Below are 144,179 nucleotides of genomic sequence, written 5' to 3' on the forward strand. Positions count from 1 at the left end.
CTACTGTAGTTAGGGTTCACTTGAATTGCGCAAAAGTTTATGTTAATCTGACTGGTTTTTGACTGTGTTTGAATGATTTCTTTTAGCCTTGAACTGAATTTAAATAATTTTAGACTGTATATGATTGTAGTTGCCATAAGATGCCATAAGATAACATTAGCTGTAAACATGATATATATATATATATATATATATATATATATATATATATATATATATATATATATATATATATATATATATATATATATATATATATATTATTTTACACATCTATTTTATACATTATGTCAATATCTATCTATCTATCTATTTATCTAGATAGAGGGATAGATAGATATTGGAAACTAGATGTTTGCATAATGTATAAATTAGATGCATAACCTTTTCCCCCCACTGTTTGACATTAAATCAGAATATGTTTTTGCTGTTTTAAATCAGTTAAGATCAGAGGTGGGTAGTAACTAGTTACATTTACTCAGTTACATTTACTTGAGTGACTTTTTGAACAAAATGTACTTCTATACGTAGTTTTACTGCACTGTACGTCTTACTTTTACTTGAGTAACTATTATGAGGTATATTATCAAACTATGCTCCATATAATAACCACCTACGTCTTCTCAGTGTTGTCCGGAAACCTGCTACTGAACCTTGAAGAAACATTCATCTTTTCTGTTGTGTCAGCAAACCGTTTAAACCTTTCTCGGTCATCCGTAGTTGACCACTATGACACCTGAATGCTCAGCCATTATCATTCAGGATGCCTACAGGTTCTGTGTACTGAATAGGAATTAATTTCAGTGAAAAAAAAAAGCAAAGACCTGTTGGAGATGATTGTTGTAGCTGGTAAGAAAGTGTAATTTTCCACAATGAAACTAGCTCGGTACCAATATCTTAATATTTGGAGACGTGTCCTGTGGTCTGATGAAACTTAAAGTGGTTACAATGACCACCTTTACATTTGGAAGAAAAAGAGAGAAGCTCACAAGCCTGAGAACAACATCCTACCTGTGAAGTGCTGAGGTTGGCAGAATCATGTGTATGTTTTTGCTGCACCATGGTTCGATGTGCATCACAAAACAAATGGCATCAAGAGGAAGGACCATTATGTGGAGGTATTGAAGCAATATCAAGACATCAACCAGGAAGAGAAAGCTTGGGTGAAAGCGGGCATGCTACCCAAAATTAGTAGCAAAGTGGCTTGAGGACAACAAGGTCAGTGTTTTGGAGATGCCATTACAAAGTCTTGATGTCCTACAGAAAATGTGTGGGCAGAGCTGCAGAATTGTGTGTGAGCAAGATTACAGCAAACTATTGGGAGGCGCTTGTGAGAGGATATCCAAAATGTTAGACCAGGTCATCCAGTTTAAAAAGATATTTTAGCAAATACATGGAACTACACTAAACAAGAAAAGTTAGTCTGGTTCACAGTGAGACAAAAAGGTTTTGTCTTGTTTTATACAGTGTAAGAAAATATCTTGTTTCAACTGTAATAGTGTATTAATTTCACACGTTTTTCTTTTAACTTCATGTTGCATGTGTTATAAATCGGATCTATATAAATGAACTAAATTTAAACCACGCACGAGTATAATATAAGGTCAGTTAAACTGTAATATTGATTGGTTGGTTAAGTCAGAGTGCATTACAATGCAGGGAAACTGTTTCCCCTTGTGTCCCATTATTTATACCAATATTACAGCCTTTGTAAGCTTACCACAGGGTACCACACTGACCTGAAGGCTTCTCTATCTGCCTAACTCTTGCAAAGAAACAAAAAAAAGCACGTTTTAAAGAGTTATGAAAGTTTCAAACATTTTAAATTCCCAGACTGATCCTGACGAATCAATCAAGAAATAATGTTTATTATAATTACAAGCATATGTTATATATGTCACCTTTGGTACAGAGAAAATAAAATGTAACGTTTTTTTTGTGTCCTCGTTCTCTTTAGCGCTGTGATTTCAGGAGTTAATATTCATTCAGCAGCATGCTGAAAGATAATTAATCATACGGCCTGTATTCTAATCACTTAAGTATTCAGTCGTTTTATCAAATAAAGCCAGATTTGTAGTTTTAATCAAAGCTTTTAAAAAAGTATTTGATGTGTTTGAGACTTCCTGCAATTAGCGCAGCCGTACCCGACAACAAGCCCGCTTTAGCATCCGATACCTCTGATACCTCGAGCACTTCCACCCCCAGCACACCGTCAGCTGTCCACACACACACACACACACACACACACACACACACACACACACACACACACACACACCCTTGCACCATCCCCAGCTCTCCATTTTCATAAATGAAGAGAGACGGCCTTATCCCGGAACCAACGTGGAAAAGCAATTAAAAAGGAATTAAGGGTGTGCAGGGAGAAATTGGATATGATACCCGACGCCTATTGTAAATGTCAACGTTATTACTGTGTTGTTGTTTCCCATTCCTTTAGCTGCCTTGGCCGTTCGCAGGAGTGACAGTCCATAGTCTGCTGGGCTTAATGAAGCCGTCTCAGCAGCCAAGGTCTTGGTATGTAAGGTGAAGAGTGCTGCTTATCCACTTCTGCATGCAGTTCTCATTAAGATCAGTTTTGCTGGTGAATACTCCACCACCCACAACCCCCCCTTCTTCCCTGTCTCCGTCTTTAAGCAAACGCCTGTTAAACTTATTTAACAATGCTGCCCTGCAGCTATGAGGAATCCTGCAGTAAAGCATTTTTAGTTTTTTTTGGTTTTTTTTTTTTTTGGCTCAGATAAGATTGCCTCTGCAAATGGGGTTCTGGTCAAACAAAAGCAAAACAAGCAACCGGAAAACTGCCTTTTTTTACACCTGTCACTGACATTATTGTGGTCCGTTTTTTCCAAATTGCCATTGGACGTGGGCACTGAAATCGATTATAAACTCCTACTAGGTTTCACAATTCAAAACATGGAGGTGTAAAATAACTCTCTGTAGGTGTTCAGATGTTTGGGATCCTTTAACGTGGACATATCGTGCGTTTATATTTCTTCCATTTCAAATTTAAATCATTCACTTGTGGTCTATATAAAGTGGAACAGCATTGCTTTGGTCTGAATTCCCCGTTAATTTACTCCCACTTTCCCCCTTTTTACCCCATTCTGAGAGGAACTCGTTTTGGTGATGTTTCCTTCACTACTTCACCCCGTGGATACTTTGGTTACATGCTGGGGGACGATGTAATGAACAACCGATGACTTATCCACTTGTAGCTTTGGCATCCTTCAGCTCGGACTACAAAATTGCTCTGAGAAATAAAAATCACGGCTTTGCGAGTCTGGTAAGCCGGAAGACCATGACCTTGTTTAGATGGTGCGCAGCAGATAACGTGGGCTAATTGTTTAAAAAGCCGAACAGCTTGAAAAATATGACCCAAAAAGAATATAAAGATATTTACGCAGCTCCTGGACAGACTAAATTCAAGATTTCTGCTCTACTAGAGAATCCAAGTACACAACAAAATGTATTCTTCATGATAGGTCCCCTTTGAAATATATATTTTTTTATACTTTGTTAAAGTAGTTTTCATACTTTGGAATTAGAACCTTTCTTTGCCATTTTGTTCTTCAAAAAGATCATCTTGATCCTACTTTTCGTCCTCCTAGAGAGTAGAGAAAATTAGGTAATTTCTGTGAGACGCCATCGATACTGCACCACTTCTACAGAATTTACTAAATTTGCTAAAAAAAGGTAATCTAAAGTAAAGTAATTGCATTAATACCCTTAGAGAGATTTTCTTGCAGATAAGAATCCAACATCCGTTTAAAAATGTTCGTAAAATGAGATGCATACATAAAGCACAAGAAAGACGTAAATGTTATTTAACGTCACCTCAATGGCCCAATACCCACATTATCTAATTTCCTTGTATGTATGCAGACACTGTGTCTATGCTGATGGATGCTGACGCTCAAAGTTGGGTCAATGACAATTGGTTTATTTTATATTTTCTGAACAATTCAGCTAATCATTTTAGGACCAGTTAGGGTTGTGTGTAGAGCGTGTGTAGACTATTCGATTTCTAGCCCATGATGGTCAATAAATTGAGACTTTGACATCCTTGGAAAAAAAAAAACCCAACTTACCCTGTTTTGGACGCAGAAATACATCATAAAATTTATCCTCATTATCATCATAGGAAACACATGTAGGCTGCTGGATAGATTGGACAGGGCTTGATGTTTCACAAAATAACATTATTTCTTCACATTTTGGATCCATAACTGAAAACCCTGAAAGGAGAGGAAAAGGTATTAAACCGAAGTCAAAAATGTCCAACGTAAACATCCCTGCCTGTTCAACCGCCATAATAAATGTCCTGTTTAATCAAAACTGAATTTCCCTGAGGGACTTTTATTTTCCATCTCGTGGCTTCGCCAGGAGTGAATTGCCATTCCCCCTGGCGATGCCTGCACTGGGAGTTGCTTTTGAATTGTCCCAGAAGGAGTCTTTTGCTGCTACGTTTTTTCAGCCTCCTGCTTTAAATTCTTGCAGACGTTCGCCCTAGTGCAGCCACAGTCTGCTGCTGTTGGCCACTGAGCAGCTCCATTGGAGCGAGCTGCGGTTTAAGTGGCTTCCTCAAGGGCACCACGGTGTTGTTTGTTGAGGGAGCTGAGGGAGCGGCTCATTCGTTTTCCACACTCAGACATTCGCAGGATTATCTGTCCTGCAATCTAACAAAGAAAGTTCAAGTAAGAAGAGCAATTCCTCCTCTAATTATGACTCGTCTAACCTGGCCAGCAAGGTGTGTGTGTGTGTGTGTGTGTGTGTGTGTGTGTGTGTGTGTGTGTGTGTGTGTGCATATGTTTCACAGTTTCCTTTGTTCTCTACCTCCTGTCTTGTGCGTCCCACTTCATCCCACTTTATAATGGAAGTGGATGACAGCCACATCTGAAGTCGAGAGATGAAAGACATCATTTACAAGTCGGTTTCTGCTCTGCGTCTGTGTGCCATCTTCAGAAAACTCCCTCACACACACACACACACACACACACACACACACACACACACACACACACACACACACACACACACACACACACACACACACACACACGCACACACACACACTCACACATTTCTATAACCGTCCACGCAACAACAGACCACCGCCTCACAGGTACAGAGCGCTGCAAAAGTATTCACACCCATTATTTTTTTTTTGTATTGTGCCATGTTACAGCCACAAACGTAAACGCGTTTTATTGAACCAACACAGTTATGCATGGCTGTGAAGGGAAATGAAACGCAGTGAAAAAACAACATCCAGAAAAACCAAAAAAACAAACCGCGCAGGTCAGGGATAACTTTTTGAAGAAGCTTAAAGCAGGATTGGGATATGAAACAATATATAGATAATCATGATTTAAAAAAAATGCCATAAAGTCAGGGCAGGTAGGACCCTCAGCAAAAACGTGGTAGAAGGTTCTCTAATCAAAGGAGACCAAGAATAAACTTTCTGGCCTGCATGCAAAATGCTGTGCAGTGTGGGAAACTAACTGCACAGCACCCTATAAATGGACCGTCCAGCACAGTGTTGGCAGCGTCATGCTGTGGTGATGCTTTTTCTTCAGCTACAACAGGGAATCTGGTCAGAGTTGATGAGAAGACGAACAGACATGTTTAATTTCCTGGAAGAAAACCTGTTGAGAGTGCAGAACAACTGGAAAATTATGTGTATTGACTCAGGAAGGCTGAATACAAATCCTCCTCACGCCTTTCTGAGTGTTAATTGTAAAAACCTCGCGTCATTTTCTGTCCACTTGACGTTTATGAACAACTTTGTGTTGGTCTGTCACATAAAATCTCAATTCAATAACACTGAAGTTTGCAGCTGAAACGTCACAAAATGTGAAAAGGTTTAAGCAATACACTGTACAATGACTCAAGTTGATTGGGTTAACAACATTTTAACACGGGGTACTGGAAAGTGCTTTAAATCAAAACAAACAGATGAAATGACATCAAAAACATGAAACGCATCTAAAGAACAACAATTTAAGAAAAAGCTTCACAGGGGCACACTGGACGTATTCTTTAATGTATAGAAATTTTAAATTTGACTCTTGCGTGTTCATATGTTGTAATATTAACTTGGCCAAGCTGAATTTATGCATAATGGTGCAGTGCAACAGCGCTGCATCTAAAGAAAGCTCATGCCGAGTTACCTTTAAAACCATACTCAAGTCCATGGCTCTGCTGCTGAGTGTGCTAAATTTACAACTCTCTGAGGAACCACTGAACGTCACATTCATACATTAGATCTGAAATGACATATAATCTTCCATTTAATGACATTATAATGAACTAAAAACAAAAAGATGAGGATTCTTAATTTTGTTCCGCCGTTGCCCTTACTATTATTGTGAGAATGCAATACAATCTTCAGGGTTTCTAATTTCTGGTTTTATTGTAAATAAGGTTTAAATCATATCAAAATAAATTTGTTTAGGGCGTTCTTTTTTTTTTTTTTTACTGTGAAAGCAGCTAGATTTTTGTTTTTCGCAGTCGTTGCACGGCAGAGATCTGAAGCTGAGACACAAACCTGGCCTGGCCTGTCTTCAAAGAGGAACTCGGCTGATTTCAGAGTCTGTTTATTGGTTTTGGGGCGTGAGGCTTCAAATAAAGCCCACCGCTGCTCTGGTGGGAAACCTGACGGACAAAAACAAGCAGCGCGGACAAAGTTTGTTTATTTCATGATCTGCCTTTTACACCCTGAGCCTTCGGGTCCAGGAATCGTCCTGAGCTATTAAACAAAAGTCCCAAACTAAAATACATTCTATAGGTAATTTTTTTGATTTTTTTTTGATTATCTGAGCTCTGTGATTTTGTAAATACTTTGTTTCCATCCTAAAACAATACAAAAGTTTCCTGGAAAACAAACCCTTCATCTTAGATTTGAAAAGTTTTTACGTCTACAAATACTGAAATACTGCAAAGTATTTATATATGATCCTTTTTACAGGTATTTTGATATATTTGACTGCAAAATTAAGTAATAATAATGACGTCAAGGTGGATTTAAGATATTGCTAGTGTATCTGTAGTAGTTTATCTGCCTGTCCTTGTTGATAATATGTAGAATAAGTCCTCCAGAATGGGAATGGTGGTCGCCTTTGTTTATGGTACGACCGTCTTCCATGATAGGAGGAAAGGAAGCGACGCAAGGAAGGAAAGAAAGGAAAAAGGAAAGTACACAGAACAGGTAAGTAGGTAACCAATATATGTGTGATATCTTCCAAGGAAATTAGGAGTTTGTGAGCTTGTTTAGCATTACAGAGGAACAGATTGTTAAAAAAACAACATTTCCACTTGATTTTCTTTTTAATAAGAAAAAAATTCAGATGAAAGTTTTAATGTTAGGGGAGCTGAATTTATTTGTGCCTCTCCTTTCGTCTCTGCGCCCCGAGACTGATCGTCTTTCTCGCCCAATTACGACAGGCATAACCTGCCAAACCTCGTTGTGTTGCCGTAATATCCGCTGCTCCTCTTCCTCTGCGTCCCACCGTACCCTCTGGCTCGCGCGAACACCCATTAGGGCTCGGAGTACAACCTGCACCGGCGTCAACACTCCGCGCCTTGTCTTGATGCCCTTGAGCAGTAATTGGTCGAATCCCTACAGAATCTGACTTGAGGGCACAGAAATCCACAGCTCCCCAATCAGCCAGCTGTCAGTCACTCTGCCAGCTAAACTAAAGCCGGGGATAACTAACGGGCTGAGATTGGAATTTAGAGTTAGTGAGACATAAATCTTTCCGACAAGTTTGTGCTCGGAGAGGAAACGCTCTTTTTAGGCAGGGCTATCATCAAATTGGATGACAGGGATGCTGCCAACATGGTGGTTGCGGGGAAGCCCAACATCTAATTTGTCTTTCACAGAAGAAACGGAGGTCCAATTTCCCCGTGCTGAATGTGTAAATGTGGCACGAGCAAGTGAATGAGAGCCCTGACGCACGTGAGCAAACAAGTCTGAAAGCACCGGATTCAGGTGGAAATCCATGTCTCTGAGATGTATAAACCGTGCCATTCCTTTTTGCTCCTTGTGCTGAAAGTTTTCCTCGAGGACGGCAGCTCCAGAGGAGCCTTCGTGGAAAAGAATCGTGCCACGCTGGATCCCCATAACCCTCGCCCTCCTCCCCTGAAGTTTCATTTTAATCACAGCTCTAAATCTGCGACGGGTCCAGGGGCGGCTGACCCCGCTTCCTGACCTTCCTGCTGGGGGGAGGGCGGGCCGCATCACAGCTGCGGGGGAAAATCGATAGAGAATTAGATGATTCACACGTCAGGCTGCTGCCGCTCGTTGATCACACTGGAAGGAAGGCGGCTGACTGTAATCCCATTCAGCGGTGATTAATGCCGTAAAATGATTATCTGTAACACCCCGATCCGTCACCCTCCTCTGGGGCACATTCCCCGCTTCTTCAAAATAATACAATTGTATCTACAGAATATAGGGTTGCACGAAAGTTATGTCCTATAACACGCAGCGACAAAGAACCAGGCTCTGAAAGTCATACAAAATCAATAAAATAACAGATGTTAAGCTTAATGTTCTAACAATCCTCTTTTGAGCACAAATTAATCAGGGGCTGGCACATTGCCTTGCAACAGCATTCATTTCACTTTCACTTTTGAAAACAAAAAAAATATATACTGTATAATTTAAATCCAGCTACCTTTAGAAGCAGCCAGAGGGCTCATGGAAACTCTGGAGGAGCTAAAGAGATCAGCAGCTCAGGTATCAGAATTAAAGCTATTAAAAGCTTTAATTCTGTAAAAACTTGGTGTTTACTGGCCAAATTGGCTGTTGTCACATACACTCTTGTTACCAGTCCTCTATAAGGGAAATTACATAATAAGAGGGAGGGGGAAGAATCCGGATAAAATGCAATACAAAAGAAGAACAAAATCAATCAATCTATCTATCTATCTATCTATCTATCTATCTATCTATCTATCTATCTATCTATCTATCTATCTATCTATCTATCTATCTATCTATCGTTCGATAATGTGGGTAAGAATTAACTTTTCTTAACTTCTTGCTTTGTAATTTGTTAATTTATTTGTGTTTGTTTGTTAAATAATTTATTTTCTTATTTCTTTTCGGTGTTTTTTCTTCCAATTCACAGCATAATATGATTTTTCTTTAGATGACTGGTGGCTTTCCTGATGCTCAGTCGGGTTTTTAAGGTAACAGGAATGTTTTCCACAACAGACAATGGCCCTGATTAAGAACAAGTTTGGTTACAGCACCTTTTTTTTTTTTTTTTTTTTTTTACTTTAATTAATTTTATATCAATTTAATTGTACATTACACAAACGAGGTATTTGGACACTTTTTAACAGAGACCTTTTTTATTGAAAGCAGGTAACTTCAAGCGTAAAGGTAAAAAAAAATCTCTCAGAGGCTGATGAACGACGTGCTCTAATGGTGCTAAAATTTCCCGAAGCAATGAATGCACCACGTGGAAAGGCGCTGCCTTGATTAGGCTGACGAGCGTCACCTGTGGACTTGGTTTATGGCGCAGAAACAAGGCAACAGAGCTTTTAGGCGGAGGCGAAAAACACTCCAATGAAACAAGCAAATGGGTATATTAAGAAATACACACCTTTTTTTTTTACTTTTTTTTTTAAATTAAACTAAACTAAAACCGGACGCTGGGTGGCGCTGTTTGGGACAACCAGATGAGGAGCCGCTTCCTGGAGACCTCCTCATCCATGTTAGAAGGGCAGGTGAGCTAACCATACCTTTATGTTTTATTTTTTCTTTATCTGCTAAAACTGCTCCCAGTAGCTGCTGTTTTCCCAACATTAAAGTTTAGCTTTACTGCCTTAAAGGCCAAATATGCTCAATTAAAAACAGAAATGTGTTGGGGATTTTTCCAGGGATGGAAGAACATCAAAATGTTGTTGCAACCCTGCTTTGGGGGTTCCTGCAGCTTTCTCTAGACATATTCTGAGCAAAAATCTCTCTTTCTGTTTTGTGGTGTCTTCTTAGGTGTTCTTCAATTGAGTTTGTGTGAATTATGCAATGTTCTGGCCAGAAGGAAACTTTTGTCCCTGTTTTTGTAGCTTTCAGTAGAAGAACCAATTTCTCAGTTCCTGCAGCGTACGTATTGACCTTTTACTCTACGTCTGCTAGTTCTCATACGTATACCTGAAGCATCAAAAGGGCACCACTGTGAGAACATATTCACAATTATGCAAATAGCTTTTGTTGGTTGGTCACGCAAAGTTCTAATACAAAACATTGGAGTTGGTGTGTAATGTGAATTTTCAGGGGCCACAGATTGCTGGCAGACTTGACATTACTCCTGATTTTCCTCTGGATAAAAGTCGTATTTAATGTTGTGAAAAATATTTACCAAGCCCTTTAAAAGTGGCTGCTTCACTCTTGTCAGGCATCTGTCTGTCTGTAATTTAGGTACTTGTAATTTTGTTTTCAAGTGGCGCGCCTCATGACAGGGTACAGCCTCTCAACAGGATTTCAGTTTGGACTTTGAATAGGCCACTACAAACCCATTTTGGGGTTTTTACTGGCCAATATGCAACTGTTGGCCAAAAAGTCTCCCTCAGGTTTTTACTTTGGGGAATTTATTGTTCCAACAACAGCAAGTTGGACAGGTCTTGAAGCCGCCCCAGACCAAAGCACTATACCACCATGTTTGCCATGCCTTTTTACTGAAATGCTCTAAGTTTTACACATAATGTTGCAGGATGCATAGCTCCCAAAACCCCTCATTATTCCAAAGAACATTTCCCATGAATCCTATGATTTTTTTTTTTTTTTTTTTTAGCAAGTTGGGACTTTGCAGTGAATTTGGCCTTTTAGGTCACCCATGGAAACTCCTCTGGTCAGTCTCTTACTGTTAAATGATGAACACTGATTTTAACTCAGGCAAGTGTTGAGGAAAATAAATATTTTTTTAGTCGGGGTTGCTGAGGAATGCAGAGTGTTGACTGTCTCTCCCTGTTGCTGGGTAGAATAACACATGAAGTTTTATTGCAGGGGGGGTAGGTCAGAAAAGGAAAGTTTCTTTGATCGAACAGATCATCTCTCCTCCTGAAAGATATGGGAGGGGAGTCAGCCTTTTAAAAATGTGTTCAGCATTGTGAAAAAGCAGACAGAATCCTACATCGCCATTAGGTCAGCTTGTACTGAATACAACAAATGGTAATGTAATACTCTGTCTCCATTTGGAATTCCTAATTAATTAAATATGCATATTACAATGTTTACCTCTTGATCAATGTTTTCTCATTTACTGCCAAATCTTAAACCGGGCCTTCAGAGATATGCAGGAGCAGGCCGGTATAAATATCTAATACAAGTAATGCCTGCAGGGCTTTAGATGTTCTCTCTGCCCTCCTGGATGACACATTATTTTACACTTGGAGTAATTTGGTTGGTCGGCCACTCCTGGGAAGCGTTATTATTCTTCCGTGCTTTTCTATGCTGTTTATGGATAATGGCTTTAACTGTGGTTTGCTGGCGTCCCCAAGACCTTTTTGAAATGGCTTTTTAACACTTTCAAAGTTGAGGATTATCAACGACTTTTTCATCTGTTGCTGAACTTCTTTAAGATAAGGGCAGGAGTCCCTGCTTTTTCAGATCTTTTAGCCTACTTCATGTTGTCATACAGGTTCTATTTCAGTGATTTGATTGTACAGGTCAGGCAGTTATCAGGCCTGGGTGTGGGTTCTGAAATTAAACTAGTTATTTTTTTCATTATTAAGTTAAGACAATGACATTTTCACATGGGGTACCTTCAGTTTGGGTAGCTTGATCCCTAATGCCCTGTACACACTGTCAGATTTTTCAGCCATCGCTAGCAAAAGACGAGGACTGTGGGAAAATCATGGCGGAATCTTTGGTCATGGCTCTAAATCTAAACAAGATGACCTGCGATCAATATCTGCTCCTACGCCCTGCGTCTAATCAGAGCTGCTTGACCGGGCCGCAGTAACACCATATGAGAGGCTATGCAGGTTATGTGCTGCCCCACAAATAAAAAAATAACTGAATAAGTTTTTGTTTTGTGAATCAATTCTTGTTGGAGATAACCTGCCCTGTTTGCTCAGATCAGAAGAGTTTTTTTTTTTTTTTTTTTTTTTTTTTTTTTTGTAAATTGGAGCAAACAGGCTGCTTAATGAAGTATTGTGCATCTTCATCAGCTGTGTGTATGTCGGATTGCACGCCAGGCACAAACCGGTGGCCGCCTTCATTATTGTTCTTATTGTGGTAGTCTAGACCAAGAATGATAAATAATTTGCATTTTTTTCTTCCTTTTGGATTTTTTTTTCTTGCGCCTACAAAGGACTTTGATGGTGCTGAACTGGAACATTTTGCTGAACAAACATATTTCTAAAAATAATTTATGAAAGGACATTGGCATTTGATTACACTGATTCATTCAAAGAAAACTCTTTAATGTATTACTGGACTAGTTTTTTATTAAACTCAAATAATTGTCTTGTTTTGAATGGTTTTGGGACTGAAGAGAAGAACATGCGTCTGAACAGCGGATCTTTTTTATGATGAATCCAGCAGATGCTGTGGACGGATGACAAACGCTGATGAAGTTGCTTATTGTTGTGCGTCGTAAGCAATTTAGTACTAAACGGTGATCGTACAATGTGCACACTTTAAACCTGACCTCGTACCAAAAGCAAGGCAAGCTTTTGTTCAGCTCATTTCAGTAACAAGACAATTCAAAATGCTGTACACGAACAGAACAAAGAAAAGAAAACATTAGAGGAAAGCACATTACAGTCGAATAGTAGCAGCAGGTCAAGATACGACAAGTTGGATTACAAACTTCAACATCAACATTCAAAGGCAACTCTAAATACGTTTTGTTGGTTTTTTTTTTTTTACCTTACTTTAAAGGAACCTGGGATTTCAGCACTTCTACAGTCTTATGGGAGTTTTTTTCCAGATAAGTAGAGCATAGGAACTAAATTCTGCTTCTACCTGTTTGGTTCTGGGTATATAGAGTAAACTTGAGCCAGAAGACCTTAGTGGTCTGGAGGGTTGATACACTGATAACAAATCTGTGATGTATTTAGGTGCTAAGCCATTCAGGGATTTATAAACTAACAGAAGTATTTTAAAGTGTATTCTCTGAGATACAGGGAGCCAGTGTAAGGACTTTAGAACTGGGGTTATGTGCTCTACTTTCTTAGTCTTAGTGAGGATGCGGGCAGCAGCGTTCTGGATCAGCTGCAGCGTTCTGATCCACTTTTTAGGCAGACCTGTGAAAACACCGTTGCAGTAATCAATTCTACTAAAAATAAATGCATGGATTAGTTTTTCCAGATTCTGCTGAGACATCAGTCCTTTAATCCTGGAAATGCTCCTCAGATGTTACAAGGCTGACTTTGTAATTGTGTGTAGATGCTTTTGGAGGTTCAGGTCTGAGTCCATCACTACACCCACATTTCAGGCCTGATCAGTGGTTCCTAGCTGAAGCGACTGAACCTGTGTGCTAACTCTTGATCGCTCCTCTTTTGGTCCGGAAATTATTACTTCAGTTTTGTTTTTTATTCAGTTGAAGAAAAGTTTGGCCTATCTGTGCATTGATCTCTTCTAAGTATTTACTCAGCGCTTGAATGGATTCATAGTCATCTGGTGATGTAGAACTGTGCATCGTCTGCATAGGTATGGGAACTTGTTGTTTTTTATGATCTGAGCTAAAGGGAACATGTAGATATTGAAGGGCACCCAAGATGGACTCTTAGGGAAGAGCTGCATGTGATTTTGTGGTCTCTGATGTAAAGTTACCTACTGACACAAAAGTTCCTGTCCTTTAAGTAGGATTTAACGAATATTAAATCCATATCGACCAATGTGTTATGGAATAGTCTCATAAGATCACTGAAGTCGCACAATGTAAGAAGGGCATTAGTAAATGTAAGATTTATTTAAAAATGTTTTATTTCTATCTCTTTATCTGTTGAAATGTTGACATTAAATGTTTAATTGAAATGAATGATTACATAGAAAAAAATACATTTGTATTCAAGCAAATACTCCTTTCATCCCACTGTATTCCCTTCAATGTCTACCAACTAATAAGTGATAAATTACAAATTGGGGCACTGAAAAGTTTTATAAGTTGTGGTTTGGAGTCAAAAACATTATTTATAATATTAAACACTATCACTTAAACTGGCATATAAGTTGGGTTTCCGTCAAGATTTCTGATGCGCATTAGAGGGGCTTAATGCAAATGACAAATTTGGTCTTGCCAATTCTTTAAAGACTGAGTCCAAACTGTAATATATTAGAGAGTAAAGAAATGAGGTGTCATTGGGCTGTTGCATAGTTGGCACTGTTGCTTCAAAGTTTAGTTAACTTACAACTCTACCTTCAGGCCCACACATTTAAAGTGCATAAAAACTTAGAAAACGGGCCCTCTGGAGATAAAAACAGCGTACTCCTTGGTGAATGTTCACCAACTTTAATGCTTTAGCTTGTTGATATGAACTCCCTGGTTGTAATAATCAGTGATAACTATGAGCCAATAAGGTGGTTTCAAAAAGACACTGATTACGCGCTTCTACAGTAGTGTTAATAACTGATAAGAGCCTTTTAATGAGATTATTTGAATGTCAAGGTGACTTGGATGAAGTTACTATCAGGATATGCAATATATGACCACCACTTGGAGAAGTAAAGAGCTATTTATGCAGCCATAGCCTCACATGCCAGACTATATGTATCATAGTTTTAGTTCCTGCCTTAGCATTAGTCTTTTACAGCCTGGTTTAGGTTATCTTAAGATTTGTTTGATGCTTTGATTGCTTTGAACGATGCTTTGATTATTGTTAGAGCTTTGAACAGCTTTGAAAAATGTAAAGAGACCTCAATTCATAAATTCAAGGAACTGCGTGGGGTATACCATTCATCTGTTTAACTATAAACCAAATTAAAATAGACTAAAGCATAGAGATGTTCATATTTGAATTTGGTAAGGCTGTTATTTTCGTCACTTTATGAGCATCCTTTAGCTGAAATTCCTCCCTTAGCATCTTCATTTAGTAGAAATCCACATTAGTGTGTCCAGGAGACTGAAACTGTATTCAGAGCAGACTAGCCATCTTATAACCACCTTAATCTCAAATGTCATACTGGTTCATGCAAATGCTCATTTCATGAAACTTTTAATGGTTATGATGTTTGCACTGGGCAGTTATCGAGGTATGAGGCAGTGGGCCACTATTGATATTCCTGTATCAAACATACTGAGAATAGAAACATGTAAAGCCTTTCTGGTCAGAGTACAAGCGAGTTGCAGATTTGGGGTTACATGTTGCATTATAGGTAGGTTATTTTTTGTGGGCAACCAAAAAACATTTAAAGATTGCGGAGAGCATCAAAAGAAGTCTCTTAGAGACACTGACTGTCAAATGACACCATCTGTCTTAAGCTGGGACAGTAACGTTAAGCTTAGTTAAATGCTCAAAGCTGATTTGGTTGGAGACACGAGCCGCACTAGGACTGAGAGAGCAAGTTAGGAGAGGCGGTGGGGAAAACGGAGAGTAACTATGAGGTGAAGGAGATACAGGTATTTTCTTCAGTGAGGGGTGAAGGGGCTGGAAGCAGGTTAGGCTTACCGTAGCCGTCTCGTCACCCAAAGCACCTCTGAAGCACCGTATGGGTTGACGGTATCGAGATGTCTCAGGGCACAGGGATATGTGCTGACAGCACATCCCACCAGACCCCTTGCAATCATGTTTTTAGACCACCATTAATTCCTTTAAAGTCCATATTAGAGCAATTGAACATGGCACAAAGTGCACCTGTATTAAGGCTTAAAGCCTTATGTTCACGTCTGCTACCTGCACTCCACAAATTACAGTGACAGCAGGGTTTGTTTGGTAGCCAAAATGTTCAAAGTCGTATGACTCGCGCAAATGCAATGCGCAATTCGCTTATTGTCGTGTGGGGATGGGGAGAACCCAAACATAGGCAAGAGAAAGGCAGAATGGTGGAAAAAAGAAATCAACAGGGGGCGAAACCGGGAGGAACATAAAGGGTTAAACGGGACCATCTGACTGAAAGAGCTCATGGAGTATATGTGCACTAAGGAGGCAGGCTAACTGTGTGCAAAGATCAGGCAAGATTCTTAAATGTGGTACATAACCTAAGTTAGGAAAAAAGTAATGCCAAAATAACAATAACGAATACATTGAACCACGATAAAGCTGTGATAAAACTGTGATAAAACAAAAATCAAAAGAATCAACTAAATGTAATCTCAATAGACCACAAACTAAACAGGAATGATCTGATGACAAAGATGATGAAGAAATCTGTCATTGCAATCCTATATTTCAACAAAATTCCTCTTCTGCTTGCACCCCATCAGCCTTTAGGAGCAGTGGACCACTTTTACATCACCCGGGGAGCAATCTGGGGTTAAAGGTCTTGCTCAGGGACCCATAGGGGTGTTCTGCTGGCGTAGTATACTTGCAGCCTCCTCAGAAAACAAGTGCACTGCTCTAACCACTAGGCCACCACTCCCCTCCCCTAAACCCTAAAGTAGTAATCAGAATACAAAACAAAGGAATACACTGAAATCCACAACATAAAAACAAAGTGGCTGTCTAACATTGTAGTTCCTAGGTTTATGACAATGCCCCATAAAGCCCTTGGAAGGTGAGTCTCTAGGGAGTTGCATGGCCCACCCCCCAAACTCCTTCCAAGGCTCCTCTTATTGGGTCCATGGCAGTAACTGTCTGATATAAAACCTATAGTGATGTACAAGTTGAAATTGTTGACTTGTCTGTTCCGTTTTTGGCTCTTTTAGGCCCATTGTTAGCCTTGTTTGGATGTATACTAAATTTAGATGTCAGGAGTTATCCACTGTAGGAAAGATTTTTTTTTTTTCTCTCCAAGTGAGATTCTGGTAAAATATTTTAAGTTCCACTTCAGACTGCTTGCTAGCACAAGGTAGGTTTCCCCCTTTTTTTTTTTTAGTGAGGTCCTAAGTAGACGGCCCTGCAGCAGAGCCACAGTTTGTCTGCACAGAGATGTTGGCTAGCAATACTACTCTCATGTCCAGCTAGATTGGTCTGGTGGTTATGGAAGAAATCAAAAGCAAAAGAACAGCCATATCCTAGCTGTAGGTAGAGTAGAAGAAGAAATGTCTGCTTAAAAGGCAGGTTTCAATAAATGGACCCCAAACACTAATAACTGATCATCAATTATGTTCCAGACGAGCAAGATTCGCACAATGGAGTAAAACCAAGAACTGCAGAGGAACAGTAGCATGTTGTCCAATCTGGACCACCTGGGTTGGGCTAGCTGTTCAGTTGTTGGCCAGCTCCATGCAACACAGGTGAAGGAGTGTTCACAAACATTGGTTAAACCAAATTGTCATTTATTTTCAGGAAAGTAAAAAATTTAACATTTACTGTATAAACTGAAAAAAGATGCTCAGTTTGTGAAGCCTTATATATATATATATATATATATATTTTTATTTTGTGTTGACATGTTTAACATTCAATGCATGTTAGAATGATCCTCACTTTTTTAACTATCATTTTTTAACATATACTCCTGTTATTCTGTTACCTACTTTGAGCAGTTAAAGATATTAGGATTGTGCTTCAGTTCACTTTCATACACTTTCATTAAGTCTGTGGTCTAGTAGACCTGATAAGTCGTTGATTTCCATTGAATGATGGCGTTACAAGAAAAGTTAGGGGGCTCAAAGTTGGTTAGATTAATGATCGATTTAAAAATTTGCAAAACATTTATTAAACATCCATCAAGAAGACTGATGGACCAACCAACAGATAGGCTCACTCTGCATAGCCATGCTGATGGCTAAAACACTAAAGGAGAATGGTTTATTTATAATGCCTCCTAAATGTTGTGCCTAATGTTATCTCTGCATTCAAAGCTGTTTGCGCCATCTCACCGGCATCATGCAGCAAACCCATGCTGAGCACCACTCGCATTAAAATTCAGATTGATCAACTCTCCGATAATTCGTTTCTGTTCTGGTGGGAGCGTCGTCACAAAGCACAAGTGGCCATCTAGTTATTTGATGAGCACCATAATTATTTTAGCCATATGCCAAGGCTTTCCACAGCACCTGATCCAATCCAGACACCAGCCAGGGATGGACCTGAGCCGATCGCGCGGTTTGCAGCTGACAAACCATCTTTATTGACATTCTCTCTTTTCACTGTTTGCTTCTTTATCTCACTGTTTTCTTTAATCCTCCTCAACTTGGCTATTCCATTCGTGCCCACCCCACAGACCCCCACCCTAACTCACAATTTTCTCTCACCCTCAACCCCCACCCCGTTCACTTGATTATGTCGAGCCAGTCAGGGAAAGTGTCACTATGGAAACAGGGGCAGAGGCAGTGTCTGTGGAAGCAAAGGAGGGGGAGAAAGAGATGGAGAAAGAACGAGAGCTGGCCGGTTCGGAGGAATCCAGGGGTGGTCATCTGCTGCAGAGCTAATATTTTTGGGGGTTTTTTTATTCAAAGAAAATAAAGGTAATTTGTTGTTCAGGAAGAAGTGGAAACTGCAGGTGCACCGCTGTGTGGTATATTCATATCCTGTGCACCTTACTGTGCTATAAGTGCTGCTTTTGTTTCTGTAGGTAATGCTGCACTCTCTCTCCAGCCGTTTTCTTCCCAATTGGCACGCTGTCTTCTGGATTATAAGAAACTCTTTTCATTATGCCCTGCAAGTAAAAAAAAAAAAAAAACCTCTGTTTTAGACCTTTTATAAAAGATAATTTATATATAAATATTAAGGTGATGCTTGCCTTCTCTTTTTTTAAGACACAAAATCTGAAATGCTAATTTAACAAAATGTTATTTTACCAGAAATCTTAATCTTTTGCAGTTGCAGCCTCTTGATATGTTCTTTGCTATCTGGGATTGCAGGCTATTAACCACAAGTTAAGACATTTTATGGGTAACATAGAAAAGGAACACAAATATATGATGCAATTCCTTTTTTTTCACAACAGGAAAGTAATACTTATTCTTTTTGCTGCTGAAATATATAAAATGTTTATTATATCATCATAGTTGTTTTAATAACGTGGTATTAAGCAATTTCATCTAACCAACCCCACCCGCTAAATTTCAAAGCACATTTTATCAATATACTTTTTTGCATTAAAATGTATCTTTTCCCATTTGTTCATTATGTTGTAGCAAACGTCTGAAAAAGTTGATTTCAGATAACTATACAGGCTCACCAGCAGATATGACGGCTTCTGCTTGTGACATGTGGTTTTATAAAAGCAGTACCCTAAGTGTGAAGGCTGGTGCTCCATTAGTTTCCACGCCACGGCTATCCTTGTTTTCCAAGACCGGTGTCATGTTGGACTACAAACTTCATACAATGTTCATCACATGAAAAGAACTTTAGACTGTGGGACTGGTATGATGGCAAATTGTATTAAATGCATATGTGGCAACACCAATGACTGTTTCATGCCTCATATCAGCCATTTAAAGCACAATATACCTTTTAACTGAGCATTAAATCTTGCTCAGTCCTGTATTTACCAATTTAAAAATACCTTCTTAAACCTCGGGTTGTGCTCTGACCTGATTTATTTATTTATTTGTTTTTGGTACTTGGGTAGTTTCTTTTAACACAGTTGGTAGAATAAGAATGATGGGCTGAGCTTCTTTAGTTTCCACACAGACTGCAAGCAGAACAATTTCCAAAACCGATAAATATGTCTTGTGTAGTATTCTCCTTTCAGCCAGCTGATAGGCAGTGCATAGAAAAAGGTGAGAGAGGGGCAGTGTTTTATTCATCTGGAGAAAACTCCCAGTGCTTTCTTTGGCGTCTCATTTAAACACTTTGAGCTGTAGGGCTTGCATAATGGAACATTTGAGCTGTTTCAAAGCCTTAAAATTGACCTGTAGGGCTTTGGAGTTTAATATTTAGTTATTTCTGAGTTTGGATATATTCTTTTTCCTGGGTTAAGTTGCAGCATTTTCTTGTCCTTTTCCCCACACTACCTGGAATTACACTTCCAACTAGCTGCAGGGAAATCGGTTAATTTAACTTACCTGGTTCTATGTCACTAATAACCCTCTGCAACATTCAGGTCTTCAGCTTTCAGTCATCTATTGCCCAGGCTGTCCTCCATTATCTCTTGTTTTTTTTTTTTTCCATGTGCTCCAGTTTCTGTTGTTTCCTTCTGCCTTTGAAGTTTATTTATGCATCTTGTTGTCATAGCTTCAAATCAGTCCTCTATAATTCATGAAGGAATGCTTTACGACTGGTAACCTGTCAGTAGATGTCACTGACATTTTTTTACATGAATATTTTTGGAATCGCAGAATTAAGCTTTCCTCCAAGTAAAAAAAAGGGACGTGTTGTAGCCTTCTTTAAACCAGCTGAATGTCAGTGTGCAGCAACAGGTCAAAAGGACTTTAATCTGTGGGAGCGTAATGCTGAAAAAAAGTTAGTTGCTTAATTAACATTAAAGTCCCAAAACTGAATTAAAACTACAATTTCAGCTAATTGCATTCTTTGAGGAAAATCAACAAAATCCCAGATTTTTGTATGCCATCCAGGCTAGATTTTGATTTGAAATCACTGAATAAAGGAAGATAAAATGCTCATTTGGCAGCTGGAGACAGCACATTTTACAGGAGGAGTGGTAATGTAATTAAGACTATTTGATTTGTCACCATCAAGTTTGTGGCGCAGGAGAGAGACTGGAAGGGAGCAGGTTAGAAAAAAGGGGAGGAGTAGAAGTGGAGGGCGAAAGAGGGGGAGGCAGTGAGGTATGATAGTGAGAGGGGCTGAGACGGTAGCAGAAGAGCCAGAGCCAGAGAAGGAGCAACTGTCTTCATTCTGGGGCAGACGCAGAGAGAAGGTGGCAGCTCAGCCTCCGCTGTCCTGAAGTCAAGCCCATCCACTACGAGGTACGTTACCTCTTCACTTCTCTTCTAGTGCCTCCTTCTTCCCCCACTCATCTTTATGAAGACGCTGCCGCTGAGTGTTAAGCTGTGTGTCTTTGCAAAGATCCTGGCGAGTTCACGGCTTTTCCAGTAGCACTGTCAGGCTCTCCCCTTTTCTTTTTTCTGTGTGTATGAGTGAGTAGATAGGGGGGGGAGAAATAATAGGGTCTTGTTTGTCAAAATGTCAGCAGCTGTTCTGCTCAGACACTTTCTTTGACATTTAAGGACGGGTAACGTTCCATGCAATCATAGTCGTTGTCATCTCACTGTGACCTGTTGTTACTAGAGTTGATCTTTTCACAAACTTGACCTTAAAGTTTTTTTTTTTTTCTATCAATCTTTTTTTGTTCCATTTGTACCGTCAAATAATTGAACCAAACTTTCACCTTTTTTTTTTCTAAATTATTGATATCAATACTTTTTTTTCTTTGTAGTTTTCTTGGAGCAAGTATGCTGTTTCGTAATGTGACAACCTGAGAACCCACACTTTATCTAATGAACTCTTCGCTAACGGGTTGGTACTGTGACCCTGGCTTCGCCGAGTATCTGTCAGCAGCTCTCTTCATTAGTGCCATTAAGGGCAGTTTAATGTTATAACGCACACTGGCCATATTGATCGACAAACCTGTTCCCAAGGGGGCCGTAGCCGAGACAAGCTCTAACTGTTTTATACTCTCAGTAGATGCCATTTCAAAGGGAGACCTATTGAACGTTATAGTGCGGGGTCCGTCTTTGTGCAGATGTCATACTAATGAGACAGTTTTTCGACCTGCACTGCAGAAAATGTTTAACAATGCAAAATTGGAAATGTTCTGTGAAAACTAAGTTGGAGTAAATTAGTTTGGGTAGAGCTGCACAGCATTTTAAACCACAATGGTTATTTCAATATCAATGTGTGCAAAACTGCAGATGCCTGGGATGCAAAATGAATTTGCTAATGCCATCCTACAAGGCAATAATATATTCGACCAGTTGCATGGTATTTCCGTACCCTTTATTACTGCAGCTGGTATAGATTCTAGTGACTGAGAATTTCAGGTGTAGTGGGGGGTTTGGGGTTCTTATCCATCTTCATGATGGAAATGGAAGACCAAAGAAAATGTAACAGCAAACAACATTGTCATTGCAATATTCAGGACTGATATTGCCATTGCATGTCTTCCTAATGCCATGCAGCCCTATGTTTGTCTGTGACAGATTGTTAGAAAGCCAGAGGTAGTGTCCTTTAATGGTCAACAGGAAAGAACTATTACAGGTTTAACCCTTAAAGATTCAAACAAATGTCTTAATCCAAATTTATTCCAATGTGTTGGTTATTTGTGGTTTAATGGTAAATTATTGCGTAAATTGTCAGGATTATCAGTCCCACTACAGAAATCTTAGTGATTTGTGGGGCTGTTTCCAGCTTTCTTTGTGCTTACTGCATAATGCAGTAACGTTGTATTGCCACCTGTTAAAAAAATGGTTTCATTAGTAATTTACATATAAGTGACATTATTTTATTAACCAAACACATTTAGGTCTGTTTTTGCACTTGGAAAGACTAATGTGGAGATTATTTCGCTATCGGTCATTTTTACTTCAGTAACGTGAAGAAATAAACTGTAAGCAAATGGTAAAAGGTGATGTAACACTGGTGGTTCTTGCATAAATGCTACCCTTGGTGAGCTTCACCATCTGTGGTATTTATGCATGCAAGAATAAATTTCTTGTGCCATTGCAATGAGGATTTCATAAGCCATGTCTGTAATCAATTTAGAAAGCTTTTATTCTAGGTTTTACATACCCATATAGAGATTTTTTTTGTTTGTTTGTTTCAAAAGTACCTTTGATACTTTTTGGGTAATTTAAGGCAAAGGTTTTCTAAATATGTCGAGCAGTTAAAGAGTCTAGTTTAGTATTTTGTGTTGATTCATCTGGTCTAAGTTGCTGTAGACTTTGAACTAGAGCTCAAAGTCTACAGGTTCCTTACAAAAACAGTTAAGTAGCCCTTTTAGTTCAGAGCAGAATTTCAGCATAATCAATTAAAAGTGTTGCCCACTCATAAAAACTCAACAAACTTCTATCCTTTTCAAGCTTTCGTGCTGCCCCCAGTGAAAAGGCATGTGGCTCATATCAAAAATAATTACTGCCTATACTTTAAAAATCCTCTAAAACGTAATAAAATCAAGATTAGTCCCTGATTTGAATCAATCACCTACCAGCGTTATTGCACATTAACAACCTTCTGCTGAACTAATGAATTCCAGCCTGTAAACACTTTATGGCATTACATGCCATAAACTGACTGTGTGTGATAACCCAGGCTGAAGCAAGGCATCGTACAGTAGATGCATGTATTCATGTGCCTGTGGGCTGCAGCTGTGTATGTGTGGATGTGCGTATGGAGCAGCAAAGAAAGTATATGGAGATCAATGCAAGCAGATGTTCTCTCTGCACTTCAAACGCTCGCTCTGTTGTTGGCGCCGCAACGCTCCAACAGGCCTTGCGCAAGGGGGATCAAAGGCTAATGAGACAGCCATCGCACAAACGCACCCGGCAGACCCATGAATATTGATACGGCTCTGGAAAAGGGAGAGATGGAGGCGAGAGGTTTTCTTCGCTCGCTCGGCTGCAGATTAAAGTAGTCAAGGGTGGGAGGGGGTGCCACTGCATGTCAGAAGGACTTTGGGGTTGAAAGAGCAGCAGGGTATATGGTCAAGGGGTGCATAGTTTTTTATGAGAGCTCAGTCAGACTCATACAAGTGATTTAAAATGTCAGTTGGACTCTTTTTTTTAGCTTATTTCATTTATCAGTCAGCCCGAGATCAAAGTCTGACTCTTTTCCTTTTGATTGAGTGGATGATTGTCAGGTCAAATACTAAAATCTTTTTTTTTTCTTCTTCTTTAGGAATTAATTAAATGCATCCAAAACCAACATGTACTGTGAAGCTCTTCGGTGAACTGCCCGGTGGGTCTGGTTACTTCAAAGTGTCGGGGTAGATTAGTTATACAGAAGGAGAATGGGGGAAACCTTCCTGTTGGTTAATTCATGAATCAAAAGCACGACGGAGAATTATGAAAAATTATAAAGATAGAAAAAGGAAAACAAGAGCGGGGGGTTCTATGAAAGAATCTGCAGCATTTCTTCCTTGGGTTAAAGTTGTAAGGGGGGTAAGATCTAAAACAAAAAAGCTAGAAATCAGTATCTAACTGATTGGTGCTTCTCTATATTTAAGACAAAATTTTACCCCGCCCCAATAAAAGGCAGCTAAATGCAAAGCAAAAAACTAAACGCAACTTGATCTGCACATTTAAAGAGAAATGTCAAACCAGGCTTAAATACACTTTGTTTTGCAGGAAAAAAATTTCTGGATGCAACCAGTATGTTCTGATTCCTCAGCCATCAGAATGAAGGCTACTATTTTATATACAATGTTGTGTATGATTGCCTTAAGTTGACATGTTTCTCCACAAAACACTGCATTGTCTCGTCTTGCAGGTTGTTGCTTTGTCTAGCAGTGCAGGTAACCTCCTCAGTGTCCCTCACTGTGTTTGTCTTAGCGGGCCGCAAGAACATGAAATGTTAAATTTAGCTCCATCCCCTGCATTAAATCTGTCAGACACAGACAGGCTGCTTCCCCCTCTGGCTAAGCTTGTGAAAAATGATAACTAAAACGAGCTAAAGGTGACACCCTGGATTTCACCATCCACAGAACTAAAGGTACGGGAACGAAGGGATTGTTTTTTTGGGGGTGGAGTGTCATTTCAGCCCTTTCCTGCTTGTCAGTATGCTGGCAAAGAGACATTGGAAGGAGGAGAAGTAAGCGAGGCAGGCAGACAGGGTGAGGGAGACTGATTTTGCTAGAGGGCCATCTGAAGCTTGTGGGCGATGCTGCTTCCATCTCGACTTGGGGTTGTAAATCAAGCCTCCCCTCGGGGGCCTATCTTCCATTCTCAGACCTTCACAACAGCTTGTTCTCCAGCCTGTGACGAGAGGGGCTGTTGTCACAGCAGCCATCGATCGTGCGGGATGAGTTTGTCGGACCGGGGGATTTTACCATCCGAGCGTGGTCACTGAAGTGTCCCATCTTGTCTCCGTGTCTGCCTGTGGGCTGCACACTCTGCCGAATGCCAAGTCACCACAAGCTATTGTCAGCTGTGTCTCACCATCGCTTCAGACTAGAAAAAGATCCATCAACTAAAAAGAAAACAAAGGTTACAGGATTTTAGGTTGGTAAAGATTTTAAGTGTGAAGACGATATCTTCGTATATATTTTTTAAGAGGCAATACTAACTTACGCTGATCTATACCTTACACCCCATACGTGAAATTTAACTAAATATAAGTGACGCCATAATGTTTAGCTTTTTTGTTGTGCGATCCAAGCACATGAAATTCGCTCTACATGTTTTTTATGTACATTTTTGCAATTCATTGAGGCAAGTATCTCAGAACCTGCGTGGATTCAAGCTGTAGGATCTACATTTTCCCTGTTTATCCACCAAATCGTATGCATGTGTGGTTTTTGGTATTAAATAATGATTTTTTTTTTCAAAAGGTTACGTTGTACTTCTTTACTTTTTTAAGTCATGGGATGCCAGAGAAGGCACAGAAGTTTTCACTTGCTTTATAGAGCATTAAGTGATGAAGTGCTGCCCCTCCTGCACCTGTTGCTGGATATAGCCAATCAGAACCAGAAAGGCAGGTTCCCACAGTTTTAGCCCTGCTTGGAAGAACGACAAGTTGTTGACGTATTTGATCACAAACCAGACTGTCGTGATGAAATTAAGCAATCCCCACTTCTTTTCAGAGAAAAAGTGGCTGATCCTATTTGAACTGGTAACCTCATCCGAACTAAGGCTTACAGGCACATGAATATTGTTGAATAAACTAACTAGATATTATAATGAATGGTGTCAAAGATGGTGTCTCACTTGACATTGTAGGCAATACTGATTGAAAATCTTTAATATATTGCAATTACTAATGACTAGTGTTTATCATTAAAGCAAAATGCTGCATTGCACTAAGGTCTCTGCTACACAGCTGCCAGTTGAGACTCAGCTGAGAGTGCGCTTAAAAAAAAAAAAAAAGGTAAGGATCAAGTCCAGGATAGACTTGAGAGTGGCTGCTATGGACTGTAGACCTCAACCAGTAATGCTAATTTGAATATATTTCAAATGTTGCACAAACAACATAAAATGAAAACAGGTTAGAATTGGGGGTGGGGGGGTGGATGACAGTTTTCTGTCTGTAAGATCTTGTCTGTTGACAAGAGGCGGCTTATGGCATTTGAGCTAATGTTGACAATATAAAACGGCACTTTAAAAAGAAAAGGAATACAGCCACTTCATCTTTTTAAAACTCAATAAGCAACACTTAACTTTTGAAAGTCGGGTCTTTTTATAGATACTTTTTGTGCACAACGCTGTGGTGAAAAAGATTGTACCTCCTCTATATAATTTAAGGTGATTTCTTATTAAAGTGGGTCATAATTTCATCGAAATGCAACTCTTTTACAGGACCTTGTATAACCAGTCTTTTAAATTAGTTGAGACCAGAAATTGACATGCATTGTATAAAAATACCTTTCTTTTCTCAGTGTCTGACATTCAATCAGGTCAGTAAGAATTGCTAAAATGAATTTAATTTACTAAATACCTCAGGAAGGACTTAAAGGAGCCATCCCTGATCCTGCACAAATTCGAACCATGAGTGAGAACAGTTTGTTAGACCTGTAAGCCCCGCCCACATCTGTTTTTATTCATTTCTTTTCCCCATGACAAACCCTCCTTCTCTCCCTCTTGGGCTCTTCTCTCATACGACATACACAAGACTAAACGCACCTCAAGCTTGTGCACAATCCTCCGGAAAAAAACAAAGCTTCATTGAGGGACTTTGTTTTTAACCACAAATGACTACGTCGAGGGTAAATTATATTTTCTTATGTGAATGGTCAACACTTAGTTTCATATATTGGCATACCAAGCCATTTCTGTGATATACACAAAATGTATATAAGTGTACTGAAATAACCTAACTACTCTCCGCCCCTCGTTGTGCCACTGGCAGAGAAAGTCGTCCCCAGTTTGCTGCTTATACCTACAAAAAAGAAAAGCCTGGATTTGCTCGATCTCACAATCAATTAGTCAATTATTAGAAAATGGCGTCTTTTAACACATTGCGTAAAAGCAAGTTTTTGACCTAAACATACAATTTGAAAGGCAGTTCAAACAAATATTGAAACCTACAGAATTTGAAGGTTAAAGAAATCCGCTATCCTGACATACACCAAATAAAGCAAATTTTGGTGATCCTGACCTAAAACAAGAACAGCAGAGTCTGATTTAATGTCAGTGATGAATAAAGGGTCATCTGTATATGCTGAGAGTTTTATGGATTCAACTGTAAGTTCTGCAGTTTAGTAAAACATTTGACCAAATTTCCTTCAATTTAGAGCCCTAAACACAGCTGACTTGGTCCACAGATGCTGAATTTTGTTTTTCCAGCTTCTAATAGTTCAGTGCTGGAGAAATCTTGAGTTAAAGAATGAGTATTAGTAGGGGGAAAGAGAAATTTGACACAGTGCAATTTTGTTTTGCAATACTATCAAACTGTCGGGTTGAACAGAAAGGGCTTTCAAAGCAAAGCCAATTCTAAGAATTAAAATGTGGAAAAACTTTTTTTTTTTTTTTTTGTAAATTAAAATCTTAAAACCCAGTCAGGTGATGCAAAGATCAGAGTGCTCTGTTAGAGGCAACAACCATGTTTTAATGAGCAGCGGGGCCAGAAAATGTATTTAAATCAACTCGAGACCAAATTAAATTTTGAGTACTAGAACAAAGTTTTCCCACATGTCATGATGGATTCGCTCCAAAATCTAAGTGCTTTAAAACCAAGGGAATGTATTATTCCATTTTAAAAAGCCAATTAGCTGACACTTTCATGGAAATCAGACAGTATTTGATTTTCTGATGTCAATTTGAATTAAAGACTGAATAAATTACACACATTTGGCAGTACTAAAACTAAAGACATTGATTCCTTTGACATTTGTCAGGTGAATACTTAACAAGCTAAAATCCACAGAAAAATTATCTTTCATTAACCACCCGTGTTTTTCGCCAAAGTTAGTTTAAGAAGACAAATAAAGCTTCCCCCCCTAATTTTTGGCACAGAAAGCGGTCCTTTAAAGACGGGTTCAAAGTTTCCAGCGAAAACATCAAAAAGTGAACAAGAATTTTAAAGCTCAGTTTGAATTCACTGGACATTACATCAAAAATTTACTTAAACTGATATAACAAGTGATATTGCACCACAATGTCACCACCACTTCTACGTTTAGTTTTTTTTTCCTCCCCTGGCAATTTCAAAGCATTTCTTCATCTTGTTTCCTCGCCCTGAAACCCACAAGAGCACACCCACTCAACCTCCCGGCCTGCTGAGAGCACTTGAAAGCAATTTTCTTTTAATCAAGTTTACTATAAAGGGCCCTCTGATGCCAGCCTCAGCAACACCTCCATTTGTTTTGTTTTCCCCCCCCCAACTCCATCGCTGTGAATTATATTGATTTCTTTGAGCAGTGTAAAGCACTGTTTACTGAGAATTTGCTGTATTTATTGCTCTCTCCCCCCCCTGTGGAGGCCTTGTTTTTCAAATGCGTATATTCAAGAATCAAATTATCCTTTTCAACATTAATTATTCCTATTTTGAGTGATGAAATCTGTAAATTCTTTCCACGCACAGAAAATAAGGCTGCAAATTTTCTAATTTGCCTCATGATGTGCTGAAAACCCATATTTTCACTAACTACACATGAAAGAAAAGCAACAAGGTAAATGTTATCTTTGCTGGATACAGACGGGTACGAGTGAATTATCTGCAGAACATTTGTCATTTAAATTTCGCTTGGCCTAACAAATTATCATTACAGTGGCAGTCCCTTTTCCGACTTTAGTCACTGAAGTTGAGAAAAATCAGTGTTTGGAAAGAAAATTGGATCAACATAGAAAGAAATGGGCCTGAATGAGTAATTTTTAATTTTTCAAAGGAAAAACATTCAGTGATATCTACTCTGACACTTGAAATGGAGTCATTAGTAAACGGCTCTCTTGAAGTAAAAAGATGACTATACTAAAGGATAGATTAAATGTAGATTTTTTTTTTTTTTTTTTTTTTTTAATGCTTAGAATGAACCAACCACTCCAACTATTACACTGAAAGCTGACTTGAAATGGGACTACCTCCTGTTCTTTTGTGTTTCCCACTTTGAGGAGAAGTAAATGTAGTTCTGTTGCATCATATTTGTGTCCCAGTGAAGTAATGACTAAAGGTTCATAAGGACCTTGATCAACTTGAAGTATAAACTAAAAGATTTCCTAAGGGGGAAATTGAGATAGTGCCTGTCACTTCATGTAGTTCTGATTATTGCCGAAACTATGAAAAGTCTTCTTTTGTTAAATCTCTAAACGGTATAAACTAGCAATACAAAATCCTGATTTTAATGAGTGGTTTATTTCCATTAGATATGTGGAATCTGTGTTTAAGACTGAAGTGGATCTAAAAGTTATTTAGAAAGACAAAACACTGATAACTGGTTTATGTCCACAAGTGTTTTATAGGTTTGATTACTCCATTTTTCTTTCAAAAGACTGCACCTCTGATGTTTAACAGTATTTGCATAGTTTTTATGCAGTCACAAATTATTCCACTATCACTCCGCAGACCCATTGATAATCCATTTTAAGACCAATTCTCTGACTGAAGAGTATCTGCAAGTCTTATTTTAAAATTCAAAGTTAATCCCTCGTTGATCGCAATAATTGATCCATTGGGAAACCTAACATAGCCCTACCCTACACATATTGGACTGAATCTCTTATTTTGATGATTATCCATTCATTATTCAAGTGGACAGTCCAAAACTAATTATTATTGCTGATAATTTGAAAGCTAATCTTGTAATAGACCAGTTTTTTACTTTTTGGATGTTGTAGCAAATCCTGTTCTGATCACTGAACAGGATTTCAGTGATCATTAGGAATTTTAAAAATACTCCTTGCTACAATATACACTGCTCTCCACTGAGTGCCAAGGCTTGATGATTTATTTTGATAGGATTCTTATAACTGTCTCTAATTTATTGAACCATTCTAAATTTTTGCTAACTATTTTTTTAATCCATTCATTTCATCCTGAATTTTCCCACCGCGGGACAATGAAGGAATTCTTATCTTAATAACGCTCATTAAATTTCATTACCCTAATTGGGTAATGAAAATGGGCTTTACACCATTAACCAAACTACTATGGTGCCAGAATCTAACAAAATCTTATCAAGGAGCCTTGGTCCAGAAGGTTTAAATAAAAGAAATAAACTTGGTTGTGAACATTAATTCAGTAATAATGCTGGACAGTAGATATGGGTTCATATAAATAATCACTTCTCCCTCAATTTACCTCCTCCTTACATTTTTTTTTATTACTTTAGTAGGTTTAGAGATGCATGAAGCAAATGATTCGAACCCAAAATCTGTCAATTTTCCAATACTGTGAACGCACCACACCAAAAAGAACACAGGTCATGCTATCAACACTCTTCAGTGTGGTGGTTGTTACTGAGCAAAGAGGATTTGATGTATAAAAATAAAGTCAAAGAAGCTGACTTTACAGAAAGTAAACATTTAAGGCATGTCGGCTGTTTGACAGCCACCACGCTCTCACAGTGTGTTGTGGCATCTGCTCCTAAAATAACCACTCAGAGGAAGGTTGTATGAAAGTATTTTAATTATAGGACTTGGAGATGGGGATTCAGCTAAAATGTATATTAGCATATCAACTATTAGTTATTTTCTAATTGTTTTGTTTTGGAGACCCAAAGAATGTCATATTGAAGCCAAATGTGTAGAAACAGCCTGCATATATGATACATGGAGGGCTGTAGAAAGCTGAAATGGCCTCAGAAAATGAAAGAAAAACTCTTGGGTGTACTGACTATTCTTTGACTTTTGTTCTTCTTTCAGATCACAAGAACACGATGCACCAAATGTGTTTCCTTTGACTGAACCTGAAGAGACTGGCTGCCCAGAACACACAGGTGAGTCTCACTGTACTACATTTCCTCTCCTGCTAAAAATAGTCCAAGAGACAATGGAGTACATAGCCAAAAAGATCCAGTATTGTGACAATGAGCAGTAATGTTTTTAAGAACAATGTGGTTTCAGCACTGCCTGTACAGTTTGCTAATGCGGAAAAAAATACAATACCAATATTAAAATTAAAATTGCCCCCCAACTTCCTGACCTCTCTAAACCTCTTGTGTTGATACCTAAACAATATGAACCAAGTAAAAATTCAGGAGTTGAGTCTTTGGAGTAGAGCTTTCTCCAAAGAAAGCTTCAGAAACTTCAGAGACCCGAAGGTTAAACCGACTATTTTCTGCACCGTATTGCTATCAGAGAATGTATTTTCAGGAAATCCATCAACACAATGACTAAACCTTTCCATATGGAACCATAAAACAAATTTGCAGCTTTTATATTGAAAAATACATTTGATTAAATCTGCAAAAACTTATTAAAGATAAAGGACCCCTTTCCTAAGCAACGGTGAAGAAAACAGTCAGCAGAGCTTTTCTTCGGTAGGTATTAAATTTGCAACCTACACAGCCGCTTGCCTAATGCGTTTTAATGAAACTCCCCCTCAAAGTAAAGGGAAAAACCCAGCTGCTTTAAAAGACTTTAACCAGTAAAAATGAGAAAGGAAAAAGGAGTAAAGCCCTTATATATCTTCATGTGCATTATTAAATGCGCCTTGCCTGAGCAGAGCTTTTACAATAAGTGGGAAAAGAATAAAAGCTCAGATTTTATTTAGCAGCAGCCCTTTTCAGTTTTCAGCTCCTATGCTTTATTTGAGTTTCCTCTTTCTGCTGCCCAGTTTATTTTCTGAGAAAATCTTATTTCCAGCAAAAGGCCAGAGATGGTGATAAACTGAGCTCACTTTGTAGATAAAAATGCAGACTTCAACAAAAGGCTGCGTAGCACACAATCATTGTAGTAACATAATGCATGGTTTTCAATTTTATTTTTGAAAATCTGTCTGGTATGCCCCTTATCTGTTACTCCTACATAAAACCCAGCACTAGCTAACTAATTCAATTACGGAACATCTGTGTTGATTAATTTTAGTATAAAAACCACCATCCAGAGAAGGCCTCAGATTTATCTTGGAGAACATCGTGAAGACCAAGCAAAAGCAGACTGTTGAGGCTTAAATTTGTGGATATATTAAAAAGAGAGTTGGGTTATGAAATATTTCAAGCTTTAAATGCTTCACAAAGCACCTTTCAATCCATTTGCTGAAAATGGGAATAGAATGGCACAGCTGCTAACCTACTACCAAGATATGGCGGTCCACCTTTACATACAAGGAGAGCAATAATCAGATGCAGCCAAAGAGCCCATGGTAACTCTGGAGGAGCTGCAGAAATGCACTGCTCATGAGGGAAAATCTGTCAGCAAGACAGCTAGTTGTTGTACGCTCTACAAATGTGGCTGTCATTAAAGGGTGGTGAGAAGAAAGACATAAGACGTCTTGTTTGCAGTTTGAGACGTCAAGGACCCAGCAAACAGGTGGAGGAAGATGCTCTAGACAGATAGGAGAACTTCTCTGTGGCCTTTATGCAAACCTGGAAATATGCTGCAGGCTTCAGGGTTGCTTTTCTTCAGCAGGAGCAAGAAAGGTGGTCGGAGTTGGGAAGATGGATGGAGCTTAAATACAGAACAAGACTGGAAGAAAATCCATTCTAAGAAACATGCATATAAACCTCTTTTCACGTGTGAATAATTTGTGATTATTTGTGCCAAAACTGCTCTTCATTTTTAAATGGTGATGTGAAAATCCGATTTTTCAGTGTTTTTTGGATGTTCGTCAAACCAGAGGAGCAATTACACGCACACCACCCTCAACACAACATCCGCTCAGAGAGATATTGTGGAGGTAGTATCATGCTTTAGGCAGACCTTTCTTCACTAGGGACAGGACATCTGGTCAGAGTTGATGGTAACGTAACCGGATGGAGCCTAATGCAAGGCAGTGGTGGAGGAAAACCTGTTGGAAGCTGCAAAAGCTTGAAGTTGGAGCAGTGGTGCATCTTCAAGAAAAACGACACTAACCCTAAGGTGGAATGGTTCCGCTTAAAGCTCATTAATATTTATTAAGCCATGCAAAGTCCAGATTTGAATCCAGCCGAGAATCTGTTGCTATACTTTAACATTTCTGTTGAAAGATGCTCTCCAAACAATCGGACTGAACTCGAGTTATTTGTGAACAAGGAGCACAGATATGAGTTTGTAGATGTAATAACCTGGTAGAGAAAGACTTGTAGTTCTAAATGCAGTCAAAGATGATAGCTCTGCAGCGTATTGACTCTGGGGAACTGAATGCATATACACGCCATATTTTTCTTATTTCATGTGCGAAAAAACAAATTTCTATAACAATACATAGTTTTTCCTCCAACTTCATAACTATGTGCCACTTTTCGTTGGTCTTTCACATAAAATCCCCATAAAATATGTTAAATATATTTTGTTTATAAAGGATCAAACAGTTCAACATGTACAAACAAGACATGTTTTGGAAATATGAGTTGATGGGAATAAAGAAATGGGTCGTGGGAAGCTACAAACAAGCAGTTGAGGATTGTCAAGACACAATGACAATCTGAAACCTGTAGCTATGCATAAGAATAACAAAATGGAGAGTAAAGATTGGGCTGACTGATGCAGAAAACAGGCACTGCATAGAGCTCAAAGTGAAAATTGAGCTGTGTTGCCAGTATTTGCTCCCAGAGATGGCTATACAGGAGAGGATGATGTGTGCGGAGTGAAATATCAGCGTCACAGAGCACCGGCTTAAATCTCGTGTTTTGTCAGGGTTTTTTAATGATGCTACGCTCGGTGAGCTCAGGTTGCATCGTGTCGGCGCTGACCCTCATGGCCAACCTCCGGTGACACCTTCCCATCTGTGTTAATGAGATGACTCCACTCCGTCTATGGGTCACAGTGATATTTACAGAATCGGTTGTTGCAGCAGAGATCCATGCCTCCCTGTGGCGCTCCCTCGCCTCATTTGCATTGCTTTCAGACCGTCCCGGCGTTCCCTCCGTTTTATCGCGCTCGCTGAGCTCCTCCGTGATCGACAGGCTCCTTCACACTTCTTCAGTTTGTATCGCACATGTTAATTAAAGCCTCTAATTAGCTTTCTCCACTAAAAGGCCGCATTAAATCAGAGTTGGAATGGCAAATGATTCCTGGCATTAGCATAATAGTGTTTTTGAAGTGGAAAGACTCAGGCATTAGGGATTTTTTGTTTCAGTGATTTGTTGTTTGTGGCTTAGCGCCTAAGGGGCTACTGGAGGTTGGACGAGGGGAATGTGGGGCTGGGGGACCCTACAGCGGCCCCACGCACTAATGAGGCCTGCTACACTCTGATGGAGCAGATATGGGGGGAAAAAACAATGCTGCGACGTGGTGCCTTGAGGTTGCATCAGAGTGAAAAAGGACACCTGTGGTATGGCTGTCTGACAGAGAGGAACAGGAAAATAAAGCGTCTGCAATCTTTCCCTCGCCTATGTTACCTGCTTTGTTTAGTTTCTAAGAAGTTGCGTCATGTAGCACTGATTCCAACTTTTTTAATGTCCGCAGGTTGAGTGCAGTTCAATACAGTGCTACTCTAATGGAGCCGAGTACCAACCATAAGAGTTTTTATAAATAAGTTGTTGTTTTTTTCTGCCCATTTCCTCACTAGTGATAAAGATTCTTTAAATGGTAAAATGTTTTGTCTTTCACAGAGCATGTCTCAATATATTTTTGAGCAAGCAAGATGGAGTCCCTAATAAATCAATGGGAAAAACATCACAGAATTGTGCATTTCCAACAGTGGAGCTGGTAACTATTGTCCATGGCGGTAGTTGTTACAGCAGAGGGCAAAAATAAGGAAATTAGCTGAAGCTTAATCTGCACATATGCTTAGGATTGCCTACAATTTTTCACTGTAGCCCAGCTAGGTGCTACAGAAATGAACAAAACTAGCAAATTGAAGACAATTAATGTTTTTCGTAGTGGAGATGCTAACAGCATTATATATGTCGGAGCACAGCTAGCTGAAACAAGAACCTAGGTTAGCATTTTAAAATTTTAATACTTACATTTTTTCTCGAGGGAAGATTCTAACATTTAGAATTTAGCAATTTAGTTTGCTGAGAAAGATAGAAATAAAGTAAAAACTTAATCTGCTATTATCCTTCCTATTTACTTACAAGGCAATGCTAGCACAGTAGCACTGCTATCTGCTGTAGGAAATTAGGAAAGTATTAGTTTTAAAACGCTCATTGACATTACCTCAAATGCAATTGGATTGGTTATAACCTGCTTATCTTTATATGTCGCAGCAATTAAGGATAATGGTTATTTAGCTGCTGTGATGAGTAGATTTCAACATTTGTATTGATAAGGGTGTTGCTTTAATATCTGCAATTAATGTCCACAATAAAACACCCCCATGCAATAATTTATAGTGTGACCTTTTTCGTGTGGAATAACTAAAGCATTAGCATTCTAATAAAGGAAAATGCAACGTAGCTAAATTATTTAGGCATTTATGGAGGACAGTAATAGCTCTACCTCTGCCCACTGCTCTTCAGAGTTGTTTGTCAATGCTTGTACAGGATCCTAACATCAAGATAAGCTGGGACCTGAAAGCTACATTTGGTAAAATAAGTATATTATGTCTGTTAAGCTGCCAATGGTTGGCTGGCTCCCAGGGCAGAAAGCCTGACTAAATAACTAGCTAATTTATGAAAACCAAAGCAGCAAGAAGATATTATTATAATTACTGCAATAAACACATAGATAGATAACCACTGCTACATTTTTATGTTTTTGCTCAAGTCAGTGCAACAAAGTCCAAAATATCATAGACAAAAATACTGCAACTATTATTTTAGCAGAATTATAAGTGTTGCTTGTCAGTACAGAAAAAAAACTTGGACTATATTACACATTTTTGCTTAATTTCCGAGCAAGGGAATTTCATTCTGGGCAACGCCTTGTCTCTAACCTTTAGGGATGCTTGGTGGGCACTTTCCCCATCCTATTAGGTCAGATTCATTTAGATTTCAGGAACTCAGAGGAGCCCCATAATTGACTGCCAGTAGAAAGCACAAATTCTTCTCTTATTGCTCCCCAAACATTTGACTGGCACTCCTTGCACAATGAAACTGCAAGACCAGGATCTGTTAACAGACTGCAGTTTCTGAGCGCTCCAAAAGGCTTATATTTGTGCGCCAATATTTTGGTGCTGCATAGTTTTCACTCAACTCTGCGCAGTGGAGGGCTATCGGGTTTCTGTAAATTACATTTTGCCCTAATAATCTTTAGTTCATTTACCCTCAACACTGCAAATCCACATTCATGCAAGAAGAATGATAAAAAATAAACCTTGCATGTCATTCAGCTGTAGTAAGACATCCCTGTCAAGTTGGTGAGAATTTCTGGATCCACTCCCTTATTAGTGAGAAACTCTTATGCCCAGGGTTATGTCCTTTATTGTGTGGCACGTATGGATTTACAGCTGATTGCCATGGTGCACATCCCCACCTATCAAACATGAGTGAAGCTGTCACCAACCCATGGATTGTGCCTCCGGGTAGACATAATGTACTTTTTCAGGATCTTCCTCTGGGCAAGCCTAGCTCTGTGCTGCTACGGTGAAATTATTCACGGTGAACTTGCCTTCCCAAAGGCGCAGCGGTGGAGCAGTGACAGTTTGGGGCTTGTGTGATAGCCAGAAGTGTTGTTATGAGTTATTATTGAGCCAGCCAGATATACGGAGCACAATGCGGCACATTCTCGCTCCGCGGCCTTGAATCTGCTTCAGGCATGAAAACCCATTAAGATGCATTGCAAGAAGCAGAAAACGGGTTGAAGAAATGATGTAAGGAAGGGGAACTAGGGATGAATTCATTGGTATTTCTTAATAAAAAATGCTTTTAATTTAAATATTTATTAGGCGATTCTGTTTCTCAGACACACTACAGCCAATTGAAGGAGATTTTTCTTTGTTCCTTTGGAGACTGATGCAATCATCTGGAATATATGTTTAACTGTGTCATGTTTGGTAATCTGTGTTTCGGAATGGCAATTCACTAGAAATTAGAAGAAAAGTAGGAGTTGTGGAGGAGGATGAAAAAACAGAAACTAAAAGCAATGTCAAAGAAATATGGAGGCTTCAATTACTGCCAGACTCCTTTTTAGAAAGTCTCACACTCATTATGTCCTTTTTACTGGTGCTGATAGTCAGAACTCAGCAGGAGAGCAAACCAAGGGCACTGATTTACACAACAGGCATCTCCCCTTGTGTAACCTGACCACACTTTATTTGGAGGTTTTCAAGCTTTTTGAAGAGTTTGTTTTGCTTCACTTATTAAGACTAAAAGTCGCACAGAAAAATGTGTCCAGTTTTCTGCTCACCCTGCATCCATCTGATTTTCATAATTGGACCCAGGACTAAATGACCTTTCAAGTATCTTGTTTTTAGTTAAACGCAGGGCCTAAATTTTATTTTCACTTGCTTGGTCAAAGTTGGAGAAACCTCATGGCTGTGAGGGAACTGGTCTTTTTTTTTCTTTTTTTTCTTTTTTTTTGTGTGTTAGAAAAACAAACTTATTTGCTTCCACTCTGAAAACACACATTCTCTAAATAGGTAATGGAAACTACATCCTTGTGAAAAAAGAAAAAACAGCAATAGGTGGCAATACGTTGTTTGCACAAACATGTAGTGTCAGTTATACCAAGACAACGAGCACAGAAAAATATATTTAAAGTGCAGATGAAATGCTGAGCAGGACTTGTTTTTGAACTGATAATGGCTCATCGTGACTAAGCCGAGACGAGTTTGGTGTTTTTTTTTTTTTTTTTTTCCTCTAAGTAAATTGACACTAAGCAACATGTACTCTAAAAGTTGACTCAAATGTGTGGTTGCAAAGAAAAAAAAATTTTTTATATATGCCCAATTTAGCAAACTACACAATGACTCGCGGTGTCTGGAAAAATAAGAAATCATATAATCCCAGTTATTAGTAGTACTGACAATCAGTGTAATGCAGGAGTACTTTGTGTGTCTTACTGATTGAATGTATGTGGACAAATGCCCTGAAGGCAAGTGTAGGCACCTAAAGGCAACATGTTATTTGTTTTTACTGTTTGTTATCAACAGAACATTTTTTAAACTCTTTTTATGGGTTTCTATGGCACCAGTGGCTCATTTTTCATACAGTAGGCTGACAGGAAAGGGGGTTTGACATAGGGGGGGAAGACATGTGGCAAAGGACCTAATGCAGGAATCAAACCTGGGTCAGTCGTGTCGAGGACTAAGGCCTCCGTATATGGGTCGCGCACACTACCCCTGCGCCATCGGAGCACGCCCCGTAATTACCTTTTTTAAATTAAGTTACGTTCTCTATTGAATCTATTGAAATTATTGCAGTTCTATGGACTGAAATTTTCTGTAATCTTCTTCTGAATTCACTCAGAACCTCCTCAGTTCTTCAAAATGTTCTCCAGGTCCTCATGGATCATCGCGATACCATTTCAGAGTACAAAAATGTGCATTTGGGCAGGTTGAGTTGAACGTATACCTCGAAGTTCAGTTTGCCATTTGCTTTGCCAGTACAAGGGGTGATGTCGACCAATGAATATGGAGCAAAATTACTTTAACTTAACTGGAGTAACATTTCTTGTTCTGCTCTTTACAGTAGACGATGGAGAAACCAGCACATTATAAGGTAGAAGTTAATGTACAGTAGGTCTATGTGCATGAACATGAGGCTGTATATGTCGACAAAGTTAGTAGATGCTCTCAGATGTTTGTCAAGAACTCTGTGGAGGCCCTTGAGTTGTTAAATCCTCTAACCTCCATCTGACTGTTGCATATCTGCAATTGTATTAATGGTATAGAAAGATGCACAACTTTAAATGGTCAAATAAATGTAATTTAAGTGCACAGGTTGTATTTAGAAATACTCTGTTCTGTTGACACATGCCTGAGTCTCAAAGTTTGAGTCACTAGTTTTAGTAGTGAGGCTTTCAGGTAGAGACTTAGACTTAGACAACTTTATTTGTCATTCGGTATGCACAAAGTGCGTATAGAACGAAATTTCGTTTCGTACAGCTTTTGTAAATCGCAGTAGAAGTTAAGCTACAGTTTTAGGTGCGGCAGAGATTTAGAAGTAAACAGTAGATTTTAAATATACAGTATACAAACAATTGAAATGTAACAAAAAAGAGACATTATTTATGTACAGATTGGATTGTGCAAGGGCATTTGTGCATTACTGCATTTATTTGTGCAATTTTAAGACTAGGAGTCCGATAGCATTTGTAATGCTATATGAGCTGCAATGATGCAAAAATGTGCAAAAAATGCAAATGTGTAAATATGAGCCGCAATGATGCAAAAATGTGCAAAAAATGCAAATGTTGTGCAGAGTTTGTGGATTGTAGTTTAGCAGTTCAACAGCAGTTTAACAGTCTGATGGCAGCAGGGAAAAAGCTTTTGCAGAACCTGGTGGACCTGGAGCAAGTTTAGGCCTTTTTCTGACCACAAACAGTGTTAGGACAGCACATTTTTATGGTTCTTATACTGTAACATAACCAATGTAATCAAGTTTGGCTGCCCTGCAAATTATCATTTATTATTTCTGAAAAAGAGCATTGCAACATGGAGATGCCATGTAAACTGCATGCATATGCCACTGCTGCAGAATTTATTTAAATGTTCTCTTATGTTGTACAACTGGCATGACATTTATTTTTATTTTTTTGTCACTCTACACTATGAGATCTCAGTGGCTCCATGTCAGGGCCGTCTGAATTATTTTAATTAACTTAGTCAATCAATCATTTGACCACTTGAAGACACCGTGTAGACAAATGAGCTTTCATTTTTAGGTGGTCCAGTGATTATTAAGTGTGGCAAAAGAATACATAACTGGGGTTTGACTCACAAAATGGTAATTAGACCAACATTAATATATTTTTACATAAGCTGATGTATATGTTGCAACAAGTCTAAGCTTTTAAGACTCACTAAATGGGCATTATTAAAGGGCTTTTGTACTTGAGGGTGAATATAACTAGAATTTAAACCATGATTTGCTTACAGGTGGGGGGGGGGTTATCCACCCTTTTACAGCAACATCAAAAGTATTTTAGATGACGAGACCTATGGACAAAAGGAATCCATTTTTATTAAACTTGTATATCTAATTTATTAGTAAATCTGAGCTAAAAAAAAAAATTTATCAGGAAAATTAGCCAAATATAAAAAGGTTATCTATCTTTATTTTGTAAATAGGTAAAAAAACAAAAAACAATCTGCTGTTGTGTGGCATTCCTCTGACATTAAACAAAAATAAAACACCTGTCTAATATGGAGAAAACTGAAAACATTAAAACTTCAGAAGGATCTGTCGAGCTGTTGAGTAAAAATGACAAGCAGATCAACTAAATTAAACCAAAGCCCGCTGACAGATGACAGCCGCAAGAATAAACTGATGTTTTCACTTCAAAAAACCCCCGTCCCTCACTGAAGATAGGCGGCAATCCGAATATCAAGATAGAAATACGGCAGATAAACACACTCACCGTTGGCAGCCATGATTGAGTGTAAGTGTCTGTGTTGGCGGTCAAGGTCAGCTGATAATGGGAGAGATTGAGGACGGGATGATGCGGCAGGGGGTCGGCAGCAGTCTCAGGTAATGAGATTTACAACCCTGAGCTCTCGCCGCACCCCCCTCCATTCCCCCTCATCCCTCACCTAACATGATTTATAGATCTAATAGACGTCACCGCTCTCACCTAAGATAGAGGCCTCACATTATCGCTGAGACAAAGTAATGTGTTCAACAGGGCAAGATTATAGAAACGGTTTTACCATGATGTTCCCGATCATACATGGTAAACTGACATTTCTGGGCATCTAAGGAAGCTGTTAGTTCGGCTACTCGCTGAATTAATCCAAAACAGTGAATTTTGATTAAAAACTATAAATGTAGATTCTTTTTTTAATCGCATTTAAATCCAACCTCAATGGTTGTGACTATGCAGCTACATTCACAGCAAACTAAAACTGCAACTCATGGTGTATTCTGACACCTTTTGGGTGAAAACCTCAAGGTGTAGATATCATTATGCTTCCTCCTTTTAATGCATCAACTTTCAGTACAAAATGTTCTCTCGTTATTTAATATATCCCACCCACCAAAAGGTGCAATGACGAGATTTTAACCTGTCAGAGGTTATAATGTGATGCATGACTACTCTATTTATGTAAAAAGGGGCATATTGAAATGGAGATCAAAGATTTTTCTCCCACTGTCCTTTTGAAGAGATGCTTAAAGCCTTGGTCCTTTGAATTTATGACTTAAATGCTCCTGTACAAAGCAGGACACCGCCTCAAGAAGCTGGTGCATTATCAACTTTTATGGAAAAAGATGCAACGTCAAAAGTCCCAAATAGCTCACAAAAAACTTGTAAGTCTTCACCAGCCTATGCTTGTTTTCTTTTGGTCCAGAAAACGGTCCAGATTACTCCAAGGAAGTGGTTCCCAACACTGATTGTCAAGTGTCTCTGCCGCTTATTCATGAACGGATGAATAAGAGGCTTCTGCAGCACTTGATGGCATGCAGAGGAGGTCATGCAGTCATTTGACTCAGGTGAGCTGGAACAGAGATGCGTCTAAAACACGCAGGACAGGGGCACTTGAGGACCAGGGTTGGGAAGCACAGCTCTAAGCTGTTCCCCCATCAAACAACAACATTTAGACACTCGTTTTGCAACATTGTGCACACTTAAACTATTGAAGCAGAGTAAGATGGTTGGTGGAGAAGGTCATTTGGATTTCAACCAAACACAAGCAAGTCAAAAAGAGTCAATAATGCACTGAGACCAGAGCATCTGAAGCAAAATGAATACATTAAGTTAATATAGCACAAAAATATTATAAAAAAAAGAAGCAGTTTACAGTAGAAGTAACTTAGAAATGTGTGCAGAGATACTCTGAGCTTTACAGAGAAGCAACAAACCTCAGCAGCAACAGGAAATAATGCATCTAATTTAAAAGTGCCTTTCAGAGCCTTCAAGGACACTGTACAAATCAAGCAACAAAGAATAAAACCAGAGAAACACACATGATTTAAAAGTTACACGGAACAGGGCAGTCCTTGTGAGTACGCTTTCTTGAAGGCTGTCTGAATTACAAGAAGCTACTTAAATGTATTGTTTGGAGCTTCCCAACTCTATCTTCTATTATATATGTAGGGTTTTGTAAGGTTGGCAGCCTGTTTTTTTTTCTTTTTTCTGACTTTACTAAAATAGATCGCTGTTCCCACTGGTAATGCTGATAGTGCTACCAGTGTCTATTGTTAATGAGTCTTCTTGGCTTGATTTCTTCCAAATAGTGCTGTTTTATTGAGCTGTTTGCCTGCTGTGCACCAACAGTAATTCATCAACGTTTTTACCTCAATGAAGGCCACAGTTTACAATAGGGCTTTGTTTTTTATTTACCGTTTTCAGCAGCATCCCTTGTGCCTGCCTACTTTCACATTGTCGGCCGTTTGCCGTTCAGATGAAGCAGCTCTGCAGCAGACAACCATGTGACTGTAGATGCGAAAGGAATCTCCTTACTCTTTATATGTAATGATCAGTTTTGTAAATGAATGCATCTGAACAGCATCACCAAAAGCAGCGCTGAAGTTCAGTAAGGGTATTCTGGACTAGCACATGTTTAAATTCAGATTTTGGGATTGAAGTAATAAAGTGTATCAGAGCATATCTACCTCAAGCTGCCTCTCTCCTGATATTTGATTTAACAGAAATATTTGGTGCAGTGATGTTGAATAACTTCCCACATGGTGAAGAAATGGGATAAGGAAAGGTTATAAAAATACAGGACCCAAAAGGACACGTGGAACTAGAAATGCTGCTGCAAAGAAATGATGAAATTATTCACAGATCCCACGCTTTGTGCTGTTCTGCTCCTCTGATGAGACTCTTACTAACATGACATTCAGCTGAAACCGAACACGGACCATGCTATTGTTCCAGTACGCTGAACGGATCAACCGAGGCACAGCAGCAGTGAGGGTGGAAGCCACTGAACTCGCTGCTCATTACCAGAGCAACCTCTCCTGCAGCAGCACAACAACCGAGGCGTCTGCTCAGCTCTGTTTATTGGCTCTTGTGAGCAAAAACACAACAATATGGTGACGGCCAGATTGCCCTCCAGTAGATGCAGTGTTAATATTTGCACAAGTCCGCTGTACGTGTTGAAAAATGTGCTAGATTGGATTTCGGGTGCACAAACACCCCCCCCTTCAGTTGTTTGTTCTAATGCAGTCTCCCATCTTTGTGTACTTTGAGAATTAAACCAATAAGCCCCCCTGCTAAGCTGAGCCGAGCCATTATTGATGTGCTGCCTTTTTTTTTTATTGTCTGGAGTTTATTCAGTTCATATTTATTGTGTCTGCCTTTGTGCCGGGAAGCAGTTACTCTGAACACACTGACTCAGAGGAGCTCAAAGAGCCACAAACAGCTGTGGAGTTTCAGGCAACAATATGTTCTGCTAGCTGTTTCAGACGAGCGCTTTTATGAAATTCTCAGTTTTCCATTAAAAAGCATATATTTGGCGGAACAATATAATAAAAAAGCAACATATATCTTGACTCTGAAAAACATTACTTTTAGACAGGAAAATACTCTAAAGCATTTCAGGCAGCACCAATACGGCTCGCTTTCTCCCATAACGTGTGCAGAGACATATCTGCAGTATATTTGGGTAAGAGATGCCAGATTGCACAAAGAAATAATAAATCTTCGTTCATTTAATTTTTGGTTTGGGTTTCCTGTGGAAACGACTTTTATTGTGGGTCTATATTGAAATAGTTATTGAAACTATGTTAACAAATATGCAAATTTACTGTCATTCCAAGTATTCCCTTTATAGACCAGATATGTAATGATAAAATGTGGCAACTTTTTTGTGTGCAAATTCATCACAGCGTTCAGCATCATCACGATTCCATTAAAATGTGTTGAACTATGCCAGCAGCTGTTTTATAAGCTGCAATTCACAAAGACTGAATACAGTGGCAGAAATATATTAATCAACATGGTTTACAAGGCTCTCATCCACTTGGTTCCTACTTATTTATGGACTTTTTTCCAGAGGGCTGAAAGCCATCCTGCCTTATGATCAAATTACCTTCTGTACTCCTCCCTATCCTCGTGTTCGAAGTGAAACTTGAAAGAAAGCTTTCAGTTTGTCTGCCCCTTCTGCTTGGAAGACCATCCAGTCCAAATGTTTTTAATTGACTTCAACAATAACAAAACCACTTTATTTGTCAAAATTCTTAAAGTTTTATATCTTTAATTTTGACTTGTGCTGCTGCACTTCTTGGCCAGGTCCTCCTTGTGAAAGAGGACTTGATCTCAATGTTTTTTTTTTATCTTGTTAAATAACACGTAGCAGTGAAAGTTGTATATAGTTATCAAATTAGACTTCTGTTTAGTATTACAAGTGAGATAAACCTGTGGCAACTACAAGCTACAGACTGACTGGCAGCGTGCAGCAATATATGGGGGCAGCAGTGTGTTATACACTTTATAATTCAAGCTTCCACTCATTTATTTCAGTACCAAAATACTCATCTGATGATTACGTCAGGATTTCATTTAGCTTCATTTATACATCATACTGCATCTCATAGTCTCTTTTTAAATGGTGCGCATTAGGATATTTATGTAAATCATTTCACAAATTTAGCTCAGTCATAAAACAATACCTCAGGAGGATTCTTAAGAAACTTCAAATACCTTTAAAAACAGCCGCTTGGTAAAATATTCGTTGGAATACCCAAAAACTGACTAAAAGTTTACTTATTTCATTATTTCACTGTGCTTTTTCTTGTATCTGTGCAAATCAACGGATTTAGCTTAGAAAGTCATAACAATACCTCAGGATCTTAATGTCCTTGGAGATTTCTGCCAAACTGTTTTGTGAGAGAGGCACGCTCCTAAAGGGTTTAGGAGCTGGTATTAATTTTGCTTGTTTGTCAGCCACTTAGCTCTTTCACCTGAGGAAACATTCTCGGCTGTAAGGACAATAAATAGTGCTGTCAAGTGTCTAAACAGTTTTAAGCTTGGTGGAGAAAATGCACCGTTGATTTCTCAGCGGTGCAATGCTGCTTTATTAGTGCGAAACTAAAGGCGCACATTTTTCCTCCCGTTTATTTTTTTTTTTTTTCCCCCTCCACCGGCGAAACAATCAGTCTTCTGAGCTCCAAGTGAACCGTGAATATCGGGCAATTGCAGCAGTAATCCACATGCAGACAAATAAACTAAAGGTGATGCAGAGGACAGCTGAGGAAACTGTGACGCTGCGGTCCTTCTTTTTTTTTTTTTTACACCCCAAGGCATGTTGGGAGGATTCACTCTGTGCAAATGAATCCAAGCTTCACTATTTAAACCAGAACAAATACATTAATTACCGCACGTAAGATCTACCAGCTGGTGACTGGTATATAATATACAATGTAACAGGATGACTGTTGTCAGAGCTTAAAATGGCTGCTGAAAGTCAGAGAACTGGAGCCGCACCAAGCTCAGCAGACGGTGGACAGGCTTGTGGTTGGATGGCTGGGTTCGAAGGCAGCAGCTTGTTAGGATGGAAATGGATTAGCGAGAGGCACAATGGGAGTCTTAGGCATGTCTGTGGCGTTGTGTTAAAGCTCTGCCTATGTTGCCCGGGCTGCTAGACTCATTTATGCCCAGCGGTGCATGCGGCAGCCAACTCTCTCGCACACGGCGCTTTTCTAATTGCCACGGTTTCTTCTGCGCTCGCAGCACAGCCTCCATTCGGCATCCATCAAAGCCATGAATTAACCTGCAGCGCGGCACAAATGTTCTGTTTGTCACATGCAGCTGGAAGTAGAATTATTTCTACGCACGCCGCTGCGTTACAATGTTGAGGATACTGGAGAGATTTCACACACAAACAATTTATTCACAATTTAGTTTTCCTTTTTACTTGCAAATCCAGACAGCAAAGAAACATTGATTTTTTTTTTTTTTTTTTTTTTTTTTGGATGGGAATCTAAACTGATAGAAGTTCATGTTTAGGATTCTATTTCACTACTTTCTAAACAAGTGTCATAGTAATACATTTAAATGTTAATGCAAGCCTGTTTTAACTGATCTTCTCATTAATGTAGGTATTGAGTCACGTTTTGGATTGAAAAGAAATTAACAAAACGGCACGGATAAGGGTGTACTGGCATGGGGTTTCCAGTTTTCCAAAGAAATTACGTGCATGATGTTTTTGTAATCTATTAAAAAGTAAATGCAGATCTTAAATGGCTATTACAAGTGCAACTCCAATTTGGTGACTTATCTTTATAGAGAGGCGAGTGGCTGGTGTTTAGCTTTTTTTTAAGTTTTGTACTTAAAATAATGGCTTAACTTCAGGTATAGCACAATTACTCCCGGTTTATACCAAGGATGAAACGATTATTGGTTTTAATTGTCACTGTTTGAAATTCAGTTGGTATCAATATGACCAGCATAGTAATAAACCTTAAGCTATAAGCACAGTGTTTTGGATATATTTAACGGCAGATGTTAAATATTGCTATATTCGGCACATTTTAACTGCAAGCAAAGCTTTTGAAGATGTTTTTGTTCTCGCTTGCAAAAGGAAACCTGAGTAGTGACTGCTCTGTGCTACTAGCGGGATGTTCGCCTTCCACTGAATGGTCTACGTGGATTGAACTACCAAGATTTATGCTCAGCTAGCCAAAAATAAGGTTTTTTTCTTAAAGCAGTTCAGGTTTCCAACACACCTGTGTCAAATAATCAGGTCATTAGCAGGACTCTGGAGAACCTGACTGCATGCCGAGGAGCTAATTCAGCCATTTGATTCAAGTGTGTTGGACCGGGGATACATCTAAAAGCTGCAGGACACCGGCCCTCCAGGACTGGAGCTTGGCAGCCCTGGTCTAATAAACTAACTTCTTCCAAACTTTCCCAACACGAGCCGTAAAAATGTTGTGTTCTGAACTTTTAATGAAACACATCTGCAATAAAATTGCTTCTTGATATTCTTTTTTTTTTTTGCTTATACAAACAAGTCTGGTTGCCGGGTATATTGTAGGTTTAGTCTGCAGAATATAAGGTCTGACATTTAATCAAAGGGCAGGTCTCAAATTTGTGTAATGTATAACCACTGCTTATAAAGCTATAATACATTTTTGCTGCTGGCTGCACTGTTAAATGAACTTACTCTTGTAAAAACAAATTCCTTATACGCATTTTTAACACATTAGCAAAACCGTGGTACAGTTGACTATGGAAAATCTTGATCAGAGATTTTGAAGTCTTTGACTGCAAACTCGTATCTGATTCCAAAGGAGTAACAGCATTAAAATCAAAGTAATTTTACTACCTGTTCAGGAGCTTCTGGGAATGCCTGTAATTAAAAACTCAGTCATGCTACCCTTTCTGACGTGAAAACAAGTCTTTTCAGAGACGAACATTCATTTAGGCCGACCTGCGATCATTTGCGAACTAGAACACATGATAGAAACCTCAGGAGAAATAAGGGGAACCAGAGAATCAACAAAAAAAACTTAAGCAAAGGAAGAATCCAACAAAAACAACCCTGTGGTGCCCTATGAATGAAGCAGCACACCCACAGCATGATACTGCCACCACCAATTGTTACCATTGGAATGCAGTTTTCAAGCTGAAGTGAAGGATATAATTTCCCCCATGGTTTGAGAATTAGTGCAGAAAATCATTTTTATTTTGTTTGTTCTCTCTCTCTCTCTGATTTGCTTGCTCACTAAATGACCATGTAGAGCAACCAGACAGTTTTGGCTGAAGAAATCACACAAGTTGTCACATTTAAAAAGCAGTTTATATGCATGTTTCTCAGGTAGAGGAGCACCAAATGTGTTTATGGTCACGACTCCAGTCCTGTGCATGTGCAGGCTGGATAAATGAGGACTGACAGGCCCCTAATGCCCTCTGCAGCGAATAAATGGATAATCGGGAATCCTGTTGTGATGCCCCCCGCCCTCCTTCGTCCTGTGCCTGAGATGAGACACAAAGCCATCTGAGCACTCCAATGACACAGCCAAAGATTGATTTTCTGTGTGTGTGTTTGTGAGAGACAGAATGACAGAAAGATGAATTTATTCACTGGGTTTCACAGTATCAGGCACACCATTTACATATTTATTTGTCATATTAGAATGCAGTGACAGTGATGTTATTCCATTGCTTCCCTCCATGGTGTCACTTTGGGAGCTTTTGCATTTGCCTCAGACCTTTTTTTTTTTTTTTTTTTCCTAAAAGAACAAGCCGCACGTCATAAAATTTGAATGCAACTTTAACCCTTTACATTTTTTATCACCGCTTAGAAAGAAATAAACCGCCGCAGCGAGAGATTCACATGGGGACCTGCCATCCCGACAAGACCTGTTGGCCTTTATTATTGTTGTCTTGGCTCTCAAAACGACAAATAAAAATGAAATTTGTGAAAATCTAAACCAGTACATGCTCATGTTTCCCAGCACTGTGACAAACTGTCATTGAATCCAATCTATTAATTTATTACACAAGAACAAAACCCCTGAAATAAAATCACGCTACAATGTTTTTGCTCCCATTTCTTCTGCCATTTAATCCCAGTTATGAATGGATCCTAATGTTTTACCTGATTAATCTCCTTTGGGCTTAAATTTAATTCTTAAATCCATATTGATTGCAGGTTTGTTAGTTTAAAGCTTGATCCTGGGCTTCACTTGTGAAGCAACCAATTGTAATTTTTTAAGTGGAAATAAAAATGATTTTTCCAAATGGAAATGCGCTTTTGATCGTGAAATATGGAGAGGCGTAATGAAATAAAAAAAAATCCCCACAGAGGGGATGGACTAGTGGGCAAGTCACGTCCAGCCGCAATGCTCTTATCAGGTGGGGATTTTCTGGAAGTCTCAGTCGGTATAGGAAGCCTTCAAGGCTCTCAGGGAAAAGGGGATGCGGCGGTAGTGACAGGGCTATCTGCCTCTGACAGCCCAAAGACCTAAAACCGGATGGCTGGGACAGATAAGGCTCCGTAGGCAGAGAACACGCACAACACACAAGCACACGAGTGCACAAATACACAACCACAGCCCTGGCATTCACTTTGCATGAACAAATTCCCCATTGCCTGACCACTCGTTCATTCATTCACTTATATGCACTGACACACACACACACTGACACACACACACTGGTTCCCTGTCTGCCAGCGAGCCTTCCCATTAGCTGTGCTGCAGTGTGCTGGGTGAGGAGCGCTGGGGCGAGAGACATCAATTTGCTTCCTCTAATGCGCTCGCTGCCCCCACAAGACATATTGATTATTTCTTCCCCGCAAAGCGACAAATAGCAATTTCGGGGGCATAATGGAGATAGATGGTTGGTTTATAAGAAGCCCCCAAAGAAAAGTTGTATAGGGTGGAAGGGGTTGGGGGGGGTTGGGGATGCTCGTGCTTCCTCCCCGCCGTCATCCGCCCATCTCTCTTGCCTTTTAACTTGACACCACCTTTGTGATGGCGCTGTCACTTTCACACCAGGAATAGGCAGTGAAACGGAAAACTTAACGGGGGAAAAAAAAAAAAAAAACAGGGAAGTGTTTAAATAAAGGGAACCTGTTAGATATCTTGTTGAGGACTATTGTTGAGACCAACCAACAGCGGCAATAGCTATTCATTACAGTCCTCTTCGCGGGATCATCACCTCCTCTTGTTTTAATGGTTGGACTGCAGAGAGCAGCTGCTGCCGCAATGTTTGCTCCGGCTCCCCCTGCCTCCGTTTCATCTACCGCATATCTCTCTTGTTATTATCTATGTGATTTAATCCCTACGATGCTCCTGTGAGATGAGGAATATTTGGTTTTTAATGCACTCCGGGGCCACTCCAGTAAAAGGTTCAAATATATCCTAATCATGAATGTTTTTTTTTTTTTGTTTTTATAAAGTCCACTTTTAATCTTATCTGACTAAAGCATCTTGAACATTTTTGCTGCGACTCGTTTATGGCTTGTGCTTAGAGTTTTTTTGAAAAGGCACATCTTCTGGTATTCCTTCAATAATTGCTTTCTTACTGCTCGTCTTTAATATTTGTGGAGTGCATACCCAACAGAATCCCCAACCTCAGCTGTGGATCAGACCTGTCTGTTGCGTTCCTTGGTCTCCATTATGCTTTTTCTTCACTAATGTTCCCTAACAAACCTCTGCGGCCGTCCAGAACAGCTGCATTCACACTAATATTTAATTTCTACACTTTGTTTAAGGGTATTAGTTTAAAGGAGACAAAATGTAAATGGGTGCCGTAGTTTTTGGATTTTGATTTGTAAATATTTTTAAAACCATGCATTATCTTTCTACTTTGTTGTGTTGAACTATTGCATATAGATTTTGCATAGATTTGTGTAGTTGTGACAAAATGTTAACGTTTCAGGGGGCGAGGTACAATAAGTCTTTAACTTATTCCCAGATATAGATCTATTCTTTGAGAACCATCCTAAAAAGTTGTGACTTCTATTTTTATACATATCTGCTGTGACCTGAAAATAATTCTCCATCAGTGCTCAGTTTGTTATATAACGTTCTTCCTGTTTTACGGAGGCTGACTACCAGCTGAAGAAATAGTTGCTGCTACAATCTCCTGATGCTTGTCTGCTGCTCACCTAATGTTCAGAAATGTAGCTTGATAGTTTAGCTGCAGAAAATGGTTTCTGTCCAAAACGATCTGCTCACTTCTAAGCACCGACAATAATCCAAGATTTTGCAGATCTAGCCGCACACCTACCACACACAAAGGCCCTGAGCCGCCTGCAGAATGAACAGATGGTTTAAGTTCAGGCAGACACACACTTTGGGACTCTAAGTAAATATTTGACTGTTGGTGCTTAAATTAAATTCAGTCTATATTCACTTCACTCTGCCAAATCCGTATGTGAATGCAATGTGGTGGAAGGATGATTTTCTAAGATAAGAGAAAAATCCTATTAGGGAAACACTCAGAGGTCTGGTTTTAGTAGACATTAGGGTCTAAAAACGAGGCAGCAGCTCTGCCTGGATAACCTTGGCTTTATTTTGTTTTTAACTTCTCATAATAATGAGTAAGTTAACATTTGCATTATTTTATAATGCTCTTATGAAAAAGATTGGACGTAATTTCTAAGAAATTAGCTTTATTCTGAGTAAATGTACAACAAACAAGTCTCACAATGACAAGATTTAAAATTAATGAAATTATTTTGGGCAAATTCAGATAAATGTTATTTTGCCTGATTTATGATGCAGAAGCATATTTTTAGCCAGTTGTTAAAAACATGCACCCCAACCAAGCAAACTCTTCACCCAGATCACTAAATGGCAAACACGGATATTACTTGATGGAGAAAAAAACCCTGTTTCTCAATGCAGGCTTACTGAGTACTTAAGCAATAGTTTACTTATGAGTAGGTTGGGCATATTAATTAAAAGGAGACGTTCAATGGGACATCTGCTGGAGGGAGGGCAGATCTAAAAATGCCGTGGAGGTTATTGGCAACAACTAGTTCAAAGCTTACAGAGACAAACAGAAAATTATGTTCAAAGTTCATCACTAGAAAGATTTCTACTTAATTCATTGCCAATTAACTAGTGCATGCGTTGGTTCTCTCCGGGTACTCCAGCTTCCTTCCACAGTCCAAAAACATGATTGTTAGGTTAATTGGCCTCTCTAAATCCTCCTTAGGTGTGAGTGTGTGAAAGAATGGTTGTTTGTCTGTGTGTTGCCCTGCGATAGACTGGCGACCTGTCCAGGGTGTACAATATATTTTGGCAAAAACCATCTATTTTCTATACCGGCTTTAACCTTTCAGGTTGTCAGGGAGGCTGGTACTTAGTATTGGCAATAATCAGTGTAATCATTTTTATATAATTATTCACAGTTACGATACGATGTACTCGATTGATCCAGACTTGGGGAAATTATTGGGCAGCAGCATAGCGTACAGGAAACAGTGAGATGCTCAACATAAGACTGAATCATATTAAATGGAAGCATAATCTAATGATGTCCATACATATTTAATCTTTTAGCTACATACATTAGTTGCAAATGTGCACCAGAAATTAAGTCAAAAGTAATGTGCAAATGAAAGTGGGCAGTGTAATTCAGACCAGTGCCAGAAGTAAATTGAGTTATTGTACAGAGTGATGGCATGGGAAGAAAAATGGCTGTTCATATAGAAGCACTTGATACTCATCAGTCAGTTCCTGGGGTTGTTGGTCATTTCACCCTTTCCCTAAATCAGACCTTTGTAGTTTTATTTTGTACCACCCATCGGCTATGAGACCTTTCATACCATCCACTTTAGTTCGTATGTACCCACCTGGCAGAGGGTTTTTACTTTCTGAAAGTGATTAAAATAACTTTGTTTCATGCACTCAGTCTGCTTTAAAGAAATGTTTATCATAAGTTAATACACCATATTCCCAAAACTATTCACTCATTTATCACACATTTGAATTTAAATGTCTTCCCATTTTGAAGCTATAAGACTTAACTTTAAAGATTATTTCACCTAACCCTTTGCATTTACAGCTGCTGATGAGATTTGGATGCAGCTGCTCAGCCATGGAAATCCATGCCACTGTTCTCTGCAAGCCTTCTGAGGTTTGATGGTCTGTAGCTATTGATTCTGCAGGAAATCAACCTCCTCTTTGCACTTTAGTATCCACTGATTCCACTCTAGTTTTGCTTGTGTAGTACCTGACTTTCTTAAAGAAATCTCAATGCAACAGAACTGAAGCGAATGAGAACAATAGCAACTCAATAGCAACAGCCTAGCAAAAATCAGTCTCTACCAGTAGACATTGTGCACTATATATTTGTAAATTCATACCCAGCTTTGGGAACATTTTTGTGCCCATTTTGAAACGTGAGGAAAAAGGCAAGTCCAATGTGCGGAATGGTGGTTATTTGACTCCAGTAGGTATTTACACACAGATCTTTTAGTTTGGTTTGATGTAGGGTCTTAATCAGTCATTTTAGTTAAATCAAGCAGCCCGGCTACACATACAGTGTGTAGGTTTAAGATTTGTATGATTAACCATCTCACTAAAATAGCAATACCAAAAGAAGTACACTAATATGCAATAATTAGATACACGGGTATGAAATGGTTTCTTTCCATGTGCAAAATAAAAGTAATTAAGAGTTAAATGGTAGCAAATGGGTTCAAATTGGTGATTGGAATTGGCAAAGCGGTGAATTAAGCTGTAGCGTTTTGTTTTTTTGTTTTAGAGAATGACCTTTCTCTCTAGACATTTTGAATGACACTTAGATCCCATCAGGTGACATGGTAAACAATGAGAGTGAGCCAGCTTAGTAGTTTTTCCATTCCTTCTGCGATGCATTAAAACGTCTTCTGTGACACTGTAATAAAGTGTCAGGGCACTCTCACAGAGAGAAGCAATTTTTAATATCAGGAACTACCACACTTTTACTTTCCCGTCTTATCATCTTTAAATCTAACCTGTCCTTAAGGGTTATTCAATCTTTTGTAAGACATTTGCTTTGTGTCCCAAATGTTAGACCACTGAAATGTTCTCAGCTGAGTATTTGCACAGCATTCATGTTTTAAAATGTCATTTTCCATTCTTCACACAACAATCTAAATTATTGATCCAATTTGCTCACATTGTTTAAACACTAAATGAAAACCGGAGCAGAAACTTGAGTAAACACGTCTTCACTCACTCTTCCCTGGTTTAATCTAGACCCCAGCAACATAGTTATAAGTAAGCAAAAAAGTATTAATAATTCCAGATCGACGTTTCCTTTTTTTTTTCCCTGGACGTTTGCAGTCGTATCACTGGGTTTTTTGTTGAGTCGGCTGATGCATCTTTTGTGTGTTGCACCAACGGCAGCAAATCCGTTGTATTTTCTGTGCATCAATTTTGATGGTGGGCCACAGGAATGTTCTGCAACCTGAACGCGTGAAATATTGTACGGGAGTCTTTGATCTCTGGTTTTTGTCACCGAGCTGTCCCCCTTCTCCTGCTCCTGCCACACTTTATCACAGCTCCCTTGAATATTTCACGTATCTTCTTTTTTATTGCCTTCTTCTTAAACCACTGCCATTGTTTAGTCACTAGAATATGCTGAAACTCAAAACTCATGTCCTTGTTTGAAGATGGATCATAAATTATTCAATATCTCTGGGGATGTAGTGAGAACGAAAGGGAAGTTGATTCTTTTCTGCTCTGACTTGTTTAGGTATTAGGTGAGCACTTTTACATTTTCATTGCTTGTGAAGGTGTACAGAATGCTGTTATAACTTTGAAAATGTGCTTATTTTTTTAAGATACATGCCCACTAATGTAGCATTTAAGCATGGGATCATTGCCTGTATTAAGTTTTAAGATTCAAAATTGGTAAAATTTTCTACCATGCTGTTCTTATGGTTGAAAGTCCCGTTAAATGCCAGCGAAGTGGCCGGTGTTCTGTCTGTAACACGATGCTGCCCCTGCCCCACCAATTGCTAAAAACCTTCGGTCAGATTGTTGAAAGAAGGCAACAACACTTTCAAGTCGCTCAGAAGAAAGATAAATTTAACAAACTTCAAAATAACGTAAAGCTGTTTAAAGTTGGAGGAAAGCAGATAATTTTGTCATCTTGTGGTGATGTGCTATTGACCCAAAAGCAGGCATGAGACGGACAGAAATATACTGGAATTGATTTAGTGACAAAGCAAACTTTTCAAACTGCAATGGAGAGAAACATTGGGAGACATCAGCATGAAGGAAACTGTGATGAACATGAAAAATTAGAAGAATGCACAATGTAGCACTCACAGAAATACAAATTACAACACTATAGAAATACATTTTTCAAAGGATAATTTCTCGTTGGTGGGGAAAAAAAAAATAAAAATCTTAAATTAGCTGGCCTTATAGGGGGAAAAAAGTATTTGCCCCCTATACCTAATAACTAGATGTGCAACCTCTGGCAGCAACAATTGCTATCAGGGAGTTGCAACAACTTGAGGGAGCAGATAGGAGTTTTGTCCCCCTCTTCATAGGAGAACTGTTTTAATTCTACTTTATGTATTTTTTCTTGCATTAATGGTCTGTTTAAGGTCATGTGGCTGCATTTCAATGAGGTTTATAAGTTGATTTTTGTATCGCATTTTAAGACCTTCATTTGTTTCTCTGTTTAGCCAATTAGGGGATGACTTGTTGGTGTGCTACTGATCATTATCCTGCATGCACTTAGTGCGTTATTTTGGTAAATCAGGCAGAGAGGAGATTTCATGCATGGTTCCATCAATCAATGCAAGTCGTCATCAAAATAGTTTCCCATAAGACTTGGTAATCAACATGGATTTTGGCAAATGTGAGAGGGCACTTTGGTCAGCAGGGGTTTTTACCTTGCCCTTGGTAACTTGGATTAAGTTTTTGTTCAGTATTATTCTTATTCTTGAATCATGAACTGAAGCAACTGGCACCTGGAGTGCTTTAATGTTCTAGGTTGATTTGTGACCTCCTGGAAAAGTTGATGTGTTCTTGGAGTAATTTTGGTAGGATGGGTAATCTTTGGAAGGTTCACCGCTGTTTAAGAAAATGGCTTTCTCGCTGTTCCAATGGAGTCCCAATGTAAAAAAAAAAAACAAAAAAAAAAACAGACTTTTAATCTTACAAGTTCTTGTTTGTGTAAATTTGAATTTTCAAGTTCCTGTGAGAAATTTCTCAGTGGCCTGTAACTGTCACGAGAATTAAACAATCCACTGTTGCAGCAGATCTTGGCTTTAATTGTACACAAGAAGATTCAACGGGTCATTAACCACAATAAATTATTTCCCGAGTTAGTTTGAAGTCTTGGGGAAAAACTTTGACCTTTCTCATCACTTTTTATTTCCCATCAGCTCAGCGTGTTAAATGAAGGTAATATATCCATTACAAAGTGTAACGGCGGCGAATAATCTGCTCACACATAAACTGACATCCCTGACAAAATGGAATTTTAAACACCAGCAGACAATCCTCGCTGGACTAATAACGATGTCTTCCCCAGAGATGTTGCACACCCAAATTATAGGAAGCGACCACGATGAGCACCAGCAACACAGAAGCCCCGAATGGAAAATGAGCTTATTATCCTCGTTATCGTGGATGCGGGCGCGGCCAAGCTGTCGGTGATCACAACAGACATGTTATATACGATGGCAGCATTACAGGCGCCTCGCCTGATAAGAGCAATGACCCGCAGCGGTGATGAAAACAGACAGATTAGATGGAGAGGAAAAAGGGGGATGGATGGATGAAAGGAAAAGACGGGTAGTTGGAGGGAAGACGGCGGGGCTGGTGCACAACGATTTTGAGGATGCAAGGAGGGAGTGAATGTGAAAACAGAAGAACGGTAGGAAAGGATGGATGGAGGGATGCTGGGGGTGGAGGAAGAGGAGACAGAGGGATGAGGGCGCTGGCTATTATTCTGCATCGATTTACTCCAGTCAGGGATGGCAGAGCGGGTAATGAAGTGTGGGATCTAGGGGTTGCCGCATGCGCTTGTCTGAGCCTTATAGCGTTTTGGACGTGGGCTGATGTGTCACCTGTGTGTGTGTGTGTGTGTGTGTTACGCACAAATGAAGTCTAATCTCCTTTGGTTCGGCGCAAAATTACATCGGGGAAAGTTTGAAACTGAAAACAGAAGCCTACTCAATTTAATTGCCAACATTTTTTGATAATTAGTTGTCAAACACATGTTTGAAGCTGAATGCCAAAAAAATTCACTGGCTAGGCATCGGCAGGGAACATAATCCTCCTTTTTTGTGTCAAATATAACCAATGTAGCTTGTATGTAGAGACCTGAATTAAAATAAATATAAATTCGCTACGTCGGGTGTGATAACAAATCAATGATTTTGGAAAGTCTGAGAAGGAATTTCATCAGGTTTAAGAGAAAGTGAGGGAGAAATGACATTACTCCTTCTCCTTTCTGTTCTTTCACCCCCACCTTCCTTGCATCTATCAAATTTATGTATTTTCTGCATCCCTTTTCCCTTGATTCCCGACCCACTCCACCCCCACCCCCGCTTCTTCGCCCGGTCTAATCCGCTGCTCGACATGCTCCTTCTTTGTTCTGCAACCCTGACAAGATGTCTCGTTCCCCGTTGCTCCAAGGACAGGCCTGGTGTGCGCTGGATAATGGAATGAAATGTAGGAGTGATAAACCCCCAAGGATGCGAGGCAAAAACACAGGAGTGTGTCAACCGACGTGATAAAACTCCATTCTCCCGTGTGCCCCGTCTGAGAAGCGAGGATTACGCTTTTACGGGAAGAGGCTTTGGTGATTTTCAAGCCCCAAGATGTTTCACGGATGTCACGTGGCGTCGCATGCGTGTTCCCACATCGGTCTTTGCACAAAGGTCTTCATTAGTTCGAAACATTGCTTCACATTGTGCAATCATCGACAGGTGATTTCAAGTCACCTCATCCAAGTTAGATGCTCTCAGAGAAAATTACAATCCTAGGACTAATGCCACCTTAGAAAAGAGTTTATTCGGAAGAATTACACACCAAAGTTTAAATCATAAGTACAAAAACTTTGCTTGGATTGCCTAAAGTAATGCAGGTGCAAAGCTTTAGCTGTTGGTGTATTGGTTTATATGTAAGATAAAAAAACTATTGGTTAATCTATTTGCATTAAGTTGAGGAAATGTGTATTAATGATGCTGTGCAGCTGTTACAGTTAGAAAAATATATATAAATTAAGGTGTTATACTCACACAGCAATGGGAAATGAAGACAAAAAACTGACCCCTGTTAACTGAAGTAAATTGGGACATTTTGTACAACTACAATTGGTCCAGCTGGAGATTCTCATGGTGTGTAAAAATGTTTGTCATTGTAAGGCTCAAAACATTTATAACAGTCCACTTGCTCTTTTATTAAAGCAAAAATCAACAATCAACACCAATCAGCTTTAAATCTTTAGAAATGTCTGAAGCTTTGTGAGAGAGCTTAAATTTCACTGTTTGTGAAAACAAATAGCAATATATTATAACAATGTATTTCTCAAATTTACAATATTTAGACTAAATTTAAAATGTGCAATGGATTTAGTTACTAACTAAATCAACAATTATCTGTTTAGTAATTAAGCCATTACATTTAATGATTAAGAAAAAAAACAGGATGAGACTTGGATATTAACCTGAAATCTAAATACTGGAAGTAAAATTCTAAGTAGATGAAAAAGAGTTGACAAAAATGACCATTGGCTGATTAAGGATTTATATTTTATAGTATGTCTCATTTTCTGAAAAGTGAACTTCAGGTTTATGTGCATACTTTAGACTTTCTAAATGTCTTTAGGGAAGGTTTGGAAAGGAAGCAGGAATGCATCAGAAGAGGCACTTGAGGTCTGGGAGGTCCTGATGCTGGAAAAGAGTCCTAATCAAAGGGCAGGAAAAGGGACCTCCAGTTAAGTCAGACTCTGTTTACTTTCTTTAAACGACTCAGCACTAAAAGCACAGAAAAATCAGAAAAGTGTGTTATGTACTTGGATAGATGTCAGGAAAAATAGATTTGGTTTTTAAAACTTTTTACATTTTCAGAAAGTGTTTCTTGACAAGCCGTCCCTCTGAAGCTATTGTACTCCTTCAAGTTCTGCAATCACAAGCATTCATTGTAAAAGGAAATACAAATGTTTATTCATGAGCAGAGTTTTAAACCAACATGAAAAAGATCATTATGTTATAGAAAAATAATCTGACATGTATTGAAATGCATCCAAGGTTCTTCATCAGGCCACCTTCATTGTTAATTGATTGGGACAATCTCCAGTCTATTTAAGCTAATGCCATCTGACCAGTGGCGGCTGGTCAGTAGGGGTGCTGTCCCCATCAAAACTGTAGACAAAGTAAACATGAATGATGAAATAAAAAGTCATTATTGCATCTGTTGTCATATAGAACATGTCAGACTTTTGATCTTTACACACTCCCATTCCGTTTTTGGTTTATTCAGGGTTGTTTACGTATGTTTCAACAGCGAAGGGCTCCAGCCAGAAGAGTGTGCATGGATGTCTAAGCCTTTGGCTTCCATATGACTTCATGCTGGTCTCTAATTGGATACTTAAAAGATTCTTCTCGCCCTGCAGCGATCTGCGCCTGTAGTCATTAAGTGCTTTTTTTTGTCATTCTTCATCCAATCTGATTAATTCATAATACCTGTCAAAGTCACACCCCTGCCAGGTTAGAGAAGCAGGCGCGGATGTCACTCAAACATCCATCCATCCATTTATTTTAACACATCTATCCCTTGTGGGGTCGCGAGGGGTCAGACAATAACAACAAACGCGGGAGAAAACGGCGACAGCAAAAGGAGTTTTGGTAATTTATTAGCAAAATAGCTTCAGGAGGCTTTTGCTGTAGCAAAAAACTGGATAAAGATGCATTTTCCCATACCAGCTGCTGCTGCACCTGACTTTTACCAGTCCTGGTCAGTGTTGTGTGTTCATCTATAAATAAGCATATTGATGGTAAGATACAGATATGTGGCCCTCCTGTTTTTCACAGCTGGACATATTTCTGACTAGTGTAATTTGTCTTTGTATATCTGTAAAAGACTTGTGCCTGCCAGCCAGACTGGCAGGGTGCAGCAACAGGTCCAATAAACCTGGAAAAAAGTCCAAAAGGTCCTGGACATTCTGACATCCTTTCAAATGGTAATAAATCATATTGTTTCAGTGGTTTTCAAACTGTATTTTTTTTTAGACTTTTAGTGTTAAAGGTATCCATAGGTACAACCAAAGCTCATCCCTTGCATGACCTGTTGTTGTCCTTATTATAATCTGACAGTAAAGATACCACGGAAAATCTTAAATGTCCAAAATCCCAGTGAACGTTCTTATTTGTATTCCTATATTTGCCTGGAAAATTGTCCTACCAACAATATCATGTGTACATAAAGTGCTCTTAAACAAAATGTTAAGCTTTACCATTACAGGCTAAGATCTGTTTTGACATTTGGACAACAGGACCTCCTTGCCCCCATCCATATTTTAATAATAACAAAAAATAAGAATGTTAATATTAACAAGGTTAAGTATGCAACATAGTTTCACATTAGGGAGCACCATCAGAATGGACAAATCTGAGCATTGTTGTTTTGTTTTCTCTCTATTGACTATTGTGATTAGTATATTAAATTTTGAATGTTATATTACAGACAAATAGAAAAGGCTTCAATACTTTTGTACCTGGATGTTGTCAGCCACTCTGACAAGCAGTCTTTACTATTTGACTCTGTAGACACAACAGTATAATCAAATATAACTTGGACTTTGTCATTCAACTTTGTTGTGTAATTATACATGCTTTTAAGTTATTTAATGTTTCAAATAACTGATCTGTTAGGTATTGTCCGGTGAATATCAGCCCAACTGGCTTTGATATTAGGACAATAGTTGAAAGAGTGATTCGAGCACTGGCATTCCTCTAACAGCAAACTCTGCACACATATAGAATAAATGAGTGATAACTTCTCTTCCTTCAAGTATAATCATTTATTAACAGAAATAAATGGACATCCAGAGAACACCATTATTGTTTACCTGTACTAATATATTTCAATCAACTGTACTAGGCTAGTGAAACTTACCTAAAACTACTACGCAAAATCAAGATTAAAGAAACTGAGGAACTATGTACACACGAGAACAAAAGGACAAATAAAATGGTTGTAAACCATAAGCATAAGAATGATTCAGTGAATTTCAGGATTCAATGAAGATCTAGAGAACCAAAGTTCATCTTAAAGAATCTGGTATGAGGTCAAATTAGCTTAACTAATTCAGAACAACATTTGGTGAATGTTCAGTGCAGCTTCTCGTTAGATAAAACACTGTTTGAGAAAATAAAAGTTTAAAGAATTTGGTAAATTAAAAATCAATAAATTTCAGTGTGCCGGCCCCATGGCTCTCAGCCAATTTCCCTTAAATTACCCAGAATACATTAATCCACATTAATGTTCCCTGTTCATGCAGTACGAACACTCATAGAACTGTTTACGTTCAACTTTGGTCGACAGTGGCACAGTTAGGGAGTTCGTCCTGTAACCTTCAGGTTGCTGGTTCGATCCCCCGCTCCAACCGTCTCAGTTGTAGTCAACTGTCAAGACACATCACCCGCCTTGCCTGCTGGTGGTGGTCAGAGGGCCTGGTGGCACCATTGGACCCGATAAAGAGCTATGCATTTGCAGACCATTTAACTAAGCTAATAGCGGCTAATGCTAGTGGACATGTGGTTCATCTCTGCCAAACCTCTGCGGCTCTAACTCTCCTTTATGCCCGCTCCATGGGTGCTTCTCCACGGTATCTCTGGCGTGTCCTTATCGGGCATTTGGAGGCTGCAGCCTGGCGGATCAGCTTAGGCACTTCCTGCGCGGCTTGCAGGGGGGGCGGCTTTCGCGTCCGTTTTCTTCTGCAAGTAGCTGAATAAGAGATCACAAACAGTCGGTTTCTGCATTGGCCGGCTGCTTTTGATGTCTGATTTCACAGAAGACAGACTGTACTTGGCTTTGATTCCAGTCTAAGGATGATGGGAGGCCCTCCGAAAAGAGATAGATTTGAATTGGAAATGTGGTTTTATTGCATTTTAGGAGACATCCTGTTGTGAGGACAGTCCCTAGGAAGTTCCTGCATTCTCATATTAAGACTTTAAGATTACAGTCAGATAATTATATTCCTTATGGCTGAGGCACAACAACTGCACATTCACAATGTACATCTGTGCAAATTTTTGTTCAGAGTAAGGTATGAAGCAATTAAACGTCTGGGTTAAAGCCGACATCTTTTTATTCAGAGCCAATATTAATAGCTTATAGTTGATTCACTATTATTATTTATTATTTTATTAAGGATCCCCATTAGCTGTTGCCATGGCAAACAGCTAGTCTTCCTGGGGTCCACTAGACAGTCGTAAGCTGATAGTAACTGAACTAAGTGGAATTCAGTTTGAGAAGAAATTTGACGTATGACAGTATGAAAATTAGCTGTTGTCCTAAAAGCACCTTAAAGTCTCTAAATAATAAAATTGCATGACTGGCCATGTGCATGCAGAACAGAAAAAATAATGTGTGCAGAGCTGCGTGCGCAATGCAACAATCTGTACCGCAAGGCTTAAGCTCAGAGGGGATCGATCATTTGCCATAGCAGCTCCAAAACTTTGGAACAAATTGCCACTGCAGATTAAAGAGGCCTCTTCTCTGTCTCATTTTAAATCTCTTTTTAAAACTCACCTCTTCTCCTTGGCTTTTGATACCATGTAGAGTGTTGATTTTTATATGTATACATGCATATTTTTATTGTGTGCAGGCAGTGCCTTTTATTTTTTTTTTACATTTAATTTTATTTAATTTTACTGCCTTTATCTTTATATTGTCTACTTCATCTTTTATTGTTTTTATTGTTATACATTTAGCATATTTTATTTTTGTTGTACATCACTTTGGAAACCTTGTTTGTTTAAAATTGTGCTAAATGAATAAAGTGGTTTGGATTAAATTTAAAAAGTGACACTAAAACAAACCGATGGACTCCAAACTATCACTAAACTCTGCTATTTGGGAAGATTAGGGTTTCTCAGGCGTGGAAAAACATGGAAAAAGCAGTGCAGACGAACCAAAACTGCATGTCGGTATATACATTTTTCAACAGCAATAAGGTACATAGCTCACTGTGAGATTACCTGAATTACTCACGTTAAATATCTACAAGCCAAATGTAAACATCACTATTTCCAAATTTCTATCTGTAGCATCCGATGAGCCCAAATGCTGTATATCATATTAAAATTAGTGGTATTTTGTTGATGAGAGGGGATTTTCCCTATAGCTGGGTATGCTGCATTCAGGTACAGATGGTTTACTAGGTTGTAGAAATGTCCAAACAACTCCTTAAGGGATTTATACAGATGTTATTCTCAGTATCGTCTTATTTTCATGTGTATATACATTGCTGTATAATCCAAACAGGCATTGGCTAAAGCTGCTTATTCTATGATTATTGAAAATGTCCAACCAAGTCTCCAATCAGGTCTACACTCTTTACTTTTTTAGGTTTTAGAGCATAATAAAATGAAAGTAATTTGAAAATTTGAAAGATTCTTTGTTTACTGCTTTACTTAGCCATATTTTTTATCATTACACCACTACTAAATATAAGTAAAACTAAAAACCTGCCGTACTTAAGGGGTTTGCATATCAGGAGCACAACAGTGCATCTAATCTTTAGCGTGGTTCAATGGGTATCTTTAAAACGCACTAAACCAGACATACTGAACGGCACAGAGACAAGAGATTACTGGACTTTTATCAGACACTCCTGAATATAAAAAGGTTGACCAACTTGGCTGCCACATCTTGTAGAGTTGGCACCCAAGCAGACACTAATGGTGTGGGTTGTTTGATAGAAAATAATACTTGCCTAGTGCAACCCGGTCAGTGGCTCTTTTTATGTACCCTTTTACTCCAATTTTTAACACGATTTAACAAGATTTTTTATTATGATAATACGTTTTTTTTTGTTTTTAGTAATGATTTAGAGCAGAACAGGTTTTGTGTTTAAATCCCAAGCTGATTGTAAGATCAGCCAGCGACAAGTTTGCACATTCATTTCCAGTCAGAATGTGAAGCGGCTCTAAGCAACTGCAGAGACTCCCAGTAGTTACCCTGTTTGTTGAGAAAAGTGACAACCATACATTCTCTTCCATCAGTCTCCAAAGGTCTCCAGTAGTCTAGACTTGTTTCCACTTGCTTTTATGAAAGGGAGTCACTGGATAGAGTCTAAACACTTATATCACTGAGTTTACAACTGTGACAGCGTTGGAAAGTCAAAGAATTGGGGGTGGCAACGACCTGGCAAAGACTAAAAGGACACTGAAAGACAATTTTTGTCTGTCAAAATGTGTTATCTTTGCTATAGATTAAAAACGATTAAAATTGTAGCCCTGGCTGTCAGCAATAAAGTGCCAATAAATCTTGTAATAACTTGTACAGGAGCAAACTGTCAAAAAGCACCAATAAAAAGTGACTGTTTAGGCAGGTAATTTGCTAGAAATCAATTACCATATCTAAAAGCCCCTGGTTTGAGTTCAAAAGATGAATCTTTGACATTTTAAGCAAACCTTCAACACTATCTTGTGCTATTACACTGCAGTCCACCAACTCTTGACCTCAATCTCCTACATATCCTCACAGCCCGGGGAGATGCTTTCACCCTAACCTGCCACATAACACTTGGACGTAACTGACCATCGAACATCCTCTAGTCCGACCTTGAGCACACATATACAGAAGGTGGGGTAAAGTTTGGGTGGAAGCCTTGTGAGAAAACCTCCCACCCTAAAAATAGAAAAGGTGGCAATTAAGTGCAAATCCAATCATCCCTCTAGTAAACGAGCCCTGCAGATCCACCCTCATATCCCCCAGGCTTTTTTTTTCTTCTTCTTCACACTACTTCCTCATCATTGCCGGCTATCGGCTTAATTACGCCCCCACCATCCCCCAGATAAGAGAGTGATAGCCTTATCACCACGGCTCATTTCCAAATCCATGAAATTAATAAAGTCTACCTCATGTCTCAGTTCTGGGGCCAAACTTTTTATTAGCCTTCACGTACCAGAATCCACTGAAGAAGTACTTAGCGTATACTTACTACTGAGAAGTAAGATCTTGGAAATTTTTAACTACAGGAAGTTAAAGACGGCAAAGAAAGGGTGTTATAGTGTTGCAGGCAAAATGAGCTCCGAGTTGTAGTTTTTCACCCTGATGGGGGGTTATGTCTGCGTGTTGGTTTTTACGATTCTTGCGGTATCATTTATCATTCTGAGTAGCTGAATTATCCATTTACTTTGGGTAATTTTCCCTAATCTCTGCCTTTGGGAAGCTGCTTAATTGCACATTTTTGTTGTGGACTTCACAAACATTAGTGATGACAGGTCCTTCCTTTTATGTGAAATATGAATTGGAGTATAAATAAAAAGGAAAAGCCAGCACACAATACCCCTCTGGTTGCTACAACTGATAGTTTCTCATTAATAAAGCTCTAATAAAATAAAGAGGAGCTTTAAAAACTCTGTGGCGAGAGCCGCCTTGAGTCCTCCAACACTTCATGTTGGCTGCTGTAATCAGTGGGGAGGCAGCTGGCTTCCCCATGCAGTTCCACCTGCCTGCTCCCCTGAGTAAAGGGCTGTGCTTCACAGACCAAATCCACTCTCTCTGAAGCAGACACCGGCGAGACTGGCAGGGGTCCCTCACATCGATTTCAGGGAGAAGGGAAGGGGAGGCTGGGCGGGACCCATCACTGCCGCAGTGAAGCTGGCTGTGGAAGGAGACAGGCTCCCACCAGGTTTGGGGCTGTCATTTATTTCTAAACGACGGCAGATGGTGGGTTTGGCACTCGCACCGTCGTCTCAGTCTCCCAAGGTGCGCTTCTGTGATGGATGTAGTGAATGGGACTGCTGCAGAGAAGGCTCTAGCACATCTGCGCGGGCTGATAACAGGGGGGCAAAGTATGCCTGAGCTTTCTAGCCTCTGACTTCCTTTCACATATTGCTCATTCCCGTGCAGACCTCTCGAGGACACGCATCTCTCTGCACTTATTTGCTACTGACTTTCATAAGAGGTTTTAGCCCCTCTTATCTGCAGGGCCCCTTTCGCTTTACTATTCAGACAGGCTCTAAGGTTTGACATTGATACCAACGCTTTCCTTCCATTGTGAGACTTTACAGTGAAGAAATATAGCTGGAAGGATCGTGAATCAACCAGTGTCTATTTTGCAAATAATATCGAGAGCAGGACAGTAAATTTCAGTGAATAAAATCTTCAGCTCAATTTATAATGGTCCATAGTTCCCTAAAACTTAGAGGTTACTCGTCTGCAAATTGCCAGATACTTTCTATAACTTACAAGGCAATACCCTAGATCTTATCAGGTACTTCCTGTAATTTAACGTAGATTTTTCTTGAATTTCTTGAAAGCTACATGTTAACCTCACTGGTAGGTTCTGGAAAGCACCTTGCAAAAACATTGACTTAGAGGAAAATAACCTTTGGGATACATGTGGCGCTTGTATACCTTCTACTCAAACTTATGTTCTTCTAATATAACAGGCCTACATCTTTACTGTCGCCTAAAAGCAGGATAAAAAAAAACAGGTAAAAAATCCACAAATCTGGCTTGACATTAATTGAAACTGCTTAGTGCGTGGTTCATAGGGCACAATATAGAAATGTGTTACCATAAATTTGGACACATTTTTGTTAGAAATTTACATGTACTCTGTATTATTTCAAGTAATGAATTAATACCAATAACAGTTTTAAAGTTATTTGTGAACAGTTCAAAAGATTGGAAGACTTACTTGTAATCATACCAAAGACTTGGAGTACATTGCAAAAGATGGATTATCCGAAAAAAATCAAATCTTTGGGCTTAACCGTATGTTTTGTAAGGTATAAACTATTCAATATCATCTTGATATCTCTTCAGATTTGGTCTTTGAGAAAGCTGTAATGATCCCAGCAATGATACACTGCAAATATCCTCACACTTGACAGATTGTGTTTTAAAATTGTACGTGAAATCCTGTTTTAGTTGAGAAAACATAACAAATTTGTCAAGCCTGTCTGTAAATACTTACATTTGGTATAAATTTACCAGCTCTTGCAGCTAGATTTCATCATTTTTGCAATTCTTTCTAAGCTGCACGAATGATTAAAGCCAAATTTATGGAGAAGCTGTTGTACTGGATTGCATTAGATTTCAACAACATTTTAACAAAGTGACTGCTGAGCTGCCACACTGACACTAAAAACCTTTGAGACCAAAATGTATACCTGCGGTGCAAACACCTGCTAGTGCAACTAAACTAAAGTGTAATCCTGATTCCTCCAGCAGCGAAGGCTTACCTACTTGACAAATAGATTGCTGAAACAATAAGTTGCGTAAATTAAAACAAGGAGAGATTTCTCTAAAATAAAAAAACCTATATAGAAATAATCCCACTTGGGGAAAAATGTGGTTACAAAATATCTAAGTATATCTTTCTATTTCAAAATCATCAAAACCCATTAGGCAAGATTAGTGGCGTACTATTAGATCTACAGCCGGTTAGAAAGAGACACCTTCTGCCCACACACAGAGGATCCATAGACGCATTAAAGTGAGCAATCCCTGCCGTCTGAAGCTCTTGCAAAGGTCACACCAGCGTCATCAGCATAATCACAGAAAGCCATCGGCTTCCCATGATTTAGTTTTGCAGTGAACGCATCATAAGGCACCCAGCCGCATCCCTGCTTGTATCCATGGGAACATACAGGTCTCGCCGGACCCCGGGACGCTGCATCTTTGGGATTCTCCACGCGTCGCTGCGGGGTGACAAGTCAGGCGTAAGGAGTCGATTTAGCCGTGGCACCAGGGAGGCCACACATTAGCGGGAAGGAAATGGGAGCCAGCAAATACTTAGTGGGTGATTGGCTCCGCAATAACAGAACACCCCCTTTGGCAGCTCGTCAAGCGGTGCTATACGGATGCCATTACAAATAGGCCATTAGAAGGCAGCAAGGCTTTGTGAGGCGTGTCACTGCAGCTCACCTTAACTGCTGAGTTGTTTATGGATAGATATTTATAGCATTTTTTTTATGTTTTGCAATGTTACAACAAACAGACCAAAACAAAGCAATGTTTCCTTCAGAAGTGGAAGAAAGTATAAGGGCTTTTAAGAGTTTTTACAAATAATACAAACGAGACTTTTCACTCCTCTTGATTCAATAATTACAGCTGTAAGTCTTTTGGACTCTGGCTTTATCACTTTTGCACATCCAGATACTGATTTTTTTTTTTTCCCATTTTTCTTCTTTGCCAAGAACAGTCAGATTGAGTGGACAATGCCTTTTAACATTAATTTTAACTTTTTCCCACACATTCTCAATTGGATTTAGGTCTGGCTGTTCTAACATGGCTTTGATCAAAATCCTTACATAGCCGCTCTAACTGCACGTTTAGGGTCATCGTTCTGCTGGATATTGAACCCCCTCGAATTTTGAGTCTTTGCCAGCCTCTAACAAAATGTTCTTCCAGCACTGGCCTGTATTTAGCTCCATCCAGCATGCTGAGGAACAGCTGTACATACTGAGATTAAAGTACACACTGGTAGACTCTATTAAATAGTCGAATGATTTCAAAGTTCGGTTGCCCTAAAATGAAACGGTTTCAATGGATTTTCTTTGGGGTATAAGAAAGACGAGGGCTTTACACAAATGTTTGTCCCACTTCTAAATTATTTGTAAAAAAAGAAAAGGGGGGGAAAAAAAAGAAAAGCATGTATTATAGACGGTTGGTTAAAAATTTCAGTCCCTCTTGATTCTTTGCAGCTCTGTATAAAAGGACCAGCATAGTAAAAACTCCCTCTCTGTAGGGAAATGTTCTTTGTGCTTTTTTTATGCCTCCTGCAGGGTTGAGGAACAGTACATGCTGCATTAAAGTAACTCCATCTGCACAGAGACTCCGTAGGTGTGCTGCTAAAAGCCAACAAGAAATCACTGGCATGATGGAAATATTTCATCTCCAATGGGCATGATGGTGTTTGCTCTGGACGTCTTTATTATTTTGTATGAAATGTCGCTTTAAGTCAAAATGTTAAGACTCGTAAGTAATAACTTTGTGGGGAAAAACTTGTAGCTCATACCATTTTATGTGATGGCAAAAAGAAAGCTATTCCCATGCTGACCTGCGCTAAATATTTATAGATATGTACAACTGGAGCTAGTGAGAAAATAAAATGAACGATATAAGAGAGCAGGAATGCTAAAACAAATTTATTTTCTGCTGCTTGACTCTGATTGGTTCACGCTTCATGACATTACCACGATGAGGGAGCAGAAATGTGTTTTTCAACTTCCATTTGTACCTCCGTGCAAATTTTATTGGAATAAATCTCTGCTTATGTTGTTGTTTTTTTGAAAACACACCATGCATACGTGCGGAAAATGGGACTCGCAGCTGAGTCGTATGCTCTGAGACTCTGCTTCAGCGTCTTCAGCCAAAAAATGGGCATATTCCCAACACTAAAATGCGAAGTGACACACGAAGCACAAGCTTCAACATTCCTTATTCGGATGTTTGTCTTGCTGATCTCTCAAACAAAGAAGCTAAAAGGCCTGATTAAATTAGAAGTGGATATTATAGGATATTAGTTACGATTCTCCCCCGTTTTTTTCCCATTTTTCTATTTCACCATTGCAGTTTAAGACAAAAACATCAAACGGAGAGAAATTCTTAAAAATGTGTCACTCAAAGCTGTATCAGGTGTGCTCAATAAAAATGTTAATTATTGACAAGAGCGGGAATGCACGGCACCAAATATTTAATTCAAGAAGTCTTTTGCCATTATGATTTTGCACACATTGTAATTGAAGATCAATATAATTTGCAGCTCTTGGGCAATTTGATAGACTATTTTGTTATGAGGTGTAAATTAAGCAAATATCATGCATTGGTTATTGAGAAAAAATATTTAATAGCTGATCTACCCCTCCAGTGTCCTAGAAACTAGAGGCAAATATCCACTACAAGGACTATTTTCCACTGTTGTGTCATTGTTGTATATCCTGTAAAGGAACCAGCGCTGAATCTGATTACTAGTCTGCCTCAGAAAATGAAACTTTTAGGGCCGTAGTGCTTCTTAAATAGACCCTGAACCCGGTGTTGTGTTTTCTGGCGCAAGTATGAGAAACATTCCTCATTGGTTGAATTGTTTCAGCATTTTGTTTCAGTCTCCCATTTTAAACTTTTCCACAGCTCGTATCTTGCTGAACTTTATTTAGAAGAGGAAAATTCGAAATGTATGCTCGCAAGACAGTATTTAAACCGAGTCACTCATGATGAATAACAGAGTGTACATGAGTACAAATGATGTGCAGACTTTCATTCTGACAAATCTGTAGCAGCAGAAAAAGTAAGGACTTTCATCAGTCATTATTTTATAGCATTTCTTTTAAATTACAAATGAAAAGAAACAATTATCCAGGAAGTCTGTACTGGCAAAATGCATTTACAGTTTAAAGTTGCTTCTTTCCAAAAGGACTGGAGGAACTTTACACAAGATATAAAGTGTAACCACTGTTATGGTTTCATCGCTAAAAATCAATACGTTTATATTTTTTCAATAGGAACTTCTATGCACAGTTCATTTAAAATATGTTCACATCTCCATAAAGTTTGGAGTGAAAGTACTTGGCTTTTAACCATAACCACTGTTGAACAATTTAATGTTGATGGCAAATTGGTCTGATATGAAAGTTTTTGATAAAATCCAGTGCTCTGCTGTTGCGGTCATGTGATCATGAGCTCTTGAGCTGCAACATGCTGCCATCAGCAGATGTAATTTGTATTAAAAACCTAGGTTTTGGACCCCACTGTGGAAACCACATCACAGATAGCCTGAGTATCATAAAAGGTTCTGGGGGTTAAAACTTTTCAGGTTGCTACGTCAAAACAGACATTTATTAGGCTACCAATATTTTAGGCCTGTTTACTCTATAGCATCAGTGGCTGATTTGCTCCTAAAAATGGTCAAAAGTAGACATTCCTTGGATTGTACAGTTGACTATATTGAATAAGTGCTATGATTTATGAGTTGGTGAATTAGGAAGGCCTTGGCTGTTATCAGTGCACAAAGATGATATGGAGTGCAGGAGAAACACCACGATGCACTCCAGTCTTTTAAAAAAAAAAAAAAAGGCATGTCACTGCAGGGGACAGAGCCAATGTATTCAGTTTATAGTCCGCTTCCCGTCTATAAACAGCCTTTGAATCTAAAGTTCCAGCACAGCAACCCTTTTAAACCTTCCTGGGTAATACTGTGAATGCACCCCATCATAGTGAAATAGCGACATTAAATTGTCATGTAGATGTAGCCGTCCAGACATTTCCGCACGCTTCAGTCTTCTCAACCACCCCGTGATATGCTGCATGTGTACCACCTGACGTTTTATTTTCCCTTTTTTATTTTAATTTCAATGCCCTCCAGGGCCACCCTGACTGACTGGCATCTCATTAGTAGAGCAGAGAGCCGTTGCTTGCTCGCATGTTCTTCTCCAGACAGACCACACCACAGGCTGCATGCTAATTGCAGAGGCGTTGCCGGCTTGAGACGACCTTGCCTGTTAAGAGGAAGGAGGCAGAGAAGTGGTTTTGTGCAGCTTCTGGCAGGGGGCTCTTGTGGGGGGGGGGGGCTCTTCTCTTGTCCTGACCTTGTGCAGTGAAGACTGCCAAGTCTGACCGCTCACTTGTGTAATATCCCAGTGAAAGCCTAATTTAAAAGACAAATTTGAAGTTGTCTTCTGCTTATCAGACATAATGTAGGAAGGGAAGCATCTAGTGGAGTGAAATTTTTCAGACGTTAATTTGCTGCTTATCATAATGTTGTCTCATAAAAAACTCACTTATGCTTCTGCATGACAACTCATAAGGGTGCGTAGTGGGAGTCAGAGGCACGATTAAAGCGGACGTCAAATTAGCACATTTTGGCTCTAATATGTATACGGTCACCTTTTGAGACATTAATTCACAACATGCCTCCGCTTTATTACAATTTCTTAATTAAGGTCATCTTCAAAAAGCGTGTGCCATTGCTTATGAACATTAAAAACTCTTTATAATCTCTAAATATTAATACACTTAATATATTTTTTAAATATCTGAACAGAAGGGGCTCTTCAGATATTTTTTATTTTTTTTTAGTTTATAATTTCATGGCAACCTCTTTGGCCCGTTTCTTTAATGTATTACAGTCTCAGAACTCCCATCCGTCTGTTTTTTTTTTTCATGCAGCAGAATGGCAAAGCTCTCTGATTAAGTTCCAATCATAAGCGTAAAACACAGGGACTCTGATGTAAACATGAGACGAGAAAGAAAAAGGGAGGAAAATTTGACCGTTCATGTTTCAGCGCGAGTGGAAAATGCTCTGACAGAGAAGCCGGAAGGCTTCAAAGCCGACATTTTTAGTAAGTTGATGAGACGATTCTGTTCTGTTATCTACAACTTGTAAGTGCAAAAACCTAAAATCATAGTTTTGAGATGTTAGACTTTAATGAAGCTTGATAATCTTCATTGCTAAGTCTTCAATTGACACAAATGTCAAATATTCTGGACTAAACGGCCACTCAAAGCGCTTTACACTAGAGCCACATTGGCGTGTGCGCATTCATACACTGATACGCAGAAAATACACACAAACGGGTGATGAAATTAATGTTTTTTTCTGTACTTATTTGCTCAGTTTTCTAATATCAAAAAAAAATATGGCATCATGAAGTCATCAAAAGGGCCGGATGCTCGTGTATAGATGATATTTTTCAAATTTCATTTGAGTTCACATAGAAATATCAAAAAGTAACATTAAAGTCGCACCCTTAGGCCCAGTTTATACAGTTTATCTGCAAAAAAGTTGATATTGGGGTGAGTTACACTTTTAGCTCATCATTCTGCATCACTTTTTCTCTTTTTGGACATTTCTGGGTTGTTTTAATGTATTGTGGGAAAACTGACATCTAGTGGCAGCATGATGTTACTACACAGTAAATAAATAAACAGCTATTGGATGCACAGTTTTTAGCCACTTTATACAATTTAAAAGGCTATCTACCTCTACTTTATGACATGATATGCCGTTTTTGGCTATTGAGGGTCGGATAAATTGCCTTGACGGGCCAGATTCGGCCCCCGGGGCTTGAATTTAACACATGTAGTATAAAGCTTTGAACCTTATTTCAAAGATGGCAATCACTCTTTTTAGCGAAATCAAAAAGTTACTTTTTAGTGCGTACAGTAACATGCATCAGTTTTCACCATCTTCACCCCACAAAACATGAGTGCATCACAAGCAATACATTAACTCTTTAATCATTTTGCCACAGTCTAGTTTCTACATCTATAAACCCAATTTTTGATATAGGTGTGACAGCAGGTTTATGCACACATTTAGAACATGACTTTCCCAACAAGTTGCATTGGGGCATTTCACTGGCATAAATAGCTTCTTAGAACTTGAATTCAATGTACTAGAGGAAAATGGAGGTGGGTTCTACAGCAAAACTAGCTTGAGTCGTCTATCCTGGGTACCTGTACAGGTTCTTACTGATGGTGTTGATCATTCAACCCTTACATCATTAAAGATCTGAGGATAGGCTCAGACAAACAGAATGAATGGATGTTGATTGCCAGAAACATTGCCACCAAAAAACTATGGGCACCATATGCTTCTGACATTTCCTTTATTCTGAGGTAGATGCAAGGAAATTATTTGTCTTGCTCAATAACACCATTTATTGTTTTACCATACCCCAAATTAAAAATGGCCAATAGTCTCCCGTAAAAGCAATCAAGGGACTTTGCATGTCTAAATTAAAATTTGATTAAACTGAATATAAAAACAAAATGTTGTTTGCTGTGGCTCTGTGCCGTTATTGTTGAGTATGTTTGAGCTAAATGGAGAAGCAACATGAGATACTGTTGTAGTTTGGAGCCTTTATTAGTTCCTCCATGTCAGTCACTGATAAAGAGGTGCTGCCCTGAGCCAAGCTAGCCCACTCCTTCAGTCCTCATTAAAATGTCATCATATTAAAAAATCATTTCAGGCCCTCACTTATGAGCGTTTCATTGCCTTCATGAAAATGTTCTTTTGGCGTTGGCTGGATAGCAAAAGCCCAGAGAGCAGAATGACAACACTGAATAGGACAGCAGTGGATAACAGTGGGTTGTGGTGTGCTTGAAAGGTTGGTTCTCATCTCTTAGACCAGGATTAAGTCATAAATTTGGCTATTTTAGAAAATATTGGTAGTCAATATGAACAGATCTGAGGATAAAGGGAAATTTTAGCTTTTAAAGCTCAACTGATTGTTGCGTAAAACTGATCGAACTAGATCATAATTACTCAAACCTATTTTTTAAGGTAGTGAGTTTTTCATCATTGAGTTTAAAGATTTAGATATATCTTGACTAAAATAGTATACTTTACCTTTAAATACAAGGCTCCACTAATAATGCCTCAGTAACAATACTGTAGACTTAGTCTGTGGTCTCCTATTGGTTGAGGGTCCAACTCCTGGTGGATTTTGAAATGGAAGTAAAAGCCAATCAAAAGAAAACTGACAGAAAAATCTGATTTTGACCACCGTTAAGACTTGTCTGCATTTAGCTCATTGACGGACCTTTTATTGTTGTACAAATTCAATGTGACACATGCCAGATTTTCACCAATATCACTGGCCATGTGTAGCACTCCTTTGCTCTTTACTTACTTATTTTACTCACCATGACTGTTTTTTTTTTAAAAACTAGAAATATTTTCAATGATCCAAATGTCTTTAGTGTAAGCAAGGAACACGTGTAACAGCGTTCCTTCAGCTAGCCGACATGCAGTGTGGTGCAACGAGTGGAAGAAGATCAGGACTGCAATGGTTCATACAGCGGGGGGACTTCAGTCATTTCCTGTGATCTCAATAAAAACACTTTAAAGTACAGAAACTGTAAATTGTAGCCATTTTAACTTTTAAACTTTGCCTTACTTTGATACAGTTACTTAAACAATGCATAATTTTAATCATACAGATTTATTGTTAAGTGTAAATGGGGGGACATTTCTAACACAAATTCTTCAGTCTTAGATTCATACATATTACCTTTTGAATAAAACGAAAGCAAAGGATGTGAAAAATTAAACGAGTGTAAAAAGCAGAATTAACAATTTCAAAAATCATGCAACACAAATCCAAGCCAGAGGAAAATGGCCACTGTTGTGGCAGAAAGCAAAAAGACCAGAAAACTCATTTAGTAGATTTACTACTGCTCAAAAACTTACTGACAACTTGATTGGAAAAAAAGAGGCAAAAGGTTTAATACTCTCAATTTTCAGGGCAATTGTTGAGTCAGGCTGCAAAGCTCTGCAACCTTGACACACATTTTGATAAAGACATGTCCAGCCTTATGGTGGCTCCCATTTTATTCAAATTTCAGAGCACAGATCCTTTTATGACATTAACCCAAAATAACCATGTTTAATTTGCAAGAAAGAAAATTATTGGGATTTGCTAATAGTTGTTGTTACTGACCATGTTGAGTACTATTAGCAGAGTATCTCTAAGCATTTTGTACATTGCAATACTTTAGCTACAAGGTCATACAATGTTATGTCTGGTGACTTTAGATATAAAGTGTAAGAGGTTTAAAAATAAATGTTATAATTACTGCAGTTATCTGTACCTTTTTATGATAAATTAAGCAATAATGCTTTTAAGCTAGGTAACAAATTGTGTTCTGGTAGATTATGACTTGAAGGGTACCAAGATTAACATTTGAGATTTAAATTTAGTGGCTGTGGAGATATAGAAGCTTAATTTTTAAAAATAAATTCTCTTAAGCATCTAATTGAGAAAAAAACAGTTGAAATAAAGAAAACTTGAGTTATTCAGCATAGAGATACATTTCACAATGTATCTCTCATCTGCCTAAAGACAAGATATTTGGAGGATTTCTGTGAAAGATCCGTCATGTCTAGATCAGTGTTTCAAATCTGTTTTTTGTTTTGATGATATAGAAACAATTATTTCAGATGCCCTGTCCATTAAATGAAAAAAACAACAACATGGAAATAGGCAAAAAATTACCCGACTACAAACTCATACAGCATGGAAAAGTCCTTCTCAGATCTCAAGTTTATCCTTGAAATAACAAACAACGTAAGAGATGATGCTTACAAAAGCCGCTTCAACTCCCCACATTTAAACACATTTAAAAAAAATTAACATTACTTAGGAATTTTGTGCACTAATCAGAGTGAACTTTCATAAATGGTCTGGAAAAACTAAAATAGCAGAGCTATTAAGTATGAGTTTTTCATGTCATCTGTTTTTGCAAGAAACATGATGGCAGTAGGGCCAAGGAAACTTTTTTTATACCAACAGATGTGCTGATCAGGAGGGGAAGAAAAGAAAACCTCTCCAGAAGATTAAAATAAGAAAAAATGGTTGAAGTGTTAATAGTTTCTATATTTAATAGTATCCTTTCACCAGATTAAACATGTCAGGGTAACAAGACATGGATTTCTTCTAAAGGAAAGAAAAAGCAAATCTATCTGAGAAATAGCCGTCTTTTGATAAAGTTCTGGAACGTTCCTTCATAATTTTTCTACTTTAAATCTCTTGTCTACCTTGAGTCGAGCCTATCCATCTTGCTGATTCTGGTTATAAGGCAGATTCTCTCCATCTTATTTTTTGATGTTAAGAGCAACAAGTCTTGTGACTATCTCAAAACTAGTCCAGCACAAAAAATATATTTAAAAAAAACATCTTAGTCCTAACAACACCTTTCAACTTGTCCTGTGAGTTTGACATTGCATTGAAATTAGTTCATCTTCTAATCATCTGTGTAATGGAAAAAGCAATGTTCTGATGCTGCTGCAGAGCAGATCGGCTCTAGTAGAGATTTGGAACCATCAGTTGGAGTGTAAAGGTCATTAACGAGGGAATTTAACACATTCACCTTAACAATGGGCTAATGAAACTCCTGCTGTAACGACATCGGGACCTGCAGTTGCTGAAAGTTAAAGCTCAATGAGGCTTGCTTGTGTTAATACCTGGTCCTTGAACGAAAGTTCTAGGGACTAAAGTAAGTGTTTTTAGATGGATACCATCATGCATCTATTTATCTTTGTGAAATAATTTCACCAGCCAGATTCCGCTTCAGTACAGTTTCATTCCTGTAATTTCCATTTTGCTGCTTTGTCACAGAGATAATGGAAAGCCATTCAGAATGCATGCTGTATTCAGTAAAGGAAAGAAAACCGACTGGTAAGAGTAAAGGCAGCAGTGCCGCACATCACTCCAAGAACCAAAATGAATACCACCATATGTTGTTTACAAGCACTAGAGTTAATTAAACAATTTGCTCTCGTCTGATGAATAAGTTGACGATTTCGCACCATTTGTTATGTTGCAGCGTGCAATCTGTCTCTTCCTGATAATCAAATTTCCATTCAGTGTGGAGTGAAATAACAACGTTAGCAGACTGGAGAGAGAAAAAAAAACCTTCCTTGAGCTGTGTGTTTTGTATATTAGATATCTTAATTGTAAATAGAAATAAGCGCTCGCCACAATTTATTAATGTGGGAAGCTATAAATTATGAAAGCAAATTAAACTAAATTCATGCGCAGAGAAACAATGCAGTTATAGTACATTAGTATCCCAGCAGAATACGCACATAACTACTTGATTGGCCCCGAGGGATGTAATATCTATGCTTTAATTTCAGATGGCAAGTGAGCATATCCTGTTACAAGCCATTACAAGGTCTTAATGCATTACAATAATATGCATTCATTTTATATCCTTACATCTTAGGACTATGATGGAACAATTTTTGTTTACTTTACAAAGTTGGTTTTGCTAAATTTACCCGTGCAATTAGGAAACATTTATTGGAAAATAATTTGTTAGAGCTTATTCCAGCAGGAAAATGTTAGAGGTAAAAAAATAAATAAAAAAAACTCCCTTGGGGTGTGGCAAGCAACTTGCTGTTTTTTCATGATTTAATCTGAATTTCTTAAGCATGCATTCTCCACAGTAGCTGCTGCTGGGCAGACATGTTTATTTCTTCTGCTGGCTCTGAGCTCGTGTTTGTGCCGGTGCCAGTCAGTTGTGAGTGGGTGATGCCAAAGAAGTGTTGGTTCATTAATAAACCCACAGCCGTACTGAGTTCTGGACATGGGCAGCTAGTTCAGATGTGTCAGTCCTTAATAATAATGTCTTGGAGAACGATGATGGGAATATATAAAAATCTAAATTAAATTGTCAAGCAGATCTTTGGCAAAGAAATTAGCTTTTTCTAAAAAGCTGTGATATGTCATTACCTGTAATGCAAGAGAAAGTACTTAAAAAGCACTGATGGAAGCACAGCTATTATCATTCTTCAAATATTTCTAGCCGCAATCTCGTAATATGTTGCAGTATCTTTTTTTTTTTTCTTTGCATTGGTACCTTTCAGCTTTCTCCAGACATAAATGGGATTTGAGTTTGAGCTCATTACTACAGAATATCTCCAGCTTTTCCTTTTTTTATCCCTTAGAAGGCTTGTTTTCTGACTCTGGGTGACTCATTTTGCTCAGAAAAGCACTGGTAATAACCAAATTTATAATTTATTTTTGACATTCAGTGTCCTAAAACATGGCACAGCTAAGCACCAATACTGCATTGAGCTTATTATATTTCTTTTCAGTATGCATTGTTTTACTGCGTATACAAAAACTAATATATAGCTTTACTAAAGAGCTTCCCTGTCTATAAAGCATAATCCTTGAAAGAATATTTTTAAAAGCTTCTGCAAACAATCATCCTTTTCTTAATAAGAGTCTCTTTGGCTCATTGAGTCTTTCTTGCTTCATTAGATGTTTGTGTGTTTTTACACAGTTTGAACAAATCTTAATAGGCTTCAATTTTGTCACAGCAGGATTTTCTGGAGGCATCTTCCACTTTTTTTGTGTGTAGTCCCTAAAAAAATTGTAATTAAAGCTATAGTTGATCATCCTGTTCAGAAACACTTTTTGCCATACTGTGTGAAATGGTCCTTCCATCCTGACAGTAATCAATACATTATAAACACTCCAACCCGTCCCTGCCATTCGGTCCAAATGGCACCTTATCTACTGGTTGTCCCACATGCCAATCATTCTGACGCGTTCACATAACCCCAGTGTGCATGCTCGTTCTTTGTTAGTTTCCACTTGCTGGCTGCGCATGCGCACTTCTAGTGTTTATGTATCCGGTTAGCTTCATTTTTGCGCCGCTGCTCTCACCGTGTACTTTGAACATAGCTGAGAGTCGCAAGAAGCGTGTAGTGGTACTTCATACCATTCCCAGTTATATCTTGCATGCATACACCTACTGTTACTCCACAACACCCACTTAATCAGAGATTAATTCAGGGTTCAGTTTAGCTGCTTATGAATTATGACTTGCTGTAATTAACGCAATCCATTTACAAAACACTAGCAATAAATTTTTATCACATACAAATCTAACTTTATCCACTAGAGCCACTGTGGGATCTCAAACAATGATATCCTATTATGTTCTCATAAAACAGAATTTTACTTCAGCATGTGACTATCTGGTGAAGTGTAGCTACAGCGAGCAGAGCTGTTGTGTTAACCATGACCGTACATAGACTTCTCATCGGATAGGTCAGCAACACTGAATCACATGCATTGAAGAAGCCTCCACTACTTTAAAATATTGTAACACAGCGTTTTGGATACCCAGTTGAAAAAATAGAATAGAAAAAACCATCTGCGAAAAGATATAAATTTGCATGTATCTTAATATTGCACATGTGATGTTTTTGATTTCTATTTTGACATATTTTTTTCACTGTTTAATTGTTCTTTGTTTTTATATTTGTACAACACTTCGGCAAGCTGCTATGTTGTATTTTAAGTGCTTTAGAAATAAATATATTAGAAATGACTTGCACTGCCATTGGCTAGCCAAAAATACATATGTTAGCATTGGCATCGTTGGCGAGCTAAGGCTAATGTTCAAGAGCGTGGTCAGTGCTTTTTAACAGTGGGTGCGGGATTTCCCAATTATCTCAAAATGGTGCTTGAGTTTGAATCTGATGTAAAAATCTTCAATGTTCACGTCATGCTTAACATCCTGTGTTGACCAATTTCTTGATCTGCTGAGATGCAAGATCTTATAACCCACACGACCAGGCGCTTGTACATCACTGCATAGTGGTTCCCTTTAGGTCAGTGCTTCTCAAAAAGTGGGGCTGCCCCTAGAGGGTGTGACAGGTACTGCAGGGGGCGCTGAAATACAGGGCTTCTAAATGAGACAACAGCACCCCCTGCTGTTTGGTCCGTACCTGCGATCAGTAGTATGATGAATAATATTAATAGACTCCTAAAAGTACAAAACATAATGTAACTGAAGTTTATCTTTAATATTAATGGCTTGATATTATTTTTGTCACATAATGTTCAATAGTTAGCTAAAAGATGACTGCAGGTACGAGTCGGGATAAAAGCCATTTATATTGTTGTTAATATTATGCAGTTAAAAACGCTTAGCAATGTTGAAACGTTCTAGTAGCTAGAAACCATTATGTTATAAATGAAACCATATATATGTTATAAAATTTAAAAGGGATTCTGGGTCATCTTAGAAAGACAGTACATTAAAAAAGAAAACGATAATTAGTTTTTACCAATTTTGTTGGGGGGGGGCTGAAAATGTTACCTTTTTCAAAGAGAGGTTGCAACATAAAAACATTAGAGAACTTCTGCTTTTGGTAGGGCTGTGCCTTGCTTTTTACCAAACTTTAGTAACTTGTATTGCTGCTGTTCTACTGCAAGGTCCAAGGCTTACCAGATATTGTGGGCCAGCTTCTTGGCTTAAATTTCACCCCACCAATAAAGTTGCTTGTCTGAGTCACTTCCCAGAGTGTCTTCCCAACAGCGTGAACTTGCTGAACTATGTCAACCCAGAAGGGTCTCCGCTAATCATTGTCTACACAAATCTTGTCAATTGCAACCTCAATGTTTTTTTTTTTCTTGTGCTCATGGAGCTTTCCACTCCCAAATTCTGGAGTGTATAAGAACTACAGTTTCAAATGTCACTACCACATTGCTGAATCACATAGACTATAAAGTGAACAATTTAAACAGGATTAAAATGCTTCTTTCTATCAGACTTTACTTTATTTATGCCACTTGAACTGTTTAAAGCATTAAAGAAAAGAAAATTAGTTTTAAAGTTGACTGGTGTTTTTTGGGGGGTTTAACACAGTCTAATAAATACAGCTATCAGTGGGGAGGGATGATGCTCATTTTGTGACATCCTCATTTCATATTCTCGCCAGTTGGGCATGCCTCAGATTTTGAGGTGTAATATTGCCCTGCCAAATCAGCAGTAGCCCCATTACTCATCCCCCTCTGTGCTGTCTCCTGGCTGGTGCTCCGGCACTAATGCAGATTACAGGGATATATGAGGGCTATTTTGTTCGCTGCAGGGTGGAAACGATCACAGGCAACCCCATCCCTCTCTGATGCACGACTCTACATCTGTTCCCCCCGCGAAAGCCTATCTGGATATCCATCAGAGCCAAACCCTTATCAGATCTGAGGCGGCTACATCTATTGCACATCAATTATAGATGCTGTGTGTAAAGAATTGGGTCACTCTATCAACAGTCGCTCTCGATCCATGGAGACATTGTTTAGTTAAGTGATTAGTGGCTTATCTTTACATACAGTCACTGTTAGTGTTAAATGGTCTGTTTATGATACATGGATCCAGCGGCATAAGAGCCACAAGTGAAAAACTATTTTCTATGATAATGTGAAGGTTTTTCTCAAAGAAAATGAACAATCACACAGTTTTGGCTTTCATACCTTAAGTGGCCTTTCTTTGAGGCATCTGTGCAGGTGGGAGTCCACACAGGTGTTGAAGTGCTTGCACCACAATCAATAAAAACCATTTTGCTCTCCTCCTGCAGCAACACGGGTGGAGATAAATGAGCCAAGCTGTATTTGTGCAACTTAAATTCATTTCCAACTTTCTCCCTGACTGAGAATATCGTTTACGTTTGACGTATTATTAAAATTCTAATCCATTCACTGTGAGCGGTACACGTCAAAAAAACATAACCGTTTTAATCTTCATGCAACTCTCTCCTCATCTGTTAGGTAAATAGACCATTTATCATATTATGGGCCTTTTACAGCTCGACTGTTTGAGTGATCCGTTTCTCCAACAGCCCCCCCTCCCTCAGCAGCCCAATCAATCATTTTTCAATGAAGATGTCACAGCTCATTGTGTGGAGGGTTGCCCCGCATGATTCCCAGAAGGCTTTTAGATGATAAAGTGAAAGCAGCAGCCCTTGTTTTTTATATTTAATCCAGTTGGTTTGGAGAATTTGACCCAAATACTGTTATATTTTACTGCTGGGTCGTCAACAATTTTCACCTCAGTGGAGGTGGTAGCAGGTGCAGAAAAGTGTAAGCGTGCTTGCTATTACCTTTTCATTAGGCACATTAAACTGCACGAGTCATCAACAAGTAGTTGCTGCTCGACATAATTGGCTTGTGGTTAATGTCTGTTTTGAAGCTGTAAGTGTCAGCGAGCTTCGGAAATGCCAGCAGGAGCCCTTAAAGACTTGAGATTTTCTCAGAAAGAAGCACTTTTTAAAGACAGAAAGCTTTTAAAAACCAGCAGCCTTAACTGCACACTGACAATTTCTTGCAGGCAGTGCATTGTTATCCAAGCCACTCATAATGATCCTTAATTCAATAACCAACCCGCAGGATTGCCTCATTAAATAACCAGCTGCAATGTAGTAATAAAGATTTCATTTTTCAACTTGAGTTCAACTTGTGTGTTTCCCATTTCACTTCTCCACTCTTTCCTCGTTCTGTTGCAGCCTCCTTCGACGAGTCGATGCGCAGACCGGTGGCAGCTGGAGCCGAAGACTCAACGTCCAACGATCAAAATCAAGTGTTTTCACCAAACATGCTGCAGCAAAAAAACAGGGAAAGTACAGTACGGTGCAGAGAGGTGTTGCCTCATTTCTTCAAATTTTGGTTTTAAGGAGCAAGGTTTTTTTATGAACTTTTTAAGTTGGTCTTGATCAACAACGTTTTTTACTTTAGCTACTTGTTTTTCACTAATCTTAGGTCCAGATCCTGGTAATTTCCAGCAGAATTTTTTTGTTTGTTGAGCGACATTTCCCTTTGGACCCCAAAAACATGCAAATTTCATTGGCTTCTTAATTGAAACCCATTTTAAAAACTGTGAAAAGTTTTCTCTTTGAGGTCCAGAGTGCATAACTGAGGGTTAATTTGTGACAAAAATAGATGAAAACCTATCAGTTATTACAAAACAAAGAAGAAAGCTCATTATGGGTATAAAGTAGAAAAGTTTAAAGTTGCACAGTTTACTAAAGGTTAATTTGGAAATAACCAAGGATCAAATCAGTAAAACACCTAATTAATGAATTTAGTAATTTGCATTTTAATTGAAAATGTGTATCTCATATCAACATGCCACCAACATGTCATAAGCACAGTGATTTATTGCATCAATATGACTAGTGCAGTCACGCAAGTGGCATTTATTGACAGAGTTGAAGAAAACCTTTATTAAAGTAGGCACCAGATTTAGCCATCAAAATTACTGATCTATAAAATATTTGGTAATGAGTTTAAAATGCATTTCATAGACTGTTTGAGCTTCTGAATATATACTTGACTTTATTGAGATTTTTTGTTTTATCGCTTTAATTTGTTTACCATTCCATTTCCTCTTAAAAATCTACCGAACTTCTTAACTGAAGATCACAAACACCAAGCAGATTTATCTAAAATGTTACATATCTTATAGCCTTTATCTTCAGCTGCAGTCTTTGTGCTCTGCATAGCAAGCCCCATTCTTACTGAAGTCTGATTAGTAAGATTTAATCTTTTAGCTCATTCTCAATGCTTTATCTCATGAGGTCGTTCATTGGTGCGTCAGCTCTCCTCCACCTCCCTACCCTCAGTGCACCTATGTTGCATAATTAAACTTGAATTAGATCATTAGCATACAAAGCAGGAAACCTACCGCCGTGGAGTCATACATATTTATCTGGATGTGCCTGACTTATGCATGCAAACCCTCATACTGTAACCCCTTTTGCATGCAAACACGCCTGTTTCTCTTGTGCAGGAAACAAGCAAGCGCAGACTATAGTGGATATTAACCATAGGATGTTGGTTTTAAGAAGCATACATTTATCTGTCAATCCATCCGAGTGAGTACAAGGTTTTCATCCAAGCAAGCTATTCAAAACGTTTGACTGTAGAGAATGTGTGCATTTGGATATGGAGCAGATGGATTTTAATGAGGATCATTTGGGCAGGTTGCTTTCAGCGCATCAGATATTGCTTGCACACAGAGGAACGTTCTGAAACGAATAATGCCCGCAGTCCAAACTCATCTGCTGCACATTAACAAACAGAAAAGACAAACAAAGAACACGACCTTCTGAATAATCATGTGTTGCCTCATGAATGACTCCTTTTCTCTCTCCTTTCCCCCTCCATCCTTTCCACCAGAAATGAACTTTCTCCTTAACCACCCGCCCTACTTCCTGGGGATCACTTTCCAGCCTTCTTTTTCCTTCCAGCTGGGAGAACAACTCCCTCCTTTTGCAGCTACGTGGACTCCTCCATTAGTATTCCTTCCTCCTTCCCACTTTTCCCTTCCTCCTGTGAGATTGCTGTTGTGTCTTATGGCTTTTTATTCCTACGTGATGTTAGATGGGTTCATGTAGGAGTAGAAGCCACTAAACACGCGGTGAGTGCTCGACATGCTGGCCAACACATGCAGAGAGCTTCCTGTGGATATGACAGCTGCCATGTTCACATCAATGTCCTGCCCATTATCCTGAATGCACACAGGGTTTAAATATAGTTCAGGGAGATTTGGACCAGATTCACAGTCTGGTCCAAATTGGAATGAAACTATAGATTTGTAATGTTTTTCAGCCTCTTTCAGCTAAAAAAGCAATCCCCGGAGTAGAGCAGCCTTAACAGACCTCCTTTCCCCAGCTGCATGCTGGCTGCTTGTCTCGAATTCGAAATTAATTTCTTTATTTCCCGGCCCTGCAGTCTTTGATCAAAACTGCAGCTGGAAGGATCTCAAAACCACTAGCGAGATAAATTGACTCACTCAGGTAGGTCATTCAATACTGTCTGAATCTATTTGCTGTTCCCCTGTGAAGTTGAGATGAAACATGTTGGGTCACAGAAACAGGCTGCTTTACATCCCTCTGTTTACCAGTGATAAAAGCTTTACACATTGTCTGTAGCACTACATAATACAGTCTATACTTTGACAGAACTTCAAAGTCTTTACACAAACGTTGACATTACCTTCCAGGAACCTAACAGGTACTTTCCCAGAATTTACGAGGTACTTCTCTGTCTTACCGAGTGCTTTTCTGAAGCTTGGAGGTTAACTATTCAGGTGCATACTAGGAACTTTCTTGGAACCTACTGGTACTTGGCTTCACAAAGGTTCTTTGAAAGTGGGCGGTAAGTTCGAGAAAGTAATTGATAATTGCCAGAACGTTGTCTCTAAGTTCTGGGAAGGGTAACTGGTAAGTTATATCGAAGTTCCAGGAAAGTATCTAGGAAAAAGTTCTGGGAAAGTGCAACCTGTTATGTAGAGCTATCAGATTGTCAAATCATTACTTTAGAAGTCGTTTAAAGAACTTAACGTCTGTAACTTTAGAGTTCTTCAACAGAACACCATGGATGTGATTGGTTTTTTTTAACCCTGATTTTTATGCTTTTGTATCATATAGACAGACAGTGGACTGTTTTTTACATCCTTTTTACATCCTATATTTCTCACATAATATAGTGAAAGCAACGCGACAACATGCTCCAATATGAATTATCTTTTTCGAAAAGGATCATCATGTCAAATATTTCATCATATCAATCGTAGACTTGTCAATTGAATTGAAATGGTTTAGTAACAGACTTTTTGATACCAGCAAACATTGTATCATCATCCAAACAACTCTATATAACGACGTATCATGATACCTGATGAGCTACACCTCTACATGTTACACAACCGTGCATAAGTTTAAAAACAAACTTCTTTGTTATAAAAAGTATCAAGTTTGCTTACAGTCAGATTCAATTAGAATATTAAGTCAATTTGTATCAGTAACCTAATTAACTAAGGTAAACACGTTATATTGATTAATTACTCACAGACTGTTTTAAGGCCCTTATTTCTGTCATTAACGATGATTTTTCTTTGTGCCTATATATCATAACAGCACAATTAAGTTTAGAAAACTACATCAAATGGAAAAAGAAGTACATTTTTCATATAGAATGTGGACTCAATTAAAGGTATTTTAATACTAGCTTAAAGATGGTTGTTTTCAGAAAGGAACTTTGTAATCTGACAAATTGGCCTCATTGGAATGTATACTCAAATTTATTAAATTACTATAGTTTTAGATGACTCAGATCCCTCAAAATTAGCTGACTAGTCATTGACTTATCTAGGCATATTAAATGATTATCATCCCTGCTCTCTCTGAAGTCTGAACAGTAACATTTCTAGTTGCTCCATTACTAAATCTACCTTATGTCTTAATTTTCTTTTAGAAATTGGCTACATCAATCATGCCTCAACCATTTTGATACTGATTGAGGCTAAAATGCGTTCAAGTCTGATAGGCAGACCAGATTTAAGAATAATTTAAGTGCTACCTGGATAGCAAAACAGGTGTTTTAAACATACATAGGGTGGTTCATTTGGAATAATTTTGGGTGGGACCAAAAAACTCAGTCACGTTCTGAGGGCGTTATTTGAAAAAAGGTTGCAGGTCTAAAGAGATGTGCTTAAAATGCACTAGGAGACCAACTCTGGCAGTTTTTAGACTTTGATAGGGCCACAGTCTAATGCGATGGATTTCACCGTACATCACATTAACTTGTTGAGTATTTTAGACATTTCAGTCAAAGTGGAAGAAGTTAGTCACTGTAGTAACCTTGAAAATCCAGGTTTTGAATATTTCCAACAAGCCCTCCTGATAAGTTTCTCAATGCCTTTAAAACTTCAAGACAGGAAACTAACTCGGAGCAACCCCTTTCATTTTCCTCCCTAAATTATGTACAAATTCTGGCACCCTAATAATGGCACGGCAGTATTTTTCCCCTGAGCTGAACTCGGTGTCAACTAATTAAGCAAGAAACTGAAATTATCCTGCTGGTGGGTCTGTTCGTGTGCTGCGGGGTTTGGGTTTAAATGTCAACTCTCTGTTTGTATTTTCTGTGAAACACGCTGCCAGCCTGCTCGCCTTACACACAAGCTGAATAAAGTCTAAACAGGCAGAAGCCAAGAGCTGAATTATTAATCCCTGGATATTACAAGAAGCTGACACATGTTTGCAGTTGTGGGACATTGCTTCTTCGCTGATATGAGATGCATAATAATTTGAGATGAAAACCAGATAAGTTCTGCCTAAGTTTAATGATTAATTTTAAAGCTGTAAGATGTTGTGATCTAAAATTCAAAGGGGTGGGTTGACAAGTTTCTGTTGCTTGCATTATCTGTTTAATTTATTTTTCAGGTTCCCACTCCCACATAGGCTTTTTTCTGCCTTATTGAGTCGTGAGGGGGTCTGAGAGAATATTTGAACAGAAGGAAGACATTAAAGAAGGCAGAGGAAGGCTTCGATTTTTTAAACCTGTGGGGGTCCATGGGAATCTAAAGGTGGGAATCCACAGTGATGGAGTCTATGGGAAAGAGCCTGCATTATTTACAGCGGCACAGGCTCATAAAGAGAACGACGTGTTTGAATAGATTGCTGCTGTCTTTTTGTCTTGCCCAGGGGTTTGTTCCACAGTCATGATCCAACCAGACTGCAAACCTCGCATTCAAATGTCAAAACGATAAGACAGACAGCACTTGGGCTCATTTTAATATTGATAGCTGCTCATTTTTTCCAAATTATGACTTTCATGACATTACGGCTCTTGATCAGATTCTGCAAGGTCGCTGAATCCTCAACGTCAGGTGGAAATCATCAACTCTGGTGTAGTGGGAATTCCTCTGACAGATGCAATAATGTGGTGTGTTTGTGTACAGTAGGTTTAATGTATGAGTGTTGTTCTACTTTATCTCCAGCATGCTTCAGGCTCTGCTTTGATTTTCCTGTAATAAATAATGCTCTTTTGTCTTCTGTGCTGCATTTGTTCCCAGTTGTAATCTTTCTACTTCTCAATAAATTATGAATAATGCAAGTTCAACCTGCTGCATATCCCTTCTTCATTTGTCAGTCGGTGTAATTCTCCCCCTTTTTTTTAGCTATTTTTCAGGAAGACATGCACAGGAAACACAAACTCTTTTCTTATGCAAGTATTGTGAACAGTTTAACTCAAAAAACAATACCAGAGGCGATCTGCTTTATGCGCACAGAATGTGAGCAGGACCACAACAGTACATGAATATTAATAGCCTACATGCACATTTAGCTGATGTTTCAGTATTACTTTTAGATAGGTAGAATGTTAATGGCTAATAAAAATCTAATTTACTGTCATATTTTCTCATTTTAGTTAGATGCAAAACTGCCATAAGTAGGTCCTTGCCAAAGTATTGCCATTCCCACGTTATATACAAGAACCGATTTTATGTGATTAAATCAGCACGTATACCAGTAAGAGCAAGGACAGTGATAGTTCTGCTATTTCTTTATAAATAAAAACCCTTTTAAAGATTGTGGCATTTTTGCAAAAAGGCCCACGAGTGCCTACTTTGCTGCAGTTCCAGCTGCTAGTCTTCTAGTTGGCACATTCAGTCTGAAGTTATTCAGCATTTTTGTTGGCAAAATGGCTCGAGCTCTATAAAACTGGATAAAGCACACAGTCTGAATTTTGTTTGGGCCATTGTAACACATGCTTTTTTTTAAAAAAAAATCTAAAGCATTCCTCTGGTTGACTGCCCAGATGAAAGATGACCCCACCCAACTCCTAACAGGTATTGTTCCAGGATGGCTCTGTATTTAACTTAATCTCTCCATCTATTCTGACCAGTTTCCTTATCCATGCTGAAGAAGTCCATATTTTTAGAAATATGCTGGTGGTGTGAACTATGAGTCCATAATAAGTTTTCTGCCACAGTGTTTTGCATGATGGCTAAAAGTTAAAATGCAAGTATCATCTGGCCAGATTAGATTCTTCAGCGTTTAGCTGGCCGCCCTGCACGGTAAATGCGCTAAACTTGCGTGACCCTAGTCATACTGACCACTCCAGGCACGTTCTTGTTCACCTAGTTGCTCTCGCGTCCATCATACACTCAGACACTGATTATATAAATCAGTAGGCGACTTGTGGTTGAGTGCCTTACCCAAGGGCATGGCACACAACCCGCAAGACGCGTTGCAGGGAGAAGCTGGAATCAAGCCCACAATTGATTGCAGGATGACTTTTTTCCCTACTGAGCAACAGTCATCCAACATGGTTTATGGTAAACATTAGCTCAGACTTCTTATGACTTTGATCAAGGCCTTCACTCAGACTTGTGAAGAGCATAACTAAAGTACACTGAGTTTTCTACAATTATATGGAACCTGGAGATGTCACAGTGCAATCTCCATATAACACCATCATCATAGCAACTCTCGGCACACTGGACAATAAAAGAATCCCATCAGATCCTTCAATAAGGCCTGAAAGACATCAGTCTACCAATCAAAGGACATCTGTGGTGGTGGTAAGGTTCAAAAAGAAAGGAGGGAGAAGAGACAGCTGATGAAGACTTCTCATCTTCGAACTGCGGGACAATAATCAGACATCTGTCGAAGCAGCAACTTTTTATTAAAGTTTTGCTTAATATTAGTTTTAGGTTGATTGGTGATTAAAAAGAATAAGCTCCTTAGGAAGATCCAATGTTTAATTTGCAAACCTTTCTGACTGAAAAGGCGTCCCTACCGGCTGCACCTGCTGAATCTGCTGAGCCCAAGAAGGACCAATATTGAAGCCTATTTCAAAATGATCAAACAAAAAGTAATTTAGTTTAAAACAATGAATTTATTTAATCAGTTTTATACCTCAAGAACTTTATTCTTGTGGAAAAGAAGTCTGATGTTCTGAAAACCTGCCTAATTATGTATACTCATCCTTCACATCGGTTCTACTTCACAGGACACATCTGTGTCAATATTTGACAGACTTTGTCTTTTAATTACATATTCCCTTTTGCGCGTTCTCCCAAATTTCAGGCATTATCTCATTACCGCTTGCGTGCCAACAAACCTCTTTGCCTTCCTCTAATTGGAACGAGGAGCGGTGCCAGTGTCTATAGAGGAGAGGCATGTCACTGAAAATTTTGCGAGAAGGGAAGACAAAGAAAAAAAAAGTGTTAGGCCTGCCGTGGGCAGCCAGTGGATTTCCTCTGATTTCATCATTAAAAAAAAAAAAGAGGCGATCCCCAAGACGACAAGCAGCTGGTGTGTAGGCGAGCGCCGCTGTCTAAAAGCTCTGAAAGAAGAAAGTGAAAGAATCTGATGAAGGCTCTGCAAGTCATCCCCGGCTTTGGAGTCGGCTCCGTCTTTCTGCTCGGCGGCTGTGAGTCACCAGCGCGGGGGTCAAGGGGCGCAGCAAGCGTGACGTCTTTATTTTGTAACGCACTGATAAGGTTATACAGGCTTTCACAATATTAATACCTCTTGAACTTTTACACATTCTGTCAGGTTGCAGCTCCAAACCGTGGATTTTTTTTTTAATATAGTTTAATGCAACAGACTAACTCAAAGCAGTGCATAAATTCAAAGCCTAGTTTAGGTGTGCATATGTTTTCAGCCCCCTTACACTCTAAAACAACCAGGTACATTAGGACATTACTTGATTAGCGGCGCCCACTTCACAGTAGTTTGATCAGTGTTGTATAAAGTACTGAAATCTCAGAGTCAAGTAAAAGTATAGGTACCTCTCCAAAATATGACTTTGGTAAAAGTCCAAGTCACTGACTGAAGTGTTACTCGGGTTAAAGTCTTAAAGTATCTGAAATGTCTTGTACTTAAGTATGAAAATTACTGTAAAAACAGATGTACTCAAGTAATGTAAAGAAAAGTATAAGTAAAAAGTAAAACAAAGCAGTTTTAATGACATTTTTTACATTTTGGTAAACTTTGAAGGTCAAATTCACTTAAAATAATATAAACAACCAAGTGCAGGAGACATTTAGACCAAGTTTAGACAGAAAATACAACCTTTTTGTAAGCTTTCAGTTTTTCTTCTTCAAGTAAGGTCAGTGCTATACAAATTCTCTTTTTTTTTTTTTTTTTTGTAGTAACGAGTAACTAAACCAAACATTGAAAATGTATTGGAGTAAAAGTATGCAATTAAGTTCGAAAATATAGTGAAGTAAAAGTGAAAGTTATCAAAAAAAATTAGACTCGAGGAAAGTATAAAGTACTCCAAAATATACTTAAGTACAGTAGTGAAGTATTTATACTTTGTTACTATACAACACTGAGTTTGATCTCTATATTTACAGCCGTTTTGTGAAGGCCTCATGAAGACCTTGTAAACGCCTCAGAGCCCCATGAAGACCAAGCAATACACAACGTAGGTTGGGGATAAAAAGGAGTTTAAAGCATAGTTGGATCATGAAACAATATCAAACTTTTGAACTTCTCAGAGTATTATTTAGTCCATCTGGCAATAGTAAGACTGGCACAACTACAAATTGACTGAAAAGGAAAGCAACCATGAGGTAACTCTGGAGGAGCTGCAGCTCAGCTATAACAGCAGCTAATAATTCAGCTGAGCTGTGATTACTGGCTGTGTTTGTTGTGAAAGGCAAGGAAATTGCGTTTTCCTTCTCATGACCAAACACGGCCTACAACAAAATGAAGCAGCGGTGGTGTGTAGTGGAGCACTTGACAAATCTAACCTTGCAAATTGGTAAGAAGAAAGCCATGAGAAGAGCTGTTTGCCACAAGCCACGTAGCAAACACAGCCAGAACGGGCTCCGCTCAGATGAGTTGCAATTCACAATCATCCTCTACTTGGTGTAAAAGATCCCTGTAAAAAAAAAGAAAAAGAAAAAACATTAAATGAGATGAGCTTCTTGGTTGTGACTTTGATAAAAGTTTTGGTCCAACAAGCGTTTTCAACTCGTACCTGCAAAGTCAGCCATATTTGGACGTAGGAAGTAAAGCATCAGCTGAGTTCCAGTTGCTGCATAATCATTGTTTAGTTAATGCTGTATTAGCTTTCTTAAAACTCCTAAACTTCATGAAACTTGGTAGATTATTACTCCATAGATTAATTTATTGGCGACCATACATGTCTGCTGCATGAGTAAGATTCAAGAGGAAAAAAAGGAAGGGCAGAATCAGCTGGGGTTCTTGTTTTGCAGCCTCTAATTTACAAAAGTTGTGTGCCTTTTAAAGGTCTACATGACATTTTGGAAATGATCTTCTCACAGCGTGACCTGCCGAGATCTCATTGTGACAACGGCGTGCTGAGCTCCACAGATACCCCCCCCACCCCCGCCTCCCCACCCCCAACATCTCACTGGAGCCCATCACGACGAGACGACCACTGTTTGAGTCCACTTAATGAGAGTGTAGAGTCAGCGCTCCGGCTGCAATTACAGTGTTTAGGACTCTTTAATGATATGTTAATGGCTTGGCTGTATTACCTCTCAGCTGCCCAAACAACATTAAATACCCTGCGGCTGATGAGTCCTGCCTTGACAAAAACAACCAATTAGAAGGAAAGCGTTGAAATCGAGATCGGCCAGCAAGTTTCGGGCCAAAAAGTACACAAGCACGAAAAGAATTCCCTTAAGAAAATACCATTGGAGATGAGAAATTAGGCTTTTAAATGAAGTTTCGCATTTCTTAGATGTTCTGTTGAGGATGCAGTGCTACAACACCTTGCTCCTCATCACCGCCTGGCGTCAAAAAGTCCAAATCAGGGGCCCCCCCTTCGGTGCCATAATGCTTCGTCTATGCAGCTGTGGTCACTGCAGCTGCTGTCTGCACCAAAAGTCGACGAGAAATCCTGTTAAAACATCTCATACAACTATACTAGTTGTGTAGGTTTTGGTGGTATATCTGCTGAACAGACTCAGCAGTGGTGGTTCTTTAATTAACGGGGGTAAGCCCCTCATTCTGCCGCACCCCTCACCTGACTGCCACTCCAAGAAAGCCTGATTGGCAAAAAAGAACACCTTTAAAACAATACTGAAAACAGGAATATTTCACAGATAGAAAACTGCATTAACGCACTTTTAATCACTATTTCTAGAGTGTGCGCTCTACCGGGGGGTGTGCACATTAATTAAACATGCAAATAAGCAAAAGACAATCGGATAAGCGCATTTGACCAAAAGAAAAGTGTGGCCTCCACCATGATATCAAAAACACTGATTTTAAGGAGAACACATTTCTTTACAGTTTTTTTTTTTTTTTTTACAAAAAGACTTCAGATGATCAAACTACAAAAAATGTGGTGGTTCGTTGTCACTGTGAACAACTTCCAACACGTTTGCTCCTGCAAACAGCAGCGCTGTTGAGCCTTAGTGATTATTAATGTTCAACATCTGGGAAAAAAAAAAAAAAAAAAGCCTCTTCAGGGCCTCTGAAACCCTTCAATTTTTTACGGGTTTTTGTTCGGTTATGAACACAGAGGAGAGAAAACGAATGGAGTCAATGGAGTCACGCAGTAGGAGGAACAACAGACAGGTGCCGTGCTTCATGTTGCTTTTTACATAAACACGGTTCTGAGTGGCTGCCGCTACATTTCCTGGGTTGTTTCCATGACAGATTTTTTAAAAATTAACCTAAGGACATTATGTAATTTCTACTTTCCTAGGCTATTACCGTTCATATTAATGCATCAACTCTCACAGCAGAAATGTCTTTCCCCAAACATCCCACATGCTAGATTATCGTTTTACTCGATCACAACATTTTCATTTAACACAATTCTACTTATGCTCCATCACCAGAGGAGGATAAAACTCTGCTGGCGCAGAACCATGTCCTATCGATTCATCGACCCACTCACCTTCCGGGCTTCACAGACACTCCTGGCCCCTACCAAATCAGGGTGAAGCATCTCTGGGATGGAAGTCCTTCAGTCTCTACAGCAGCTTCACACAGTATATTGTTCAGTAAACACCATGTCTATTATTCTACGCATGAAAGTCCAAAAATGTCTCTCTTATATAATGAGAAGCATTTGCTGTGCTGAGAAAACAGAAAAGCACTGTTGGGATGGGTGAATGTTCACGAGTCGTGTACATTAATGGTTGAAATATAAGATATCTCCTTTTGCACTTGCGGGAAATACTCATGTAAAAATACGACATTGTGACCGGGCAGGCGATTTTGGTAGGTGGCCGTTTCACACCGCGCATCACCCGGGTCAAAACTGTCAAAGGCGTTGCACACCCACTCGGATAATTATGAAAAATGAACAAAGTCGGTGAGTCTGCAGAGCATGATGGCTTCCCAGCTGTGTATTAATCAGGAGGCAATTGGTGCTGGCTTACATTGTCGCCGGTTAATGACATTATCATCACTTCTACCTGACAGTAAAGCAACACACCTCTATTATGTGTATGTTGTTGTGCCATTCACTCCCATGTGCTTCCCTCAGTGTCTGCTTCCCTCACAGCTCTTTCTGTTCAGTAAATCACCTCGCCTGTGTGTATATATATATATATATATATATATATATATATATATATATATATATATATATATAGATATAGATATATATATATATATATATAGATAGATATATAGATATATAGATATATATATATAGATATAGATAGATAGATAGATAGATAGATAGATAGATAGATAGATAGATTCCTGATCCCTGTTTTGTCTTTAGGCTCACACTTTTTGTAAGTTAGCGTTTTATTTCCTTGTCTCTTGCCTGCATTTGTGGCCCTCATCACAAGCCCTCAACAGATATAGTGTCCTTTAAAATCTTATTTATTATCACTGGAAGTACATCTAAATCACAAACCCTGACCAACGTGCACACGGAGATTAATACGAAAGCCAGCAGATATATGGAGTATTTCGCTTTTTTATTATGTGAAACAAACAGATTCAGCCTGGTAATCCACCAAGTCGATAAAATAGGCTGCAAGGAAATATTGATTGGGAAGCAACTAAGAACTCAATTAGACAGAAAGCCTAATCTCAGAAAAGCCAGCGAGCAGATATATGTTTAAGGTGAGATTTAAACACTGACATAAAGGTAAGGAGCTAAATATCAAAGGGGAGGTTGTTTGAAAGTTGAAGAACGTGAAATGGTCTCTGGGTGTTCAATTTAGCTCTAAAGAGAAGACAACACTTTACACTTAATGCCAGTGCTACAAGGGGCTGCATAGTTCAGTGCTTCCTTCATTTTTCTTTTTCCTAATGTTTTACTTTGACTGAAGCTAAATCAATGTGTGAACACAAAGACCGAATGCTTCTGCGACCAAAGAAAGTTTGGTTTTATTCCGTTTGGTATCCTGGGTTCTGCTCACTTTGACACAGTTAAACCAGCCTCATCATCATCAAAATTAAACAGCCTTCCAGAAGTTTTAATATTCTTTGAACTCTTTCTCCATTTTGTTACAGCACAACCACTAACCTCAACCAATTTAGTTTGATTATGTTAGACAAACTAACACAAAAACCCTTATAATTGTTATATAGAAGGAAACTGACAATGTTTTAGAAATAAAATGAGGAAAGTGTGGTTAGCATTCAGCCTCCTTAGCTCAGAAGCACCAAAATAAAAATGCAACCGATTGCCTTCATAAGTCACCTTATTATTAATCAGAGTCCACTTGTATAATTGTATACGTTCAGCTGTTCTGTGAATTTCCCATTTAGGCCCTTTTATTCTGATACCCCAGCCTTAAAGGCACTGCAAAACAATGCAGAATATTTGAGTTGCCTCAATATTTTGTAGTTGTTGTAAAAGCTATATTTTTGTCATTTGATTATAAAATTAATGGATATCAAAGGATTTTTAAAAGCAGCTAAAACCTTTAAAATCAGGCGTGTGTTTGTAATGTTTAACCTGTTTGACTAATACTTGTTGTGCTTCTAAAAATAATGATTTTCTCCAGCATAAAAGCCTCTTTCAGGTTGTCAGGGCGGGCGTGCGCTTTAAGCTCCATCGTGTTTGTCTCTTATCAGGCCTCATCAGCGGGCCAGGTGAAAGAAGTTGGAAGGGTGGTGGTGGTGGTGGGTGGGGGGGGCTGCTCATCCACGGCAAAGAGGGGCGCCTGAAGAATGTAGCATCCTTATCAAAGGCCCCGGCGCTGAGCCTCGGTTAAAAATAGAAACCGAGGGAGATTGGCATCGATTTCTGCAGGCGTTGACGTCCCGATTGACAGCAGCACTGCAGCATCGGGCTGTTGAGCCATCGAGGGAATCCGCCAGACAGCCTATGATGAGATGAGATGGGAAGATAACTTCTGACAAGCCCTCCACCCGCCACCCATTTCTAATCACCTCTTCTCCACGTACACACAAACATGCACACATGGAGAGAAAAGTAATTACCGCCTGCACACACACACACACACACACACACACACACACACACACACACACACACACACACACACACGCACACATTTGCTGCCCCCTGAGCGAGTAACGGGTCTTTGGCTGGCTGAGCATCCACCTGTCCTGTGTCTCCTGCCAAGTCAAAGCTCATGTGCTCACGCACATACAAAATACCTCTGGAAGTCCCCCCACAACAATCAGCCACCATCCTTAAGGCTTATCTCGCTTAATTATCTTTCATGAGTGAATACTGCCTAATGTCCATGAGGTGTCCTGGATGGGGATGTCAATGACCTTTGTTTTATTGCTGCAACTGAACCACACAAAGTAATTATTTTGGTTACACAGTCATCTCTCAGTGTAATTCATCTCTCTGAGGCATTAGAAGCAATTCGGTCACACTAATGGACTGAGCGGCCTTTTAGCAATACTTCAGAGATGATAAAATCCTTCCCTGACTTGTTTGTCATTTGCAGATTAGACCCTGGTTATTGGTCCGTTGGAGTCCGATGCCAGCGGGCTTAGACCCGACACAATACAACCACTTGTAGCAGCGTGTTGCGTCTCACTTTTAAACAGTTAATTTATTCAAAACAAATTTCATCTCAAAGCGGGTCCAGTGCACATCCAGTTATGAAGTATCCAGGTTACTCTGAATCCAATTAAAACCAACACTGGGCTTTTTTGTTTTTTTTGTTTTTAGATGTGAAGACTTTGAGCCTACGCTACATTGTAATATAATGCAATGCACTGTAATTTCAGAGGAATACTCTGCTACTTAATTAGGATGAATATCTATTTGCATAATAATGAGGATGAGACTGGAAATAAAAGGACGTCCTAATTTAAGAACGTGAAAAGCTGTTTTTGACATCCCAGTGAAAAGCCCTGAGTGAGATCTTATAAATATTGCTAATGAAAAGTGCAGAACAGCTTTCTTGCGGTAACCAGAAATATTATTCTAAATAAAGCAAAGGAATATTGCCAACACTATGGCGACAAACATTAGGTGAAGACATGCTCCGATTTTACAGTAGTCTATCCAGCCATTTTTTTGTTGTTGTAAAAACTAAAATGCATAAAATGTATCTAAGACTAGTTGAAATGTAATAACATGTAATATAAATGATACATCTTTGTTTCTAAAAGTGATTAAAAAGTAAAAGAAAAATGCTTGCAGCTCTCTGGGATGTCTGTAAAGGTTTTTCAGTAAAATAAACAGGTGTATGCCTCCCTCTAGTGTTACAAATTGGACATGTGGAGCTCTGCTTTGGAAATGACACCTGGATAAATAAGATTTTTTAAAACAGATAAAAAAACAATTTTAACTTAAGCTGCTATCATTTAATTCTTTAATCACAGCTTTTGTATGTTCCAGTGAAATTTAAGACCTTGCATGAAACTAGAAACCTTTGAGAGACACAAGGATCATGTTTTGTTATTTCTTCTGCAAAAATATTACCCTGTTACAATTACCATTTAAAAATCCACAGGGCCTCACAAAGGTATTAATACCCCTTGAAGTTTCTTTTTTTTTTCAGATTTGCCATGTTAAAACCTCTGACCTCATAGTATTTTGTTTTAGTTTTACTTTTACTCTAAAAGTAAGACAATTAAAAAAACAAGAAAATCATTGGTTTCCATTTAATCTAATACATGTAATGCAACCAATTGCCTTCAAATGTGACCTAATTGGTAAACAGTCCCCCTATGTGTGTAAAGATTAAACACCCTGCAGAAATTTTGCCCAGTATGGCAGCAGAGACAACATGCTGTGGGGATGCTTTCCTTCAGCACAGATAGGGAAGCTGGTCGAGGTTGCATGGAGCAACCACAGTCTGAGAACGATGAGGTTTAGATTAACTCGTATTCGTGTATTTCAGTGGCCTAGTCAAAGTTCGGACCGAAATCCAATTCCAAATCTGTGGCAAGGCTCGGTAGTTTATGTTCACAGATGCTCTCTTTGTCAAATTTGACTGACTGTAAGCCGTTTTGAAAAGAAGAATAGGTCTCTAGATCAGGGGTGTCAGGCTCCAGTCCCAAAAGGTAATTTATTTATATAGATATTTGTATATCTGACATCATTGTAGAATTAAGGAAAAACCAATACTTCAAACTATATTTTGGGTTTCACCTCACATGTGATTGAGTGAAAACTGGTGTTCTGCTGAGACCAGACACTCCAAACTGCTTTTAATCATTATTAAAAAAATGTCAGCATTCAACTTATCCAACCCTTATTATTTCTTGTTGGCGCAACTCATGCATGTTATGTTATTAAACACTCAGTTCAATTTTTATATTTTTATATTAGCCCATTTGCTTAATAATGGGCAGATACATAATACATATTTTGGGCTTGATATGTTATCTATATGGAATTTTTAAAATCTTTTTTTGCACTTTTGTACCTCTTTTGTATTTATAAAACATGACTTTCAAACTATTTCTCTCTGTTCTACTTCCAGGGCATTTGGAAGGTTACTAATTCTGCTGCGCCATGAATGCAGCGGGTTGACGTATACAAAAACCCAGGTAACATCAACTAAGATTTTTTAAAGGTATGTATATGCTTGTTTGTAACTTATCGTGTTTCTTGCTTAAATAGCTCCTATAAAGGGGACTTTGTGCACACCAGCCTATTGAATGTCATGTTCATTTTGGGATTTTAATAATTTAGTTTAATGTTTTCTTATATAAGGTGAAGTGATTAATTTAGCTACAAACAACTTCAATCAAAAACAAAACAAGAACCAGGTGTACATGTCATGAATTTTCTATTTTCATTGTAAGGCCAAAACAAACTTCAAAAGTAGCAGCAAAGCCAGTCTTGGTCAAACTAATTTTGTGTTGTGGTGGGGGTAGTTCTGGTTCCCGGTGGGGAAAAACATACATTACATATATATAAATAGAGATATAAAGGTTTTATTAACTCAAAAATTAAATGTTTTTCAACTAAAATAACATTTTGAAAAATTAGTCCTGCCTATAATTCATTTATCAGAACCCTAGTTCCGATCATTGTGCCCCCCTGTCGGCGGGCAAAGATTGATTTCCAAATGAAATACAAACTCTACTTTCCTCTGAAAATAGGACTTTGGTCCACTGATAAACAGTCGAGTTCTTTGTCTCCTGAGCCCAGATAAGATACCTGTAGCCCATTTGTAGGATTTGTTTGCGCATAGTGGCTCCTGACGTTCTGACTCCAGCCTCGGTCCACTCCAAATTAAATGGATTCATTTTTAACAACCCTCTCAAAACTTCAGTTTTTCTGTTGTTGTAGCACAACCCTACTTTTTCTTCCCAATCAACTTCCTTTGAATATGCTTGGATACAGCTCTCGATGATCAACCAGCTTCTTTAGCAATTTCCTCCTGTGGCTTACCCTCAATTCAATTCAATTTTATTTATATAGCGCCAATTCATGAAACATGTAATCTCAAGGCACTTTACAAAGACAAATTCAATCAGATTATACAGATTGGGTCAGATTATACAGATTGGTTAAAAATTTCCTATAATAATTATATAAGGGAACCAGTTGATTGCTTCAAAGTCCCGACAAGCAGCATTCACTCCTGGAGAAGTGTAGAGCTACAGGGAGAGTTGTCTGCATTGTACATGGCTTTGCAGCAATCCTTCATACTGAGCAGGCATGAAGCGACAGTGGGAAGAAAAACTCCCCATTAACGGGAAGGAAAACCTCCGGCAGAACCAGGCTCAGTATGAACGGTCATCTGCCTCGACCGACTGGGGTTACAGAAGACAGAGCAGAGACACAACAAGAGAAACAAAAAGCACAGAAGCACACATTGATCCAGTAATCTGTTCTACATTAGATGGTAATAGCGGGTGATCTGTCTTTTCTGGATGATGTCACAGTTAACAGAACGCCAGACCAGGTGTACCTACTATGAAGAAAAAAAAACAGAGAGAACAAAAGTTAAAAGCTGAAATGATGACAAGCAATGCAAAATTGAAGAACAGCAGAACTCAGCAGAGTGAGAGAAATAAATCCTGATGTCCTCCAGCAGCTTAAGCCTATACAGCACAACTATAGAGATAGCTCAGGGTACCATGAGCCACTCTAACTATAAGCTTTGTAAAAAGGGAAGTTTTAAGATTAGTCTTAAAAGTAGACGGGGTGTCTGCCTCATGGACCAAAACTGGGAGTTGGTTCCACAGGAGAGGAGCCTGATAACTAAAGGATCTCCTTGTGAAGTCGTTGTGGACATCTGTCAAGTCAGCAGTCTTCCCTATGATTGTGTAGCCTACTGACCCAGACTGAGAGACAATAGGGGGTTTTCACTGACGTCACTGGCCAACTTCCGGTCCGCCATATTGGGTGGTACACTTCCTTATCTCTAGTTGTCTTACACGTATTATCGTATCGCGAATGGATAAGTACGCCAGCACGCTAGAGCGACCAGATAAGGACGTATACCTGAGGAAATGTTCCGTAATCGACCATATGGACCCGTATGCCCTCCACGGTGCCTTGTTTAGCCGTAATCCAGATGATTGGCCAAATGTAGAGCACGGCGACATAGTGCATTACCTGGTGTTCGGTGAAAACCCTCTGCACACTCTTGAGGAAATGAGAGCTTACAAGGGTCTAGAGGCTCACAACCAGTTCACATCTGGTTATGTACATCAAGGAAATCGCCATCATACGTGGACAGGTGAGTTTTAATAAGATGGTAAAAATGTAAACAATCCGACGCAAATGTGTCGCATGCTTCTGCGGTGGCTGACGGCCGGCGGCCGGCGGTGCGCGAAGGCGCTTGGCTGCAGGGCCGATCGACGCCGCTCGCGGCTTTAATTATTTAAGCAGAACAATGACCAGTGAAAAATTAAGTTGTATTTACCGTATTGGCGCCGGTAGGAGCTGCAGATCATAAAGCCAGCAAACAGTGGGAACACAGCAACTCGTTCAAAGGTAAGCTGTGCTCAGACGGGTTAGCACATGCTAACCGTTAGCGCTAACAACCACTCGCGCATGTAATGTACTTTTAACTAGCTGCTATGTGTTTCAAACGTTTAGAACACACTCTCATTGACATCGGGATACTGTGGAAAGTTATGTTCGGTCGACTTACAGCCGCGATCCAAGCGAGCCGACGACTCTTTGTTATCACTAACAGTTGTTCTCCGTGGTTGCGCCTCCAGGCAGGAAAGCGGTGGAAAGTTAATCTGTTTCTATGTTTTTCCCATGGCGATCATGTGTTGCGCTGTTACAGCCCACAATACAGCAACGGTTTACCATGGTTGAAATCAAGTTAAGGTGAAATTAATCAAATTAAAACACGGCTGAGAGAGGAAGTACAGCACGCGGTAGTAACAGGCAGTAGAGGCGGCGGAGGCAGTCAACATGACGCCCAAGCCCTATTATTAATATATTCTTCTTACATGTTTTAAATACTTAACAGTTAATTACCTGTGACAAAGTGAGCACCGCAGACTCTGGCGTATTCCAGCTTAACACCGTCCAAATCGGACCTGGATATCCGTGTCAGCCATAGGTGACGGCGTTGTTCAGAGAGCTGTTTTGTTTTTTCACACTGATTCACTATTAGGCTGGTAGGCGATAGAAAGAGCGTTGATCTCCACCTCCACGGGCCGTGCAACCAACCATTAAACACGTTTTCCCCATTGTTCACTTCCAATACTGCCTAAGGCGTCATACAATGCAGGTCAACGGTGCGAAACGACTGCCACCCAATATGGCGGACGCGCTGAGTAGTCACGTGAGCGTGACGTCAGCTGAAAACCCCCTATTAGAGGCTCAGGAATGCTCTGTGGGAGTTTTGAGTCAATTGGATGATCAGGGTTAAACACCATACATTTAACTTTTTCCAAAATTGTACTGTACATTTCTAACACTTTACTTTAAGTTGTCATTACCTGTAAGCCATAATTATCAAAGTCACAAGATATTTCACTCTGTGCGCCTTGAATCGTCTTGGTACTCAAAAGTGCTTCATAATTAAAAGTGCCTTCTTGCCTTGGAACGGTTCTACATATTTTATGAGTTTTACTTTCTGAAATCGGTGACCATAAATATTTTACCTTTTTGTGATATTTAATTTTTTTTAGATGCACATCAGGGGATTCTTCCTTGGTTATGGTGAGAAAATGTTGTTCCTGGAGTTTCCACATCACAGTGGGCTTGAGTCTCTGTGATATCTGAACATCCCACCAACTTTCTTTCATCTGTTGGTCACAGTTTTGACCTTTTTATAGACCTTGCCAAAAATGGTGACACATCCATGTAATTGGGACTTTACTGGTTGAATTGAATTAGACTAAACAGCCTAAAATTAGATCTTAAATGAATCCTTGGACTTTAACACTCTTTGACTTTGACTCTATTTCACCCAAGGCTATTATTTATTGTCAGATTTAACCCTTGTTAATCAGCTAATTCTGAAAGTCCTGGCAGCTGATATATTTAATCCCAATAAACTTACTAGAGAGCGTTAGTTATTTCTTCTTTAAAGGTTACTATAAGGCTCAGATCCTCTGAAGTTATAAAGATGTATAAAAAGTGAATCGTAAACCTTAAGATCAGTAAGGATACTGTAAAGCCAGCAAGGGGACGTCTGTCTGTTTTTTTTAGGAGAGAGAGCCTATCCATGTACTCCCAGACTGTCTCCCAGCCAGCCCACTCTGATGTCCTTTACAGATGGTTCTCCTCTGCCCCCTACGGGGACCCACAGTGGGACTCCAGGAAGGTGTTAAACTTATTCACCTTAAGACCTCAGCACATGCCTTTTATTGCTTACCCATGTCAGGAACCACAATTTTGTATTTAAATGAAGGACACTGACCAAAGGGGAAAAAAACTCCCAGGAGCAATGTTTAGTGTATGTAAAAAAAAAAGTTTTATTTTATATCAAAGCAAACAGATGTAAGATTAGTGAACAGAATAAAAAAAAGACAGGTTATTCTTTGCAAAAAGCCCCCAAAAAGTCATCTCACATTCAAAGACGCCCTCTCTTTGGCCTCAACTGGTACCAGGAGGGATTGAAGAACTTGGACCATGGGAGTCTCTGCACAGCATAGTTTTCTTTATTTCCTGCGATTATTGGGTTTCAGCACTGAAGCCTCTAGATAGGGGTCGCTTCTTTTGAATTTCCACAGTTGGGATTCGAAAAACTGGCAAAGAGACGCAACTAGCTTCAGTGCATTGGACTCACTAGCCTGAAGTCTAAATAAAGACATTCTAGCACTTTTTGTATTAATATTATTGAGGTTTGGGTGAATATTTGAGCCTGTTTGTATAATTTTGACATGGCATGGATTAGAGAATTAACTTTCGAAGCCATTTTTGGGAGAACTTATTTGATGTCATTTAATTTGGGCAATAGACAAATAAAAAGAAAAGTCATTAATCATTAAAAACCAATGGTGCAGCGCATGAAAACTTCTGTCTGATGCTGTGCTTGAGCTTTAAGTAAACTAGAAACATTTTCATGGAATAAGAAGCAGCTTTAACATAAACCTTTATTTGGAATAAAAAGATTTTTTTAAATAAAACAGAAAGCTGATGCAAGCAGGAGAATCCTCTGCAGGAGAGAAGCTAAACCTGGCGATGTTGAGTTCAGGCTGCTCACAGCAGGAGATGACAGTGAGGTTGGCAGAGGCTGGAATCAGTATCCTAGGACAGGTTTGGATCATACGCAGGACAGAGGCAGGCAGACAGATCTGTAGAGCTAGGCAAGGCTCTCAGTAGTGAGATCAGTCCAGGTTGTCTATGGAAAACCGAAGGCAGCGTAGATGTCAGACAGGGGCGTTGGCAAAGCAGGAAGATCTGTGATATGTAGTCGAGGTCAAAATGGGAGCTGAAGCAGGGAAAAATACTGGAAATCTACTTGCTCAAGGCTTTCACTAATCTAGCAACTGCCTGTCTGCTGAAGTCTGATATAAACAGGCAGATGGAATGGCCTTGAAGGGAGACAGCTCACAGGTGCATCCGATAATTTCGATCGCAGAGGCCATAGGGGATGAGGATGGAAGTATCCGACAGACAAGCCAAAATATGGCAACTTCATGTTATAGAGGTGTCTCTGCTCCAGCACACCTGATTCCAATGGCTGCCTCAGCCATTAAGGGCTGCAAAAGCCTTTTAGTATCCTGTTAATTTAATCCAGGTGTGTGACAGGAGGGAAACACCTACAACATGTAGGACAGTGGGCGTTGAGGACAAGGGTTGAGGAACACTGTTCTAGATGACCTAACAAATGATGTACTTTCCAGTTGTTGTTGTGGGAGAACGTCTCGTGACACATTATATGTTTCTCAACTCGACTCTTCTTGGTTATTAGGTTTTTTTTTATTTGTAATGATTATTTGGTACTGGCCCCCGTTTTAGTACCTTCTTTGCTGGGGATCCATGTGAGATGAGTCGGGTCATCAGAAGACTGTCGGCCACTGATTGGGTAGGGGGTGGCATCATTGGTTGCAGGGGCGGTCCTAGCCTTTTTGGCACCCTGGACGAACAACTCCAGCACTAAATCTGCGTAATATATATATATATATATATATATATATATATATATATATATATATATATATATATATATATATATATATATGATACTACAGTCATTACATCCTCCCAACCAATCACAAACGCAGACCCAGCAATGCTCCGTCACCAAGCTCTGCCCCCTTCAAATAGTTCAGTCTTTTTTTTTTTATGTGCTGTTTTGGTAAAAAGTCGGTTTAATAAAGAGTTGAGTTTGAATTCAGCTTTTGTGTGTTAGCCCGGCTAATATCTATTGTTGTGTAGTGTGATAACCAGAAAGAAAGGTTCTGTCGGAAAAAAGCGAAGCCCAAAAGAGTGACTTCACGTTCTAAAACAAATCCAAAACGCCACAACTGCCAACTCATTAAAGTTGAAAGTGACTATAGAGAAAAACAAGTTGCTTATAATAAGCAACCCTTATCCCCTGCTGTTACAACCAGTCTGTCAGACAACCATGGCAGAAAGCTACATGCACTGCAGCAGGCAGAGGGTGCACATACCCACAGGTGGAGTAGTGAATAAGACGCTGTGAACATTGTCAGTCTGGGGGTAATCTGATGCCGCCCCAGACGAGAAGCCGCCCATGTCGGCCTTGTCAGAAACCACCACTGATTGGTTGCATCGCTCAAGCGACTCCCTTCCAAGAATCAGACTTGCCATTAGTAAAAACACACAAAAACAACAGAGCATAATCAAAGCTTTAAAGACCTTTGAAGCACAGAAAGCCCCATGGTTCAGAGACGAGGCGTAGCTTGGTGGCTCTGGAGAAGATGTCGAGATGCAAGATGGAGCAACCAGAAACGAGAAAATGTTCAAAGAGACGTCCAATCTGAGCTACTAGTAGGCACAAAAGCATTTCTTATTTCTCTTATTTTGGACCCTCATTTCAAAGATATGAAAATGTATATACATTAAGTTCTTTGCTCTCCAGTCTAGGAGAGGCTAATCTATTTATTTACTGTTAATAGTTTGGGCACTCTTTTGACAACAATGATTTCCAGATTTTGGACAGGAGGAACAAATGGTTTTAAAGAGGGGTGAAAGAAGCATCTTGATCAAAAGGGAAAAGTCATCACTAAACATAGGGGGAGGATAATGTTTACAGTTTGGTCTTCCAACACATTCCTCAGAGATTACAGTCTTGTCATGATTGGCAATAGCTTCTAATGACCCAGGACAGAGACGGTGGGTCGCTGATTTGCATCTGACTTGGATCGTGCCTAGGAGGATGGGCATCCATGTCCTTAAAAACAGCTGCGCTCCAACTGCAGGTTCCTCAACTGCGAGACCCCAGAACTGACAAAAACCTCTGGATAGGTGTCAAAACGTTTTCAGAAAGAACTGAGAGGAAGTCGGGTTGCGATGACCAGGAGAATTTGCACAGGCACGAGGACAAAGGCAGAGCAGGGGGTCAAAGTGGTGGGGGGTGAAAGTTAAAAAGGAAGAAAGTTATGTGGCTTTCAGGGAGGAGTTGAGAGAAGCTCCATGTGGCCAGGAGATGCTTCCAGATGGCTGGACAACTACACCTAATGCTATCAGAGGGGCCGCCACCTCCCCACCTTCCTCTTGCTGTAAAGACAAAGATACATACTTTGTGTACTTGCTCAAAACACATTTTTGTACCAATAAATATTAAAAGTAGTGATGTTTGCAGATAAAGTGTCAGACCCCTTTTACTTTTTCACATAACCACAAAATGTAACAAATGTCAATCTGACTGTGCTTGAACTATTTAGCAAAGAACTGGCAAATATTTCGGTCTCTAGATGTGCAAAGCTAGTAGAGAAGCACCCCAAAGGACTCATAGCTGTAACTGCTTAAAAACAAGGTTCTACAAAGAATACCCTGAATAGAAAAATGCATACCACACTGTTTATATTTTATTAAAAGACTTTGAATTAATGTATTATTGTCCTACCACTTCACAAATATGCAAAACTTTGTATTGTGCAGTTATATTAAATCCTACTAAAACATGTTTGACTGAGTAAGTTTAAAGGGTTTCATTACTTTTGCAGGGAACGTTAGTGGCATCAAGTTAAAGAAAAGTAAGGTTCAACAATTTACATTTGAATATTTTAATATTTTGTCCGGTGACTTCTTCTGATTCACTCAGTAATGTTTAGACAACCAGTTGAAATTTTTCCAATGAGCAACAGCCACACAAGGTTTTGATCCTGTCTTTGGGGACATTTTAATGTAGCATCTCTCTACTCATAACATCTGTAATGGTAAACACATCTGTAGAGAAACTGTTTATGAGTAAAATGAGTTTAGTTTGTAGTGAAAAAAAGATCACATTTGCAGCATGAAATGTAAAAACAGCGTTTGATATAAACAACATTTAAACATGCTGCTTACATTCCAGCTTTTCACATTCTATGCTGGAAACTCATGATATGATCTGAAAAGGTTCACTGTTCTTGGTTTTATCAAGTAATTCGAAGTATCATGTTAAAAAACACAAAAAGGTTGACCTTAAAATGCATGGAAAGCATAATTAATTTATCTAATTAATTAATTTGCTGTGATTCAGGCAAATTTGAGAGGACTGCAGCGCCTCTTAGCGACTGTGGAGGAAGGCCAAAGGCAAAACAATGAATGGTTTTGCAAATTGTTCTGTCACCAATGTCACAACATGACTTTTTTTTTTCTCCAGCCAATCACCCAAGGTACTACGGTGCTCTTTTAAACGGTGGTCATTCACATGGTAATAACCATTTGACTTATTTTGTCATGGTGTATTATCGTGTTGTAAAATTACGTCAAATTATAGCATCACCTCTTTAAAGATCCTAGAAAGCAACATCATACCCAGAAAAATCAGTTTAATAATCTAAAACATTAATTACAACAAAAAATAGCAACAACATAAGCATTTTACATTACTACATACATAAGCATTCAATTTAAACTTAGAAATATGCATACACGTGTGTCTATGTATTTATATGTATACATGTATACATACGTACACATATTTGGCAAAATATAGAATATTCAGATGCAATAATGAGGCAATGTTGCAATCAGATTGCATGCTATTGATTGTTTGTTTATCCAACATAAATACTGTTGTATTTTTCATTTGAAGCAACCTTAATAATGTTATTTTTCCCTAATTTAAATTAATCTGCATTCAAGCTGTTTGTGATGTGTTGTTCATTGTTGGGTGTTGGTGGTCCAAGATACTTCCACAGGGCAAAAACTTCCAATGATGTCACTTTTTGCCTTGTGTTTTCAGCTGCCGTTTGGGTCCCACTTCCATGGCCACTTGACTAGTTGGACAAGCATGTAACAACCAACAATTATCAAATATGTGCCAAAATGGCAGGTTTGTACACATTGGGGGACCCAGGCCTTGTTAATGAGTCAAACTGCAAATGGGAAGAAGTTGTTTTTGTGGTGAGACGTTTTGTTCCTGATGGTCCTCCGCCTCCTGCAGGAGGGGATCGTCTGAAACAGTTTGTGTCCTCAGCTGGAAGAGCTTGTCCTGCAGCAGGGATGGGAGGATGTTGTTGAAAGCAGGGCTGAAATCCACAAACAGGATCCTGCCGTAGGTTCCTGGGGAGTCCAAGTGCTGGAGGATGAAGCTAAGGGCCGTTTTCACTGCATCATCTACAGCAGGGGTTGCCAAAGTGGGGGTCAAGACCCCCCGGGGGGTCGCCAGGCACCTCTTCGGGGTTGTGAGATGATTTAATGCTGATGTGCTAAAAGGATTTTGTGTTTCCTGCACTTTTTATAAAAATATCACTTTATTCTCATAATATCCCAAAAAAAGTAAAAAAAAAAAAAGATCTTTTAGCCTTTTAGCTTTTCACACCTACTGGCTAAACCTGTACTTTAACAACCTGCATCTGGCCCTGTCCCCGTAGGCAGAATTATACACTAGATTAGTAAGGAATAATAAGCTAATTTAGAGTTAAGTTTTAAGGCAAAAGAGAATGAGATTATCAGAAAGCCAACTAAGAAGATATTGCACAATTATAAACAAGACAGCATATTCAGATAAAAATGCTGTATTCAAGTTAAATAGAGCAAAGACCTCAGAATAGCCATAGCTTGTACAAATGGAAATTAGCATCTGAGAGACAGTACATACTGTATGATTCTTGATTAGATCACCCCATCGACATGTCTGTCTGTCTGTCGAAGGATTTCCAAATTGTTTGACCCAAGTCATACAGTTTAAAGGCAAGGGTTCCAAATATCAACAAAAATGTATGATAATTTCTGATCTTCAAGAAACTAATAAAAAACGATTGCATTTAGAAAATATAAGTCATTTTGGTAATCCTTAATGGACCTTTAACTGTGTGTGTGTATATATATATATATATATATATATATATATATATATATATATATATATATATATATATATATATACCTGAACCACTCTTTCACAATTCGAGTCTGGTCAATCCTGGTATTGTGATCTTGGAATATTCCAGTGCCATCAGTGAAGAAAAAACAATCCAATGATGTAATTACCTGGTCATTCAGTATATTCAGGTAGTCCGCTGACCTCATTCACACCTCATTTGAGTACATACTGTTGCTGAACCTAATCCTGACCAACTGCAGTAACCCCAGATCACTGCCCACAAAGGCTTGTAGACACTAGGCATGATGGATGCATCACTTCACCTGCCTCTCTTCTTACCTGGATGGGCCCCATCAGTCTGGAACTGGGTAAATCTGGACTCATCAGACCATATGACCTTCTTCCAGAGTCCAATCTTCATGCTCCCTAGCAAATTGAAGTATTTTTTTCCCCAGTTAGCTTCACTGATTAGTAGTTTTCTTAAGGCTACACAGCTGTTCAGTCCCAATCCCTTGCGTTTCCTTCGCATTGTGTGTGTGGAAATGCTCTTACTTTCACTATTAAACATAGCCCAGAGTTCTACTGTTGTTTTTCTTCAACTTGATTTCACCAAACATTTAAGATGAGTACCCACTATCCTCCCAGATTTGAATAATGCGTTGGACAGTTTGTATCTATCTATCTATCTATCTATCTATCTATCTATCTATCTATCTATCTATCTATCTATCTATCTATCTATCTATCTATCTATCTATCTATCTATCTATCTATCTATCTATCTATCTATCTATCTATCTATCTATCTATCTATCTATCTATCTATCTATCTATCTATCTATCTCATTTCACTGTATGTCACTGTGTTGTTTTTTTTATTTTAGAACAGACATTTTTTGGCTCTTATTACTGCATAATTGTGTTTTTGTTCCAGATAATTAAGCAAATCGTGGGTTCTGTACAGTTCCAAGTCAATTTCTTGTGTGTGTACACACACCTGGCAATTATTCTGATTTTAATTTTGTTGACACACAGTAACAATAATTTACTTATTAACAGAATGCAAAACAAGGATGTTTTATTCCCGTTATAAATACAGCTATGGACTTTTGAATATTAGTTGTTTTACATATGTATTTTTTTTAACAAATTCAGTTATTTTGTTCACACATCCGCTTTCTTCTATTTATCCCTTGTATTTAAAATTAACCAGTAAAAGCAACCGAGCAGAGAGCCCTTGGCGCCCTCTAGTGTTAGAGGGGCGGAATTGCGTGGTCGATCCGGTCTTCGTCAACCAACCAGGAAAGAGGGTTTGCCATGATCTGGACTGAGGCGGATGGGACCAGGAACCATTGTTCTGCTCTTAATCCGAGTCCAAGGCGAAATTCGGGAGGGTTTTTCATGCGTCCAGCAAAACCGCACATCCTTTTCATGGGTTGTCGATCGCAAATGGTTGACACACTTACCAAAAAATTAGGATTTATTTATAAAGCTATTTTATAAGGCTAGCTCTCTCTGTGTTTTTTCTCTCCCCCCCCCCTGTTCATTTTCTGTAGCAACCACAACCCGAGGGCGAGATCCAGGGCCGTGCATTTTTCCCCCCGCTCGGTCAGCTGCTAAATGGAAATAAAACGCGGAGCAGAAAGTGGAAACAGCCGAGGTGCGTGCATCCTCATCAACAGTAATCCACATCTTCACTGTTTTGTTGTTATTCCCGTTTTTTCTCTCTCTTCCTGGCGCTCGCGTCTGTGGGCTTTCTGCGAGATCCACACGGATGGAGTAAATAGCGGCTTTTGTTCTCCTCGCTGTCTTTTTTTTTTCCTGCTTGTGGTGAATTTACTACTCGGTGTTTATTGATAGTGATGGGAGGTGAATGCTGTTTTATTCCCACCCCTCCTCGGGGCATGCATCCGTTCGGCTGAATATCCGTGTGCCATATGCAGCTTTCCTAGCGGATCACTATTCGGTGCTTCTTTTTTTTTTTCTTCCTCTCTCTCTCTCTGCCTTGTTCCTTGTGCCAAAATACCCAGCAGCCTCAAAAAGCCCACAGCACAACAGTCGGAGGAGTTTTATTGTGATGGACGCTGTCATGTTATTATTTTACGCAGTAATTCTGCGCTCTGACTCCACTTAATGCATGGCGCGCTCTGCTCTCGCCGCCAGCTTTCAGGCGGAGGAGCAGATCCTGAGTGGGTGCATCTCGTCGGCTCCCGTGGCTCCTTGAACTTTTCCATTTTCTTTGTATCGCCAGTCTCACGTGTCTGTGCGTTTTATTGGGACGCCGTTTTAGATCTGCCGGGACAGGGCAGTGCGTGGTTGTCGAGTGGAAGGTAAATAGACGCACGCTTTGAAAATGATTTCCCAATTAAAGATCGGAAACGTGCGATGTGCATTTTTTTTTTTTTGTATCCAGCCGCCTCTGAGTTGTTACTTTGTAGAAGCATCTTTCATTGCAGCCGCAGCTTCAAGTCCTTCTGGAGAGAGGGGAGGGTTGTCTGCTAGCTTTACATGCCCACAGGTTTAAGATGGAGAGCCTCTGTGAAAAGCTATTTTCAGTCTCGCCCCAGATTCTCAATAGGATTTAGGTCTGGACTTTGACTGGGCCACTCCAACACCTGAGCACGCTTTAATCTCATGCTTTCCATCGTAGCTCTGGCTGTTCTGGGACGTTGTCCTGCTGCCAGGTGAACCTCTGCCCCAGTTTCAAGTGTTTTGCAGGCTTTAGCCATTTTTAACACACACAGTTTGGATTTAGCTCTGGCTATCCTAAGACAACAATGTGCTTTGATCTCGTATGCATGCATGTATTCTAGGATTGCTACATTCATCTCTTCATCCACTCTGATCTGCTTTCTTTGTCGCCCCCACAGCATGATGCTGCCATCACTATATTTCACTTTGGACATTGTTTGCTGCATGATATGCTGCGAATATATCAGCATGTGCAACATTCATACAGCAAAGAACTGCTTGGAGAGCAATGATGGCTGGCTTTTATATTCCGCGTGCTACGGACTTGCATTTTTCATGCTGATGTAATATTTAGCCAGTTGGACAAGGTCTCACAGCAGCAGATGCTCACATTGGACACAAGTGACATTGACCACAATGCTAAAGGTCACAGAGTCTAGGAAGTGCAGACGAAGAAAGGGAGGAAAGAGGAAAAATGGCATATATGGCAGCCTATATTGTCATTTCCAGATTGGCAGTTGCAAAAAAAAGAAATGTTACAAAATGGTGCGATGGGCTAAATGTGTGTTGGTCCTACACATAAACCCTATAAGTGGACAAGCTCATTGGATAGGACTACTTTTGTATGTCAGTGTAAATCCACTACTGGTGTCGGAGTTTGTCTTGAGATGTGTTTATTTTTATTTTTTTAGTTTTGAAACAAATAATATTATTGGTCAAAAGCCGCTTTTAAAAAAGGCAACACAATTTGGGCCAGGAACCACAAATCACAATGTGATTATTTATCCCATGAAATGAAATACACACTAACACGTAACAATTGTTTTATTGCAAAGGTCAAATGTTTTTTTTTCCTCCACCAGGTGCTTTTATGTGCTCCCAGATCCCAACATTAAGCATCTCCAGCCTTATTTGCAGAGATTCTTCTCAAGTCGTTGCTTTTTTTTTTGAGGCGCACGTTTCCGTTTTCATATTTCTCTCCAGGTAATGATCTCCCAGCCCGTTATCTGCGGCTCCTGGCCCCGCCCTTGCAGCTCCTGTCGGCTGCAGTGTGGCAAGTGGTACAGCGGGGACTCGTGGATCACTATGGGATGCTGGAAGAGTTTGTTACCATGGTGACGGAGCTGGTCCCAGAGCTGATGAGCTACAGTCAGAGGGCTCAGCTCATCCTGGGCCTCAGGGCCAGGGTCAGTTGTGTTTACTGCTCCATGAAGCGTAATGAATACCTTGTTCATGTGGTTGACGTTTCTCATAAAGGACATAATCAGCATCGACTTGATACTTTATACTGTATCTGTAAGATTAAACATAACCACCCATACGTGTATATGTGCTTATTCTCTGCAATAGCCTTTTATAAAAGGTAATTATCTCCTCTGTGACTACCTTTTGTAACTAGTTGGTCCTGGAGCTCTGTCGGGGAGATCACCCAGTGGACATGCAGACCATTCAGCCGCATCTGGACAGAATAAAAGCTCCTGTCAGCACAGCCAAGGATCACCATGTGAGTAAACCAGGCGCTTGGGGAAAACGACTGCTTCTGCTGGTGTTGCTAGTCCTCCTTACGGTTGAGTCACATCTGCATTTTTAAAACTGGATGATACGTTTGAGGTGTCTGTTTTTAAGGTAACTATAAACCAGGTGGAGGAGTCCGAGGTCAACTTTGTTGAGCTGGTGCACTCGCTACTCGAGGATCCCTCTGAGAGAAAATATTTTTTCCAAGTAAGACCTCCCGCTTTGTTTACTTGTTTGTTTGTAAAAGTACTTTTTTTTCTCTAAATTAATGCTATATTAAGGTTCTAACAGTAAAAATGTCCTTCAGTCAGTGTTACATGGTCTATGATAATAAAGTGATTATATAGAGCTTAACTCGCTTGTATTTTGTTCCAACTGGAATCTATGCAGGTTAGCCTCCATATGTTGCTTCGGCATGACGACACATTACCTGAAATGGTCACAGCTTTTTCGTTTTTTTTTTTTAAAAGGTTTGTCTGACTCAACACATAGGCAGTTTGCTGAGGTTCCAGGCTGACCTGTTTTAAAATGGCTCATCAGGGTTGCAAAATGTCACAACTCATTTCCAGTTGGAAACCTTCTTAGGGAATTAGCAGAGATCCAGGGTAATAAAGCTGGAATTTAAGCTAACAAGGTTTTGGATGTAGTTGAGCAAAATGCATAGTTTACTAGCAGAATCTTGACTAAACCAACCAGACTTCTTGCAAGTACAGTTGACTGCTTCACTGCTTCTGCAGCTGTCTTTAGGACCATGCTTTAACATGCACTGTGCATTCCTCAACAATTTATACGGTGCTAGGGCCACATTTTTAACCCAGAGCACAAGACTACTGAAGCCTCACAGTAATATCCATGCAATATTAAAGATTAGGCGTTGATGACGATATTGGGTGTTGATTATTGCTATGCTTGATTAATGGGTGTAACGTTTAACTTGCAAATATTCCTATGCTTATATCTATAGTTTAATTTAGAAAAACAGCATGTGTGAATGATGCAAAACTAAAGGTTAAAGGTTTTTCCTCCTGATTCTTCGCTGCTGATGTTCTCTACCAGTGCGTCGCATCCATCATTTAGCATTACATTCACACGAAGAGCTAAGGTCATGTCCTCCACTGATGCTCTGTTCTGCAGTTTATTAAATAATTTTTTGTGGTTTCATTGGACTGCTTAAAACCACTGATGATGCATTTTATTGTTTGCTGCTGAATTAAAAAGGCTTTAGTAGATTCAGAGGCAGGCAGACCAGAATTATGTGAGTATCTTCACCAGCTGCTTCTGTGTATATAAAAGGCTGTAGCAGAAAATACCAGGTACTCCCGCGCAAAGTATCGGGTGCCGTTTTTAATTTTCTTAAACAATTTACATCTGTGTTTGCATCCAATTTGTCCGACACCCTGCAGCGTCATCCTGGTTTCTTACTGTTGGGAATAGTTTGTCAGATTACGCTCTACTAAACAATACTAATACCTTTCCACTGTAAGTTGAACAATATGCAGAGGAAACTGATGCTTCCAACAAATGTAACTTGGATTATTTAATTTAAAAACAATATTTAAATGGCATAAGTAATTATCCCTGTTCTAGTACTGGTTGGAGCTCAGTCAAACTGTACGGTCATCAAAAATAAAAAAAAAAAACTCCACTCAGCAGTTGTGTTAGCCATTTTCAGAAATGGATCCCTCTGTTGACTTGACACACTTATCTGTTGCAGGAAATCTTCCCCGTGTATTTCGGCCCAAAGTATGACGCGGCCCTGGAGATGCTGGTGTGGGAGTTTATATCAAGACTGGATGAGCTAATGCCTGTTCCAGACTTCACACAGGTGTGTTGTTGTTTCAGTTCAAGCATGGAAAACATTTTTAAGCCGTTCCAGGCCGAACCTTGGCTTAAACTTAAATTGGATTTCTACATATGAAGGGTCCAAACTCAATTATAGCGCATGTTTTTGTTCCTCCGTTATTCCAAATTGTGACTGCTCAAAGGGCCCAGTTGTGTCATATGGTTGGTAGTGAGGGCTCAGGTGTGATGGGAGGAGGATGCTTAACAGAGAGCAGATCAGCCAGGGTCCCAGTAGACGCGTCTTCATAATCCTTCTGTTTAGAAGAGAATCTCTAGAGAAAGTCTCAACTACAAAGCCTGTTAATCAACACAACATAGGAAATCACAGCATGAAATAAGTAACATTGATTTTTACTGATTTTGTTATTTAGGTTGTTTAACGTTTAATGAAATGCTCATCGTTTAATTTCATTTGAACAATACCAAGTGTGTCTAAGTCGACCTTATCTAATCCCCGCTTCACACCGGACTAAGACGACAACGCAACGTTAAAACTCTGCACGGTTTTGTATGGGTTCTCAAGCACAACAACAATTTAGTCCATTTGTCGTGATCATGCACATATTTCTGTGCTGAGATCATGATGGTTCATTATGGTAGCAACATGCTTTTTCATGACACGGGGCTTCGCATGTCACAGGTGTGTTGAAATAAAACGTAAAATAATCTTGAATTGCCATCACCTCAAGCCAACCTAATCAAGTCCAGATCAGTCGAGCAGCTTCCCGGAGGATTGAGATTCCTACCTGTGAAGTAGCTCACGCACTTCTCCAAATTGCACATATACACAGGATAACAGATGACTAAAGAACAATGCGGTGTTTTCCAGATTAAAGTTCAAATAGAAAACGTAGCGATGATGGTTCCTCATTGGGGTTTTAATGGAATTTCACAATGATTACAATGTGGTTATTAAAAACAAACACTGGCTTGAACTGATTACCATCTTAAAAGACAAAAACATCTTGTATCCTGTGTGCATCGTTCCTTCTTACTGCGCTCGCTGAGATACACGTACAGATCTCCCCTCCAAATTAAAATTGTGCTATTTACCAAATTGGCGCTATGCTTCACTTAGTATAAAATAAACTCTCTGATTATGCTAATAAATGTTAGAAAACCCTGACGTTTATGGTAAGGCTCAGACTGATGGTGGAGATGCAGAAACCTCTGATATAGTAGGGAAATTCTGCAGGTTGTAAGGAAGCATCCTCGTGCAGATGTGATGGTCAGGACAGTATTCTGGTTGTCTTCTAAAATCCAGTGACTTTTGGATGTCTTGGACAGCCTAGAAGCTATAAAAGCAGTCTTATCCGGTGTGAACGGGGCCCAATAGCAGGATTGGTCTTTTGGGAATAAAAAAAAATAAAAAATAACGACTTACTTAATAAATGTCCTGACCGTTCTCTCTTCTCAGTTGGCAGCCTTGCTGACAGACGCTCCGTCATTTCTTGACGACTGTTTACGATCATTTTTCCCACCAGAGGACATGAAGGGTTTACTTGACCACCACAGGAACCTTGGTCATTTTGAAGAGAAGGGTATGATTTCATTTGTACCAACGTGAAACTCTAAAATGCAACCAAACCACGGTCATATCGGAAACCATCGCCTCTTCTTTCTAATTCACCCATTTTGATCACCCTGCAGATCCAAGGCTATTACCGATGGATGACTGCATTCTCTCCTCCCTCTCACTGCCTCCCGGGACCAGGCCTGTTCTCCCCGCCACCTCTCAGTCTCCTGCTCCACCCAAACCCTCAACCCCTCCGGTACATCTTGGCGCTCCTATCAGCAACACCAACAGCTTGGAGAAGCCGAGCTCGAGGGTCTCTGACACGCTGAGACAGAAACTGAGGGAGGAACGGGAGTCTGGGGCTTGGCAGCTGCAGGTCAGGAACATGAACCTTCCTCAGGAATGGAAAGCGCAGGGCTCCTCGCGGCCGTGCAGCGAGACCATTGACCTCACTATTTCCAACGAGGGAGCAGACTCGGAGTCAGAGGCCAGCGAGAGCACCCACAGCTTACTGGGCTCTCAGGGCGGACGGAAGAGGAAGCTGAGTGGAGGGGCGGACGTTCCCAGGAAGCAAAATGCAGAGGCTTCAGCCATTCAGTAAGATAGTATTAGCTATAATCTTAAATAAAACTCTACATCGGCTATAAATACTTGGTGACTTTCTATTCATACTTTAAAAATTGGCCAAAAAAAAGGAGAGAAACTTCTCTAGTTAAATATCTAAAAAATAATTCTAACCTTTGCAGAAACTCCTCGGTGGACGATGAGAATTCAGGTGAATCTCCCCTGATCTCCATATGGGGAGAATATACAGGTTTGTGCCATTTACGTACACCGAGTTCACACCTTTTATTAACTCCGCTGTTTACCAGCCTTATGCGTGTCGGATTTTAGACTCTCAGGAACGTGCTTTCCCAGTCCTGATGGACTCCAAGGTCCCCTGGTCAGATGAAGAGACGCTCCATCTGCTCGACATCTGGGGGAAGGATTCGGTGCAGCAGGCCTTGAAGGGCTGCTTAAAAAACCGCCACATATTCACTCAGATCGCGCAGAAGATGGCCGAGAGGGGCTACATGAGAACCGTGGAGCAGTGCCAGACGAGGATCAAGCGGCTGAAGAAGTGCTTCCGCCAGAGCCTCAAGTAAACCCTCCTCCTTTCATATTTGAAGTGTTGGAGAAAACGTAAGGAACCAGTATTAAAAATGCCCGTTCTTACTCTGCCATCAGAGGGAACTCGAGGCCAGACCATAAATTTTATTCAAAGCTTGAGCAGATCATTGGCTCTTCCTCCGGCTCGTCTCTTCCTGAGATAACCTACGACGTCGAGGAGGTCATGGACGACGACGAGACCCAAGACGGGGAGGAGGACTTGCAGTTCATTGGACACACTGGCCAGCTGGAAATCGGTACAACTTGCATTCATATGATTAATAATTCATTGTAACCTCTATTTCAGCTGTGTATCTGCTTAGTTTATTTAATTTGAAGTGCAAAGCTTTATCCTTCTCTTAAAGTACTGGGCAACAGACAAATCCAGCCTTTATAAAAGAGAAATAACTGGTCAGATGAGACGGCATCACCCTGATCATGCTTCTGGGAGGCTTTTCTTCAGCAAATTCAGGGATGGGGATCAGAGTTGCTGGGTAGGTGAATGGGGTTAGATTGATGCTCCCCATCCTGTCTAGCTGAGGTATTTTGTTAGGAATGGGCAAAAATGTCTCTGGATTTGCAAAGCTGGTGCAGCCACAACTCAAAAGACACAAATCAACTCCTGTTTCTGATTTTTTTTATTTTTGAATAGGGTTAAGAATAAAATCCACTTTGTGGTCACACAAAATCCCCAAAACTTTGAAGGCTATGGTTGTGAAGGGACTATGCATAAAAAAGTTGCAAGTGGCACATGTGGGCACGTAGGGCGTTGCTGCACACATGCATACAACTCAACCGCATATTTAATCAAAAGCCTCCTTCAACCAGTTTGATCTAAGGTTGGATTTTTTTTATTCAACAGAACACAGAGAGTGAGAGTAAATAGTTGTCACTCAGATCTGAAATAAACTTCCACTGGGTCACCTTTGCTTTTTAATCTGTATACTAACACGTGTCAGGTTTATAATAAAGTATGCGGGTCATTCTGTTGTTAGTCTCCTGCAGTGAAAGCAGCCTCGGTCCAGTGACCGCTGACCTCGTTCAATGGTGTGAGGAGTCTTACCTCCTGCTGAACGCTCACAAGGCCAAAGATGTGATTGTTGATTTTAGGAGGAAATCTCAAAAGCACAAAGTCACAAGGCTCTCCTGCACCTTTTCAGCCATTTTACCATAGATCGTACCATATGACCCTCTTTTGTGAAGTTAATGTTGTAATAATACAACTTTGAAAGAGAGAAATTTCCTCTAGCAGAGATTTAAAGTGTCTGGCGCAGGTTATATTAGAACGGCATAAATTAGACAATAGTTTTATCGTGATTGCTTTTGTTACCGCAGGGACTCGAAGTGTGCCGTGGACAGACATGGAGACTTTGGCCCTCATCAACATATGGAGCGCCGACAAAATGCAGCAGGAGCTGAGAGGGAACCGTACCGGACACATTTTCTCCATCATATCCAGCAAGATGGCCACTTTGGGCTTTTCCCGCACGCCGGAGCAATGCCAGACGAGGCTGAAGAGACTCAAATCCAGCTTCAGGCAGTGCTACCAAAACAAGTACGTATGCTCACACCGGGAGGCGGTAAATGAAAAATGTTTGCTATGCTTCATAATGCCTTAATGTGCCTCTCTTCTGTTAATATTTTGTAGTTTGAAAGGACACGAGCAAGTCCAGTGCAAGTTTTACAACGAGCTTGGAAGGATTTTAGTGAAGGATTTCCAGTCGGTGATGCATCTGGAGGACATGTCCATGAAGGATGACGACAGCGACTTTCCTTCCTACAGTCACCATAGCATTGGTAAAATGTTTTTAATTATCGCTTTAGAATAAAAATAGTAAAGTAAATGTGCAAAAGAAGCACTCCTCTGCCCCAATTTGTCCTGTCATTAAATTAAATCTGCAACTGTGCTTGATTAATCAGATAATGGTAATCTTCACTTGTAATCAAGGGAATCTTTCCTCTTTTTTGAACTGTTAGGTTGGATGTTGCTTCACTTTTTTGGGCTTAACCTTTGTGAGGTCTTATGTGTTGTAGAAAGTTGTCATATCACCCTGAGCTTATTGTGAAATGTACAGTAAGTACACCCTCTTGAGTGGTGAAAGCTAACAACCTAAGAAGTCCTAAGCTTTATAAATCCACCTCATCTGCTAATTTAAAAAACAGATTGTTAGTCTGTCGAGATAATTTTTCAGCAACTGAGACGTCAGAAGTTTAATTAAGTACTTTGTCTTCTAATAAATGCTATAACTTTTTTTAAACTACATTTTGTATTTACTAACTTAATCGTTGTCTGCTGTTAAAATGAGCTTGACCTGATAAAAAAAATAGAGGAAACAAGATATCTAGAAGAAGAAAAGGTGTTTTTCACAGCACTTCAGTCACACAGAAAGCAGAGTTTGAGATTTATTGCAGCTCTCTCGTCTTCTCTAGGCCACAGATTCCACATTTTTTATCCTCTCACAGATGGCTAATGCTGGTTTCTACTGACTCCAGCCTCCTCCACTCCTCCCCCATCCAGGTGGCCGTCGGCAAACCCAGGATTGTTTTTGTTGCTTTTTTTTTTTTTTTGCATCTGCTGACTTAGATAAGCCTGGTCACCTTCATCAGAACAGCCCAGAGAAGAGATGAATGACTGCCCTCCACGGCAGCTTTAACCTCGGACCACCGGGGCATTTTTCTCTTTTGTCAGGATTTTTCTGATTTCCAGAGTCAAAAAACTAAAAGTGGTCACAACATCTAGCTGTCTTCCTTGATTATTTTAAACGTTCAAGTTGTCAAATTTAACACTTTATGTGCAACACTGACTGGTATTAGGTTTTTCTTTTGTATCCAGATTCTTGCTAAGAAAAGAGTCGAAAAGACACATTTTTATTAAGTAGTAGTTGTGTTGCTGAGTTTGGTATTATCCAAAGATTCCCACTAAACCTTTCCCAACAAGATTAGCTCGGTGTGTTCCTCTTGAAATGTTTTCAGAAATGTTCTCACTAGTCAGCATTTCTCCCTTTCTGTTGAATTTCTTGTGACTTTCCACTCCTGGGAAGAATGTCAACAATCCTGAATGTTTTCCCCTTGTGAGCAGTCTTTCTCCCTGTTGACTAATGGACTCCTAAGTTACCTCGGTGGACCCCGACTGAGATGAAGCTGTGAAAATGTGTGTTGGTAATTATTATCACGGGTTTGTGTCTCCAGAGTCTGCCGTGGGAGTTCAGGAGGACCGGAAGAAGGTGCCGTGGTCCGACAAGGAGACCATCATCCTCCTGGAGGTTTGGGGTGACCCACAGGTAGGGTCAAGATTATTGGGCAGCACTGCTGTTTCATTCTCCTAATTACAGGACTGTCTCAGAAAATTAGAATATTGTGATAAAGTTCTTTTTTTTCTGTAATGCAATTAAAAAACATGAAATGTCATACGTTCTGGATTAATTACAAATCAACTGAAATATCGCAAGCCTTTTATTGTTTTAATATCGCTGATTATGGCGTACAGCTGAAGAAACCCTAATATCCTATCTCAAAATATTAGAATATCGTGAAAAAGTATACTAGTAGGCTATTCAACTAATCACTTGAATCGTCTAAATAACTTGAAACACTGCAGGGTTTCCTGAGCCTTGAAAAACACTCAGCTTGGTTCAGCAAACTAAATCACGAGTATGGTAGTGGTTAAGAGACGACATAAGATTCTCACAGTAACTGGTGTACTGACCATGGCATTACTGTCCTTGATTGGCCTGCCAATTCCCCTGACCTGAACCCCATAGAGAATTTGTGGGGTATTGTGAAGAAGAAGCTGAAAGACACCAGAGCCAACAATGCAAATGAGCTAAAGGCCGCTATTGAAGCATCCTGGGCATCCATAACACCTCAGCAATGCCACAGGCTGATTGCCTCCATGCCACGCCGCATTGATGCAGTAATCTGTGCAAAAGGATTCCCAACCAAGTACTGAGTGCATTAATGGACATTTTCAAATGTTTGATTTTGTTTTGCTGTTATAATTTATTTTTTTTACTTGGTCTGAGGAAATATTCTAATATTTTGAGATAGGATTTTTGAGTTTTCTTCAGCTGTACGCCATAATCAGCGATATTAAAACAATAAAAGGCTTGCGATATTTCAGTTGATTTGTAATGAATCAAGAATGTATGACATTTCATGTTTTTTAATTGCATTACAGAAAATAAAGAACTTTATCACAATATTCTAATTTTCTGAGACAGTCCTGTATAAGTCAGGCGGTTAATTCGTCAAAAAACACTTTTTTAACCAATTGCGTGTCTTGTTCAGATGCTTCTTGAAGCCACATTGAAAGTAAAGTTCCCTGAGATATTTCCTGCTTCACACTCAGATGCAGCACGGCCTGAGGCGCTACCCGCACAACGGGCACATCTTTACGGAGGTGTCGGAGAAGCTCAATGCCAACGGTTACTCCCGCACCCCGGAGCAGTGCCACACCAGGATCAAGCGGCTGAAAACCGCCTATCGCCAGTGTAAAGAAAACATGAGGTAGAAACAGATAAAATGCATTTGATCGTGTTGATTTCGTTTGATCGCATGCACTCATGGGCTTGTTTTATATCCATAGCTCGTCTGGAACGGACCGAGTCGACTTCAAATTCTACGATCTGCTGGAACAGATTCTGGAAAAGCAGCCGTCAACATCGTCCGCCATCGTCACAGACTCTATTGAAATATCCGAAGACTCCAATGGAGATTCGGGAACAGAGAGAGGTACGCTGCCTCGTAGCCATTCTGTCCTGTCAACTAAAGATAAGCCTCCAGTGTCATTCTGTAGTTTTGCAGCGCTGGACTTTAAGACGCCGAGGCACTAAGCTTGAGCTGCATTTGCTGTCAGCTATGCATTTTGCACATCATTTGCCGCCACATTGCCAAAGAAGTTCAGCAGTGCCAGAAATACAAAACATTTTTCAGGAGGCTAATAGCTTTAAGCTGCGTGCTTTGAACAGTGGTGGCTTTTTTGCAATATGGCCCTTTTTACTCCTAATAATTATTCACCCAAATGTTCAGAGATATGTGTTGATTTTCCTCCAAATGCGCCTCATTCATTTACATGTGGGATGTTGTTTGCTTGCCAGTTTAAGGAGCAGATCTTTCTTCGTGAAGGACGATTCATAGAGTTGTAGATTGTTTTTTGTGGGTTAGACAAATTAGCAATCTTTTTTTAGATGTGCAAGTCTTTAGTAAATTAACCCCTGAATGAACAGAGGTTTGAAAAAGAGGATCTAAAAGCACAAAGTACCAGAAGTCAGAAGGCTTTTTATTGCTCACATTTTAATAGGATTTACACTTAGATATGTCTGAGGAAATTGTTTTGTTCATTTCCTGTTTAATTATGTAATGTCTTGCTTGCTAAAGTTATTCATACACTAAAGAAAGGATTCACATAGATGTAAAAATCCCGTTTTTAACCAAATAAGAGTGAAAAGATTTGAAATGAAAAAATCATCTGTTTAATTATTATAAGTATAAAAGTTATAAAAATACATCTCACGAGTTTGCATTTTCGTCTTTTTTTCCTCAAAATATCTTTATTAAGTTATTTATATAGTTTATTAACTCGTTACTTAAAAAACACAACAGAAAGATCTGTGAAGGTAAAAATTAATTTCTTTTAATTACAGATTTTCTTCTTTGCATTAAATTGCTGTATAAAGTTTCAGATTAGCGTTTTTAACAGATTGCATTGACTTTCTAACAGTTAATGCAGATCTATCTGAAAATGATGAATACTAAAACAAAAAAATTCTGTTTGTAACTATTACTTTTGGCAGATTCTAATTATTTTTCTTATGACGTATTCATTTGTTTTTGTTTCATACACCCACGATTTATAGTTTGCAAAACTAACTTTGATTTTAACCTGATTCATTTTAGAGTTTTTTTTTTCAGATTTAGTTTTCTTCTATTTTCTGTTTTTGTTTTTAGAATTTTGTTCCAAACTGCAAAATAATTATCTGAATAAAATTAATCTGTAATTTCCTCAGGCTTACATGCGTTAAATCAGTGAACTACAGTGTGAACAATCCGTATGAAAGCAAGCTGATTGACTTGACATATAAATTTGTATAATTTAATCTAGTTACGGTAACTGAGTTTAGTTTTTCTCTACTTCTATAAGTATATTAGGTTTATCTCAATTAAATTACATCCTTTTTCTTGTGCCATACTGGTTCATCTACTGCACTAAAAACTGTTTTATTTGACTCCTGGCTACAGTTAGTTTGTTAAAATGCTATTTAGTTTAATGTTACATTATTACTGTAAGTGTACATAATTCATTTAACTTCATATCGGGTGGATTATTTTGTGTGTTTTTACTTTCATGGAGTCATCAGTTCACACAGTGTTAAAACCAGAACCGTCTGTCTCCTTCAGATGGAGAGACCCAGGGGGTATCGGCAGAAAAACCAGCATCCACCATATGGTCGGACGAGGAGACCCAGGCTCTTATCGAGATCTGGGGTGACGAGGAAGTCCAGCGGGCTCTGAGGGGCTTCATCCACAACGGGCATATTTATGCCGATATCTCAGAGAGGATGCACGACCTCGGCTTCTCCAGGACCTCAGAGCAGTGCCGCTCCAAAGTAAAGTCGCTGAGGATCAACTTCCGCCAGTGCTACGACAGGAAGAAGTGAGACCTTTCTCTCTGTTGTCTGTTGGCTTGGAAACTGGAGAAAAAAATCCCTGACACTGGCAGTAAGGACATACAGAGAGAGAAAAACAGGGAACGCACAATAAAGGAAGGGACTTAAAATACACACAAGGGAGGGAAAAAAGAGCACATATGAAGAAAAAAGAAATGGAGGTGGGGCAGAAGGAGGGAAACAAAAAGAGAGATACAAGGAGGGAAGAGGAAGTAAGGATACAAAGAGGAAGGAGGGATACAAGGAGGAAAGAGTAGGATACAAGGAGGAAAGAAACTAGTACAAGAAAGAAAGGAACGATACAAGGCGGAAAGAAAATGGAACAAGAAAGAAAGGAAGGATACAAGGAGGAAAGAAGAGCCATACAAAGTGAAAAGGTAAAAAGGATACAGGGAGGAAAGAGAAATAAAAAAACAAGGAGCACAGAGGAAGGTATCAAGGAGGAACGAGGAAGGATGTATACAAGGAAAAAAGAGAAAGGAAGGATAAAGAAATCAGAATCAAGTTTATTGCCAAGTCGGTTTGCACACACAAGGAATTTGACTTGGTGTTGATGGTGCAATATATATATATATATATATATATATATATATATATATATATATATATATATATATATATATATATATATATATATATATATATATAGATAGATAGATAGATAGATAGATAGATATATATATAGATATATATAGATATAGATATAGATATATAGATATATATATTATATGTATATATATATGTATATAGATAGATATATATATATACAGAATATATAGTTATATACACGGTAGACTGTGCATTAGGGCTGGGCGATATTTCAATATCAATCTATAGATGTATGGTTCAATATAAAAAACAGGGGTCAATAAAAAGTTCAATAAAAGAATAGTGCATTCTAGCCCATCATGTAGGTTATTACTACAGTGATTGCATCCTCCCAACCAATCACAAACACATGAAAGCTCCATTGGCCTTCAGAGAGTTCAGAGAGCAGGTGTTGTTGTTGTTTTTTTTCTTACAGTTTTTGTAAAAAGTTGGTTGAATAAAAGGTTGTCTTTTAATCCATTTATTTAAAAATATGTCATCAAGCAACAGCATAAAATGGCCAGGGCTGCACTTATATTTTGAATTTTTGTGATAACAATCGATATCGATCAATGTGATTTCTATTTTATCCATATGCTTTTTCTCTATATCGTCCAGCCCTACTGTGCGTTAATGTAACGCAGAAGGTCTGGAGATGCTACGTTGGTGTAGCTTGTAGGTCCTGAACGGGGGAGAGAGACAGTGTCAGGTGTCACGGGCGGCTCTGGGCCTTGTTGATAAGGCCGGTAGCAGATGGGAAAAACTATTCTTGTGGCGTGAGGTTCTGGTCCTGATGGACTGCAGCCTCTTGCCAGAGGGAAGTGACTGAAATAGTCTATGATTGGGGTGCGAGGGATCAGCCACAATCTTCCCTGCATGCCTCTGAGTCCTGGAGGCGTACAGAAAGATGGCAGCTAACCACCTTCTTTGCAGACCTGATGACACGCTGCAGTCTGCCCTTGTCCTTAGCGGTGGCACCAGCGTACCAGATGGTGATGGAGGAAGTGAGGATGGACTCGATGATGGAGGAGTAGAACTGCACCATCATTGTCCTTGGCAGGTTGAATTTCTTCAGCTGCCGCAGGAAGTACATCCTCTGCTGGGCTTTCTTGGTGAGGGAGTTTGATGTTCAGCTCCCACTTTAGGTCCTGGGAAATGATGGTTCCCAGGAAGTGGAAAAACTCCGCAGTGTAGCGAAGAGGGACAGAAAAAGGACGGATACAAGGAGGGAAAAGGAGTAAATGCGGAGAGATAAAGAGGCAGACAAAGCAAGGATGGACACAAGGAGGAAGGGTAAAACAGAGTAGATTAGGAATAAAATTATGTCATTACCAACATTTTCTACATTCTCATTTTCTTTCTCCAAATTTATCTGGACCTGGAAAAATCCAGTAATCATATTTTTCTTGGCTAGGTGTGAATCCTTTTTTTTTTCCCCCAAGAGATTAAATACTACATCATTTCACTCGTTCTAGGAGTGGACGAAACATAGATTACAAGTTTTACCACCAGCTGGAGCAAATCCTGGGACAGGAGGCCATAACCATCGATGAGTATGACGAGCGGGACGAACAAGCCGGGGTTGAGCCAGGTACCGTCCACGAATGTTTGCACGCTCTCCTGGCTTCAGGACAAAACACGGCGCCTTTAAATGTCCCCGCCTGTGTCCGCCTGCAGGGGTTGCAGACGAGCAGGTGAACGCGCCGTGGTCGGAGGAGGAGACGATCGCCCTCGTCGAGGTGTGGGCCGCCGACGACGTGCAGCACAGCCTGAAGACCTCCATGCGTAACGGCCACGTCTACGCAGACATATCCGAGAAGCTGGCCTCCCTCGGCTACCTGAGGACGGCGGAGCAGTGCCAGCTTAGGATCAAACGGCTGAAGAAGACCTACAGGCGATACTGCAACAGCCGGAGGTACAAAAATCACTTTGTTTTTATCATTAGTTTTAGTTTCCCCGCCTTTTTTTTTAAAGGAATTTAACTACTTTCCAGAAATGGAGGGCGGCCGGCAGTGTTTCGATACTACAACCTTCTCGCCCCGGTGCTCGGCAATGATTTAGCATTTGCAGATGTAGACGGTCCTGCAGCCGATACCACCGTAGAGCCCCTAATGGACCACGATTCTGCAATGTGTACGTATAAATGCAATGAAATCTTATGTTATATACAATTCTTCACATCCAGTAACAAATGTCTTTTTTTATTTTTTTCTCCGTGTTTTAGACGAGCAGCCCTCGACCAGCCACCTCCTGACAGACATGAGCAGAAAGACGCCCTGGTCGGACCTGGAGACCCGCACCCTCCTGGAGATCTGGGGCGAGGACAGCGTCCAGCTCACCCTGAGGGGCTGTCTGAAGAACCGACATGTGTTCGAGTACATCTCGGAGAAGCTGAGCAACCACGGCTTCATAAGGACCACCGAGCAGTGCTACACCCGCATGAAGCGGCTTAAATACAGCTTTGTGCATGAAAAGTGAGTCCTGATGGAACTGTAGCAACACATTCATCATTTAGGCGGCTTGCTAGTCGGATGGATAAGGATTTAAAATAATGTTTTCCTTCATATCCAGGGGAGAATTCAAATTCTTCAATGAGATGGACAAGATCTTCAGGAAGGACCTGAACGTGGACGACTCTGTTGTCAACCCGTTCATTTTAGATGACGCGGATGACTTTGCTCCTGAAGTGCACCAAATGAAAGGTACAAAAGACGTTTTCTTTTCTGCGTAGTATTTACAGTGGCGCCTCCAGAAATATTTCATAGGGGTGGCCAGATGGAGCCACTTAAACTCTTGGGGTGGCACTGAAACTAAAAGCTGTAATTTCAGGATTTTATTCTACTGTTGTAGTAAAGCTGCATGTAGAAAACAGGCAGAATCAGAAAGACTTAAGTAAACGCCTACTAATATCTTATGGTTTGTAATGGTTTTCTGAAATTTTAATGTTCCTAATGATCTAATGTTCATAGCCTAATAATAGCAGAGTTAACATTTTAAGTCGAACAACAATACATTTTTATTGCGTAATTACATTAAGAATAAGGTGTACATTTATTCATTTATTGGAAAACAAAACAGTTACTAAGGGAAGTAGATACTGGCAGAAACGAATAAAAGTGCGATAGAAGCCAAGGAAGAGCCTCTGTCTTGCTGGCTGTGCATGATAGGATGAAATGCTAAACTGACGCTACTACAATAGACACTGGCCAGTGGGGGGGCCATGACCACCCCTGTGCCACCCCCTGGAGGCGCCCCTGAGTATTTAAAAGAGATGGTTCGACAGTAAGAGGGGGAGAGAAGGATTTATACAGGCAGAGAGACAGAGATGGGAAGGATGTCCTGCAGCTTAGGAAGACGGAAGGAGTACTTTGAAAAGTTGATGAACGAGGGAGAACAAAGAGCCGAAGCAGTGACCCTTGTGAATCAGGAAGTAGCATCGAATAATGAGGAAGCAAGGAAGGCATTGAAGAGGACGATGAGTGGAAAGGCATTTGGTTCTGATGATGTACTTTTAATAGAGCTTTTGACTAGGCCGCTCAATGAGATCTTAGGATCTGAGAAGATGCCTGAGGAGGCGAGAGGTGTGCTGGCACTAGGAGAGTTGTGGTAACTACAGAGGAATGAAGATGAGTCACGAAAGATGAGTCACGTAATGAAGCTACGGGAAAGGGTACTGGCAGCATGACCGGGGTCAGAAGTGAGCCTCTGAGAGCGGCAGTGTGGTTTCATGCCAGGATAAAGCCCTACAGATGCAGCATTAGCTTTGAGGATGTTGATGGAGAAGTGCAGAGGAGGTCAGAAGAAGCTGCTTTGTGTGTTTGTAGATCTAGAGAAAGAGCCTGACAGGCTGCCAAGAGAGGAGCTGTGGTGTTGTACGAGGAAGTCAGGAGTAGCAGAGACGTGATGCAGGACAGCGGTGAGGCGTGCTGTAGGCTCTGAGCCCCTTCCTGTTTGCTATGGCGACGGACAGGTTGACAGATGAGGTCGGACAGGAGTCTCCAGGGACTGTGATGTTTCCAGAGGACATTGTGAGCCGCGGGGAGAGCGGAGGACAGGTGGAGCAGGTCTGCCCTGGAAAAGGAGAGGAATGAAGGTTTAGCCGTAGCAACACGGAGCAGAGATAAAGCAGGTGGAGCTCACACACACGTCCGAGGATAGTGTGTAGATCGGTAGAAGAACAGAATCCACCGAATGGACCCCCACAGCATGATGCTGCCCCTATAGTCTCTTTTTGGTAGATGGAGCAAACCAGTGTGTCATTTTATCTCAGCAGAAAAGCAGCTGATCTGTGTGGGTTATCTGCTGACAGGACAACTAAAGGATAGCTACACATTCTGAAGAAATATGGAAAAAAAATAGGGAAAATATTTGCACTTTCAGACTTTATTCCTTATGCCATGGTCTAAAAGTTCCTTACTTCCTCTCTGTGCCCAAACTAGATAACTTCCCTCCTTGTGTCCTACCTAGCTTTCTTCTTGGTATATTAATTAATTTCCTTGTGTCCTCCTCCCCCCATCTTTCTGTCCTTTCTATTATATGTCTTTCTAGCCTTTCCTTTCCCATTCCTTCTGTTATTCTTTCCTTTCTTGTGTCCTGCATTACTTGTTTGTTTTGTTTCTTCCTTCTTTTTCCATCATTGCATCCTTCCATGTTTCCAACCTCACTTCCATCCTTTGCATCCTCCTTTCTTCTCATTTCTTTCTCCTTTGTGTCCTTCATTTCTTGCTTGCTTACTTGTGTCTTACTTTCCTTCCATACTTGTGTCCTTCCTTTCTAATTTCTAACCTTGTGTCCTTCCTTCCTTTTTTGGTCTTTTTTTGGTCTTGTTTCGCTTCACACCTTCCCTCCAGTCTCTGGTCTTTCCAGGGTCCATACATAAAGTGACTGTAGAAATATCTGTCGTTAATTCAGAGTGAACTTTAGTGTCTTATGTTTTAAACTAAAATCTGAACACGTGATTATAGAGACGTATGCATTTTAAAGGTGCAACATGTGTTGAAACTATTGAACATAGCTAAAGAAAACAAGATGCCGCAGCCTCGGTGGGAGGTGTGCTTTGTTTTGTCCTGTTTTTGTGTCAATTCGGTTTCCAGGACCCCAGCATTACTTTGTCCAACTCAACTTTTTTTTTCTACCTGGATTATCGAGATGCATCAGGACATTAACAAAGAAAACCTCAGCCAAGAACTCCTCAAATACAGACAGTTTATAAAGTGTCCAGACAGTGTAGACCGCTGCTACACCACAATAAGCAGTCCTCATCACGCTGCCCCCCTGCGCTGCTCTGGGACAATATGATCACGTCCTGGTCCATCTGGTTCCTGCACACAGGCCAAAACTCTCTAAGCCTGTGGTGAGGACATCCAAGAAGTGGACCACTAAGCTGTGGAGGATCTTCAGGTGTGTTTGGATTGCTTGGACTGGGATGTTTTCAAATCTGCCACCGACAACCTGGATGGGTTTACTTCCTAGATGTGACTTTTGTCTGTCTCATGAAATCCACGATGTAGAAAGTCCAAGAACTTGTGCGAGGAGAGCGGCATACCGTCACGCACCCAGGGTGAGTTATAACGATGACAAACCCTGGTTTACAGCCAAACTCAGACAGCTATGGTTGGAAAAAGGAGGAGACGTTTAGGAGTGGGGACAGCAGGGCCAGATGCGGGCTGTTAAAATACAAGTTTAGCAAGGAGGTGCTAGAAGCTAAAGGGCTGTATTTAGAGAGGGTAAAGGACCAATTATCTGCAAACTTCTGTCTTGTTAAGACAGATCATCCACTAGAAACCCAAAACATTAACTCCATCAGTGACTCTCTTATGGCAAATGAGCTGAACCAGTTTGCTGGTGAAGATTCTCAGTCATCCAGGTCATGGTCATTCCAAAAAAAGTAAAAAACAAAGCAGGTGGACTTGTTTTCCGTAACCAGTTCTACTGCCGCCGGCTCCCCCTTCCCCTCGTCCACCATCTCCTCCTCCTCCCCGTCTCAGTTGGCCAGCTCCATCCCCTCCCCCTGCTTATCAGGCAGAAACCCAGCAAAGCAGCTGAGCCGGACTGTGTCTCCCCATCCACCCTGAAGGACTGATCCGCTTTCTCCGGTGTTAACAGACATTTATAACTCCTCACTGGAGACATGCCATGTCCCAGTCTGCTTCAACGCCTCCACCATCATCCTGTGGGACTCCCCAGGCTCCACTATGGACTCCTTTCACTTCCTGGGCACCATCATGTCTCGTGACCTCAGGTGGGAGCTGAACATCACCTCCCTCACAGAGAAGGCCAGCAGAGGATGTTGTTTCTGTAGCAGCTGAAGGAGTCCAGCCTCCCAAAGACAGTGATGGTGCACTTCTACGCCGCCATCACCTCCTCCATCCTCACCTCCTCCATCCCCATCTGTTATGCTGCTGCCTCCTCCAGGGATGAGGGCAGGCTGCAGCGTATCATCAGCGCTGCAGAGAAGGTGATTGGCTGCGATCTTCCTTCTCCTCCAGGACTCTGAGGCGAGCAGAAAAGATTGCAGCAGACTCCTCCCACCCTGGACACAAGCTGTTTCAGACGAGCGCCTCCTGCAGGAGGCTGCGGAGCATCAGGACCAAAACGTCTCACCACAAAAACAACCTCCTTTCTGCAGCTAGACTCATTAACAAGGCTTGGGTCCCCCAATGACCCCCACCCCCTGCAAATAGTCCAAATGTGTCCGCACATGTGACTATATTTCATATTAAATTTATATAATGCACAAACCTGGTATTTTACACATATTTGTTACTAGTTGGCATATTTTATAGTATTTTTGCTATATGGCCCAGTGTGTGTGTGTGTGTGTGCATGAATACTATACAAATAGTTGTACAGTCGTCCTCTATTTTTTTATTATTCCTATACAACTTTCATTTGTTTTGTTTGTTCCACATTATATACTTCTATATTTACTTATGTGAACTGTATTGTTGTCTGTGTGTAGCACCTTCTCACCAAAGCAAGTTTCTCAGACATGTAAAATACCACTTGTCAATAATCTTCATTTTGATTCTGAAAAAAAAAAACATTGTTTATTGCTTGCCGTTTGCCACAAACCTTGTAGCAGAGGCAGCAAACATGTGGATGGAGGCGCTCTGATCCGCTAAAACCAAAATGAGACCTTTTTGTCCTCAAGCAAAACACAATATATGGTGGGAAACTAAAACTGTACATCACCTTGAACAAACCATCCCCATTATGAATTATGGTGTTTTTTTTTCCTCACAAAGGACAATGATATGATGGTGAGTTGGGTGGTGCTAAATACAGGGCAGCCTGGATGAAAACCTGCTAGATGTAGCAAAAGACTGGCGACTGGGGCAGAGGTTCACCTTTTAGCCGGACCGCGGCCCTAAACAGGCAGCCAGAGCTACAACGGTTTGATTTGGATCAAATTATTTTCATATGTTAGAATGATCCAGTCAAAGTCCTTATAAAAAACAACTATTAAGAACTTTTGCCAATATTTTAAAATAGCTGTTTATGCGTACTCTCAATCAAATCATGAAGGATTTACATTTTTCTGTCTAAAGATAATGATAGATTTTATTTGTAATGCACTTTACATTTCCAAGAAATCTCAAAGTGCTACAGTTAATAGAAATCTGATAATAAAATTTATTTTAAAATCTGTTTTAGTTTATCTTTAAAATTGATTTTAAAGGTATAATGCCAAAAGATTTCCAACCGTAACTCCAGCAAAAAGTGGTTCTGACATGACCGATCATAACATCATTTTACAGCTTTTAATGTGTAAGAAAAAAGGTTAAAAACATGCTTTTCTTCTACTTCACAGTCATGCTCTGTGTTGTTTGTCTGTCACGTGAAATAAAAGTCCAAGAACAATAAATGCTTGTGTAAGGCAGTTTTTTTTTCCTGTTTTGTAGAAAACTCACATGCCATTTGATTCCCTTTTTCAAGTAAAGTTTTACATATTTCATTAGGAAAATGACCCGCCTACACGGTTCCTTAGATAAATTGTCTTTTTTTAATTTTTTTTTTATCTGCTTTCCCAATAGTCTCAGCTAACCACTGGCTGGCTGACAGCTCCAAGATGGCCTGGGGGGACGGAGAGACTGAGGCCCTGCTGGAAATCTGGGGCAGCGCCGAGATCCAGGAGAACCTGAAGGGCGGCAACAAGAACAAAAGCATCTACAAGCAGATCTCTCAGGTCATGGCCAGCCAGGGCTACCTGCGCTCTCCTGAACAGTGTCAGTCCAGGGTGAAGAGGCTGAGGGCCAACTTCAGACAGTTCCTGGAGGGGCGACAGTAAGAAGCTCAGTTAGAAAACCTTCCGTGATTTTGGCGTTTTTTACCACGTATAATTGCTTTCTTTCTTGTATTCAGAGGCGACAAACAGGAGTGCAAGTTCTTTGAGCAGTTGGTGCAGATATTCGGCACCAAATATGTGATGAACTCTGATTCGCTGACTGATGATACACCAGAAGTCATAGGTACAGTCGATGCCCGTCGCTATTTAGCATTACTTTACACGCCGCAGCTTTTTTTTTTTATACTAACATTGTCTGTGCCTGTTGCAGAGTCCTGAAACCCGCCTCTTAACGGCGATGACGCAGCAGCTGGAGATGAACCCGGATGAACCGAGACAGTAAAGCTGAAATATTTACCGCCACCACAGGAAAGCTCTCTGTACATACTTTAAATACTTCGACATTCTTTAGAGATACAGACCTTGTTCAGGCTGGAATCGCCTGTGTGTGTGTGTGTGTGTGCGTGCGCGTGCGTGTGTATGTGTGTCCCTCCTCTTGAGTGTTTTGTGATAAATAAAAACCAGAGCCATGACACTAGGCGCTCAGGACTCGAGGGAAGCCGGACCCAGCGCTCATCCGCGAGAACATGTTTTTGTAGTGATTAATTTTTACTTGAAACTAAAGAGACTGATATGAAGCACATGTGAGTAAAAGAATACCAACAACAACAACAAAAAAAAAACACAAAGCAGCCCTTACTGTTGCCACAAACTTGCTTTTTCATCTCAACTCCCGTCTCACCCTGTTACATTCCCCGGCACATGTTTATACGGTTTGAAATCCACGTGTTTAAAATGAAGAAAAAAGAAAGAAAAAAACATTCAAGTCTCTTGTTCTGTACTCAGTGTGAGTTAATTTTGTCCAGAATTTTATTTATTTAACTTATATATGTATTTTATAGTTTTACAGTTTGTGTCGCCAAACCTTATTGCAGTACATTTGTGCCACAAAATGTGTCAAAACGTTTTTTTCATATTCATTAAAAAGAAACATGAATTGCCTGACTGGGGATTAATTGTGCGAGTTGTTCTCAAAGAGATGGATCCGGATTTATTCAGGGTTCCTATGCAATGAGGAAAAGTATGAAACTTGATTTTAAACATGTACCAAGTAAGTATATGTAAGGACAAATGTTTGTATTTCCACACTTTTTTGATATACTATTTTGTTGTGTTTATTTATCCATCTCTTTGTTCACATCCATTAACCTATCTTCCCTCCTTCCTTGTCTCCCATGCTTCCTTGCATCATTGTCTGCCATCCTTCTTTCCTTGTCTCCTGTCCTTAATTATTTCCTTTCCTTGTCTTCTGTCCTTCCTTTCCTCCTTCTCTCCCATCCTTCCTTCCTTTGTCATTTGTCTCCTGTCCTTCCTTCCTTCCTTCCTTCCTTCCTTCCTTCCTTCCTTCCTTCCTTCCTTCCTTCCTTCCTTCCTTCCTTCCTTCCTTCTTCTTCCTCCATTCCTTCCTTCTCTCCTGTCCTTCTTTCCTTCCTTATCTCCCATCCTTCCTTTCTTGTCTCCCATCCTTCCTTCTTTGTCTCCCATCTTTCCTTCTTTGTATCCTGTCCTTCCTTCTTCTTCCTCCCTTCCTTCCTTCTTTCCTGTCCTTTTTTCCTTCCTTATCTCCCATCCTTCATTCCTTGTCTCCCATCCTTCCTTATTTGTCTCATGTCCTTCCCTCTTCTTCCTCCCTTCCTTCCTTCTCTCCTGTCCTCCTTTCCTTCCTTATCTCCCATCCTTCCTTCTTTGTCTCCTGTCCTTCTTTCCTTCCTCATCTCCCATCCTTCCTTCTTTGTCTCCTGTCCTTCTTTCCTTCCTCATCTCCCATCCTTCCTTCTTTGTCTCCTATCCTTCCTTCCTCCCTTCCTTCCTTCTCTCCTGCATTTCCTTCCTTGTCTCCTGTCCTTCCTTCCATCCTCATCTCCCACCCTTCCTTGTCTGTCATCCTTCTTCCCTTCTCTGCCATCTTTCCTTCCTTTCTTCTTTCTTTGTCTCCCGTCCTTCCTTGCTTCCTTCCCTCCTTCCTTCCTTTCTCGTCTCCCTTCCTTCCTTGTGTCCTGTTCTTCCTTCTTTCCTTGTCTCCCTTTCATTAATCTGTTCTTTCTCCTTTTGATTGTTCTGTCTTTGCTCCCATCCATCGTTCATTCTATTTAATAGTTTATTACTCCAAACTAAAATTAGATGATGGAGTTACTCTTGTTATCTTAAGTTTCTTCAAAGAGCGATTTATAGTTGATGATGGCTGTCAGCAGGAAGGGTTTCCTGTAGCGGTATGTGTTGCTACGGTTCTGTAGACGCCTCTGACTGTATTGCTGTCCTGGGAATAGGGTGCTTAGGATTGTCCATTATGTTCATCATTCAATGAAGCGTCCTTTTCTAGTGGCTCCATAGCGGTACCCTGAACAGAACCACCCTTCTTTGTCCCTGGCTCTGATGCTGTTACCCCAGGTGATGGTAGAAGAGATGCCGCGCTCCACAACAGACTTATAGAAGAACCGGAGCGTCTTGCCTCAACCACTGATGAACTTTAGCTTCCTGAAGAAATGCGGTCTGTCCAGCTCCATCTCCAGTCGAGTCTGTTGTCCAGGTGCACACAGGTATTTGTACTCCTCCAACATCTCCACGTCTCCCATGATGGAAACGGTGTTTGACACACACCGGTTTCCCCTTAAATCTACAATTATCTCCTCGTGTTCATGTTCAGATGAGCTGATTGTTCCCACACCATGCACAGGTAAAAGCAATTTTTACAATTCACAGGTGCAACCATAACCACCAAGTGTAATGTGGCATAAAAACACATACTAGGTATAAAACGATAAACTTTATTTTTATTAATCAATTTGATAAGAAAAGAATGATGAGGCCTACACTGTAAAAAGAGAAAGCTGAAACCACTTCAATGAATTGCTTTGATTAGTCAAAAACAATTAAGTTTACCCAACTTAATTTATTTAAGATAGTTTAACTTGACAACTTATAAACTAAATAAATTAAGTTGGATCAACTTAATTATATTACTTATTAACAATTGAAGCAATTGATTTCGGTTGTTTTTCTTTCTAGAGTGTAAAATCAATTGAGACATTTTTCAGAGAGACAATGAATGTTGACCTTTTTTAACATTTTCCTCAACCCTTCAATGCACAATATGGGTCAAAAATGAGCCCAACCAGTTTTTATGTGTTATATATTTATTATAAATGAATTCACTCACTCGGCCAGGTTTTATCCATTTATCTTATTTTGATCATCGTATAACCTATTTCTATTTCTTCTTCTCTTTAGCTTTTGAGTAAATCTTTTATCACTACACTTCCAATGCACAAAATAAATAAGCTCATTAATTTTGTAATTTATCATAATGCTTATTTTACTACCTTTTAATATTTGATTTCTTAATAGACAAATTGGTACAACCGCATTAAGTGCTATATGGTGCATTTCATGATGAAATGGGTTGTTCTTCATTATGTTTAGTCGCATTTCATTAGTCTATAATTGTTGCACTACAGACACAGTGCAGCTTCATAGCTGTGTTATCTGTTGCGTTTTTGTGATGCAATGAGCAATAAATGTGTCGAAATGTTTGGCTGCTAGACCCCGCTTACTGCAAAAGCAGTTATGTGAAACTATATTATTATGTAACTTCATTTTAAATCACTAACCCATTCAAGTCTTGGATGAATGGGTCATTTTTGATGCATGTGTTTGCATTTGTAGCAATATAAAAGCTATTTTCTAATAAAATATAGAAGTCAAAATAGAAATAATGAGCCCAAGTAATAACAAACAACAACAACGCCAAGATACTTAAAGTCATCTGCTTGAGGCAAAGACTGACCCCAGACAAACAAGAGGAAATCCACCTTTATCCGTTCAAGGACCATGAACTGAGACTTAGAGGAGCTGACTGTCTCCCTTCTTGTCATTTTCCATCATATCATAAACGTAAAGATAAAACAAAGAAACCATAACAGGAGATACATGTGGGCCATTTTTGACCTGAGTTGTGCATCAAAGGGCCGGGTTACAGTTTAGTGTAAAAAAAAAAAAAAAAAAAGTTAACATATGACTTGTAGCTTTTTGGAGTGGCTGTTTTACTCGTTTATCATTGGAGATGGAATCTGAATCAGATGCCAACTTCAATGTCATTTTTTTCTGTTCTTTATTTTCAATCCAAAAAAAGGTAAAAAAACAAAGCAACTGGACTTGTTTTCCGTAGTTGAAGACGTTTCGCTTCTACTCCAGGAAGCTTTCTCAATTCAAAAAGTCTGGAGTGATGTGGAGTAACAAGCTTTATACAATTGGCAAACAAAGGCCTTGTAATGGCTTAGATAACATGCATATTCAACAGAAACAGGACCACCCCTTAGTAATGGGCGGTCGTTAAAGCCATTACGCCAGCAGATTGGACCAAAACTGGTTCTTTTCTTAAAACTTATTTTCAATGTTTTTTTTATGTGCTGAGCTCCTTATAATAGCAGATAACTCCTCACTGGAATTCAGGATGTATTAACATTTTGGTCTCTGATTAACTGTCAGACTCGCGTTTTATTTTAGCCATGTTTTAACTGTTGCATAAGGGCTTCAGAAATTGGATCTCGGGGTCTGAAAGTAAAAAAATCTCACATTGGCCACTAAGTGGTGCAAGTGGACAATAAAAAAATAACCTGACATAACCTCAAGATCACTTTCAAGTGCTCTTGAAGCATTGTGGTAATACTTTTAATTGATCAGTAAAAGTCTGTTTGGACTGCGGGAGTAGCGGGGGACTCAGTACTTCACTGTCCAGGCAGTAAACCTGCTGGCATTTAAAGTATATTTAGATTGGCGACTTCACACAGACACACATCCTCAAATATATAGTCCCCAGAAAGTAAAAGCCATAATTACTGGTCTAAATCTGACAGTGCATCTAACCACCACCGCCTGGTTGCAGCCAAGTGGATGTGAGTGTGTGCTGCTGCAGTGAGGACACAAACACGGCTACGCAACACACCGTGGAGACATGATTCTCTTTTAGGCCAATATACTAATCTTTAAACAAGTAACTCACTGTTTGTTTGTGTGACTGCCTGCCATGAGGTAATGATTACAATGGGAGGTTAGTCAACATGCTGCCCACTGAAGAAATGCAGACTTTACTGCTTGTTTGAGTTTTTTTTGTGGCACAATTGCAAGATGCTGACGGGGACAACCACACAAAGAGGGTTAATTTGCTTAAAGAGACACTTAGCAGGATTGTTTTTGTTTGTAGTGGGGTGCCATGGAGCGGTAATATCCTATTTTTTCAAGTCAGAGCATAGCCATATAGAAAAAAAAAATATATAAAAGTATTTTTTTCTGTATGTTCAGTGCCATTACTCTCCTGGATTAAATAGCTCCTCTTCATCCTGATATTCAATTTTTAAACTTCAATTTTGTACACATTCTTAACTGAGTTACGTGTTTTCCTTGGTTAAATCTGTCTATGAGGCTATTTCAGAGTTTTATCCCTGAAAGTGAAACGCACAGATTTCACAAAGTTGTCTTAACATGTGCCATTTTTATTTTTTAAATTATAGCCCCTTCATCTCTCTCTGTAAGCAATTTCTTGATGTGATAATTTTCTTCTTTAATTGTTAATAACTAAATGCAAAATCTGAACTGATTTGATTTTTAACATTTGAATTCACATTTTAATCTATTTGTCAGATTGTAGCATTTTTGGCCCACTATATGTCCAATCTACATAAGCATCTTCTGTAAATTCACTTCAGTCTTTCTGTGTTGTGATGAACATTATGTACATAATTAAATAGATGACTGCAGCAGAAAGGCACGAGCCCTCTGGAACCCTGCACAACATTAAGCGGGTCAAGAAAATAGATGGATGGATAATTAGGTAGACACACTATGCTTCACTGATAGTTTAATTTATTTTATGAATGAATTCATTTCAGACAACCTACCAACAATTACCAAAGTCTCAAATTTTAAAATATACAGATATATTGTTCAATGCAGATCTCGTAATCAATCATCACTCCCCAAAAAAAACTAATGTCAGTAACTATCGACATTCATTTCGCCTATTTTAATTTGGAAATCTGTTACTTTTACAATAACCACATGAAAACATAATTTATTAATACAAACCACTTTTTTAGTTTATGTAACTGAACTGATTTGTGCCAAGAGCTGCTGCAAATTCTCACCTGTACAGAAATCTTAACATATGCAAAGAGAACAAAGTATTTTAGAAACCTTACGTATGTCGTTTATATATAGAATATACAGCTTTGGTCCCTATTGCTGCTACTTGCTCAGACATAAAATCTAACAATTGCTTGATATACCATGTCTATTTATATAGCACTTTAAAGACAAGTCACAGTTGACCAAACTGCTGCACAAGTAAAATACAAAACAAAGATAAAAACTATTAGATCCCCCCACCCTCCCCCCTCCAAAAAAAAAACTAAAAAAAAACATTAAGACAGCACATTCTGTAAATTGATTGTGATCTGTCTTCTTTGACCTGAGGATTTAAATCTTATCAGCTGCTAAGGACTGTTTGCTCATTTTTTATCTTCTCAGGAAGTGTTGTTTGGTACATTCAACCTGAACATTTTATTTCTATCTGGATATACTGCAGCTTATCTATTAACAATAGCACTATATTTACCCCCCTCCTAACAATACGTCTTTGTGTTCTGCTGTACAGCTTAACTTTATATTTAGCTTTTTCTTTTCACATTGTGTGTTTTGCATTTTTGAGGGTCTGTTCTATAAATGCACATTCTTCGTTTTTCCATGGATGTCTTTGATCTGTGTGTGATGTCTGTGCATTGAGAGCCGACGTCTCACCAAAATGTCATTACGGCTGCATACTGACAATAAGGACTGCTGGTTTTTGATTTGGTTCTTGATAAAATCAGATAAAAAACATGCATTCAATTTCAGACTCACAATGTGTTAATTGCCATACAGTAGAAGTGTGTTTTTCGAGCGAGATTTAAAAACCTCAACTGAGGGAGCATGTCTTTTTTAACGATGCAGGTCCTTTCAGAGCTTCAGGGCCACAACACAAAACCCTCCATCACGTCTCAATGTCCTCTATGATTTAGAAACCATTAGCAGAATATGTTACTGGCTAATTCCGGTTAAAAAAGAGTTACAAGAATCCAGCCTGGAGGTTATAAAAGTAAGGATTAGTGATTCCAAGTTACGCCTGGAAAGAAGAGACTTAATCTAATAGAGATGTGTAAGATGAAATAACATCTTACACGTCAGAGTTAATATTGCTATCACACCTTAGGCCACAATCTTGCTCCTACGTTGGTGACAACATACTTGGAATGGTTGGTCAGAGTGAAGCGATCAGCACAGAGAGAACTGGTGGAGGATTTGGGACAAAATCAAATCACCAAGACGCTTTGAAGCCTGTGTCGCGTTGGGTCCCATTCTCCAACAAATTCAATGTTTTTACTGAACTTTCTGTTACGTTTCAGAGGATTCCTCCCTTTCTAAATGTTGCACGTTTAATAGACGAGGCTGCGCCCCCCCCCCCCCCTACAGCTGAGAGCAAACAGGAAGCTTAGGAGAACAAACCAGAACCTGAGGAGAACAAACAGGAAGCTATGGATAACTGACAGGAAGCTGGAATATCATGTATTATGTTGCAGATGTATCTTAAAGCCAAAGCTAAACATCCATAGACATTGAGAGAAATCCTGAGGCCTAGATGGAATAGTATGATGGCGAAGAAATGTCTGCTGAACATTTTATAAACACTTTAGCAAATCCCTAAAGATACCTTATCTTGTGTTGTTCAAGCAGGACAGCGCTTTGGGGAGGTATGCAAGCTTGCAAAATCTAGCAAGGGTTGAGGGCCTTCAATAGAGAGCAATACAAGCAGTTTTTGTGGTGGCTGGACTTTATAAATGACATTTCTTTCAAAAGAGTGGCGGAAAATCTGCTTGGGGATCTGCCAAGAGACACTTGAACAAGTCATCTAACACTTGGCTGATTGATTTATGGATGACTGATGAAGGAAGGGTTTTATTCATGGCTTGATTGGCCCTGTTATGGGGTTACCCATGCCTCCACATGCGTATATTGCACCTTGTACAAACATGATTATGCAATTAAAAACTGTGCTATAAAACAAAACATGAGCATTATGAATAATTTTCAGCATCTTTAAGTTGTATGAGTTCTGACAAATCTCCTGTCAAGTATTTTGGTTGAACCAGGAGCTGCCATTAAGTTGTGGCTGCAGCAAATACACATACATTCTGCCCTGGATGCTACATACTCATAAGTTTATTTTTAAGGCAAGGCATGTTTATTTGTATACTATATTTCAGTGACAAGACAATTCAAAGTGCTGTACATGAACAGAACATATGAAAACATACAGAGCAGAGTATGTTGCAGTGAAATAGTAGCAGTAGGTCAAGATGTACGACAAGTTGGACTCCAAACTAAAACAGTAACATTCAAAAGAAACTATAAACAAATAGGTATTTAACCTTGATGTAAAGGAATTCAGGGTTTCAGCACTTTTAATACTACTTGAAGCACAAATATATATGAAAAAGCAACTGGTTTTGGTGTCTTGAAAAAGTACTTTTTAACATGTTCTTTTACACTCATACCAGACATTTCAGTACATCTTATGTGACTGATAAAAAGTCGTGCAGATTTGTCGTGAGAACTGAAAAATTATGAATGGTTTTCAAATTGATCTACAAAGTGTGGCATTCATCCGTATCCTGCTTCCAAGACGCCGGATCCCCCTCAGAAGTGAACTGATGGGTAAACAGAGTCTACTTGTGCGTAATATATAATTCTTTGAATCCAAGTTTTCTGTGAATGTCTCAGCGGTTCCTTAGAGAACACAAAAAAACGGCATGTGTGGTGGAAAACTAACACTTCGCACTGCCTTAAACCCAACATCTCTGTGGTAACACATGGTTGCAGCATCATTCTTTGAGGCTGGTTTGGCTCAGTCAAAGCCCAGACCTAAATCTGATCGAGAATCTGAGGCAAGACTTGAAACCGACGTTCAGAGAGTCACCCACTCCGTGCTTGAGCTGGTTTGCAAAAACAAATGGGCAAATGTGTCATTCTCTAGATGTTTAAATCTGGTAGTTAAAGGTGGAAATATCTGCAGCAGTAGTTGCAGAAAAAACAGTTTAGCAAAATATGGACAACAACATTACATTGCTGGTAGGCCACATTTAACCTTAATAAAGTGTTTTGAAGTGTGTGGTTGGAGCATTACAAAACAGAAAAGTTAAAGTATAAATAATCGTTTAGTATATTAGAATCTGCGTTCCAGTGAGGCTCGTTTTTTCAGATTAAAAATAACAACCGTTAAGCAGGTAGTTGATAATTTTTTCTATAATTATTACTGTTGGTCTGAAGTAATATTCAAATCTAAAATATTATGTTTTTCGTTACGCAGGAACTCATCATAATTACCAGAAATAATGGCTTGAAAACATAAAATATTCTATTGTATTTTTTTTAATTTGTTCTACTTTGTGAATTGAGTTGCTGAATTAATGACCTTTTCAATAATATCCAGATTTATTGAATGTGAGTGTATATTTAAAATAGCAGCCAGTCCAGGGTGTACCCTGCCTTTTGCCTGGGTACATTGTCTATACCCTTTCCACAGGTATAGACAATGGATGAGTGGATTAATGGATGGGAGTACGTTTAAAAAATATATTTTTGCTGGGTGCAGTATTTCAGAACTGCATCAGATTAAAGGAAATATAATAGCGTTTGGTTTCCCAACACAGCTGATTTCCACATTATGGATTTGATGATTAAGTTAGGGAGACTTTTCTGATGCTTTACGTACCGTTTGTGTGATCTCTATGGGATTTGATTCATTTCCACAGTGTGTTCAGCGCTGATTAGTCACAATGCATGACGGCAATGACAACATCTAGTAATGCTACCCCGCACTGTTACCAGGACATGACTGATTTTCTGAACCACCTAATGAGCAGAGCCTTTGTGTGGTTGTGTAACTTACCTTTCCTTTCGGTGGCCAGAGGGCAAACTTTTTTCACACTACAGCATGATGCTGTGCGCGCAGACCAGACATTCCCCATCACCCTGCCTTCAAACATGCATCATCATGCTCCTCACTACCCCGCAGAAGAGCCGAACACGAGGAAGTGGAAACCTTTGGTAAAATGGAGAGAGCCAGACGACGCGAGGAGGAGGATTTTGTTTGCGAGGGCAGGGATCCTCCCTAAATTCAGGGTTATGCATGGGCTTGTTACAGCAACATTCCTTCTCTCAGCTGCTTCTGAACAGCACATTCCAGAAAGAGGGAGGGAGGAAGGAAAAAGGGAGTAAAAAAAAAAAGAGGAGGAATGGAGGGAGAGAAAGAGATAAAACGAGGGAGCAGAGAGAATGAAGACCACAACACATAACGTGCTGTGTTGGAAGGTGGAAGAAAGAAAAAAAAAAACGCAGAAGTGGTGGACAGAGAGGAAATAGTTTAAGGAGGGGGAGGGAAATAATAATATGATATGTAAATGATCCCCGCTGTGAAGTAGTGAACCTCTGGCCCTCCTTTTCCCACATGGGGACCAAAGGTCAGGGTCAGACTTGGTACAGAGCAACCAGAGCCAGCGCTGAGAAAAGAAGGAAAGACGGTCACGAGGTCATTGTGTACAGCTAGTGGAG

The 144,179-nt window shown here is 39.5% G+C and overlaps 1 protein-coding gene and 1 long non-coding RNA gene across 3 annotated transcripts; both read left to right on the forward strand.

The window, feature by feature from the left end:
* Nucleotides 1-20,815: 20,815 nt before the first annotated feature.
* On the forward strand, nt 20,816-88,071 carry LOC110366778. The gene is made up of 3 exons (XR_004933113.1): nt 20,816-20,957; nt 30,999-31,072; nt 82,674-88,071. It is a non-coding gene; the product is annotated as an uncharacterized LOC110366778 (long non-coding RNA).
* A 22,433-nt stretch (nt 88,072-110,504) lies between these two features.
* On the forward strand, nt 110,505-134,480 carry zgc:113263 (TIN2_N and Myb_DNA-bind_4 domain-containing protein). Of its 2 annotated transcripts, none has more exons than XM_036148953.1 (24): nt 110,505-110,885; nt 112,901-113,103; nt 113,316-113,420; nt 113,543-113,638; nt 115,146-115,256; nt 116,691-116,814; nt 116,924-117,386; nt 117,536-117,603; nt 117,684-117,930; nt 118,017-118,195; nt 119,274-119,493; nt 119,587-119,735; nt 121,128-121,219; nt 122,287-122,444; nt 122,524-122,669; nt 124,335-124,590; nt 126,667-126,782; nt 126,869-127,106; nt 127,185-127,324; nt 127,416-127,665; nt 127,763-127,893; nt 133,228-133,477; nt 133,556-133,662; nt 133,750-134,480. In XM_036148953.1, the coding sequence occupies exons 1-24, from the start codon at nt 110,846-110,848 to the stop codon at nt 133,755-133,757; spliced, it is 3,897 nt and encodes a 1,298-aa protein (XP_036004846.1). In that variant the 5' UTR covers nt 110,505-110,845; the 3' UTR covers nt 133,758-134,480. The 2 variants fall into 2 exon arrangements, with proteins under 2 accessions (XP_036004846.1, XP_036004847.1); XM_036148954.1 differs by lacking the exon at nt 110,505-110,885 and adding an exon at nt 110,941-111,555.
* Nucleotides 134,481-144,179: the final 9,699 nt, after the last annotated feature.

This window comes from Fundulus heteroclitus, chromosome 17 (genome assembly GCF_011125445.2).
Source record: "Fundulus heteroclitus isolate FHET01 chromosome 17, MU-UCD_Fhet_4.1, whole genome shotgun sequence".
NCBI classification, from domain to species: Eukaryota; Metazoa; Chordata; class Actinopteri; order Cyprinodontiformes; family Fundulidae; genus Fundulus; species Fundulus heteroclitus.

Excerpts from the sequence above, each read along its gene's own strand:
- zgc:113263 (XM_036148953.1), top strand. The coding sequence starts at position 110,846 with ATGGAAATAAAACGCGGAGCAGAAAGTGGAAACAGCCGAG. Across the intron at positions 122,445-122,523 it reads CAGTGTAAAGAAAACATGAG|CTCGTCTGGAACGGACCGAG; the intron begins GTAGAAACAGAT and ends TTATATCCATAG. Across the intron at positions 127,325-127,415 it reads GGACCACGATTCTGCAATGT|ACGAGCAGCCCTCGACCAGC; the intron begins GTACGTATAAAT and ends TCCGTGTTTTAG.